Genomic DNA, 144,179 nt, shown 5'->3' on the forward strand with positions numbered 1-144,179 from the left:
GCATCTACAGTTCGACTGAAATAATGTCGAAAAGGTGGACTAAACAAACAAAGAAACAGAAGCAACAGAAAAGGTCACAAACAGAACCCAGACTGCGTGAAAGAAAAAAAAGGACGAAAAAAAAATGGTAGGAGAGCAACAGAAAAAAAAAATGAATAAACGTCACTCAGACCCGAAAGGAAAGAGGGCAAGAAAGTAAATAACGATTGCAACAAAGGTAGGAGGAAATTTCTTGAGTCACGCATACCTTGCATGTCGTTTAGTATGCGGTTGTTTTCCGTTGTGTTTGTTTCGAATCGTGTGAATACCGCGATTTCTTCACAGTCGTCGGTAGGACTTGTACATTTCTTTTTATTCGAATGTTTGCCCAACGCCACCCACAAATAAATGTATAAATGTAGGCCGGTTCTCCTTATCACTTACTTGTGCGTCAGTCTCTTCGCTATAAGCGTTTTGTATCGCCCACACGTGGACATAAAATGTGACGCTTAAGTTGACAGCACCGTACCAAAAAAGTTAGTCAGATAAAACAAAAAGTTCGAACGTTTCGTCTATCGTATTTCTGCAATGCCTAACCGACAGTCACCTACCACCTTAAAACAGCACGCCTCGATGGTGCTAGCCACTTTCCGAGCGAGTGCGGGGACATATCTTATCTTGAGATCAAAAAGTGACCAGGTTGCGGCTGCGGTTGCTACGAACAACCAACCACGAACAACGACTATGACACTCCTCTGTTTTTATGTCTGTTTTGCTAACCCTTTCTTCTCTCTCTCCCTCAATTTTCTGCTTCATATCTGTCTCCTCTCATCCTCACGCACTCCAGCGGGGCGAACTGGATATTTAGATTTCCGTTAACATCCGCTATCTATCTATCTATCTATCTATCTATCTATCTATCTATCTATCTATCTATCTATCTATCTATCTATCTATCTATCTATCTATCTATCTATCTATCTATCTATCTATCTATCTATCTATCTATCTATCCATCTATCTATCTATCTATCTATCAATCTATCTATCTATCTATCTATCTATCTATCTATCTATCTATCTATCTATCTATCTATCTATCTATCTATCTATCTATCTATCTATCTATCTATCTATCTATCTATCTGAATGAAGTGAAGGATGCACCTATACAATATGGCTTATTAAGCTTTCTTCTGGTGGGCCAATATATATATATATATATTTATATATATATATATATATATATATATATATATATATATATATATATATATATATATATATATATATATATATATATATATATATATATATATATATATATATATATATATATATAAAATCATATGTTGTACATAACTCCTGACGTCACGCTGCACATCGTATATGAACCCAATATATTGCCGGTGTCATTAGCGTTAACGGACTGACAAGAAAAGCGCGCCTCATTACCGGCCTTTGTTTACGTTTTGCCGCTTGTGCTACTCGATACCGTAGTACAAAAAAGAGAACGCATGAGCCTAAAGGAAACGGCAAGGTGTCCTCGTGTACATAAACGACAGTTTATTGCGTACTCAGCATGCCAAGGAATGAACATATCGATGTAATAGTATAATTCGCGCTGTATTCTCCCGGAGACTGTGAAAAAAATGAGAAGCAACCGCTGAATGACGCAGCACAATAAAAACAAATATTTGAACTAATTGAAGAGTGAAATCGTCAAGCGTGAGAAATCTTTTTTTAAAAGCGAAGCTGTTTGAGCCAGCCGTAAATTTTTTTCGGGGGGGGGGGGGGGGTTCAACCATACTTTATGTATGTTCGTGCGTGTGCTTGTATGTGTGCGTGCCTATATACGCAAGCAAAATTGAAAAATTTCGGGGGGGGGGGGTTGAACCTCCAACCCCCCCTCCCCTTGGCGACGCCCCTGACAAAAAACTATCATCATCATGAACGGGTATGTACAACAGAAATGACGCAAATCCCACCACTCACCGCTGGTCCACTAAAGTGAAGAAGGCAGCAGACGGACAGCAAACACCAGCAGACGGACAGCGCAGACTACCACAGTTGGTAGTCTGCGCTCTTTCCTGTCTCCCTTCTTCTTTCCTGCTGGTTGCGCAGTAAGGGCGAGTTCACAACCAATTAAGATTTCTAGACAGACGTAACCAGTACTTGAGAAATGCTTTAATAAACCGTCAGGATTAGCCCAGTGATAAACACCGTGGCCGCACGTTTCAGCGTCGCTGAAGCATCTGTACGGATGTGCTTCGGAGGTGCGTACAACGACAGAATACTGGGGAAGGGAAAGGCAACAGCGGCTGCGAGAAGACCCCGACGCGATGGAAGCCCTGCGCGAACGACGACGTGCCCGCAGATCTATGGGTGGTGCGAACGCTCGGTTTCAGCGCGAGTTTCTGTCTCTGGAGTTTGGACATCCGCGTCGTGTCTACGACTGCCTGTGGTTTTAACTCGAACCTGTCTGCGCTGCGAATCAGTTATAGAAACAACTTAGCACCACCTAGCTAAAGCCTAGCAACAATCTAGAGGCAACCAGGTTAGACTTAGAATCGTGAAGCTTCGCTGTTCCATGTCTTGCGCGATTTAGAGCAAGCTTCGCCATTTTTTTATTCCTTCCTACAGAGCGCCGCGTGACAGGCGCTAGTTGCTAAATGCCATATGCAAGTCAGTGCAGAGTCACACAGAGTTACCGAATCATGAAGTGCAGACAGAGGGGTCTCACTGTCCCTGATGTATTCGCCCAGGACGACTCGAAGGCGAAATGTATGTTCGTTTTTTTTTCTCAGGCGATTATATTCATACCCCCTTGCCAGGCCCTCCCTCCCCTCAAGCTTCCTGCGCCTCAGTGGGGTTGCACTCCGGGAATAGTCAACGTTTGACCAAGCCACGATGTCACTTGATGCCGTCATGTTATGTGACATCAGCAATCGTTGCGATCTCTAACGCCACGATGACGTCATCTGTGAGCACGTGATGTTTCGGACCGTTTCGTGTTGACGCTGACAGTCCCATCTCGTGTTTCATGAAGCATCGCAGGCTTTCGCCTTAATAAAAGTTATGGGGCCTTACTTGCCCGAGAGACGATATGATGTTGAGGCGTGGCGTAGAGTATAGATATCCGGGTTAATTTTAATAATATGTGGGGTTTAACGTCCCAAAACCAAGATATGATTATGAGAGACGCCGTAGTGAAGAGCTCCGGAAATTTCGACCACCTGGGTTTCTTTAACGTGCACCTAAATCTAAGTACACGGGCCTCAAACATTTTCGCCTTCATCGAAAATGCAGCCGCCGCGGCCGGGATTTGATCCCGCGACCTTCGGATCAGCAGTCGAGCGCCATAAACACTAGACCACCGATCCGGGTTAATTTTGACCCCTTAGGTCAAAGTGAATCTATCTATCTATCTATCTATCTATCTATCTATCTATCTATCTATCTATCTATCTATCTATCTATCTATCTATCTATCTATCTATCTATCTATCTATCTATCTATCTATCTATCTATCTATCTATCTATCTATCTATCTATCTATCTATCTATCTATCTATCTATCTATCTATCTATCTATCTATCTATCTATCTATCTATCTATCTATCTATCTATCTATCTATCTATCTATCTATCTATCTATCTATCTATCTATCTATCTATCTATCTATCTATCTATCTATCTATCTATCTATCTATCTATCTATCTATCTATCTATCCACTACACAACATTCGCGGTAATGTGGTTGTCACCCTACCTTTAGCCAGTCGTCATGGTGGTTGGTATGAACTTGGGAGACCCATTCTTTCGTTCGCGCTATCAAAAACCACAAGGGAAGAGGATCTGGCGAAGAGACCAGTGCAGTGATTGCCTCGTCATTGTTCGCATCACCCTCGCAGTGACAAGACCACTCCCCCTTGACTACCTTCGTCCTCTCACCAAACGAGCATACATTTCAATGCGACCATTAGAAGCTCATTCTACCATACAAAGAGACGACGCCAGCAGCACGAACACACGCATGCACATACGCACAAATGAGGTCATTTAGAAACTTAAACGTTCACACCAATTCGCATCGGGCTGGCATTGGTTCAATGTTTTTTATTTTCTACGCAATATCCTGTGTATACTGTTTTCTCCGAACACGTCTTCTGGCCCGAACGTCACGGTTCGGTCTCGCTCCGTCCCACCTCTTTTCGCTTTGTATACGGTTCCTTCTTTTTTCTTTCCAGGAACGGCCACGTTTGTGCCTAATGCCCGCATTTGTTCCCCATGGTGCTCAACTCTCGCGCGGCCTTTTTGTAGCCTAACGGCGGTTCGTTACCCCATTGTCCCACGCGCCGCCAGGATCGACAAACGTGACGTCTTTCTGCACAGACACGAAGCCAAAGCCGTAGCCAAAGCTCGGCGGCGGCGGCCGCGCACCGTGACCGACCGCGGCGGCGCGGATTATGGTTGCATGTTGCAGGCGACTCGAAGTTATGTTGTGTCCCATTGGCAGCAGTTAGACGGAGTGGGAGGTGGTGGACATGGGATTGCTTAGCGAGAATGCTTTGAGCGGTCAGTTTGCCGACGAGTCAACGGAGTGAAGGACTGCTGCGAGTCAGCGGTGAACGTGGTGTAGCTGCACGCCACGTCGCACATGGGGGCCTTTCTAACCCTTGCTCCATACTGAAACGTTCCGTATACCACTCCGATAGTTCCATTACGGAATCCATATAGAGTCCATATGTTTTTAACTATCTATGCGTGCCTAAGTGACCGATTGTACTCCTGTGTATGTGCAGTGCTAGTCCCCATTCCCTTACCCCCAATGTAGGGTAGCAAACCGAACTCTCATCTGCTTAAACTTCCTGCCTTTCCTCCTCTTGATTTCTCTCTCTCCCCTATAGCAGCTGCCATATATTTCCGTAAGAATGTTACGAAAACATAGAATAATAATAATTAATAATTGTTGGAGTCTTATGTTCCAAAACCACGATATGATTATGGGGTACTCCGTAGTGGAGGGCTCCGGGAATTTCGAACTCTACCTGGGGTTCCTTAACGTGCACAATAAATCTAAGTACACGGGTCTCTAGCACTTTGCCTCTATAGAAATGCGGCATCCGCGGCCGGGATACGGAAACATATGGCATTATCTGAACGGTACACGAAACGTTTCAGTAGGGCTGTTGTCATTTGCGCACGGATTAGCGCTCCTCGTACGTTCCATCGACACGGGGGGAAAAGACTAGGCAGACAACTAAATGCAGTCGAGTGAGAAGAAAAAGAGGAAGATGACTTTCCCCTTCAGGTCGTCTTAGGCAAGTGGATAAGGGACGCTGTGACTTCTTCGTTTCACGTCGTTCGTTCTATACGCGTAAATGAAATTGACACGCGTAAAAACTCGGGCGAAAGTTGTTTTCGTGGTGCTACCCCGAAGTGAGACTGGCTTCGTAGGGGCCTAAATACGGGTTATAAACGTCATCAAACAACAAACTGCCGTTTCCTGAAAGGCCCGCGTATGTATATCACGCTTCCTTGGAACTCGCGGCACCGATTTACGAAGGCGCAAAAGCTACACCGCTTTCAAAGACGTGCCGGCGGGAACGAGGAATCACGACTCCTCCTCGATCGCGAACCAAGCGCTCTCGTACGCCTCAGTCAAAAAGGCAGGCATATCCTATAACACGCGTTGGTATTCATGCTCGCTTGCAAACGCACGTTATGTTCTACGCCACAAATGACGTATATTTAAAGCACGCCTGCGCGTTTAAATCACGCGTACTACAACTTCCGTTCGTGGGTCAATCGGGCGGTATCAAAGGCTGGTCGCTTCTGTACTATCGGATCTTTCAAACTTGCACGAACCAAATGATATGGCCGTGCGAGTATCCCTCAACCTTGACAGTTAATGAGCGCACTTCACTGCTTGACTGTTAGCCTCCAAACGCGACCCACAGCTCCCGTTCACCGCAGCGAAGGCACTGAAAGATGAAAGAACGCCTGCCGCGTGGTCATGCATCGTTTGTCGGTCACTGCGTGACATCATAGCTAGCATATGCTTGAAATACTGAGTTATCGGCGTCATCGTGGCAGCGGGGGACTACCCCATATGCACATATACCGCGCATAGAGAGAGAAAGAGAGAGACAATAATCTTTAATGAAAATCCCGGAGAGGTTAGCCTGGTTTGTCGCCTGGCTTGCTACTCCGGGCGTCGGGTGATGACTATGGTACATACAATGAATCAAAACAAACAAGCTTCTTGAGTAGCGTATGAGGGTCTGAGAAACTGTTGGGACAACTTGTAATTTCAAGTGTACGGGATGCAAACGAGTTAATAAACGGAGGACTGAATGCGACATCGATCGTCGTGCACGCCGTAGCTCGTCAAAACGAGCAGCACGTCACCAAATTTCTCGCCGATGGAGAGGGATCACTCCTATGCATGCTCAACGGGCCTGTTTGCCGAGACAGATCGGATATTGCCTTTAGGGCCCAATAATAATAATAATAATAATAATAATAATAATAATAATAATAATAATAATAATAATAATAGTAATAATAATAATAATAATAATAATAATAATAATAATAATAATAATAATAATATTAATAATAATAATAATAATAATAATAATAATACCCGATTTCTGACCGAAATAGTCTCAGAGAACTTTCAAAGCTAACCGTAAGTTATTTAGGAGGCAGGAAGTGGAATAGCGGAAGTGAACGTCACTTCGGAAGTGTGTACCCGGAAGTCACTTACGTTGGCAGCCGCAGTCCATTCAGCAAAGCCATGGTTAGCTTCACAAAAGAAACCTCCGCTTTAATAGAGGGAGAACAGAAAAGGTGCGAGTAACGGCTTATGAATGTAATCCGCCTTTTTTTTTTTCACGGTGCCACGGCGCATGCTCTTTTCCCCTAGCGGGAAAGTGGCGCAACACCTCTTGATCTCGGAGGCTTTCGTTCTTGCGATATCTGTTGTCACGGCCCTTACCAAAACCCCACCAAAGCGGCAGAGGGCAGCACCGGAATAGGAAACGGCGGATTCTCCTCAATGTATGTTCGTGCGTTTGTATGTGTGCGTGTCCGCCGTGGTGGAACAGTGGTTACAGTGCTCGACTGCTGACCCACAGGTCTCGGGTTCGACCCCGGTCGCCTTTCGATGGAGGCGAAATGCCAGAGGCCTGTGTACTGAGCGATGTCAGTGCACGTTAATGAACACCATATGGTCGAAATTTCCGGAGCCCTCCACCACGGCATGCCTCATAATCATATCGTGGCTTTGGCACGTAAGACCCCGGGTATTATTACTAAGTATGTGTTCTTGTGTAATACACATAAATATTTCCCGGGGCGCACACACAGTATACCTTCTGGCCATGCCAACGTCTTCACCGGATTAGAGCTCTCATACCGTGAGTGAGTGCAATTTTCAAGTTTGTAAATGCGTACGTTCGTCGTCATAGAGAGGTACTTAAAGAGGCTCGTTCAAGAGCACGTATTGTATTCACTGAAAATGTCCGCAGAAAAGTTTGAAGCGCTCGTTCCCAAGAGGCGGCGCCGACTTATTCTGCGGGTTTTGTTTAGCTGTTTTCACCGAAAAAAAAAAAGAAACATACACACAAAAACGTGCTGAAAGCGTGACAAAGGTGTAAATCGAAATGGAAAGTGATTCAAGGCTGGAAAAATTTCATGAGATAATTCTGGCACCTTTCGAAACGCAACTTCACTGGGAAGTACAGAACCCTTCTTTTAGCAGCGTTATGAATGAACGACAGCCTTAGAAGCATTATACTTGCCTTATAAGTGGATGAACGAATGATGAATGAAAGAACGAACAGAGTGCTAGCAAATGAATTACTTGATTGGCTGAGAGTTATTTACAGCCCCTCCGTCCCCCTTCACCGCCCCCCCCCAAAAAAAACAAAACAAAACAAAACAAAAAGCATTTCAAAGTGAAACACAGGTCAATCACAAGAAAGAAGAGAGAAGGAAACGTCGCAGGTTAAACTGTCGGCAGTTTGCTTAACAGAGCCCCGGTGTGGGCGCCATGCACACCTTCATATGCACTGACAACACCTGGTAGCAAGTAACACTGTCACAAGCATAACGATCCAAGGAAAACCGGAAATAAAGATCAGACCTTGTTTATTTACAGCACTAAAACACACAAAAACAAAAAAAGAATGGCTTGGAATGTTGCTTATTCATACAAATCAGACTAGATTAGCTTGGAGATTCTTGTTTGACACCCGGAAGACACGGGATTGTGGCTCGAAGCCACGATCTGCCTGGAGACCGGTGACTTTACGCCACGTTGGGTATCACTTCATTGCTTGCCGCCTTAGAAGCTTCGTGCATAGGTTTAATAGTAGTCTCCCATGCTTGTTTATTCTTGAATAACACACGTTTCTCGTAGGGTTGTTTGGCATTGTTGCATGGAGCATCGGATCTACCCGAAAACTTCATGCATTGCGCCTTTTAAGGAGTTACCAACGCAACTAGCGTTGTTCCATTAATGATTGCGTAATTTCGATAGTCGCTTGTCTATCGGTTTTGTGGAAAGGCACCGGCTTGTGAGGCAATTTAAATTTGGTTCTTTATACACACACATCCAGAGTTTGATATCGCACTGCAACATACGATAACGATGCGAAAGCAAAGAAGAAAGCACCCTTCTTTCTTCGTTTCTCCTCTTTTTTTTTGGCACATGCGGTCAAATCACATCACTGCAGCCATGTTGACCTGTTGAAGAAATGTACACCGAACATCAAAAGTTTGCGGGACGCGATATGTTCGAGAAAGCTATATTCTCGCTTTGTCCCGGAACATAACCTCCAAATGAATGTTCTATCCTGCAGTTGGCATTACAAGTTCTACAGTCACCAGGTAGATTAGAAACATTACGCAATAATAGAGCAGGAATTCTAATTTTTTGTGGAGCTAACGTCCCGTAAACTTTTGATGTCGGGTTTACTTAAATGTTGATTGGTAACGTATTTTCTGGAAAATGTGTTGTCTCTCGCATACAAACAAGCCAGCGCCGAGATGGCGCCCTTGCTTTGCTGCATCAGACTAAGCGCGCTCAGGAGCTGTAGCTGACGACGCAAAGCTCCTCTCACGGGTATATGTGCGCCAGCGTCGATTCGCTTCGACGCGCGGCCGCACCGGATGCACTGGCGAGCGCGGCCGCGCCGAGTCGTGTTCACCCTAAGGGTTGACGACCCCGTCCATCTAGTTGGCCAGCGTAACTGCTGATCTGGGCTTCCATGTGCTATAGACATGCTGTTCCGCATACTCCTGGTTGTCCCTCCGTCTTGAAAGACTGCAAAACGTTATAACATACTAAAATGCGTACAGCTAGTCCCTGCACAATATCATCTAATCCTGTCGGGTAGGGTGACGTAATCCTTGTCCGCGTACTCCTGGTCTTCTGCATCGTCGGAGCCCGCGCCTGCGCTCGTCGTCTGAACGACGCCGACGGGTCGCGACGTGTCTTCCTCGTAGATGAACGCGGCGTCGTACACGGGCGACGGGGGCGCTCTAATTGACGCCAGCGGTCGGGCATTCTGAAGTCGCGGCTCGACGTCCACGTCCTGCAGCAGCCACAGGGCGCGACCTTTGGACGAGGACGTCTTGGGCGGTTCGGGTTGGCACACGTGGTTCTGGCAGTAGAAGTCCCGGCCTCCGTCGCTGTGGCACCAGGTACCGTCGGGAAAGAAGGATCCTCCGAGGTCGTTTAGTTCGGTCCGCGGCGTGTACCAGGGTCCGTTGGTGATCTTGCAGTAGATGGCGCACGCCTGCCAAGGTCGGGCTGCTCCGTCGAAGTGGAGAGATAAGAGACGTGGTACAGGAATCAAAGACCTTATCTGGAACTGCGATAATCACCATGGTGTTCAAGGTCAACATTACAAACTAACTGGGCTGGCATCATCGATATTAACTATCGTCAAGCTGCTGACCACGCTCCCAGTGATAAGAACGAGTAAGGACGTACTCACTAAGTCGGTTCATTTTTGCAAGTGAGTTCTGCAGAATCCCGCAAGGTGGCGGAAGGGTCATGAAACGGACAATTGACGACCATCCGTTTGTAGCAAAAAGCCACAAGAAAAGCCATACGGATTTCTCAAAACAGAAAACATCTAGTTGAAGAAAAATTCGTCCTGGTCCGGCAATCGAACCCGAGACCAACGCCTTTCCGGGGCCGTCGCTCTACAAATTGAGCTAACAAGGATGCCCTGGTTATGTAGTTCAATTTCCAGAGCGACCACCCCGGAAAGGCGTTGGTCCCGGGTTCGATCCCCGGACCAGGACACATTTTTCTTCAACTACACGCTTTTATTTCTGAGAAATCCGCACGCATTTTCTTTGTGGCTTCGTGCTACAAACGGGTGGTTGTCGGTCGTTTCTTTCACGTCGGTTCATTTTTCTGTCGTCATGTAAACATTCGAAACCATTTATTATTAATGCCTCCTCGTTACACACTCTTTACCTCTTGCATGTCGCGGTTGTTTGAGTTAAACAACTCTTATCGTATAGACATTCAATTTAAATAATGCATATTGTCCCTGGTATGAACTGAGAGCGTAGCTTCGTTCGAAAAAACGTCAACTGAGAAAGATTGTACCGCTATAGGTTGGCATTTTTTTTTGTTTGACGTGATATAAGGAGATGGCGCACAAATAACGCTATGGCTACTTCTTAGCTCTTAGAGGCATCGAGCAGGGCCCAAAATTTCAGAACGTAACAAATACGCAGCACCAGGGGCGTAGCAAGAAATTTTTTTCGGTGGGGGACACCTCCTTGATCTGAAGTGGGGGTCGGGCAGGCAAATGTGATCGAGTGTCATTTTAAGCTCTGCATGCCATGGCAAAAATTAAATCTCGGGGGGGGGGGGGGCAGACAAACCCAGTGCACCCCCCCACCCCTGGCTACACCACTGCGCAGCACATACATTATACAACTTGAAGAACGCCATGGCACTCCACTGTGATGCTTCGAAACCACAAAGAATAGCATATTCTTATATGAAGTTCTAAAGTCAGCAGGTGGCAAGTACATTATGTAGATGAATTATCACATAAATATATAACATAACAGTCAAGACACATAAATATATAACATAACAGAATCACATCGTTCTATTTCAAATCGCAGTGATAGAACAACCAAATAGACAAGACGCCAGCTCTAGCTCTCGCCTTGCCTATTCGGTTAGCCCTCGGCAGCGCTTGAAAAAGAGCGAGCTATATGACACGTTATCTGTGCTTTCGCCTAATTGTACAGTGACGTCATACTTACCGGGGTTGTGCCTGACTTGGGCTCCTTTCGAAGACAAGTCTCTGACCAGCGATTTCCATTCAGCGCATTTACGGGTGGCGTAGTTCACGGGGTTCTCCCGGCGCTGGCAGATCTGCACAGAATGTTGTACCGAATGCATCTTGCACGGAACAAAAAAAAAAAAAAAGAAAAGTCACTGACAAGTGACCTCGATAAAAGATCAGATGCCGTATAAGAAAAGGCTGACCGCCACAAGCACACGATCGACAGAGCAGCTACTATAGGAAAACGGCGCGTACAAATACGCATAAGACGAGAGCACCTTCGAGAGACTCATTTCTGTAACCTCGCTGGCGCCGGGTTGGTTTTTGCTTGTACGATGCCGCCGCCGAAATCGGTAACTCAAACAAGCTTCGCTTGAAGATACTTTCTGCGACGACAATCCACACGAGAGCATGTTCTGCTGTGCGAAAGGTGCTAGTCGTTAATGTAAGAGGGAAGAAAACTGTCGTATTGATATTCAGGTCAAGTGGATAATAAAGAGAGATAATATTATGCAAGCTGTATCAATTAGCGTTACGAAGCTGTAAACCAATGTGCAAAACGGACGAAAAACGTGAAGTGATTTTAAAACAGGAGATGAAGAGCGGCAGTAATGCGTACTCAAAGTGGCTGCTGCAATTTGGGATCCACTCACTCACTCACTCACTCACTCACTCACTCACTCACTCACTCACTCACTCACTCACTCACTCACTCACTCACTCACTCACTCACTCACTCACTCACTCACTCACTCACTCACTCACTCACTCACTCACTCACTCACTCACTCACTCACTCACTCACTCACTCACTCACTCACTCACTCACTCACTCACTCACTCACTCACTCACTCACTCACTCACTCACTCACTCACTCACTCACTCACTCACTCACTCACTCACTCACTCACTCACTCACTCACTCACTCACTCACTCACTCACTCACTCACTCACTCACTCACTCACTCACTCACTCACTCACTCACTCACTCACTCACTCACTCACTCACTCTACTCCACCTACTCCAATCGAACGCAGAATCACGTGTAAATATACAGCAACTAGGTCTCGAACATGGAGTGTCCTCGAAACGTTTGGAAACGCGTGCATATTTTTAATATTACCATGACCTCTGGAAACAACAACGCGTGCTCCATAAGAACAACAAACGTTCCTGTACGGTAGCTATGTCCTCAAGAGCGTAAGGCACTTGCGAATCTTCCTGAAACACTTCTTAGTGGACACTGGACTAGATAAGCGCTTGTGACGAACAGCTATATATGTGTTGCTATATATGAAATGATGTCTCAGTCCGCATACTGTGAGCAGAACTAGACATGTGTGCCTATGAACGTTTCATTGCAATGTGAACTCCTGCAATCGAACTGTACATTACCATGTTATTATTTTAACACGAAACTGCTTTATGTCGGGGTTCCCTAAGACATCACTGACATCATTTCCGTCACGGAATTGACGTCGGTAAAATCTACACGAACAGATGAGAAAGAAAAACCCAGAAGAAAAAGTTACGTTGATTTGGAGAACCTGGGAGTCGAACCTCTAGCATTTTCGCCTCCATCGAAAATGCGGCCGCCGGGGCCGGGATTCGATCCCGCGACCAGTGGGTCAGCAGTCGAGCACCTTAGACCACCGTGGCGGGTTTAGATTGTGTCTCTTTGTTAATATGGGCAGGCGTTAATTTTGATCGGGCTTTGCCACCTGCTTCATTATGAACCCTTCGGGAACCGGTGACATACACTGCACTATATGTACAATGCACCGGCGTAGCCAGGGGAGGGGGGTTGGGGTTTACCCCCTCCGAAAATTTTCAATTTTGCCTGCGTATGTATACGCACACACATAAAATCACACGCGCGAACACATATACACTATGGTCAAAGTAGCCCCCCCCCCCCCCCCCAATTCCCCAACCACGAAAAGAAGTTCTGGCTACGCGACTGGCACAATGGTACATCGGCAAAGTGAAAACAAATTTGGATACAGCGCTGGCCCTCCTCAAATTCAGCCTTTTATCTTATTTTTCAAAGAATCTCGCGTGGCTTAAAGTGACGCATAAAACACGCGGAATAGTCTCCCACGCAGATGTCGTTATAAAACCAAACTGGAGAGCTTCTTGGTGCGACGGAAAACTGCCACGTAGGAAAGGCGACTTGTTAGTGGCGTCTTTGTTCAACGCTTCAGGTTCGTTAGAGGAACGCCTACTTTGTTCAGTTTTTATTTTTTTTCCAGGTCGCGTATTCTAAAAGCAACATCGTTTCGCGAAAACGCTGCTACGATTATTTACGATGCGCGTATCGGTCGAAAAAGTGGCTTTGCAGTAGCGACTCGAAGAGCGAACGGGCTTCCATCTTGATATTTACGGTCATTTGGGAAACGCTCCGACAGCAATACTCGCTCTTAAAAGCTCTCTACAGTTAATGGAAATCACTCGTCATCTGTCCCCCGCTCGCGAGAAGCAGTTCAATGGGGACAAATGAATCTAGTTAGGGCTGCCACGTTAGGGTTGACGCAGTCGTTAACCGTAACACCGGTGCAACTACAGAACTACCTGGAACTGTTTATAGTATACGACCGCACAAGGAACGTGGGACCAGTAGGAGAAAGAGAGACACTGTTATTTGATTGGTTCCTTGTTTTTCTGTTTTTTTTTTATTTTTGCTCTGTTGTATAATGTAAGCGTGTTGCTCCAACTTGCTCGAGCTTCAACGTTAATGCCTCAGTCCTAAAGGTAACACTCCCCTAACACAAAATCCACAAATATCGGAGAAAAACCCGTTGAAGATTGGCGAGAGTCTAAAACAAGCACGTGAGATCATGTTGCGACTCGATTGCCTGTAGCATCGTAAGTGAACTGAGATTGCATGCACTTCTAGTACAATATGCAGCATTTCGCAACCTACTCTTCCGGCTCTGCTAAAGCCATCCTGGCCGCCAACAACCAAACGGACAAGCCAGATGTGCATAGAGTCAGTCAGGCAAAACAGCCTCGAAGCACTAACTCTCCACCGTGCCGGTGGGTGCAAAGAGCGTGAAGCACAGGCCATTGCATGCAAGGGCGGTGCTGCTGCATTAGAAAGAGCATTACGACTACTGCAACTGATGCAGAAGCGCGGGACTACACTGTCTTGAGGAATGTCCAGCGCCTCAGCACAACCCACCGCTTACTTTCGCTGGAAAATCTTCACTAGAGCTCGCATCGTACCGCCCAATAGCGCTGGCTAGTTGTGCTTATGGAAGGTGATGAGCGAATGATCCATGCCATACTAGCTCAAAAAATCCGTAAACAGTGGGTAGGTGCTCCAGCCGACGTTTCGACAGGTGGACTTGTCTTCTTCGATGCTGAAACTGGAGAAGACTGGAGAAGGCTGTCTTCTTCAAGGCTGGAGAAGACAAGTCCACTTGTCGAAATGTCGGCTCGGGCACCCACCCCCTGTTTACGGATTTTTCCATCGCAAGCTTCCGTCTTCACCTTCCTGCCATTTTTCTGGATTACCATACTACAGTGGTTCCTGGAACCCAATAGTATATGCCCAAATGCCATGGCCAGTTTTCGGTGCCCGGATGAGCCTAAACTTCGGCAGCCATGCGTCAGAAGGCGGAGCTCTCGTCGCCAGCTTTGAAGCAGCTGTCTCTGCTCACGCTGCATGACGAACACGAAGACCACATTGAACTTTACACGGATGGCTCGACAACTGTTGGGGGATCTGAAGGTGCTGTTACCTTCCTAGCAAAAGCCAAAACCTATCTTTATAGAACGTCTCATAGGACTGTACATCGACTGCTGTGGAGCTTTCGGCACTTCGAAGGATTCAACTATTGGCCGCGAGATCGAGCAGAGTCGCCGCCTAGCGGCTTCTGGCTGAACCGCGCCTAGTGTGGATTGCTCCATGCGTCGTCTGCTAGCCCCGTTGTGTTTGCATGTGCGCGTACGTCATGCAGATCCTCAAAAGGCGGTTTGTTCCGTTGCGTTAGTGCAACTTTAACCGCTCATACGTATGCCTAACACGATGTAAAGAAGCACTTGGCTTTGATCGGCTGTATATGTACTGTAATAAGATCAGACAATGCACTTGTCGACAGCGCTGTGTGTGGTCGTCGTACGCTCCGTTTACGCGAGTCATATCAGTGTAGGTGCAGCTCTAGGGTTCAATCGCATTGCAAAGTGCACTTGGTGTTGCCCTAAAGATGAGAAGTATTAAATATCATGTGAATATAGCCTTTCAGCGACGCGGTGGTAAAAAAAAAAGGCTCGCATATACTTGAGCGTTGTGGTTAGGTGTTGTTTATACGTTACGCGACGAGCTTTAGTTGTGTACGGTCCTGGTCTCACTAGAGAGATATATTTCTGTTAAGTCACGTCTGACACTTCGGTACTTAAATTGTCCCCTAAAAATAACAGAAAATGAAATGACACGGAAATCGGAAAACTGAGTTGTCTTGCGCAATTTTAACTTGTGGCGAAATTTATACAAAAACGCCCGCGTACTTAGATTAAGGTGCGCGTTAAAGAGCGCTGATGGTAAAAATCAAAACGGCGTAGTTTACATTTATGTCGTAGTAATTTCACGCGAAGCCACATCTTTTTTTCTTTACATTATCGTCAGCGTTTGTGTTGCGTTGTTTAGATTGACGGAAGGCAGCGGACATTATTCGTATGAAAAAACGTACTTTGGTCCCGTGAAATAACCGGACCTTTGTTCCATTACTGTCGTGCAAGTAATCAACCGAAGAAATTTCCGTGCTGTACAGTTACCTTTGTGTACTGCTACTGGAATAAAAACAAGCGTGTGCGTGTTAAACGTCTCCTTAGCGCTAAAGCGCTGTCAGCCACGTAGCTTTCCTCAGTAAACCTATCAGCTGTCCTACATTTCATGGAGAACTGAATAAGAAATGCGAATGAATATTTGAGCACGCAGTGCACAAAGTGCTATTTCAACTCATCGTGCAGGAATACGGGCTTTCTTTTTGTTGAGGGGCATCCAAATGAAGAAAAAGTAAATAGTTAATTCAGTCGCGCTATACAGCAGTGCGTAGTAGGTGGAACACAAGCTAAACATGTACGAATAAAACAACAAGAAAACGTCACCCATAGCGAAAACACCGACTGTCGCCGAAGGCGAGCAACCCGTTCGTTGGTAGAATGCGCTTCTTTCACAAGTAATTGTAACGTTCGGCGCGCTTCGCGCATTAATTCGGGAATGAAGAGCGCACATATTACCACAAAGCTGCAGTCAACGCATTTTGTTTGCCGGAAATCGGGTCACATCGCTCACAACGAAGCGCTTTTGTGCACGTTTGTATACGCGCCGACAGCCGCCTATCCACACTAGCGCGATGACGGTGCTGCCACCTGTAGCCCGATCTCGCGGCGAATAGAGTCACCACTAAAATGGGGCAATTTACACACACGAAATCAACCCTGTAGTGTCTGTCATTAGTCTTACGTCATGGTGCACAAGACCAAGTAGTATTAGAAATAAGACAAACCTTAACACAGCAATTAAAAGAGAAGGGACATGACATAACTTTTCACTGGCTTCCAGGCCACTGCGGCATCGACGGCAACGAACACGCCGTTAATTCAGCAAGGAATGCTCATGAAAGTGGCGTGCAGAAAGCCATTACACTATCAAGAGCCGATGGGCATCAAAGATTCGCTCGCTCGCACGTGATGTAACACATTCCAAGTGGAATACGTCCGGTTTTCTGCATACCCGCCTTCACCATCTGGATCTGTCACTTAACCTTCAATATCCAACCGGACTATCCCGATCCTAAACAGTAGTCCCCTGCCGCCTGTGGCTTGGAGTGTCATTCACGAACACCTTTCCTTACCGAATCGGAATGGCAGACTGTGCTACCCGTGATCACTGTAGCAGCGAGGAAACCATTGCACACGTCCTGTGTCACTGTCCTCACTACAGCTCCCAGACACAACAGCTCTCAACAACGATAGGACGCCTCGATGACCAGCTGCTTTCCGAGGAATCAATCTTGGAGCGCCAGAACGTTCGAGCTTCCAACCAGAAAGCGACGAAGGTGATGCTGACGTTTCTGTGGTCAACCGGCCTCGCTAAACGACTATGACACTCCCGTGCTTGAGTGTGTGCGTTTTTTCTTTATATATTTTAACCCAGTCCCTTTTTTTCCCCTTCCTTCCTTACCTTTCTGTCCCTAGTTAGCCCTTCCCCAGTACAGGGTAGAGAGAGAGAGAAATAAACGTTTATTTGTGAAACATTGTTCCGAGCGATGCTCGGTATCACCCTAAGGTGGGAGGGCTCCCTAGTCCAGGAACCCTCTGGCTTCAACTGCCCTCTTGGCCCTGATGACAAGTTGTCGCTGGTCTTCCAGGTCCTCGAGGGCGAGCTTGGCCTCCCACGTTTCGGTTAGGTGGTCGTCGTTCGTGCTTAATGCTGGATTGACGTCCGTCTCCGGTTGCATACTGAGGTCTACATGACACGGGCATTCCAGGAGCAAATGTGCCAGGGTGTCCGGTACGCCGCAGAGCGGGCACATGTAGCTATGTTTCGTTGGGTAGAGGCGGTGCATTAATATTCCATGTATGTGTGTGTTGCTTTGCAGGCGTCTGATGATCACGCTTTCTTCTTTAGTCAGTTTTGGATGTGGTGGAGGGTACACCCGTCGCTCCAGTCTGTAGTGTTGAAGTAGCGACGAATAGGTGTTCTGTACCGCCTCCACCTCTTCAGCCATGGGTCGGGTATCCTGTGGGTCAAGGACAGCCCGGCTGACGTGCTCGCGGGCAGCGGCATGGGCCGCTTCATTTCCCTGTAGACCCTCATGTCCTGGCACCCATATTATACAGGCGTATGGGAGTGGAGTGCTTCGCCGTTTTATGATGTTAAGTGCATCGGCTGAGATGCGGCCCTTCGCATAATTCCTGCAAGCTGCTTGCGAGTCGGTGAAGATCACCGCGGCGTCTGTACATGTGGTTGTGGCGAGAGCGATTGCCGCTTCTTCCGCTGCTTCTGAGTTGTGTGCCTTGACCGTGGCCGACGCTAACTCTCGGCCTCGAGAGTCTACGACGCTGACAGCGTACGCGTTTCTGCGCGGATACTTGGCAGCGTCGGTGTAGCGGGCGTCCGGGTCTTCCTTGAACTTTCGCTTAATAGCGTCAGTTCGAGCCTTTCGTCTACCTTTATGGAATGTCGGATGCATGTTGCGCGGAATAGGCGCGATGAAGAGGGACTCTCTAACGTCCAGCGGGATGCGCTTTTTCCGGTCTGCATCGGCGATGTACGTCTCGCTGTACTTGAGGTACCGGAGCACTGACCTCCCGGTAGGCGTGAGCTTTAGTCGTTCCAGCTGGCTGTTCTTGTGAGCTTCGGCGAGCTCTTGCCACGTGTTGTGGACGCCCATTTTAAGAAGACGTGTAGTTGAAGCCATGGGGGGTAGTCCCAGGGCGACTTTGGTTGCCTTTCTTATCATAATATTAAGTTTTTCTATTTCTGCGGTCTTCAGTGTGAGATACGGCGTGCCGTACGTGATGCGGCTGGTGAGCAGAGCTTGCATTATTCGTAGGGTGTCATGTTCCTTGAGCCCGTTTCGTTGGTTTGCGATCCTCTTGATGAGATGCGTGAGTTGCGAGAGTGTCCGTTGGAGTCTCGGTAACGTGGCCGCTCCCGATCCATCCTTGTGGATGTCAAGTCCAAGCACTCGTAGCGTCTCGACTTTTGGAATTGCTGTCCCATTTAGGGTGACGTTGGGGTCGGGCTCTTCGTATATGGGAGGCCTGCCTCTCGTTCTTGCTTTGAGGACAAGGTGCTCGGACTTCTCAGGGGCACAGTGGAGGCCGCAGTTTCGTAGATACCTTTCGATAGTATCTACGGCATCTTGTAAGCAGCTCTCTTGTCTTCCGATGTTCGAAGCCCTGGTCCAGAGCGTGATGTCATCAGCGTACATAGCGTGCCGCACATCTGGTATTTTATCGAGAAGTTTTGGCAGATTGATCATGGCCACGTTGAACAGTAGCGGTGAGATGACCGATCCCTGCGGCGTACCTCTTTTTGGTAGTTGAAAGCTTGTGCTGCGGATGTTCCAGATGCCCACAGTTGCCGTACGGTCCGTCAGAAAGTTTCTGACATACGTGTAGGTCCTAGTGCCACAGCCGGTGCCTTCGAGGTTGTTGAGGATCGCGTCATGGCTGACGTTATCGAAGGCCCCCTTGACGTCGACTCCGAGTATTGAGTACTTGCTTCGATGGCTGAGGTGATCAAGGAGGTCTTCTTTGAGGAGTAAAAGCACATCGTGCGTCGAGAGGTGCTGCCTGAAGCCGAACATGGTATCAGGTAGGTGTCCACCATCTTCTAAGTACTGCGTCAATCGGTCATGCACCATGTGTTCGAACAGCTTTCCCACGCACGAGGTGAGGGAAATGGGGCGCAAGTTCTCAATACCGATAGGCTTGTTAGGTTTGGGGATCATGGTGATCTCCGAGTGCTTCCAAACCGCATGCAGCTCTCCTTTCTCCCAGCAATCGTTGTAGTATCGGAGAAGAGCCGTGGTGGCCTGGTGTGGTAAGTTGCGTAATTGTTTGTTGACTATCCGGTCTTTGCCGGGGCTCGTATTTCTTGTCAACTTCGATAGGGCTGCGTATAGTTCCGCCTGCGTGAAGGGCTGGTCGAGCTCAGGGTTTGGTGTCCCAGTGTATTCTTTGATGTGAGCTGATGCGACAGCAGGGGCATCACCAGAAAGCTTTTTCTGTATTTCTTGTAGGAGATGTTCTTCCGACCCGGCGTAGTTGTGGATAATCTTTTGAAGATGCTGCTTCTGTGCCGCTTTGGATGGTTGCGTGGCTAGAAGAGCGCGTAGCAGGTGCCAGGTCTTTTTGGTGCTCAGTGTCCCCTGTAGCTTGTCACAGAAAGCGTGCCAGTTCTGTCTGGCGAGTTGGTTCGCATATTCTTGAGATTGCTCGGTAAGGATAGCGATGCGTTTTTGTAGCTTCCTGTTAAGTTTTTGCCGCTTCCACCTCTTTAGAAGTCCTCTTCTAGCCTCCCAGAGGTGGAGGAGATGCGCGTCGACTGCGGGCGTATCGGCGTCGAGCTGTATGTCTTTAGTATGACGTTCGGCTGTATCTAGCACATTCCTGAACCACTCGTCAATGTCGGTTATAGTGGTTTCAACATCAAGGTCATCCCTAAAGAATTTCCAGTCCGTTAACCGTGCTATTCCAGTCTTGGTCTGTCTGCGAGTGTGTGCTACGTCAAGCTGGAGGATGTGATGATCGCTACCTAAGGTTTCCGGTAGCACACTCCACTCTGCCCCGGTGACGTTCGCCGTAAAGGTGAGGTCGGGATTGGTGTCTCTGGAGACGCTGTTCCCGATTCTCGTCTTCTGGAGAGGGTCGTTCCAGAGTGTTAGTCTGTGGTGCTGGGCGGCATCGTGCACCCTAGAGCCCTTCTTCGACGTGATATGATAGCCCCATGCCGTGTGCGAGGCGTTGAAGTCTCCCACTATAACGACCTGGTGACCATTCGTGCGCTTCCTGATTTCTCGTACGAAGTGATCGAAGTCCGGTAGCTGGTCTCGAGGGGGGCTGTACACGTTAGCTATGAATAGACTTTGCTGCGTCTTTCGTTCCGGCAGAATCTCTATCAGGGTGTGTTCTGTCTGGGTTTGCTCGATTTCGTGCTTTTGCACTGAAAGCGCTTTCTTGACAAGAATGGCAGTACGTTGGGTTTGTGCGCAGGTCATGTATCCTTGGAGACGGACGTTCTGCGTGTTGGTTTCCTGGAGTGCGATGATGTCGGGTTGGTTAGGCTTGATGAATTCTTGCAGGCTCGTATGTCGAGGGCGGTACGATCGACAGTTCCATTGCCATATTCGTAAAGTTGAATGCTGTTTCTTAGACCTGTGGTTAGGGGTTGCCATCTTCGACTGATTCGATGTCACGCCGGCGATCACGAGTGGGTGAGACTGAGCGAGAGGCGTTGTGGCTGTTCGCCCGCGCCTTCTTCCGAGTCACTTGGCGTGGGTTGCTGAAGCTATCGAACTGTGCTATGGTGACGTAAGTTTTCTTCACGTGTGCGATAAAATTGTTGACTTGTGCAGCGATCCCGTCAATCTTGGCATTTAGCGTGGTGATCTTCTGTTCGAAGGTTGCGGCCGTTTTTTCGATTGCTGATTGGACAACCTTTTCCATCGTGGCATGAATGTTGCTCATAAAAGCTTCTTGAAATATCTTGCACCTTGCATCCACTATGGCTTGGACATCCGCTTTAGGCAGCGTCTTTCCCGGCTGCGAGCTTGTGTCTTCTAGATCTTGGCGTTGTTGATGCGTATTGTATGAAATTTCTTGCTGTACCTTGCAATTTTCAAGTAGTTTGTCGATGAGCTCTTGTTGTCTTTTCTGACTCTGAAGTAGCTTGTCTATAATGTTTTGTTGGTTTTGCAGTTGGCTATGCTGATTCTGGAGCTTTCTCTGCTGGTTTTGCAGTCCATCTTCGAGGACCTGTATGGACGCGGTTTCGGCCGACGAGAAGGTCGAGCTGCTGCTACCACTCGAGCCGCTTGCCACGGCGGCGTAGCTCGCGCGTTTGACCGAGCGCGAGCGCGTGCGAGAGCGGGAGTGCGAAGTAGACCGCAATATTGACTTGGATCTGCTGCGCCTGGTGGAGCTGCCGGCGCTGCTACTGCTAGATGTAGCGGCCGATGTGCCAAGGCCGGGGTACTCTTCTCCGCTGCAGCTCCAGTGGTTGTCTATTTCTTGAATCCTGTTGAGACGCTGTTGTCTTATATTGTAGGGTGGTGGGTTTGGCTTTAGTCTCCTCTTGCACTCTTTACTTGCAGTTTCGTGCCCTTCTCCGCAGATCTTGCAGGTGGGTTGACACTCGTGTCCCTGCGTTTGGCCGGCTTTGCCGCATTTGTAGCAGAAATCAAACCAGAAAATTTTCTTCTGGCTAACCTCCCTGCCTTTCACCGAACCTTTCTCTGTCTTAACTTTCGTTGCAGGTAAACTTTGCGTTCATATTTGAGTTCACGAAGGAGATGACGACAGAAATGCGTGCCCCTTTGTTTCTATCGTTGTGCGCTGCCCCTAATCTTAATCACCGTGAGCGGGAGCCAATCAACCACTTTATCCACTTCAGCAAATGTACACTGCAACACGGCGTATGGAAGTTAAAGTCTCTTAAAGAAGAATAAACACGGTATATCGTTCAACCATTCGACAAATTGAACACACGGCACACATGAGTTGCGTGCGCAGTTACATATCGCAAGAAACAATGGATGACGGTGGGTGTGCCGCGTCGTCACTATATATAACTATCAACGACTTGCCGCGCCTCGCTCAACGCCACGATCTGAGCGCTACTGCGGCGAGCTAGGCGCAAGCTGCGACAAAACAGCGGTGCCCCCCCCCCCTCCCCCCTCTTCTAACACCCCATCCTTCCGACAAAGCGGAAGGGGGGGGGGGGGTAGGGGGGACCGTCGGTCTTATTCGAACGAAACGGGGGTCTTTGGTCGGCAACTCGTCATCGTCATTAGAGGCCCTATTTACCTCGGCTGCTCGGTTATTGCAACTTTGCCTAAGCGCGGGCTTGCCCCGTTCGTGGTATACCGGCCTTCCCCAACACCTACCGGTCTCTCGCCCGACATAAGCTCCACAGCTGGACAAAAGAAATAGCTCATAAAAGCCCTTGCGATGCCGATCACATAGCACACAAGCTTCTGACCAGCCGCTCAACTATTCAAGCCTCTGCGGCGGCTGCTTTCGGATAATAGGTCGAGCACAACGCACTCACATTCATTCGTAGAATAAAAGCAGCGGGGGCGGCGGTCCCTTTTACGCGGCGTGAGAAGAACCCTTTCATCGTTTTTCGTATAATCACGACGACGCCGCGCGTATCCAACCTCACTCGCTCGTTCTATTACATCGCGACACGCCTTTAGTATGCGAACTGGCGGCGCGCTCGATCTCCTCTGTTCTTGCTCGAAAGGTTCGTACCCTAATATCTGGACAGCTGCAGAAGGAAAATAGCCCGTTCGTTAACGCTCGTTATGAATTTCCTGGACTGCGTCGGAACCTTGTCGCTGCTGATGGTCTTATTTCTCTCAATAAGAATCGTCCGCGTTTGTTTCCGGGGAACGCGTGTAAAAAAAGTGCGAGGCACGATGTCCAAAGAAGCCGTGACACCTATTGCGGAAGCACACCGAAAACGAGATTCTTTCGGGAAGAGCTCGAAACGTTGCACGATTTGTGGCAGGTGAGTGATGGCGTAGTGACAACTTTTTCCGATTAGTCCTATAGCGATCCTTATAACGCGCACCTGCCGTGATAGCTGAGCAGATGAGGCGTCCCGCTGCTACGCTCGAGGTAGCCGGTTCGCTTCCCGGCCACGGCCGACACACATCAATGGGGAGGGGGGGGGGGGGGGAAGGGTGCAAGAGCATCCAGGTACCCCCTCCCCCCACGATGCTCTTGGATTTCGCCCCCTCCCCCTCTCCCCGCTGTATACACTGCACTGAATCATATACGGAATCATTGTGTATACTATACACGCTAAGAAGGATTTTTCCGGACTGTCAGAGCTGCATGGGTCGTCAAAGAAGCGAGACTGAAACACTAAATGTCGCATTTCGCAGTTTGTACGCGGAGTCTGTCCTCGTCTGTCTGCCTGAAAATGCAATCTTTGGACGCCACGCTTTTTAAGAGCCTGGGGCGCGTGACAGGAGGGGGGAGGGAGAGGGGGCGAAAAGGGGGAGGGCGCTCTGTGCCAACGTTAGTCCATTGTTAGTTGACTCTTCAATGCTCTGTTACTCTTGCAAATGAGTTCTACAGAATCCCGCAATGTGGCGGACGGGTTATGAAAGGGATAAATGACAACCAGCCGATTGTAGCCAAAGTCACAAGGAAATCCAAACGGATTTCTCAGAAAAGCATGCTTCTTTTTGAAGAAAAATTCGTCCTAATCCGGGAATCGAACCTGGGACCAACGCCATTCCGGGGCGGTCGGGCGACCGCCCCGGGTTTTATAGTTCTGTTACACTCTGTTACTATACCAACGCGATGAATGAGGAAGAAGCTTATGCCTTCTAGGAAGACACTTTTTATTTCCATCTTCAAGAAAAGGCTACTTCCACTTCAGGTCTCTCGATTCAAAGCGCCTGCATTCGTTGCCTCGTTAACGGCCCCATTCGGAAATCCACATTGATCGTACCCACATGAGGGACAGTAGTGACGGACACCTTACATTTTGCATATAGGAAACCGACAGGTGACATGAACAGAACGAAACCTTCACTAAAGAGCCTCCGACAGGCTATAAGGGACCATTAAGTTTCGTGCCTTGTCCCCGTAGGCGGTGTGAGCCTTTGATCCTAATTGTCCCAACCTGACTCGATCGATCAACTAGTTTCAGGAATGCTTGTTCCCGCCATCAGAACTGCTTACAGAGTTCCGGTTTCTTGGACGACATATTTCTTCAGCCGCCTATCGGTTGGCACCGCCCTGTGAGATGAACAATAAACGTTTCGAACAATGAGCGTTTCGTACAATTTACCGCAAACGTTTACGGGACGTGGGATTGGCGACAAAGTAGAATTGTCCGCGATACCTGGGCACCTGTGGGCCTCGAATTCAAAGAAGGAAAATGTAGGAATGCGTAGGAAAATTCGCAACATACGCAATCGATATTTTGAGACGTCGAACTGCGCTGGGGAAGAGATGCCAGAGCAGAAGAAGACAGGACTCTGGTGTCTCGTCCCTAGTGCAATTTAAGTTCTCAAAATAATGTCTCACTAACTAGCCCCCCCCCCCCCCCCACCTTGAAGGCTCCTTGAATACACAGTTGTTTCTTTAGATCAACAATGTTGTTTATTTATGTGAACCTAGAAACTGTCGCTGAAACCACTGTTTACGCCTTGTTGAACGATCCGTGTTAAAAATTAACATGACAAGTGCTAATTACCGTAAAGGCGAGCATTTTCATAGTCGTTTTAACAGGTACACGAAGCATTCGGCCCGACTCATGGAACTTGATTTGACTGGATAATAGAAGTTTTTAGCTGGACCGCGGTATTCCGGTACGCGCAGAGGGGTTTACGGAATACCGTGTTACCGGGCGCTGGTATTGACATCTTGTGAAGCTTCGTACAACCAAACTTGTAGACACGTTTGCCTGCTTCCGCCTAGTGTCCTTGAGGAAAAGAACCTTTAAAAATGCCACTTATTCGGTATTAGGCCGCGCTGCCAAGAATTTTATACCAGCAGAGAAGTAAATTGCACGAGGTTTCTGCAATAACAGCTTTCGTTCATGCCGACCCTGCCAGATGGAACCAGCTATCCGGCCTCTCCCGTTTACGGCTACGGTATCCGGTATAACGGTAACGCAAAGTTTGCGCACAAACTAAAAATTATCAGTTCCCATCCACGCTTTAACAGATATGTAGTAAGCATGGCAAACGCGCGAGGGGGAGACAGAAAATTAGGTGGGTAGATGAGATTAAGAAGTTTGTAGGTATAACGTGGCAGCAGAAAGCATAGGACCGGGTTGATTGGCAGAACATGGGAGAGGCCTTTGCCCTGCAGTGGGCGTAGACAGGCTGATGATGATGATGAGTAAGCATTCAGCATGACTTATGGAACCTGAACTTATACCTGAAGTAATCACTTCCATTGAAGTTTTAACGAATCATCAATCAGTAAGACTCATGCATCTAGAACTAACCTTTGAGTCGTCGCAGAGTCTCGTTCTGACCGAGTCTCCCCGACAGGTGGCGGCCGTGTTGCGTGGTTTGGGACGGTCGCACCGGCGACGATCGCGGCTGAATCCCTTGGCGTTGTCCAGGCACCCTGAGTGGCAGGAATCGCGTCTCCAGGGACCCCACCCGCCAGCCACAGCCTTCATAAAGCCCGCGCGGGCGGGCGTGCATTGACCGTGCAGGCACCACTGCGCATGCGTAAGGGCTGTTTACTACTTAGTCTGTACAGCTCGGTACTTTAGCTTGTTAGCATTCCCACTTTACTCGTCGTTTATCCATCCGAGTTTCCTGCTCGTCTTGTAAACTGGCGGCACTTGTTAGAAAACCTTAATTTACATGACAGGCAAAGTCAGCAGTCAACACGAGCACTAACATTATCTCTCTTCAGAATTCTGCATGCAGTGATGTCGAATTGGCAGCCATGAGAAATTCCACGTTCGCCTGTTAAAATGTGTGACACAGTGCATGACTCAATGCTCTCCGCGGGGGTTAAAGTCCTTCTGTGCCTGAAAATGGCAAACAGCCTGCAGCGCACCTCACAAAATCACTTTGTGTGTGTATGGGGCGCTGTGAGTTTTCTTAACAACTCACACAGAAAACGAAAAGCGTTATTATTGAAAAACAGCCAGATATGAACAAAACATAACAAGCGTGAAACTTAGTGACAAAGAGCTCTCAGGAAAATATCTTAGCGAAGCAATGCGCCCTGAAGTTGCGAAAGCAGAGAAGTTGGAGAAGTTGGTGGGGCATGGTCAGTGGAGCGTGTACAGAGAGCAGGATAAGCGTCAGTGCCTACTCCTACAAGACGTCGGTGGCGGCATCATGTGGCCTCCATAGGTAGTCAGGCTATAATGCGAGGCACTAATAACGAAGAGGAACAAATCGCGCAACAGGGGGATGTAGTAAAAACAGCAGAGCTACGGCCCGTTGTTCCTCTTCTGTATGAACCAATTAGGTCAGTTTAGTTTCTTCCTATTCGAAATAACCGAACTGTTTGAGTCCGTAAGCGAAGGAACAGTTCCTCAGGGTAGTCAGTGACATGCGGTACTTGCCAACGCTGGCAAGGCGACGGCATAAAAGATGCCGGTAGTGAAGCTCGCAATTGTACACTCATTCCTGCCAAGACGTTTGTTCAGCAGGAATCTGTCTTGTAGAACAGAACCTAACAAATCGAAGCTGGAACGCACCAGTCCCAGGCGGAAATACTTTGCCACAGTTAAAATGACACTGCTCCGAATAATTAACAAAAGCTCGTCTGTTTGTAGAACAGAACCTAACAAATCGAAGCTGGAACGCACCAGTCAAAACCTATAATATAAAACCCGATCTTGCTCCTACTTTACAGGCACATATGCTGTATTCTTGAACTTCTCTTTCAAATTTAATGATTCTGGTGAGGAGGCCAGCAAACTACAGGAATCTTACTCACATTTTAGGGAATCTGCTAGGTTCAAGGGGAAAAAAAGCTTAAGCTCTTGGGTTTTACGCGTCATGACCAAAATTACTAAGCTCGCCTTAGCAGGCTATTCGAGATTCGCGTTGACAAACTGAGGTTATCTAAAGCGCGCCTGAGTATAAGATAAAGCAGCGTTTAAGTATTTCTATCCAATCAAAACGCGGCCGGCACGGCCGGTATGTCGAACGCGTGAGTTTAACCTCGAAGTTGGCAGCGCATTGCCGTGGCCCCTCAGCTAAAGTGTTAGGTGTAAGAGCCCGTATTTCAAGAGAAAATAAAAGAAATGTAAGTTTACCAAGAACATGTGTTGCAAGATTAGATTGGCTATACATTACACAGAGAGTTCAAGAGATGATAACTATCGGTGTGAGTCAAGGTGACCGACTAGCCTGTGCTTGACGCCTATACAATAGACTATCAGAGTGGACTGCACTCTAGAATGGTGGTATAATTCGGCGTGTCAGCAAGAGTATCCCACGTAATTAATTGTACAGAGTAGACTAGTGACATTGAAGCTCACACACATTGTGGCCTCCGCAGTACGTGCCGTCCAGAGCTGGTCCCGCCTTATAATATCCTTGACGGTTGTACGTCTTGCAGATGACTTGCTCGCAGACATTCTGCAGGAAAGAAAAAGGAATGCGCGGTTCAGGCGCCACCGCTTACGTGTGACGGTTTCAATGTTTCCTCTTTCGAGATTTTAAGAAACTAACGCTTATGAGACTTGTGTTGTACAGCTGGGCATCGTGATCTCGAAGAAATATCTTGCACTGGTCGTGGGCGTCCCATTCTTGTCCAGGAAGGCTCTGCGGATCTTCCAGGTCCGGCAGCCCGGTCACTCCGTCAGGCCTGTTCGAAAGGCACGTCCTGTCCCTGCGTAATAAGAGTTACTGTAAAGGTTACGAAATGAAAAAAAAAAAAAATCCCCGGATCCTTGGTGTCACTGGAGACAACGTTTAGAAAAGTGGTCTTGTCTTCTTCAAGGCAGCCACTTGAAAAGATCAAAGACCACTCGTAAAAACGAGTGGTGAACTGTCTTAGCTCTGACTCTTCTGAGAGAGAACATAGTCAACACCCATTCCTTTCTTTCTTTTTTTTAAGCCGACAGAGTCTCCTTCGATACGTGACATTACATTATCGCCTCTAGGAAATGGATTAAAACGCGCATTTTCTTGCGGTTATCTCTCGCTCTGTATCGACGACTCGAAAAGGGGGTGGTGGTACGAACCCCATCTTGTGGACGACGAGGGCGCTGCATGGAGACCACGTGGTCTCTCCCTTGGTGCCCCGACTCGGAGACATGATGAATCCGTTGGAAGGGCAGTCGTTGTGGGGCCACCCGTCGTGCAGCATGCCAAGGCTGTGAGCGCAGCAATAAATTAAAATAAATTTAAAAAAAAAGACGCAATAATTCACTCCGCGGTACACAAGCGGGTCGCCACACGAAGCTTGAAACCGTTATATCAACACATATGTAAGATTTGTTGGGGTTTAACGCCCTTAAAACCACGATATGATTGTGAGAGACGCCGTATTGGAGGGCGCTGGAAAATTCGACCCCCTGGTGTTCTTTAACATGCGCCTAAATCTAAGTACACGGGCCTCAAGCATTTTCGCCTCCACCGAAAATGCGGCCGCCGCGGCCGGGATTCGATCCCGCGATCTTCGGGTCAGAAGTCGAGCACCATAACCACTAGACCACCGTGGCAGGCTTATACCAACACTTGAGGTTCCTCACTGTATTGCATTCAAACTATAATCGGTTACAAGTTCAGTACAGGGGAAATCTTGTTCCCCGATGTGTATACCGATTGTGTTTTCCCCTGCATATATTGACGTGCAAACGCAATAAAATATGGTTGTTAGTCAGCGCCGTGTTTTTGTCCTCTCGTGTTCGCCCTGGTGTAGCGCTGTCTCTTCGTTAAAAAATCAGTATATACCAACCAGCCCAATTCGAGACGCTAAAGACTCGATAGAACAACGCAATTACGAGAGCTGGGACCCCTTGCTAGTTTTTTTTAAAAACTTTACTCAAAGCATGATTTCAATTTTTATATAAGTAAAAATAAAAACCCATGTTTATGAAAACAAAATCGCCACCATGGCAAGATGTGTGTCACCGCTTGCGATTTTTCTGGATATACGCATAACTCTTTCCTCTCCCCTTCATCACCTCTCATCATTCCATTTTCCCCCTGTCCCTTTTCTCCTGTTCAGATTATCAGGCTAGAGCGCACTAGCTCAGGCCGACCCCTCCGCCTTCAAATAAATTCGTTCTCTCTCTCTCACGTTATTGACTATAAGCATCTGCGAGAAAAAATTAGGTGTAGGCGTGTTCCGAAAAATACGCCCGGATCTAGCTAGGGATGGTCGATAATTTTTTTTCTAATCGATCAAGCGATTAATCGTTTGCCACATTAGCCATTAATTGGTGGACCCTCATAGATGAGATATCTTTCGCTGTATAATTAGTGAGATATTCGGCAGGTGTATTAAAGAGGCGCAAACGATTTATACTAATATATACAGTTTATACACTTCTACCTTCCAACCACATAGATAGAGCGGACTCAATTTGTTTGTATGAAAGGTGAAAGAAAGATGAAAAACACAGCTGTGTAACGGTTTGATAAATCATGTTTACTTTATTAAATACTAACTAATATTGGTGCTAATGTATTGTCGAGCAATAAACGGCATATCACGTAAAGCCAGACAACAGAGAAATTCAAGAGATGGTGGACAATTGAAGCGATGAAATAATCGTCGAACAAGGAGAGCTTCTGGAGTGTAGTGGAACAATTAATGCCGCCATGAAATCACAGACCTTGAGTGCTTATAATGAGGTTCGAAGCGAGGCTTCAAACACAGCAGCACAAAGGAAATTTATTTTTAAGGCGAAAGCCTTAGATGCCTCATCAGACGCGAAAATTGAGCGGCGTCTCGCGTCGGCGTCAACATGTGTGATGCAAAAATCATCATCACGTGATGACGCCACCATATGGCGTCATCACCACGTCACAGATCGCCAAAATTTGTGACGTCATTATGACGTTATCATGACATAACCGTAACGTCACATAACGTGACGTCACATGGCAACGTCATCGCATGGCGTCATAGCTTGAACAAAGGTGGGCCGATCCCGGAAGGAAGGAAGGAAGGAAGGAAGGAAGGAAGGAAGGGACACAAAAGGGAGAAGGCCGGGAGGTTAACCAGACAGCAGCCCGGTTGGCTACCCTACGCCGGAAGAAAGGAAAAGGGGAGTGGAAAGATGGGAGAGAGAGAGAGAGAGAGATATAGAGAGATAGAGAGATAGAGAGAGAGAGAGAGAGAGAGAGAGAGAGAGAGGAGCCGATCCCGGAGGCAGTGCAAAACAAGGTGAGGTGCAGTGTAGAAAGCTTGCAATGCCTCCCATCCTGGAGGCATTGCAAAACCACATTTTGCAGAACGCTTTCGGAGGGGGGCGCGGGAATATCAATACATTTAGAGTTACTGTATATCATGGAGGAAAGAAAAATAAGGAGAGACCCTGACGTCACATTCGTGAAGCCTTCACATCGCAAACACCCGCATCGCCTCTTAGCGAAGGATCCTCGAAACATTTCGCGATTTCCGTCGTGACGTTTGCAAGCGCATGCGCGATTCGAGCCTTTTTTTTTTTTTTTTCGCCGTGCAAGCGGCGCCGCGGCGCAGTTGATTCACGCATGCTGCTCCATGTGTGTAGGAAAGCTTCGCAATGCCCAGCTGTTGCGTATGGTTGCGTATACCCGGGGCAAATCGCGTTCACTGCGGAAAGTACCGGGTGTCACTTTTCATGTGTACGTACACGTTCGCTTCATTGCTGATAACTAATGCATGGTATTTGCATGCGAAGCTCTTGGATGTGCGCTCTGTTGCTTGTTACTCATTATGTCAACTCAGGACACACGTGAACTTTTGTTTTTGCCGTCTGACGCGCCGTACATAACATGCGCCGAAGGCATCGTACGTTTTTAGAGGCTGTGTCGTTCAACGAAGGGGCAATAAACTTATGTTGTTGTTATCGGACTACGTGATGTATGTATAGTGCGGTGTGCGCTCGCTGCGTGCTTGTTGTGTGCGTACTGGAATTACAAACTTTACGTGCACGATCGTGTATACAATACAGTGGTGTCCTCTTTTCGACGTGAAGTTACGTCAACTATAGGTTGGCGTTGCGCCGAATAGCTACTACGCTCGCTCCATATACACGAACAAAGAACCGCTAATCCGGCAACAGATCGGGAAATCGGGCTACGAGAAAGGGAAGGCCTAACGCCCAGCAGAACGCGTAAGTCACTGCTCGGTGAGTTCGAATACGATGATGCAGGGGCTGAACGTTTTTGATCACGGCACGTACCGCTATTCTGTACTGTTGCACAAAAACGCTCCACGAAGAATTTCAGCACGCAGCACTCGGCCCTGCCACGCACGAACAGCCTGGTAAACGTCTGCTTGCAACATTTTACTGCGTGAGAACCGCACAATACGCGCTAAGTTTACGCCGGGACTTCAAATCTGCGTAGAAGCTAACTACCGCGGAGAGCACGCCGCGGTACGTCTGCTGTTTTGTTTGCCCCATACCGGTTTGTTTGCCCCATAAATCTGACGTCACTTCCGCCACACTTTTCGCAATGCATTGAAATACGATAGGGCCTCTCCTTAGTATTCCTTCCTCCATGCTGTATATGCTACCTTTAGGTAGCAACTGTATATGCTACCTAAAGGTAGCATATACAGTAACTTTAAATACATTGACTTAGAAGAAGAAGAAGAAGAAGAGGATGGCTTTCGCCTTCCAGTCGACTGAGGCGGATGCAAAAGGGACACTGTGAGGTTTATTTTATATCTTCACTTCCTTGCACCGGCGATCGTACTACGCGAAAGACGTACGGACGGACAGTTTTTAACAGCGCAGCTGTCGTGACCCAGAAACTATCATCATCGCGACCGGCTACGTGCCACAGAATTTGGGCAACAGACGGGCGGCGTATAGAAAAGGGGTGAGAGAAAGAAAGAAAGAAAGAAAGAAAGAAAGAAAGAGAGAGAGAAAGAAAAGGCGACGGGATTCGAACCCACGTACCTACGATCCGAAGCCAAGCGTCTTAACCACTCGGCTATCCAGGCACACTGAGAGAACAAAACATAGCATAGCCTTATATAGTATCGTATAGCATGGATGTAGCCAAGGGAAGTGAGGGTGAGGAGGAGGGAAAGTAGGAGGGGAGAGAGTAAAGCACAGCATAAAAGGATTGCGAAGTGAAACGATGCGCTGCATAGATGAACTTAGACGAAAGACAGATGAACATGAAAACAGACACGGACCTTGCGCCTAAGTCTAAGTTCATCTATGCAGCGCATCGTTTCACTTCGCAATGCCATACCAACTAGCCCCAGTGGAAGCACTACTAAAAGCATAAAAGGAAGAGAGGAATACAGAGAAGGAATTGCTGAAAGCGAAATAAAGAGAGAAATAGAGAACCAAAGACAAAGAAATAAATACAGAGAGAGAAAAAAAAAAGGATAGAACGAGAAAGAGGAAACAAGCCAGAAATAGAAAGAGAGAGCGAGAGAGAGGGACAAAGCGTTAGCTTGAAGACTTCGGGATCGACCAGCGTCGGTGTGCCAAGCATGGCGCGACTTAGTGCAAACGTCCCGCATTTTTCTGGTCGAAGCGGCACAGAAACGTTTGCGCATTTAGAATTCCTCTGTGCGACACGATGTAAAGCCGACGTGGAAGGTCGTGCGCATTACGAAAATTAGGAGTTCGTGAAAATTTAATGACAATCTCGCGTTCTGGTGTTCGCGGGAAGCGGTTGCTGTGGGGCCGATCCAGACGCTGATGAATGCTAGAAAGGATACGAAAGACGCCGTGCCGATGCCATCCGAAAACAGCGTTCTTATGAGGGTCCCTTACGCATTAGTCTAAGACGACTCGAAGGTAACAGCCATCTTTTTCTTCTCAACAGGCGGTGGTCGTCCGCCTCCCCACAACGAAAGCTGCATCTAACGTGGTTCTGCGTTGCCTCCAGGACAGGAGCCATTGCAAGCTTTCTACACCTAATATGGTTTTGCATCGCCTCCGTGATCGGGCCACCTTTGACCAAGCGACAATGTCACGTGACAATGTCATCACATGACGTCACGTTATGTGACGTCATAATGGTGACATAATGTCAACGCAAATTTTGACGGCCTGTGGCGTCTTGTGACACTGGCGTACCTAAACTTTTCAGCTTTGCACGTGTACATACACACGCACACATACAAACGCACGCACGAACATACAAAGAGTATGGTTAACCCACCCTCCCACCCCGAAAAAAAATTTCTGGCTACGTTATTGTAATGTAAGGCATCTAAGGCTTTCGCTTTAAGACTCTACGCCTAAGTTTCACTTATACAACTCCGAAACGAGATTCTGCGGGAATTTTCAATTAACTAATTGAATAAATAATTATTTATTAATTAATTCATCGCTATTGGCTATCAATGCTTCTCTTGGTTGAAACCCTCTTGCTTGGTGAGGAATTCGTAGCTAACATTAAAACGTCACCATTCCAAGCATTTTATTCACCTTGTAGTCGTTCATTTAAAAGATGAAACGAAAACTTGATTTCATTTCGGCAGTACTTTTGACTGTGCACGTCATGAGTACAGCTATTTTGGATAGCGAGTCCAACACCGAAATAAAACCAGATCTAGCACGGAGGCTTTTGATGATGACTTAAAGTAGCTGTGCACTTGTGTATTTGGCTGCAACAGCGGTCAATTCGCTGAAGCTCTTCCAATAGTAGAGTACATAATTGGAAAATTCTTGCAATTATGCATCGTTTCGAACTAAACTCTTGTACTGTAAATCGTCGAACATTTTTGCTAAACGACTGTGCCATCAGAGTTGGCGCAAGCACTTGAGACCGTAGATCGACTTTCCTACAATATTTACTCGAGGGAACTCTGGCGCTGCGATCGTTCAGCCATCATGGGAATTATGTGCAGTACATGGATTTGCCTGATCTTCGTGCTTGCGGGCTTCGATACCACTTGCGCCTTTGATTATTGGTGAGTTTGGGCGTTCGTTTCGCATAAATGAATGGACCGTTGTGAACTTCGTGAGCCGATTTGAATCGGTGATCCTAAAATGGTCAAGGTGGTGAAATGGAACTGCTGAACGTTTGCTGAACTTCGTCTTATGACATAACAGCTGCAGGCCACATGGAGCCAAACGGGGCAGAAAGAACGAAGCTTAGACAAATCCGTGTACTACCCATCATTCCCAATGCTGGCTGAAGCGTCGCACTTTTGCAGCTCCCCTAGACACTAGCGCCAGAGTTCCCTCTATATATAGTGTTTTTACTAGCAAACTCTATGCTTGAGACAGCTTAAGATTCAGTAGTATTGTGCCTGTGATTCAGTGGATGTGATTCGGTCTGCGCAAGGGTTAGCTAATCGCTCTCCCGCAGTAGAGTACTTATCGTACTCTGAATCATTCACATTTTGTTCTTAACACTTCTATGAAAATGCGCCCTGCCGTGGCACGTATAAGGAAAATCATGAGTTAATTTGAAGCTGCGTCTGTGCCAAGTTGAGATGACACCACGCGTGTTCGCCACGTACACAGGTGGCGGCAGTTACCAAGTGATGTTACTGTATGTGTGTACCGCGGCAGCCGCATTTTCGATGAAGGCGGAAATGCTTGAGGCCCCTGCACTTAGATTTAGAAGCACGTTAAAGAACCCCAGGTGGTCGAAATTTCCGGAGCCCTCTACTACGCGTCGCTCGTAATCATATCGTGGTTTTGGGACGTACAACCCCAGCCATTACAGTGTATGTGTTTAAGTTTCGTGTGTGTGTTTTTCGTACGAGTGATCCGTAACTCGCCATTGTGGCTTATAGTGCCATAGTATAGATGATAAGTTAACTGTGTCTTCCTGCATGTATACTGGTGGTTTTTACGATGTGTTTGTTTCCTGATACGGCTGCGGTCCCGTGGACCGCTGTCACCAGTGCCCAATAATATTCCCTGTGTGGATGCACGAAGGCAATAGAGTTGATGCCTTTTGAAAGCGTACTCACTTCTTTGGTGACCGAACGAGAAACCCGTACGCGTCCGTCCGTTCCTCTGTCATGTTAGACGATCACTGCCGTAAATAAATTCATCAAACAAAAAAAAATTCACCGACCATTACGATACTGCCTAATGCGAATTCTGAGCGCAGCTTCGAGTTGGGGCAACGCCACCCGTGTTTGAAGTTTTGGCTATCCGCAGTTGTAGCAAAGTAACATTCGTTACATATTGCCACAGAAACTGCCAGCACTCGAGTGCTACTCCCACCATTGCGTACATTGCAGGCGTCGCGACCCAAGCGAAACGCCGACAGCCCCGTTACGACAAGCGAAGCCAGCCGCAGTGCACGTGGCACCCCTGCATGCGCACGAGCTCTGACCGAGTGCACAGCGCGCGTGATGGAGGAAGAAAGCGAAGTTAGAGGCCAGTGGCTCATGATATTGACAGACTCCGCGTTTGCTCTCTTCCGTCCTCGTTCGCTCAGTCGGTCACGCCGACGTCAGCCAACAACGGCGACGCCACTCAACGCTGGAACAGGCGCCTAAGAGCTGCGCTCTAAAACTCACAGGATCACTTATGAATTTGTCTATAATGACTCCAAGGCGAAAACCATCACCAGCTAGTTTCACTACGCCACCGCTGCCGTGATGCATGCCGGTAGTTGTAGTCATCCGTCCGCGCGCCCGTGTATTCGTTGCTGCGGCGGGCCGCACCGCAGTGAGATTTATTAACTTTCATTTATTTTCCGCGATGGGTGGATTCACATGTTGTGTTCCTGGATGCTTCAACAACAGTTCGAAACGAAAGGGCCTCGGATTTTACGTGTTCCCGAAAGAGACGAAGCTTCGGCAGCTTTGGCTGCAGCGTATCAACAGAGCTGGACAGCGTGGCAAGTAAGTCTGTCTTTTGTTGTTTTTTGCTGCGTTAGGGCATTTAGCTTACTCAGTTCAGATTAGCCGATCGACTTGACTTAAAATAAAGTGTAGCGAGGCACGTATAAAAGTGTATTTTCCACGGTAAGCGCAGATACCTTCATGTCACAGCCGCGATACAGTCCGGCCATGTCGGCCGGCGTCTTCCGAACTTCCTATGCTGAAAAAGGTATTTCATCGCGCGTATATTTATATAAAGAATAATCGTATCAGGTGCTGTACATTTACAAAACAGGAGAGCGCGCGCGGCGTTCGAAACGCTTGTGCGGCGTGTTTATCCGGAACGCGAGACTAATAATATTGATGCGATTATGGTATGCGCGTTTCATTAGGCATCAGTGCTACGGCAGAGGCTGTTTCAGGGTGTTGTATTAATCGCGCATATAACAGAGGAAGCCTGTCAGCATGCCCATATCGCAAATGTTTCGTAATAATTTGTGACGATATTTTTTAAACTTGATTTTAGCCTACACTTGATCATTTACGATCTCTTGCGTGCACTATCACCGGGATCACCTACTCGGCGCAGTGCATGTTGATGACGCTCACGTTAGGCAAATCGCGGAGCGAGTCGCTGGTTAGAAATCCGCTCCACAAACTTCCACCCACCACGCTAGTGGCGCAAATCCAGAAAAATCGTACTTTTTTTTTATGGGGGGGGAGGGGGGGGGGGAAGGGGGGCTCGGTGAACAAACGTTTCAGCTTCATTCCCCAGCATGTATACCTGTTAATAGTAGCCTCCCACGATTCACTCCTGGAAACTTTCTTGCATTGTAAAGCGTCATTATGTTTGGGATGACTTATTTATAATTAACATAACCATAGCCTGACAATCAGATTCACAATTTATCATCAGCGGCTTCCGCCAAACTGTCAACATTTACTTACCGTCAACTGTTTACTTACTTTTTAATTTAAAGCCAATCATAATAAACATTTGCAACACATCAGGAGCACCCCGTAACATTTTGGAAAGTTCGTACTCTTCAGTGCTTTTTGAAAGAGAAAGCAGCTTTCACTTTTGTACTTTGTTTCTGCTCTTTGAAAGTGCTTTGGGAGGCACTTGCAAGGCATGCACGAACACAAGGGGTGTCAGAAATCCCCATGATTTATGCCACTGCACCACCTTACCACAAAAGGACAAAAAATACGACATTTTTTGCAGGTTCTCAAAGTTCGTGCCCACAACAGGCCACAGAGTTTGCGGCGAACACTTCGAAGGAGGGAAGAAAACGTATATGGTTCGGGTACCGACAGTCTTTCCACTTAAGCAAAAAATTATAAAGAAGCGTCGACAAATTCAAGTGAAGGTATGAAAGTCCATTTTTTATGGCAAGGCATCACTCAGCATGCACATAATTTAAACGTAGCAGCTGACAGAGTACGTTGTGACAAATAAGTAGATTATTTATTCATTACACCAGTGTGTTGACACGAATTTCTGCTACTTTTTCTATACACCTTGGAGAAGAATGATTTGCTGTGGCAGAGTTTTCCCATTAAAGGAATTTGCCAGTGCTATAGCTGTTTAAATATCTTCTTTATGTAATGAGATTTCTTCTTTACTTTCCACTGATACAGCGCACTCTACCTGCCAACCGTGTTGAAGTGCAACAGCCACACAGCGAGGAAACATCAAATGATGAAAACAGCACCGACTTGTGCATTGCCACTGAGAACACTGCTTGTGATACATTCGAAGAACACTCATATACATATCATGAGCACAATGAAAATGATCTGCTAAAGAGGCAGCAAGAATCCATTCACCATCTTGAGCAGGAACTAGAAAAAGCTAAAGCAGTAATTACTGCATTGAAGAAGGAGTTAGAGGAGAAAACAAAGGCTAATGCAGATTCAGCAAGGCTGTATAACCGCCTTCAGCAAAAGAACAGATGTTTGGTGCTTGAAATATCACGTTTGAGTGGTTGCCTCAGAAAGGCCTCCAAAACAAAAAGAACAGAGTTTGAATACGATGTCTTGGCTCAGAACGAAAAGAGACTGCGCTACTATACTGGATTCGCATCACGCCTGCATTTGGAGGCATTTTGGTCGCTGTTAGAAGACGACGTGAACAGCCTGCAATTTTGGAATATGAAAGGAACTGCAAATGAAGACAGAAAGTTTCTGCTGCCGCTCAAGACACAGTTAATAATTGTGCTTATGAGACTTCGGCTGGGACTTGACGGAGCCGACCTTGCATTCAGGTGAGCTAACCCTGTTCTTGACTGTCAACCTCTCTGCTGTCATTCAAATATACATGTTCTCTAAATGAAGTGGTATTCCTTAGGTGCAAAGGAAATGCAACATGTTTTCTCATCATTGTAACTTTTGCATTAATTTATAATGCTTACAACATGCACATGTAAACTATCATGCTATAATGCAAGGATAGGACTTAACAAGGAATATTATTGGAGTTTAGTTTTTCGACAAAGTGACTTTTTTCTATAGCTGCTGCCCTGAACGACAAGTGCCTCCCATGGCACTAGTTAAAGGACTCCTAATCCACACAGTGGTTGAAATTTAGTTGTGTTGTTGCAGTTGCACATGAGACTACAACGAACATGTTCCTTTGAGAATGTTTTGAAGTAATGCTGTAATAGTGGAGTTAAGCGTGTTTGATATCTAAATGCGGCCCTGGCTCGTTTCACTCTTTCCTTCGCTACACCCCGTACATTGGCTCATCTCTTCTCTTGGCTGATGGTTCCTACTTGCTGAGCAAGGAGGATAAGCAGGGAGGACACATACTTGCAGGCAGACAAACGGGCTCTTTCTGCTGTTGACGTGACCAGGTTCTCCTGGTGACGTCGCAACCAATGCTGGGAATGGCGAATGACCCAGAGAGGAACACTGCATTGTTTATTTTTATTTTGTGGTGCACCTGCGGCACATGGCACTGCTGTGTTTGATACCGATGATTGTGACATTCCGAATTCGATGCATGCATTTACTTGAAATGTTAAAAAATAAAGGAGATAGTTTAGGGGCTCTTCAATTTTCCTACGAGTGCCCGTCACTTCAACCCTCCATCTTCTAGCTGCTTCTTGCATTGTTTTAATATGATACAAGACAGAACATTGTGGAAGTCTCTCTTCATTTACAGGTTTGATGTGTCGGAGAGCACGGTGTCCCGCCTATGGGTAACCTGGCTTGACTTCCTACACAACAAGCTACGCCAGGTATGCAAAAACACTTTTAAGTTGACAGTCACATAATCATCGTTACTACGTTATTTGTATAAAAAGACGCCTATTTTCACATTGATGTGAGAAAAAGTCTAGTCCATGGTGTGGTACAACCTAACGGAATGTCTGAAGTTATTGATACTCGTAGGCACTTTCAAGATGTGTTGTGAGAATACGATAGATTTCAGCCTGCAATACAATATTGCCAACTAAACAGTGTATGTGTGCTATTTCAGCTACACAATGCATGTACACAGCAATACACTGTTAAAGGGAACACCTGAGCGTATGGCTGCTGGTTGACACCACGGTTAGCCGGTGGCTGCAACGAGTTTTGCGCGGGCACCATGATCACCATGCGTGATGCTCTTCGAATGAAGCTTGGACTTGTTGTGCCTATACAGAATGAGTGAAACTGCCTTGATCTTGGTTGTCAAATTATCCAGAGATTGGACTGGTTTTTTTTTCAGAGAAAGAATACGAAAGTTCAAGTTGGAAGGTAAAGGTGTCATGCCTACAGAATCTAGCTCTATGGATAAGCCAGTTGCTAATTCCATAGATCCATATGTCTGATCGCATGAAGAAGGTAGGAAGAACGCCTCGATTTAGATGTATTCTTTTCAGCAGAAAATAATTTGTGTCTCATTTGCATGGCAGTGGACAGAAATATTGAAAATGTGACTTAAGAATAACATGCGTGCCGTTCACAGCGGCTGGTTGGCAATTGTGGGAAGGGCGTTACTTGTGAGCTTTTGCTGTCATATTGGTTCATGTAAGTCATTATTTTTGTGCTGCGATGCAGTAGAGTATTTCTTTCCTCAATGCAAATAAGTTTAATAAATAAAAACGTGACACCGCAAACAAGTTTATGCACAACGTCAACTGAAAATAAGGATGTAATCATGCAAGTGTAATGATGTAGCAGTGTCACAAATGTACAATAATAATAATATCTGGGGTTTTACGTCCCAAAACCACGATATGGTTATGAGAGACCGTAGTAGAGGGTTCCAGAAATTTTGACCATCTGGTGTTCTTTAACATGCACTGACATCACACAGTACACAGGCCTCAACCATTTCGCCTCCACCAAAGTGCGACCGTCGCGGCCGGGATCGAACCCGCGACCTTTGGGTCAGCTGCCGAGCACCATAGCCACTGTACCACCGAGGCGGACCACGAATGTATAAAGAAGGGATGACACCAGTCCTCTCTTAACTGAAGCGTTAAGGAAAAATTTTACAAAATTATATACGAAATGGATATGTGCCAATATACTAATTATTTGGGAAACAAAGCTTATTGCAAAAACGCCATAAACAATAAGCATCATTCCGTATATTTTACAAGTGTCGGCACTCGTGTCTTCACTTCTCTGTGCCTATTTGTTGCACTGCTTCAAAATGAAAATGTAGACTGACTTCCCGAGCTCTGTTCACAAGAGCAGCAGTTCGGGAGAGTTGCATGTTGTCGCTTCTCACAAATTCAGTTTTAAGGCATATTTTAAATTGAATATAAGTGAGTACTTTTGATGCTTTATATTTTGCCATGGTGTTATCCACACAAACATGGTTCTGTGGAATGAAGAAGCTTTTTTTTTATCGCATGATGCAGGGTGCCCACATGGATGCCACCAGATCTGTGTGACAAGTATCGCCCACAAGCCTTCCTTTCCAAGGGATTCAACACCGTGGACGGTATCCTCGACTGCACAGAGATCTTCATTGAAACACCGTCATCTTTCCGCGTTCAAAGTGAGACGTATTCGTTGTACAAGAAGCACAATACCGCCAAGGGACTGATTGTTTGCAGCCCCAACGGATTTGTGACATTTGTCTCGGACCTAGCACCTGGCCGTTTGTCGGACAAGGCCTTGACCAATCACTGTGGAATCTTAGATAAATTCACTCCTGGGCGCAGCATCATGGCCGATAGGGGATTCACTATTGCAGATGAATGTAAGACACGTTCGTTAGGTCTCAACATTCCTCCTTTTATGGGTGGACGGCCGCAGCTGTCAGAAAAAGACGAAGAGGAAACAAGACGAATCGCAAGCATGCGAATACATGTTGAGAGAGTCATCAGGAGGGTGAAAACCTTCAGAATACTATCACAGATTTTCCCAAACAGTATGGCTGAACAACTCAACAAAGTGTGGCAGATCTGTGCCCTGTTGTCTAACTTCATTGATTCACCTTTGCTGAAAACTACACCCAGCTGAACACTAGAAAAACTGCTTTTTGAGATGGTCAGGAAAATTTAGACATTGTCAAAAGTTAATGCCAAACTCTTGTTTCAGTGGCTCCATTGTGTGCGTCTCTGCTCCTTGATCTTCCCGTAAAAATTTGTACAGCAAAAGCTTGTTGATTCATATCTCACAGGACCGAAAAAAATATCCGAATTGACTAAATTCTGAATTATCGAAAGTATCAAGAAAAAAAATTAAGTGTGTGTAATGTCAATACACTTCTATTTTCTTGACGAATAAGTAAATCCTGCACTTTTCATAAGAGCAGTTTGAAAGCAGTAATTTTCGCCACTTGTGACCTTGTCTACAATGTAACCGCGGCTCACGACCTTCCTGTCTTCACTAACCCGAAACGTGCTACCTCAAAATTAACTGGAAACATTGTTCCCATACAGTTCACGCTGATGGCAGTAGTGATGCAGATTGCACCACCTCGTTTCGGTTGCCTGCGAACACTGTTGTCGCTCCTTTGCACCACACGATTGTGGTGCTTCGTGTGGGGTGCGCTTTGAGAATCGTCCGAATTAACCGGGTTGCGGCCAATCATGACCGAATTAAGGAGGGTTTGATTCCATTAAACAACACTTATGCTGGCCGGGACCAGAGAGCGCGCCTGAATTATCTGATTTTACGAATTAATGGCTTTCAAATTAACAAGATTTTACTGTATTTATTAATATGCGAGATTAGCACTCATGTCCTAACCTCACATGTTTTCAGTTAGCTAGCACTTTTTCATTCAGACATCTGAATATTTCTGCATGATCAAACAAGGGCATGCGCTAGAAGGAAAGTGATGTATTTGCTTGTTTTGTGAAAGTGATGGCACAGTGACCAGCACTTTCAAGAGACTGTCAGCAATGATGTTCAGGGACTGTTCGTTGCCTAAGTGATGTCTTGCATTAATGTATCAATATGTCCTTGCACTGTTGATTGCAGGAAAGGTTTACGCACTGCTATGCACGTTACGCACATGTGTGATAACTTCTTTGATATATGTTCAACCAGTGGCTGCCATATGAAAGAATTTCAGCGTACAATTAAATTATCAGTGTTCCCACACATGATCCAACAGTCTCCCTCTGTGCTCATGAGCTGCTTGAACTATGCCAGTACAAGATAACTGTGTTTACTTTGTTTCTGTCCACCTCTTGTAAATTATGCGTTAATGCCCTCTGAATAATAAAGTGAATACTCTCCTATGTACAGTTTCATTGCTTTATCTAAACGTTGCTGCTAGTGTAAGTGTCTCAACATCTTGAAACTAACGAAAGACAAAACCGTTCTTAGGCGCTCAAAGCGAAGACACGTTCGACCTCCTACAGTTAGGAATAAAGCTTTTTCTACGGTTTTTCTTTCAAACAAAATTACTGTTCACGTGGTTGTGTCGGTGAAGACGCAAACAATCTAACCAGTACAGAATGAGTTGTTTATTGGGGTGTACTTGTGGTGAGAAAATATATTATTCACAGTGCAGGCAAAAAACACTTGAAGTACAGAGATAGTGGCAAGACACATGCTTTGTGCTGAGCAGTGGTAATATGAGCAGGTCACATAAAAATAAATAATCGCATGGGCTGCAGCAGATGGCAAACTTCAGGTAGCACGCAGGAACAGTTCTTCCGTCATGCCACCAAGCATGACATCATAGTCCAGTACACCAATATGTCCACATACATCGCAAGGTCCTAAGTACCATCACAAATGGTTCTCGCTATGTCGTATCAAGGTCCATAATCCAAACCAGTTGGTAGTCCTTGTGGCATCGTTGAACATTGAAGTAATGAGTGTCAATCCTTTGTTGGGTCTTGATATGCAGGAGGGCAAGCAGTCTTGCTTCTTTGGCTCATTTGTAGATAAATTGTGAGATCAAGATTGGCTTTGTTGGTGACATTTGGCCACATTGCACTGAACGTCATTGGGGTATTCCTCGCATAAACCAGCTTGAACGATGCATGTTCGCAGTTTCTTGTGTTACACAATGCATTTTCTATGGAGGTGAAAATGCCTGAGGCCTGTGTACTTAGATTTGGGTGCACGTTGAAGAACCCCAAGTGGCCGAAATTTCCAGAGCGCTCCACTACGGCGTGTCTCATAATCATATCGTGGTTTTGGGACATTAAGCCCCAACACTTATTATTATTATAGAGAGCTGCTATGTAGCAGCTTTGTGCCACTCCTCGGCCAGATACATGATACATGGGATATATTAGTACCGAGGATAATTTTCTGCACACGTCATTAAAGTGAGATTACGCATAGTACATCATACACCAGCAGAATATAAATCATGCAGAAAGGGATGACAAAGAGGAACAGTAAATTTACACTGATTAAGAAAGCTGCCAATTTCCAGAGAAATAAGGCACCAGGTACTGGTCAGCAAAAAACTTGCAGCACTTCACCAGCTCAGTGAAGAATGCCTCATCAAAAAGTACAGGAACTTGCACACACTTTTCTTCACTGTACACGAAGAGGACACAACTCTTCAGACCGGTAACCCCCATTTGTGTCTGCACCTGGGTAAAATACCTGCTGCTGGCTTTGAGGCATCCACCACGCAGTTCATTCTTGCAAAATGCATCAATTCTCATGGGGCTTTTGATCTCCAAAAGGCGTGGTGCACAACAACTGCATGTAGCGATTCCGTCTGGGCTTGCCCAAGGAAAGGATGGTTGCGGCATAAAAAAAGACCACACTGCCTCACGTCGATGTCCACGTGCTGTTTATTTTTTTCAAGGAAGGCCTTCCTTGCGCTGTCTTCGCATAAAAGGCCCCGCTTCATGGCATAAGTAGCACGCACTTTCTTACCCATGATAGTGCTTAGCAGAGAGCGCACATCATGGGGCCCCATCTTTCTTTTGCACGTACTATTCACCCATGTGTACACTCTATGCGCCGATGATGCAGTTATAATTCCTTTCCGGTAATGATGCCACATGGGTGATCCACTCTGGAGCCTTGTGGCATTCTCCACAGCATTCACGTCATTAACTGTGTACTGGACTGCACTTCCAGCTTTTACAGCATCAAGCCATCGTTTCGGCATTCCTTTGTCTTCTTCAGCACAATTTGCTGTTTCTGCAATTCTCACGGGCAAGAAGTCGTTTGCCTCGAGAATGTCGGCAAAGCAGTCGAGGCCGCATTTCTTAAGATTGCCATGCAAGTTTATCAGGCTGGGTGTTTTCATCACCTTTCTGTCTGCTTTCAAAGATGAATACTGAATTCGTTTTTGGTGTCGTTCTGGTGCACAGCTGATCCTGTCGCAGGTGTCCTTGGAAAAGACTACATTCTCAAAATCTTCCGTGACCTTCCTGGGGTCTCTGGGGTGGTACCACTGTCTTTCTGTCTCTGTGCACGAGAGAGAGTCTGGCACAGATGCCAGATCATGCTGTGCAATGTACATTAAACCATACAAGACACAGCAGATGTGCTTGCACACTGCACCTTTGCCTGCAACGCAGGTGCAGCTCCCCGAAACTACCTCACCATCACATTTATACAACTTGATGGATGCCTTGTACAGGGTCCTAGTAGTCATGGAAGCTAGCACTTCTGCACGTACAACGGTCTCTGCACCACTGCCTTCCAAAAACTGCAGCTTCTGCAAATGTCCTGAAGTGAAGAGGCGTATCCCAGCATCTCGATGTTTTTGAGCACCTTTGCTTTCTATGTACCTGCATGAAATATTATAATGTCAGCATATGGTGTGCAACTTATTGAGTGCAGATGTACACCTGGAAAGATAAATAAAATGAATAATACCATTTTTATGGAATTGCAACTTATAACTGGAGTTCAAGAACTGTTCTGAAAGATTATAATTGTGTGGTAAATGACCCCTCAAGCTTCATAAAACAGTATCTCTCTCTCTCTCTGCCTTTTGTCACAGTGTACTGTGCTGAACAACTGAGTTAATGAATCAATCCAGCTGGTAAAGCATAAGCGATAACAAGCTACTGACCAAGGACAAGCACCTACCCGCAGCTCAACACTGCAAACACAGTTATATATCTGCAATCATAGGTCGGCAAAAAACATGGAGCTCACTCAGACTCACTCACAATTTATATATTGCGCTTAGGGCTCCCTCAGGCTGAGGCTTGCCAAAATTTTTCCTGAACTGGACTCACTCACACGAAATTTTTTTTCCCAACCGGACTCACTCGTACTCACACTCACGAAAATTTTACTCCCCCGGACTCACTCAAACTCAGACTCATGGCTCGATCTGAGTCTGAGTGAGTTGGACTGAGCTGACTCATGAGTGAGTTTGCCGACCTATGTCTAGAATACACTAAAAGCAAACTGGGAACACAGAAGGCAAACAATTTCTGTCAGAGTGAAAGCTCAATCCTTGAGAATGTCTGAAACGTCAGCATTTGACGCAGCAGCGCTTCAGTAAATGAGAAAAGACCAGTGTGAGGATTTTTTATTATGTCACAGACTTAACTGGCTTACTCCAAACTCGCAGTGTGCTGGCAGGTTTCCACGTGCCTTTATGAACTCTCACATTTTTGAGGAATGCTGAAGGATTAAGTGGAATCATGCGCGTGTGTCAGACACTGTTTGCTGATAGTAGGCCTCCCATAGTTTGCGACACATTCTGGTACTACATGACAGGACATTACCTGGCATGTCCAGCAGATTTGGAGCACTCACTCGTTAAGCAAGCTTATTATTTTGCAGTGTGTAAGTGCAGTTTTATGTTGCACACACTGACTGTTTGCCGGATGCTTTCATGACCTGCCCCTTTTTGTAGGTTTATTATGTAGTTGTTTTTTCTCTTTCTGTGCTTCCAGTTTTGTTTGTGTTCAAATCCTTCCTATTTGTCATCCCTTTTTTTTCATCTTTGTAGTAAAATATTACATTCTTGCACTGCACTTTTTGTATACAGGTGTTTGTTACTCTGTAACCTCCCTGAAAAAATGTCCTTGTGATGCTACAACAGGTCCAAATAAATAATTAGGTAATGATATGTGCCATGCAGATGTTTATACCACTCTGTGGATGTGCTTGCTGAAAATTCAATGTCATTTAAGTCAAGCTGCTGCGTGCAAGAGCTGAAAGTTAACGAATGCTGTCTGTCTTAAAAGCCCCGTGGCATTCAAAAAGTTGGCACATACTATTTCATATTTTCGTTATTGTTCCGAAAGGCTCAGATTATTTCTACATTCATTGCCATGTCATAATTTTGCTCCTCAACGTGCTTGAAGGAGAAATTTCATAGGTGTTATTTGTCAACAAACATTTTGTGGTGGCATAATCACCCTAAGAAAGGTTACTTATGTGTTCTGGCAAGGGGACGCACTGAAAAACAAGCTTTAACCCATGTCTCGGCTTATTTATAAATTGGTTCCATTTTAACACAATGTTGTACATACCTATAGATGTGTTCTTTTCCAAAGAATGGGTTCAGTGACTTTGTCTGACTGGTCCACTTTTCCTGGTTGTCGGTTATAGGTCTACATGCCATGATCACGATATACAGGCCTGCGACAAAACAATATTTAGCATACTGCAACCTACCATAGTCAAGTGCTAACACACTTTTATGAGCTTGTCATATAATAAAATTTCATAAGCCAAAGGTTTATATGGCGTGATTATTCTTACTGTTTCAACCGTACTCTTAGATGACCACACTACGAGGACCAGCACACATGCAGCTAACTCCCACAGCCATATGCTGCTTAAAGTGCTAACTTGGTCGTCTTCCACAAACAAAGCTCCACTGAAAACGTAGCTGCTTTTGGAAAGTGCTAGCAACAAACTATCCATACACAATAACCATCAATGCAAAAGGAATGATGATGCAGCACGAACGCGGCACGAACTACGGTTCCGTAAAATTTCAAGTGCTTGGGCGAGCACGTTTTTCCGTGAGCGACGAATTTTTCTTAGCCCTTAAAGCACATGCCCATCAGTGGCTAGCTACCCATGATAACCGATGCAGCACGAACGCGGCACGAACTACGGCTCCGTAAAATTTCAAGTGCTTGGGCGAGCACGTTTCTCCGCGAGCGACAAATTTTTCTTAGCACATTCCAGTCAGTGGCTAGCTACCCATGATGACCGATGCAGCAGAGACGGCTGCATGATAGCGAACTAGACAAATCGGCATTTCGCCACCCACTACACAGGCGTTCTCGGCTGCGCGTCACGATAATCTAATATGTAAAGCAGCCTTTCCATTTCCTATATTTCTCCTTGTTGCGTATCGCCTGGGTGGTGGTCAGAGCGACGGTACGTAGGCGCGCGTAATCGGCGGGATCAGCTGACCGCTAAGGGCGCATTACAAGAACGGCAGAATCGAGCGCGCAACACAGCGACAACATATCGGACCTGCACTTCCGTGCGTCTTTACTGCTCGGTTTTTCAGTGCTCGGAAAGCTCCAACTGCACCACACTCGGAATGTGTTTAGCAAATGCCCGTCGCTAATGCAGCGAAATACGATCAGCGCGATGCTTCTCACTTCCGCGAAGCGGCCCATACAGCCTTTGGCAACTACCTTTACATTGCCTTACGTTGACTACACCACTTACATAATCTAAACGTTAACTGACGACCAGCTCAGGGTCACAAACCTCTCTGTTTCAGAATAAATGCACGGAAAGACCACGCCGGCTCGTCGGTTTATGCCGGGCCGATCCGGCCGCTACAGCTGTGCAATATAGCGTGATATTTTATAAACTACGCTGTAAGAAAGAATAAGCTTCGTTGAAACACTTACCTAGAAGGTCTGAGTAGTAATGTCAAGCACATGCGATGTTGATCGAAGTCGATTTTCTTCACACGGCGCAAGTTGATCGGAGAGTCCTGCAAACCGCAGCGGCACAAGCGCTCCGAGAACTACAACTAAGATGGCGGCCGGTCAGTCGTCGTCGAGCTTGCGCATGCGCAGTATGCTCGGTGACATCGGTCTAAAATCCGCCCCCGAAAGCTTTCCGCACATAGCGTGGTTTTGCCCTGCCTCCGAGACCGGAGGCATTGCAACCTTTCTGTGCCTCCGGCATCGGCCCACCTATGACCAAACGACGGTGACATGTGAAGACGTCATCATGTGACAGCACATTATATGACGTCACAGTAACGCCATGATGACATCACGAATTTTGGCGACCTGTGACGTCATCGCAAGACGATGATCTTTTTGCATTACTCGTGTTGACGCCGACGTCGGTCTCGCCAAATCTCGAAGACGCCGAAGCCGACGCTTAATTTTCGAGTTTGATGAGGCATTTAAGGCTTTCGTCTCAATATAAATTTTTTTGGCAGGGCTGGGTTTGAACCCTGCTCCCCTCTATCCGAAGGAGAGTGTCTTAAAGACTGCAATACACACCCGCGCTTGCGGAATGTGAACATATCTCACATCTCAATGTAGAACACCTCATATGGAGGCTTCTTTCAATTTCTTGGTAGTAAAACAAAGATCACAGGTCCCTTAATTCACCTAAGACGAATCGAAGGCGAAATCCACCTTTGGTTTCTTCTCAGTCGATGTAGTGATCTTCCCTCGCCGCCCACCGAAAACTTTCCGCACCTAACGCGGTTTTGCACTACCTCCATCATCGGCCCACCTTTGACCAAGCGACGATGTCTCGTGAGGACGTTACCATGTGACTTCACGTCACATGACGTCATATTGCCGCCGCGAATTTCGGCGATCTGTGACGTCATCAGGTGATGATTTTTTTTTTTTGCATCACTCGTGTTGCCCCCGACGCCGCGGTGCTCTGGCGGTCAATTTTAGCGTTTGATGAGGCATATAAGGCTTTCGCCCTAAAAGCTATCTCTAGGACAACATTAAAAGTCGACGTGGAGGATTGTAGGCATCGGGAAAATTACAGCTTTGCGAAAGTTTGATGTCAAGCGCGCGTTTAGGTGGCCGCGAGATGCACCTGCCATAGAGCCGTTCCAGGCGCTGACGAACGCTAGCATAAGATGAAGGACGCCATGTCGGTGCCGGCCAAGAACAGTGCTCTAGGGAAGGGTTCTTAGGTGGGTTAGTTTGTTCATGAACCAAATAGCCAACGCAGTTGGTATAGCAGATCAGCGCAAATCACAGGACCGTGAGGTACACATGATTTATTGCGTGCATATCTTGAGGTTTAGCACAAATAAACGGCGTAGTACGGCTGAAAAAACGAGGACGCGCTGCTGTAGCGGTCTGGTATCTTACGTCGTCCCGCATCGCATACCCTTGAACATCAGGCCTAATGTACACGAAACGCGTTCATTGTCAACTGGTTCGTTATTAAGGCGACAACATTAGATGCCTCATCAGTCAGTCAATGAACTTTATTTATAAATTGTCCTGAGGAGCCGATTCCTCTCAAGAGGGAGGGTCGGCTGCGGGCCGCACCCACGTGGGGACAGGAAGAGCGAGCCCCTCCGCCGAATGGCGGGCCCTCTGGACAGCCCGGATTTGGACCTCCCGGTCCGAGCTGGTGATTGCCGTCCTCCAGGCGTCCTCTGTGCTGAGATTCTCGCAATCGCGCAGCGCCGTGCATTGCCACAGCATGTAGGCTAACGTGCATCGTCTCTCGTCGCAATGAGGGCAGTGCGGCTTTATGCTGTCAATAAATTTGCTGTACACTAAAGGCGACGGGTAAGTACCCGTTTGCAGCATTCTTAATGTGACTGACTTGGTCCTGGAGAGTTGCGGGTGCGGGAGCGGAAAGCTACGCCTGGCCATTTGATAATGTTTGCAGATCTCATTAAAGGTGAGGAGAGAATCAAGCTGCCGGACGCCATCCCCAAGATTAGATGCCGATTTTCCGTCACGGTGGGACAGTTCGCGTGCGCGGGCATGGCCAAGCTCATTGGCATTGGGGATAACAGGGTGGACATCCTTGGACATATGGACATCCTTGGACATATGTGGGCAGGAAACCAGGTGACGTTGCCGTCGATTTCTGTGCAATTTGGTCTTTTGGTAAGAATATGGGCCGCCTGCTCACAGATTGACCCGGTCATGAACGCTCGTGCAGCAGCCCGAGAATCGGTGAAAATGCGCGTGCGCATGGGAATCGCCGCGGCCAGTGCTATAGCAGCCTGCTCTGCCCTGGCTGGCGTGGTATCTCGAAGAGATGCTGCTGTGAGGAGTTTACCGCGAAGGTCAGTGACCACAGCCACGAAATTGGCTGTCATCATCAAACACGAGAATTCACCGTCGGTGGCGTCGGCCTCAACACGAGTGATGCAAAAAATCATCACCACGTGATGATGCGCGTCATGTTTTCCGCGGATGTATATGACGTCATCGTGCAATCAAAAATTGTGGCGTCACATAACGTTACGGCACATAATGACGTCATCGAGCGGCATCGTCGCTTGGTCAAAGGTTCGCCGATCACGGAGGCTGTGCAAAACCAGGTGAGGTACAGAAAGCTTTAAATGCCTCCGATCCTGGAGGCAGTGCATGGCCCCGTTAGGTGCAGAAAGCTTGCGGAGGGGGGGTGGGGGAGGATCAATACATCGACTGAGAAGAAAATAAGATGCATGGTTTTTGCCTTCGAGTCGTCTTAGGCGAATGCAAAGGGACCCTGTGAGGTTTTGCCGATTGGTTGTTAGATCGCTACATTGTTTCATAGGGCTCAAGTCCTAATCACGTCCACGTAGAACGATCACAAACGCTCGGCCACGCGCATCTGCACTCACTTGTGTCCAATTTCGTGCGCCGCGACGTACGCCGACGTCCAGCCGGCCGAGGCGTACGGCTTTCCCGCATCGCTCGTCGTGCCGATCTCGGTGATGACGCAGTTATGGTCCCTGTGGCACACGCCACCCACTGGAGCCAGTCCTAACAGAAGAAAAAAAATACAGGTGTTTATTGTGGAGGCCAAAGGGGTTCAAGTCATTTAAGTTTCGGCATCAATATCTTCCAAGTACATATACTTTGATTAGCTTGTACGAGTTCAACCTGGTTAGCTATCACGGTGGCCCTTGCTCGGCTGTTTCCGTAACCGTGCTTTTCGAACACTTCTATTTCTAAAGGACTTGCTGGGTAAGACAGCGTGGATCTATCGCGGTATAATAATAATAATAATAATAATAATAATAATAATAATAATAATAATAATAATAATAATAATAATAATAATAATAATAATAACATGTGGAGTATTACGTGCCAGAACCACGATATGATTACGAGGTACACCGGGGTGGAGGTCTTTGAAAATTTCGACCCTCTGGTGTTCTTTAACGTGTACTGTCATCGCACAGACCTCTAGCCTTTCGCCTCCACCGAAATACGACCGCCGCGGCTGGGATCGAACCCGCGACATTCGGGTCAGCAGCCGAGGACCGTAACCATTGTTCCACCGGGCTCTACGCGGTAGCCATGACGCCCCCTTAAAGAGCCTCCTGCGATCTTAATTAGTGAGTAAATGCTTTCTGCAATATATAGGCGCGGTAGAACTACGAACCCTATTTCGTGCAGCAGTCCAGTGCGTTGCTACGGTTACCGGTGCTTCTACTTTCGGTCGGAACGGTTAACGTTTACTATAAGGCGGTAACAAACAAGTAGTGGCTATTCATTCTGTTCACATTTCAAATACACGCAAACATTATTCTTATAACTTTATTTATCAACGGCTCCATATGAAAGTACTGTGGAGTAATTTTCACAATGGCTAGCTAAAACCTTCGACAAGATCTTCACCATCTCCGCCACCATCCTCATTTTTGCTTTATGGGAGCATGTTCGTAGACATGAAGGCTATAGGTTTAAAATGACCGAGTCTATCTGTGCTTGAATTTGCACACTGCGCAGCGTTGATATTTATGGAAGACAGTTTAGGTTACAGTACTTGGCGGTCTTGTATGCGAGTTCTGATGCTACCGAAAAAGATTTCGCGCTTCTTGATTCATAAATAACCGATACATAGGTACTCTTTTTTTTCACATTTTCTGTTTTTTTCTGTTCACTGTACCAACAGCATCATGAAAAACAGAATCTTGCTTCACGTTTCATCGTTAGAATGATTTATGTTACGCACCCATCGTCACCACATTTCTTCGGCCTTCTTCGATGGCGAAAAAATTCAACCTGGAACGAGGAACGAAAAAGTTGTGATCACCGAAAGCTAGAGTTTATTGGGAATTGCGCGAAAAGTTAGGCCAACCGAAGGTGTATGCATATACGAAATGTACCAGATCACACAAACGCAAAGACATAAACCTTTCCGGGAAAACTGAAAACGCAATTCTTAAAATCAAGGAAAGTGTCGGAAAAAGAAATCAGTTGCGTTTGAGGAAAACGTTCCTAAAAAAAAAAAAGAGACGTAACGACCCTGGGATGTATGGACGATTGCTGATTATGGGTTGTGGTTGATGCGTCATGTTTTATCGTACTGATCTTGAACGGCTCACCATATGCACAGGCCTACAATCGTTATCATTGTCAAAAAATCTGCAGCTTTAGATTAGATAAAAAGAAATGGTTACCCTGACAGGTAGAGGGCAGCATCCCAGCGGGAATCATCTGCAAGGTTCCTGTGTGACTGGTACTTGCAGAAAGAAGACAGCAGCTTGTCCCGGTTGCCGTTGTAGTGCGGCAAATCAGCCTGAAGAAGACGCATTCACCAGCGCGCACTTTTGGTCTTCGCACAAATCAAAGGGAACGAAGTGATGGAAACAAAATCACATGAAATGGTAGTGGCAGTTTTACGACCATGTCATGAGAGGTTCCACGCGACACCGCTTCAATTCACACACAACACAAGCCTCGTGGTACACATCTAATACAACGAAAAGGGAACCATTAGGTGCTGTCACTTCCTACTGCGACTGTGTTACAACGGGGGTGCCCCGCAAAGACGCTCCTAAGCTTAGCCGGAAAGCCTTCGTGAAGGTTCTCAATCGAAAGCAGCAGCCTGTGCGCATGTTGGACGTGGCCTACGGTCCGGCTCTCGCTGCAACAGATTAGTTTTCTGTTTGTATGTCAAAATGAAATAAAAGCTGGTAAGCCAACATTTTCTTTCATTAATTTTTTGGTGTATGATATACTGAAATGTTTACCAGGGTTCGTTTTTTCACCGATCATATTCGCACACTTCTTCCTCAAGTTTCGAGTAAGAGGCACTCCTCTGACACACGGATATATGACTAGAATGTCATACGAGAAAGTGAAAGGCGAAAGCAAAGAGTTTGTCACTCAAACCTGTCTCTTCTGAATGGAAAGGCAAGGAATGCTGCTTTTGAGTTGTTCTTGAAGATCACTCAGTCTTATTCACTACAGTACAGAATACATTACGGTCGCAGCTGCAGGAAGATGTAGCTGGACACGCCAACTCACCGGCTGCGTTTCTTGCAGTTCGAGGTGAACGAGCGATACGTAAATCTTCTCTCTTAGGGATGGCTGCACGTAGATGGCCTGAACCTGCGCGGAGAAAAATTTCAGAAACAAGTGGGGCACGGAACCTCAAAGAGTGGCAGCTCATACAACCGGTTCGTTTACACAAACAACCGGTTCGTTTACACAAACTCGGATACTTTTGGACGACAAGCTCGCTTCCATTCACACTCTCTAACGCATTACGGTGATCTGCAATTTACGATTTTCGACGGAAACGTAAATTAAGAGAAACAGTAGAAGTCAACAAAAGTAAAACAGCAAACATAACAAAAGAAGAAAGAAAAAAAAGACTAGTTAAAAAAAAGACAGTTTCGCCACAAGGGCGAAGCAATGAATGCGATAGCAAGAAAAGCGGTGCGTGATGGACGCGCTGCAACTACCGCGCGTCCATCACTACCCGGCAGCTACTAGACAGTTTTAATTTCACGTACGTAGGGACTTCACGTACGCAAACGTGAAAAGTACACGTACGTTACGTGCACGACATCCGAAACGCTTTTAGCTACACGCACGCGACGCGCGGTGAGAGCTACCACGTAGCTCCATCTGCTGGGAATCATGAACACTGCGGTAGCTTGTTCGAACGCCCGCGCGAGCAGACAGCGGAAGGGCAAGGGCAAGGTTCTCCCTGCGCAAATATTCGAAGAAGCGAGAGAGCTGGCCGACGCCGCCCGTCGCGCTCCCGCGCCATCTCGCTGGTAATGAAAAAACGCTTATAAACGCCTGCGTCTCGGAGGACTGCAAACGGTAAAGGGTGTGTATATAACGCTCGCCGTTAGCTACGTGAGGGATCCACGTTTTGTGGAGTAGTGCTTAGCGCACCGCGCTGCGAAGTGCGAGGTCGCTGGTTCGATTCCGCGCTTCGGAAGCATTTTTTCTGATTTATTTTTCTTTGGGATATTGATGTATATATATGCATACTTATACATATACGCAGCATGCGGCGGCGACGGCGACGGCAAAAATCAGCCGAGGCTGTACATATAATTGCTATCGCAAATAAAACGAGAAATACCATGCCGCTGCCAATACATTCGAGGTAATAAAGAAGGCGACAATTCCTTCATTCAAGCGCAATCCAATGAGTTGTCCGCGAAATTTGTTGCCCATTTTGCCTCTGATTGTGCGAACACATTAAAAAAAAACCCTCCTCCACTAAATGACATCGTTTGCGAATGTACCTGCTGGCATCGCTGTGCAGGAATCATAGCGCATAAATTCTTCGGAATTCCGAAGGGTGAAGGAAGGGTTATGAAAGGAAAAAATCGCCATCTACTCGCTCGTCGCACAAAGATACAAGGAGATACATACATATTTGGTGAAACTTGTGGCGCACAAAAAAGGACATGGACAAAAAAAAGTGACGACTGGACATACATATTCCTTATAAAGTAAAGCTTTCTAGCTGATGAAATGTTCGACCTGGACCGGGGATCGAACCAGGCACCAACACCTATCCGGGACGGTCCCTTTACACAGTATCCTGACCGATGTCCTTTCTGTGGAAGGCACCAAAGCTTGTACAATTCCATGTGGGAGTGCCCCAAACCGCTTCGCCCACCCAGAATACTCAATTCCCAGTGGGAACCGCTCTTTCAAGCACAGTCCTTGGCGACCAGCGACGACTGATTGGCCGAGCCAGCCGGATCCCAGCAGCAAATGGTGCTCTGGACTGAGGGTTTCACCCTCTGGGACTTCACAAGCAAAACCAACGAAAATAGTTTTCTATACTATACTGCTACTGCTACTATTCTACTGAGCTAACCAGGAGGCAAGCGGGAATCATACCTGGTTCAGGTATCCTAGGACAAAATCCATGAGCCTCTGTTCGCTGCCCAGAAAGTGCAGAAAGCTCAGGTAGGCCTTCTCGTCGACGAATAACGCCAGCTCGAGGAACTTGGGTCGGCGTTCTGTTCTTGTACTCGCGGTAGCTTGCCGCTCGTCTTGAGGCTTGCCCGCAGGCCGCGTTCTAACGCTGGAAGCATCGCTGGAGCTGTTCTTGCGGGAACCGCTGGATGCAATGCGCCTTCGGGTGTGGTTGCTGCCCTTATTTCGCCTGGCGAGAAAGGGTGGTGAAGAGTTAGGCGTATACCTTATGCCACGAAATGATGGTACGCAATAAAAAGATAATAAAAAGATAATAAAAAGGAGCCCTTGCCCAAATGAGTAAACGGGGGCAAGCGAAGCTTGGAGCGTGCGTGCCTGACATAACAGCTTTTATTTATTTATTTATTTATTTATTTATTTATTTATTTATTTATTTATTTATTTATTTATTTATTTATTTATATCGCATCGCGCTGTTCTCCCTCCAAACGTTTTCCTTCTTCCATTCCGGAAATTGGCCCTTCACCCACGCGCTTAGCAGAGCAAGACTTCTGTTGCTACCAGCAACAACGACGGTCATGCGCGAAACAATAAAATGCCACATTGCGAGGCAACAACGCAATGTGGCAACGTGAAATGACGAGCGACCCCGCTGAAAGATCAGATCAATGTATGACTAATCGCCGAGAAGCCCACGATAGCAACAGCATCACTGATTCGAAACTGACGGCGCATACACACAAACTATGCCGCCGCAGCCACCGAAATCTGTAACTCGTAAAAGCTTCGCTTAAAACATGTTTTTCTGTTTCTTTCATATTGTTCGTATGTTGAATGATCACTGTAAGCACAATCGATTTCAATCTGTGTGTGTGCGCGTGCGTGCGTGCGTGCGTGTGTGTGTGTGTGTGTGTGTGTGTGTGTGTGTGTGTGTGTGTGTGTGTGTGTGTGTGTGTGTGTGTGTGTGTGTGTGTGTGTGTGTGTGTGTGTGTGTGTGTGTGTGTGTGTGTGTGTGTGTGTGTGTGTGTGTGTGTGTGTGTGTGTGTGTGTGTGTGTGTGTGTGTGTGTGTGTGTGAATGTTTGGTCCACGCACCTGTCCGGATGTGGGTATCTCTGAGGCCATCCAGTCGGTCGTTGGCTTGGCTGGCGTACTCGCAGTGTGGGCCTGGAAGAGCGTGGTGTCTTGGGTCTCGAAGGCCAGGGAAACCGATCACTGGTTTGCCACGGATGCAACGTCTTCTCTGCCACAAGAACAGAAAGCGAGAGGAAGCAAGCAAGGACTCATCTGTCATCTTCCCGTATTCTTTTAAGGGAACATGATTTTATGTCTCCAAGAATCCCAAGAAGAAATACTGGCGCCATACAACAGAATTTCACATCTTGAGCTCTGGTGCTCGAAAAAGGTCTGGATTCTTTTTAAGAGAAATCGAAATCCACAAGTGACGGACGAAATTTTCCTGACTAATGTTCTAAGCGCGAGACGCGGTAGATTTAACACGGGCTTTAAATTTTTAGACTGTGTACCTCCCAATGCTTATACAATAAGACAATAAGCGGCGTGGCATTCACAGAATCGACACGGTCGGCCGGTTTCTCGGAGCGAGTCGAGCGCCCTTTCCGGCCGCTCTTGACGTGCCTTCTTCGAGTAGCTTGGCCGCAAGCGAAAGCAGTGTGCCGTATGTCCCCCCCCCCCCTATTAGTCAGCGAGACATTCCGCACGTCTCTGCGTTCTCTAGGCCGAGGTTGACAGCTTAATAGCCGTTGACGCGACGCCAAGACGTGAAGGCAGCCAGGCAGGCTGCTGCCGCTGCGGTGGCGATAAACGGCTAGCGTGAAATGCGATCGCCCAAGGTCATTCGGTGCGATTGCGCGTGTCACAGCGGTCCTCCGCAGTTTCGTGCAATACAGAAAGCTGGAGGCGAGGTTGCCTAGCCATTGACCAACATTTAGTTTAGGTGATTGGTTACAGTTATTTGTTTTGTTCACCCAGCGTAAATTTAGAAATACGTCGTATAAGTGGCTGCGAAAGTTTCAGCAGCCATAATTTTACACCTCGATGTGCCTTCTGATCAGCCAAGGAACACGGTAAGCAGCTTTCTCACATATGAATACAACACGAGGCATGTTTGGAAAAGAAAAAGTTAGCAATTAAACAGTATTGTATATTAGTGAACCACGTAAGAAAGTGTTAACATGACGGACTTTGTAAACGAAAACGCGTCGTATGCATTTCAACGTGAACCCCTACTAAATGTTTTGTTTAAAGTTAATAATTTTAGAGTTTTTTGCATGTGAAAACCACGATACGATCTCGAGGCACGCCTGGAGGGCCCCGGAGATTTTCGACCACCTGGGGTTCGTTAACGTCCACCCAAAATGTAAGTACAGAGGCATCTACCATTTCGCCTCCATCGAAATGCGACCGCCACGGTCGTGTTCGAACCCACGACTTTCGGGGCATGTTTCGTTAAGCGTTTGTTTCGAACAACGCCAAAGGCGTACCACGATGACAGTGACAAGGGCAACGCTACATATCGTACAACGTACATATCGCGCCATAACGCATGGATGTGTCTTCAGGTAAACTTGTACGCCTGTCCATCGTTATATATATTATGTTTCCGATCTGTAAGACGTATTGTTATATGATAAGACGACCATCCAAGTTACATACAGTACCTTTTAGTGATATAGACAGACTCCATGATGACTGGTACAGACCGTAACCTCTTCATGCATCAATTATTTTCAGCACATTGTAGGCCATTACAAGGCTGCACAAAACTACAAGCTACAGAGCCGAGAGAAGGTTCACACAGCCCACGGTCAAGGCCAATGCCAAAGCCCGGCTTCTCATACGACGCTTCAAAGAAGAGGCTGGGCCCGGGCCGGCTGGCAGCTGGCCACCAACGTTCCAGGCAGTCCGTCATCGCTGCAGTCGAAGGGCGTCAGTATCTCTAGCTCCGTAGTAGTCAGAAAGCGACCATAGTTCGTCGTACGTCCGTCAAAAACAACCGCATCTTCGAGCACGGCTGAGCGACCACGCTAGAGCAGCGTGGTCACTCAGCCATATATGTATATATTTGGGTCCTACGCGCGTCCGGCTGATTCATCGAGGCCTTTGTTCTGATGGACTTGAACGCCTCAGGCGTAGCAGACAGGCACGCATGGCAGCACGTCTATACTTAGGGGCGCCTATAATTATACTAGAAAAGTGTCAACGACCAAAGAGGCCAAAACGAGACCAGTGGTTTATTATTGCCAATATGTCCGTTTTTGCGATTTATCCATTCGGGTAACGAGTACGCCTGACATTTCTTCTCATCATCAGAAGTATGCTAGCCTCAAAAGGTCAGTGGTCCTTGCAACAATGCTCTTGCATAAATGAAATAGGACTTTCTTTCTTTAATCCTATACACATAAAACACTCGACTTTTTGGGATACCGCCAGTTGACGAATCAAGAAAGCGGCCTCACATTGTCTGTGTTGTATTTTTTTTCTTTCTTGGTCAACTTTTTATGCCATGAGGGAACATGCTGTATTTTAGTGAAAAGTAATTAAGAAAGTAATGAGTAATTTTCTTGAAATTATCCGCTTGAAGTAATTCATTACATCTCTAAATTATCATTCTACAAACGTACTTCATTACATTACTTATTACAGCAAATAGTAATTTAATTACTGTAATTTTATGACTGTAATGCCATTACTGGCAAGTCTGCTTTGAAGGCAGCGCCACGGCATTGAGTGAAACGTAAGCAAGGTCTCTCTGAAATGCGCCAGTGGGGTCCTGGACTGACTGAGGCGCCCACCCACTGGAACTGGATGCCATACTCAATAAATGTTTATACACACATCTCAGGAATTCCGCTTAGGTGGTGCGGCGCCCCTGAAATCTTCGCGCCGTTAAATAAGATGGCGTTCTCTAAGCTCCACCTGACAAATGACTGAACGTACGTATGTGCAAGTTTTGTCGATCCTTCAAGAGCAGCGGGTTGGTATCTTCGGCATTAACTTGCGAGCTAAAGGGACTGGTTGAATGTGACGTCGCTTCCATAGATATAAAACGGAGAGACGCGACTAGCTGCATATTTGAAATGAAATCCAGACAAGACGGAAGTCGAGGAGAAGACGGAGGCTCGAATTGCGAGGACGACAAGTCGTTAAACAAGGAATGTCGCTGGAGCCAAATTTTCGACAAGGGGGGGGGGGTGACTACTAGAGGAAACGACCTGACTAAGACTAGGCGTATCCTTGCCGAAACGTCGGCTCAAACGACATTCCATCTCCAACGACTTCTCGTCACCTTTCGAACGAGCCAAACGTCGGGGCGCTTAAGCTGGATGCACAGAGAAGCGTCAGGCGATTTCTCCCGACACACTTAGCAAGCCATTTATTGCATCACAAGTCGTAATGACACTGTTAGCGCAGGAGATGGCACTTAGAGCGGTACAGAAAAAAAAAAGACAAGAAAGTAAACCAGCAGAAAACGAAACAAAAGCACCGAAGGAGAAAACTTCCGCAGGGTCCTCCGGAGAGGAAAACACGCGGTCATAACGACGTGCGATACACGCCAAAGCAACGTGGCGCTTATTATGCCGGGAGCAGCAGCGAATCTGCGCGCCCACGGCGAGCAAAGAGCGTGTAACCACCGCGTCCCTCGAAGACCTCAAAGCGCAGCGACGCGTGAGTCCCGTACGTAGCTGGGCACGCGCCACCGATTCTGAGAGAGAAAGGCACCTTGTCACGGAGGTCGTAGTACTGCGGGGCTGAGGGCAACGCCGTACTGATGTAATCTTTCGTCGGTCGTGCATAGCACGGTAGCCCAGTGAGGCAACAACGAGTCGAAGGACGTGAGGAAGGGCGTCCGTGGGCCATAGGAAGGTTTCGCCCGCAGTATAGCAAAAGGGGATTCGACCGCACGACCAACCGGCCCAGTTATGATTGTCGCGGTCGATGCATGACGATTCCAGGAATGCCGACGGGCTTTTGAGTGTGTTCGGTGGTTTAGATACACATGTATCGATGCACTTGTTCTCCTTGCGTAATGACGCGGCAAGGAGGAGGAACTGAGGGGTAACAGGCACGTAGGCAGGCACATTGAGAGGCGTGCATGATATGATTTGTAGATCGTGCGTGCGGTCGCATCACCATAGAGTCAACGCCGCGTGTTGCTACGTTTTACCCATATGGAAGTAGATTACGGTGCGGATGGAAATGTTCGCGATGTCGTATACAGGGTCGTGTAAATTAGGGCAAGCCGATCGTCGCGTTTTTTGTGAGCGCCGTTTCGTGACGTATCGCTTGCTCCTGTTTACGCGCTGGTTTCTCGGTCACTTTCACCTGTTCCCACTCGCGAAGGATGATATACAGCGATGCGCCGAGTTAGCATCCTGTGGCGCTACGCAAGGAACGTTCTTCCAAAGCATAAGGGGTTTTCCAGCGGTATCGGTTCTCAGTTGTGAGCGTTTGACTGTCGACTCTTGCCGTGTCGCGGGCCACATGATAGCTCCTCAAGCGGTGGCAATGAATTTTTCGCTCAACGTGTTCTACCAGGATTTTACTCCACTGCAGGTTCATTGTAGTAAGTCTAATAGAAATCTTTCAACACAGTCGGGACATACTCATTGTGAAAGTGCGCTCGACCATCGCTCAATATATTTTAGAATACAGACGGTTGTCAGGGGAAAAGTCATGTGTTTGTACAGAGCCAAGAAAATATGAGAAAAGCTGTGCATTGCAACCCTTTAGTTTACTGCTGATTTCTGACGTGGGACTGTTTTTGGTTACGTGGACATTTACACAGCGGGAAGTGTCATTGAGTGTCGTCACTTAAAATGCACTGCGGCGGCTGAAACACCACGATGAGAACAAGGACACCAACGGAACGAATGCAGTGCTTCTCTTGTGGTATTCGTTCCCTTAGTCCCCTTGTCCTCGTCGCGCTGTTTTATCCTGAGCTCTAAATATGAAACAGCGCTAAGCGCAGTCCCGTTATTAACGGGAGTTGAGACCTGATCGAATAACTGACCTATTTATCGCGGTATTAGACGACATACTTCGGCCGAACGTTTCAAGGCTCTGTTATACTACACAGCTGTTAAGAAGATAAGTATGCTCGCCAGTGGTCAACGTACCAGTGTAGACGCGGTTGTCCACAATTCTCGATGACCTGTGATGCGGAGGCGGTGCAGCGTAGAGTACGTGCGGGACGTCTTCGGTCTCGATCAGCGCTTGCCGTGGCGGGTCTGATTCTCTGTTACCCATATCGGGCACCAGATGGCGTAGCCTGCTAGGAACAGGCTTAACCTGCAGTGCTTCTTCGGGTAGCAGGATCACACCCGACTGCACACAAAATAAATTCGAGTCTACCATCGATTCATAATGGGACAATATGTGCAATAGCTTACATCGACATAGAGAGCAGCTAGCAGGTGTTTGACTAGAGTGCTGTGCCTATGTAATAAATGTACAAGATACTGTCGCGATGAAAAGAAGCGCGAACAGCGGAAAGCGTGGCTTTGGGCCCAGTCGAACTCCGACATGCCTTTTCTGTTGCTTGGGGAATCCGTGCTTTCAGCTGGCGTCACCATAGTGCTAGAATCTTGCTCCGGCTGGCGCTATCACACAGCATGTGCTTATCATCTTCCAGTCAGGCATGACACTCGGTAACAAACACGCGGTGCGATAACCGGCTGAAAGCACAGTTTAGCCTAGCGACATTCAAGGCACGTCGGAGTTCGAGTGAACCGAAAGGTCCGCTTTACGCTGTTCGCGTTTTTTTTTTTCTGTCGCGATAGTACGAGATGCTACGACCACTCGGCGAGTCAGGCTTAGGCGATGTAAAACACTAGTAAAATAGGTTCAGCCACGGAATGAAACGCATGTCCACCAAGCCTAACCGACCATATGGCTTTTAAAAAGCAATCAAACAGGTAAACAAGAGAGAAACGCAGATAGGCTGGCGTTTCAAAAGATTTAGTATACGTAACATTTTAAAAGATGACAAACCAACTGAAAGCGTGCCCAAATTTTATTCAATGGCCGTTACTGAATTTCACATAAAGGCGAACTTATGATCTGATCGTCAATGAAGAACGCCCTAACTGCAAGAAGAAAGTAACGCGTTGCTTGCATCTCGCACGAACGCTGAACCCATGCACCAAATAGACAAAAGCAAGCGTTCTGCTTAGGAATTGATCGTAAAGCTCGAAGATCTAAAACTTATCGGGACTTTTACCTTGACGCAATTTGAAGGGACAATCACCGAGTAGTGCCTGTCCTGCGACTTCTGCCTCGACATCGCCTCCTTTCTCTTCATATAAAGTTCGACAGTTCCTTTACACCCCCCTTTCCTCTTACCAAGTCCAGGGTATTAAACCGGGGATTTCCTCAGGTTAGCTCCCCTGTTTTTCCGTTCTCTCTTTCTCACTCTCTCTCTCTCTCACTTTCAACAGGAGTGATGTTTTCGGTACCAAGTTAAAAGCACGGATCTTTGAAAAGCTCGGTGCGTAGTGTATCGAATACTGGGACCCCTTGATTGAGGAGGAAGGTAAGGAGGAGGAAAAAGAAGGGGGGTGGGGGGCAATGCCGCCAGCTCCGTCGCTTCCTCAGTCTTGGGACTAGTGAGTAGCTGTCCGAATTTATGGACTTCGTTATGGACTTAAGTACATTATAAGCAAGTGGTACTCACGATTCCGCCGTCAAAGTCGCACTCGCTGAACGCTGCTACGACGCTGCCGTTGACTCCCAGGTAGTGGCAGTTGGTCGTCATCAGCGACAACGGGACCTCCCTTCCCCCGCGCGCTTTGCGTATCACCTGTAAGGTCGCACATGCGAAGTGTGTTTAGCTCTAAAGGAAATACGCGCTTTCTACTGCGGAGTCTACAAGAAGGAATATAGCCGGAAACTTCCCCCTGAAACGTGTTATGCAATATATGGTAACACGCAGCTCTTCTGATTGCGATGGATCCCGATCGAAATCAAATTTTTCAGTCGTGATGGGCATCTTTCTGTAGCTTGCCAAAACGGCAAATCGGAATAGAAGGTGTCCTTTACACCAGAGTAACATATCCGCGCGACAAGCTTTAGGGGAGTAATTAGCATGAGTCGAACCGTGTAAATACAATACTTGTCAAATCATAAGTTTCGCAATTAACTCGACTCTCTTAAAGTTTATGCAAAGCAATAACAGGTATGGATTGCATATAACTGCAACAATTACTTCCTATATAAGCAGCTTCACTTTTCATGCCGACTGTGCACGAAAAGAAGCGCTTGACGAGACGAATCGGTTCATCAAAGACACCAGAAACCAACCGAATGCACCAGAGTAAGGCATTCAGTTACCGCATTTACTCCATTATTCTGCGCAGAAAAAAAAGTATTACCAGTGTAGTTTGCGGCAAGTGTGCCCATACAAAATGAAGTTGAAGTTTGTAGTTACAAAAACAAGGATTTTAATCTGATGGAGCATCATGGAACTATGCTCTTGCTCATCCATACGTTTACGATTTCATTATAATGCCAAGTATTTTTTCGGTTTAGAATAACGGCGAACAAGCAGGAGAGAAACATACTTACCCTTAGGTTCCGGGTTATGAGAGCCTGATTCTTCTTTAGGTTCATCTCAAGGTTTCGCCCCAAAATTTGAGCGTAGTAGAGCAACTTCTCGGGCTGCTGAGTCCTCGCGCGGTACTGTGATGTCCGCGTTGTCAATGGTTCCAGGTATCGTTTGAGACGAACCTTCACTACTTGGTACTCTGGTACTGTACAGAAGAAAACCACATCGTAACTAAGGTACGCACTTCCGGTTTCACCACGGCAACTACTAATGAGCCACACTTTCCAATACACATGCCGAGCGTGAACGTAAAAATAAGCGCTCCTTTTCAAAAAATGATACTCACAGAGCCCTTCAACACAGCGAGAATGTTCGTGACAGAACACGTACGAGAAAAAGAAAACACAGGCGCTGTCTAAGAACTGGATGTTCATTATAAAAACACCAAAGATATATATATATATATATATATATATATATATATATATATATATATATATATATATATATATATATATATATATATATATATATATATATATATATATATATATATATATATATATATATATATATATATATATGTGGATAGGAATGAAATTAACGTCCAAGCCGCACACCCTTGAAGATGACCGAAAACCACAGCAATATTATCACGCGTAGAAGATCACAACTGAGCAAGTTACAGGAAAGCCACTTCCTCATCAATCAGATCAGTAGAAGGGCATGCTCACGCATGCGTATTTTTCTTTGTCATTTCAAACGCGTCCGCGATTGCCCGAGTACGTGCACAGTTCTGATCTCATACGCATTATATATTGCTGTGTTTTTTTGTTATCTTCGGGGGGTGTGCGGCTTTGATGTTAATCGCTTTCCTATCCATGTATATCTCTGGTATTTTTCTACTAAACATTCAGTTGTTAGACAGCGCCTGTGTCGTCGTTTCATTTTCTCGCCCGTGTTCTGCCTGCACTGGCCTTCAATGCTCCTTGTCAGCAACAAATGATGAACTTACGGACCACGAAGTGAATATGGGGATGAGATTTTGAGCAAACGCATTCATTATACCAGTTACGTTACGGTTGATTATTTATTGAAAAAAACTGGTACGCTACACTGCAAATGCGTTCTTTGGTGGTCATGTTCTCGACATTTGTATATTAGATACTCTGGATCCGATAGTTGTTTCGCAGAAGTTCTTGAAAGACAATAACCGAGGGATGTGACAACTTACGTTAGAGAACAGAAGTTTTAACGGAGCACGTCTAACAAAAATCTACAACAGAATCTTCGGTATGTGAACGTTTCTAAGTATCCCCTACAGCTGTGGGTAGAGCTTCGATAGAACACTAATTTATGCCATGCATAATAATTATGAGAATGAAACGTTACCTTCTGCGTGGGAGCGCACATCAAACAAGTCGACTAGCTCTTTCTGGTCGAGTTCCTTGTGTATCTGAAAGAGTTCCGGTGGTTCACATGTAAGAGCCGTCACCAAAAGCGAACTCTTTGTCTTCAGAACGGACTATCAATCCCCCTTTGACATAAGGCTCCCGAAATCTCACACCCTTTTAAGGGTCACACATTCGCGCTACTACACTTGTCCTCACTCTTATGAATTCTTCGCAATGGTGTACGTTTGGACAAGTGCGAACCACATCTAAGCGTTCTACAAGTTTTCTTGGATAACCTCTCTAACAAGCAATACAAGGCTCCAAAGCAAGGAAATACACGAGTTTATAATTAACATCATTATAATATATTCTACTAATTAGCCATAATACCATTGCAATTCTTGTTGTGCAAGAAAGCCGGCCCCTGCAAAGTGTGCAGTTTATACGGAAAGTGCAAGTTTGCATCCATCAACACAGCAAACCATTTTGCCGCGTAGAGCAGAGCTTATGAACTACGTGTCGGGATATTGCTGTAACATCACCCGTAATTAACAGCTGCTTGTAGTATGATCGCGCCTTGTAGCATGACGTCTCCTTGTGATATCGCTTCACTAGGGTATGCGAACGGGATGGTTGGATTCCGGTGTTACAGGAGCTGTAATATTACGCTCTAACAGCCGCAAACAGAAATCAAGCCGATGGCGGATTCGCTCATTCGCAGATTCACAAAGTCACGACAGTAAAAAGCAGTGCTCGAGTAAACCTTTCTTGAGCATTGTTTATGTTAACAGTCATTAGATTATTTGACTGGGGCTGCTAGGTCGCGTGAACAGTGCCACATTTCAATGGAGCTGCCGAACACTGTCATCGACTCGAAAGCGAAACGTGTACATTTAATTGTTACTTATTTATATATTCAGAACGCTTCACAGGCACACTGATGACATTGAACAAGGGGATAACATATTAAACAGAGTAGAAGAAAATGACGTCACACACAGGGGTAACGAGTTTCTAATTACAAGGGTTAGAAGCAGAGTAACATGGAGCGTCAGTATACAATGTTAACAAGAGAGCGTGTTCAGGTTATTACAACATGTTTCACAGTCTGACGTGGATGATATATTGTTCAGAAAAAAACATTCGTGTTTGTTAAGGACGTACAGAGGCCATGCGCATTTTTGAGCCTGTCAGCGAAGAAATAACAGATACTCGTTGAACAATTTCATATGACTGTAAGGATTAAACCAGTCCCATCTTGAATTTGACAACGGTAAATGCTGCGCAGGCGCATTATAAGAAAAAAAAAAGAGTCCTTTGAATCTTTCCACATATATGACTCTTTAAAGAGACCCGTTAACTCTCTTTTGGTGAGACGTGAGTCGCATGTGTTCAAAGAGAGTCATGTACGTGTCAAGTCGGGACTAAAAGAAAAAGAGTCAAAGGACTCATTTTTTTTTCTGAGCGTGTGGTACTTGTTTATTAATTACCGGGAAAGCAGGAACAAGGAGTCCTTCGGAGGAAAAGAAAAAAATATCAATAAATAAAACCAGAGCGCTGCGCTGTCGGAAGCGAGTTGGTCACGCAAACACTTTCGTCCGTCAACGAACAGCAGCGGGATCCCGTCACGGCTTCACGAACACTCGATCAATTTAGCCGGGACGGCATCCGTGTACCTTCTCGGCGCATCGACGGGGGAGCGCGTCGGAGGAGCCCCGTGTCGCGGTCGACGGCACGCACCCAAGATGATGGGTGGAGACGACGAATCTCATTAGAGACCTTACTCTCTGCGGCCAGCAGTGTACGCCTTGCGGAGGTGCCTCTGTCATCGCCTCTTCGGGAGGGCCTTTGCTTTCTCGGGTCGCTGACATCGCTCCAACGGGCACGGACGAGAAAACGAGTCGCCCGGCGCGCGCGGCACGGAAGAGGTGACGAGAGCCTTTCAACTTTTCCGATGTTTGTGTTTATAAACGAAGAAGTGGTGCGCGCGGACTTTCGAGTCGGGGACGGTTCCTGCACCGCTCGAATGTAAGGATCTGACGACATCCGCGATCTGTTTCTTCTGCCTGCCTTTCGCATCCCGTCGTTAGCCTTTTGCGACGCGGCGTCCTCATTTGGAGACGCGGCATTAGTTTTGCCGTGTCTGTGGACCTCTGGCAAGCAAGAGACCACAGACACTGAGCTAATGGTAAATTAAGCGTTCTTGGTACCTCAACGTTCTGTACACAACTTCTGAGCGAAATATTTTGCTACACGCGATCACTTTGGTGAAGGCAGTACCGTGTTTAACGAGACGTTTGACGTGGGGCGTTTCGGCAGGAAGTTCAAAATACCTGAACCTTGGCATCAAGTTATGTAAATTTCACGAATTTATAGAAAGCCGATCATAATGCGTGTCGCAAAGGGCTTGGGAAATGGATAGTGTTTGTGCTCGTACGACTCCATTCGAGTGCATAAGCATACGGTTTCACACGCCATACACTAACAGTGCTTGCCACGCTTTCAGTCACGGCGGAAATGAAAACTGTTCCAAAAATAACTTAATGAGGAGTGCGGTGGTGGGTAATGCTGCCTCCCTAATCTGTAGTGCTTGGTAATTAAATATGCAGCAGGCGACAGCGTGGCGCCTATTAAAAACAAACACGTTCCCAAACCCAATCGCCTGTAATGATTGTTACCCGGACCTCTACTCAGACAGATTTAAACACTGCAGTCAGCGGGCGGACCTCAAACACATTATCGGGGCTTGCCCCAACATCGTGAAGGGGCCAAACAACACGTGTATGAATACGGAGCAGTGGGAGACCTCGCTGCTAAGCTCAAGCATCGAGGACCAACTACAGGTCATCAGGCAAGCCGAAGATGCCGCTAGGGCTCAAGGACTCCTAGCTGCCATCTAAGGAAGGGGAGATACACTCCTCGGACACTTGCCGTTTCAATAAAAGTTGCCTCTCTCTCTCTCTCTCTCTTCAAAAATACCGCGACTTGGGCGAGTTGGTTCATACTCGGACGAACGCAGCGCGACTTGGACGAAGACGGGAAACGCGGATAGACGCCCGTCTGTGTCTACCTATGTCTCCGGTCTTCGTCGCTCAGTCGCGTTGCATTTCTCCGGAAGCGAAAAGCCGCGCAAGGCGGTTGCAACGTGTCTGTCTTAGATTGGGTTCGCGGGTATGCGCATCCCTCTGCAACACGCATTGTGACCAACTGTCTATAAATGCGTGAAATTTACGTAACTTGATGGAAAGGTATTGCAGACCAAGTTGAAGCAGACCAAGTGGAAGTGTTAGAATAAATTACGGTGTATTTCGCAACAATTAATTGCAATTACAACAAATAACGATTTAATTACACGCAGTCAGTCATGCTATATATTTACTCATAAACCGAGTTGAACGACCCACTCAAATTACACGCGATAACTTATCTGCGGGCAGGGAGCAATCAGAAAAAAAGGCAAAAAAAGATATTTTGAAATTCCTGCAGAAAAACGCCCTATGTCCAACATCTCGTTAAACACGGTACCGTCCTCACAAAAGCGATCGTATGTATAGGAATATATTTCGACTAGAAGTGATATAAATGAACTTTACCAAATGAGAATGCCTACTTTACCATTAACTCGATGTTTGTGGTTTTATTCCTCGCCAATAGTGCACAGAAAGTGCAAAAGCAAGTCGCGTCTGCAAATGAGGACGTCTTGTCGCAGAGGGGGTATACATTCGATGCTTCTTAACTCGCAAGGAACGTTTCCTGGGTGCAACTAATGCACTTTTCTGTGGAGTCATCGCGGAAGCGGCAGCGAAGCTGCCCGTCACTCTATACCCCACCCAGGTATTCCCTCATATCGCATCGTTCGATCTGGCAACGCTCAGCCCGCCACGACAAAGCTCCCTCCTCCGTCACTCACGTCTCTCCCACACTTTCTCAGTCACTTCACTTCCTCGAGAAACCAGATCGCGGGCTTGCCTAACGAAACGAACGCGTACGTGCGAGTCAAGAAAACAACGAAAAAGAGGAACGTAGACGCAAGAAAAGTCATCCGGCGAGGGGGGGGGGGGGGCTTCATCCCTCGAAGTAGCTAGCACGCGGCGCGAAAAGGCAAACACGACCTTCGAGTGAAAGCAAAACACGTCGTCGCCCGACCTTCGTCGGAGGTGAAAGAACACCGATGTCGATGGCTCCCGATAGCGTCGCCGGCAAGTTCAACGATCCGCCTCTTCGTGTCGTCCCGACGTGCTGTTGGTGGCCCCCATTTATTTTTTCTTAATGCTTGCCTCGGACCAGACGGTGGCATTCGGTGATGAGAGAGGCGTGCAGGTTTTTGAAAATGTGCGGGTCGGAACGCGTTACTGACTCGATTCCGTTTTCTTTCTTTTTTTTTTCTCTTCCATTAAAAAAAAAACAACAAAAAAAGAACGCAAATGGCGAGAGAGGGGAAGGGTGGAAAGGGCGAAACGCTTTCACTCGCGACGTCTAAGTGATCAAAAATGACGAAAAAATATATATAGACCAGGGATGCAGAATACCCGCATCGTTCGTGTGCTTGCTTTGAGTTTGCCGCTGTCAAAGTCGTGACCATTGGGAATGTTCCAGTTTTTATGACCGCGTAATATACTTCGTGGCCCAGCCACATTCCGTCGAGAAGACCACGTGGTATGGCGGGAATGTCGGTGGTTATAAGCAGGCCGGAAGCTTTCACCTCTGTTTCTTCACTGAGAAAAACAGCTCTGTGCGAAGAATTTCTCCACACGCTGACGAAAGAAGCAGATAACGCGATGGAGGAATGTAAAGTCAGAGTAGTGCGTTGAGGCTTCATTGGCGTAACTGGTGGTCATGGCGCTCCAAGTTTTTTTAATGTCTGCAGCACAGGGCATTGAACAAAAACAACAACAACAAAAAAAGGCAATGTGCCAATAGCACGTGCTAATGAAAGCAAGTGACTTCGAAGTTCGTTTCACAATTCTAGAAATTTTCGTATCGACTTACGTAGTTGTTTGGTATGTCGACGACGGCCTACCAAACTAAGGTAATGTTCTTGAATCACGATACCGGGAACACATACTGAAGACGCAGCCATCAGCAGTTATTCAGCTGGTGTGAAGTTTATAATGCGCTGATAGCACGAATCAAGAATCGAACCGCCACGTGGACTCCGTCTAATAGCGTTACTTTCACGATGATGCGACATCGTGAAAGTTTCATTCGAAATTTACAACCTAAGTTACACTGACAGTACATGCAACATTGAGAAAACGCATGCAGATATCTCGAAACACAAATGATTTGTTTTTGACAATCGTACATAGATATTCAGCAAAATAAATAGGTCCACGGTGGTTGAAACATAGTTAAGGAATCCATGTCATCACATATTGAACGTAACTTACGTTCGTACATACACTGTATACCGATGAATTAAGGGCAACAGTAACGATGAAACACCAAGAACCACAGAGGGGCCACAACTTCAGTAGTGATTGACATGTTGATCACTCACCCATGGCTGCGAGGATGGCGACACACCTTTCCAACAAAGAGTTGTGAGGAACAGCGTTTGCAAAGTTTGAGCCAGCGCCTGTCTTGTCAAGGCTCGAGCGCGAGGCGAAGCCATGCTTGCTCTGCAGCCAAGTCGAGAGACGCCGAGTTTCACTAATCCTTCCAGAACGAGTGATGAAAGAAAAAAAAAGAACATACAAGGCCAGATTAAAGCCCCAGAACAACCTCTGAAAATACAAACAACGAGAGTCTTATTCTCTCCTGGTGTTTCCCGTCCTTACGGCACGATTCGTGACGCCACCAGTCTGTTCGCATGACGTCATGATGAAATAAGCTCTCTATTGGTCCATATACGAGGGCTATCAGTTGTGAATTGTCTCCTACCCTGCTTTGCAATGCAGTCGCACGCCTTTTCTGCCTTGTCTCGCATGATTATAGTGCGCGATCAACTGATTTCACTTCGTTTTGTGCGTTTTCGACTACGCGAGAGGAGATATAGCGTGTAGCCGCGAAGCGCGAAATCCTGATAGGCTCAACGCTTAGTGTTGACATGGTCCGCGTGTTTTATGAAGAAATAAGCGGGGAGAAAGAGATAGCGCCTGTAGGAAGAGTAGCGAAGGAGACAAAGTAACCACTCTCTCGTCTTTCAAGTCAAAGTGGTTTAGGGGCCCCTAAAGAAACGCACTTGGTGTTATAGCCAGCATTCTGTTCACGATGCAAGCTCGCTTGCACTGGATGGATCCGTACCTACTGTACTTTTAACTGTTGCACCGCGGCGGCCCCATTTCGACGGCGGCAAAATGCTTGAGGCTCGTGCGCTTAGATTTAAGCGCACGCTAAAGAACCCCCAGGTGGCAGAAATTACCGGAGACCTCTCCTACGGCGTTTATCATAATCATATCGTTGGTGTTTAAGCCCAACAATTGACTGGGCCTAAACAACAACAAGAATTATTATTACTATAATTGTTCCACAGAAATCCGTAACACGTTCCAATCGCATGAACTGCAGGGGAAAAATATTGCTGGCGTCATTCTTTAAAACCCTCGTCTGCTGCCAGTTATAGACTTTGTATTGCTACGTTGGCTAAAGTGAATGTCGTTGATGAAAACGAAGGCGTAGAGCGAACTTGCACAGTTCGAGTAAAGTGTATGATAAAACCACTTTTACTTGAGCTTCATGCAAAGCTCTTAATGGAGACTGGCTTTTCGTGCTGGCGTCTCAAAAACTCGGGCTGCAAGTTAAAAAAAGTTCACTTAGGCACATTTTTAACTACACTATACTCAGGTTTACTTTAGATGTAGAGGTTGTGTGAAGTTTCACGCACATTTCACCTCTCTGTTTATGCTGGGAAGCACTACCTGGTGAGCCGGGAAAACCTTTCCACATTTTGCTCTCACTCAGTTCTTCGAAACTCTTAGGCCTGAAGTCTATCTCACTTCAGTATACTATTAAACCTACCCGCCACTTTTTCATTGAGTAAAATGATAAAGGTTGAATCTGGAATAAGCTAGTATAATTTGGTCGTCTTTTCGAGCTGTTTCAAAGAACAATTGCAATGTATCCGCAAGCTTTCTTTTTTCGTCGTTATAACAACACTTCTGCGGTGACACGCAATCTGACTAGCACCAGGTAGTAAATATTTACGTTTAAGCTTACCGAACTCACTCTGACCTTATAGTTAATACTTAAAGTTACCACTAGTCCCATAGCAGCTGTGAAGAAAGAGAAATACCCATGTACATAAAAAAAAATAATGCCCATCGGTGGTGAACTATACCACACCGTTAACCAAACATGCGCTACCTAGCACGGACGCATTTGTGGAAAGTGAAAATACGCGAAATACAGCTCTGTTGTGAGGCATGGACGCCAAACCTTTTTATCAGGAAACAGTGTCAGCTCCAAAGCGGAGGTTATAAAGACACCCAACTCAGTTGGCAGCCAGAAAACATACATGAAGATTCATGAAGGCAATGCAGCTTCAGGAAGCGTAACGTTGCATATCAGTGAAAGTAAGTGTACCGCGACTGATTGTGCAGAGATAAGAGCGATCGGGAGCGAAAGCGAACGACATCTCTTAACAGTGAAGTCAAGCAAGACCCCTCACCTTATTTACACGCGCCGCCGATTCCTCGTGCAACTGTCCATCGTTCTCGGAGGCACTGTCAAATTGTCATTGGACGTATGGGAGCACCTCTGCTGACGCGTCAGCTCCAAGTTGCTCACAGGGAGCTCACGTCCGAACGTCTGGGCAATGTTGAGAGCTTCCAGCAGCGACGGACAACACTGTAGAGTTTCAGGGGTGAAGAGTTGCTCGTCAGCGGCGACGGCAGACAGGCAACGTCGTGTGCCGTTCGGTTGGGCGCCAATTTTTCAAACTCAGCCAACTCTCACCCTCCGCTCACCTCATCGTCCGTCGCAGGTGAGCCTGCTGGGAAGCACGGCGCAGGGAGTAGCAGAGTCCATTGGGCCGCTATAGTCGGCAATGAAGCGGTGGAGGGGACACCCTCCTGAGGCTGGCCTCGATTTGCCAGGGGCCGGCAGTCCTCTCCTTCGCCGCAGTAAACGAGACCTTCTCACCCTTCGAAAAGAGAGGAGGGCCAGGCCTTCTCCTCTCCCACTTGGTCTCAACCTGGAATCCTGTCCCCTCCTCCCGAGCGACTCTCCAAACGCTGTCATACATCCGCCCGTGGTTCTTGTGTACCTCGAGCGAAACTTGCAGCGTCGTCGTCGTCCCGGTTTGCCATCCGTCCATATATATACAAGCTTCCCAACTGCGGATTGACACAAAACCCTCGCCCTTCTGTACGAAACAAGAGACGAAGAAAAAGTGCGTCTTGTTAGTGCATAACATTAAAGTGGCTTGCAACGACCGCGTATGCATATCAGTGGGGCTACCGTGAGCATCCCAGAAGCGCCGAAAAAAAAAAAAAAAAAAAGAGGTAGAGCAAACCATAGAAAGTGAAGCTCTTTTCAGTCGAGACGCGTCTGAAACATCACTTGTGTTGACATTCCTGCACGGCGACCGACTCGAAACTGGGTCTAAGGCTCCGGAAAGCACAGTTATCTGAAAATAACACATTTCGGTTGCACTTGGCCGTGCCATTTCGTGTTCTCGTAAAGGAAAGGTCAGATTATTTAAATTTTGGGTCATATGCTGCGTTACTGCGATGTGATTACGAGGCACTACGAAGCACGTCATAATGGAGGGGGGGGGGGGGTCTAGGACATTGGATTTGATTTCTATCGCCTTGGGACCTTTAACCGCACTTCCGTTGCTTGATACAAGAATGTTTTGACATTCAACCCTCAGTGAGGTGGTGTGGGAATCGAACCGATGACTAGAGGTGTGCACGGGCTCCGCGTAGCCCGAAAGCCCGAGCCCGACCCGGCCCGCGGGCCGGGCTCGGGCGGGCCGACGTATTTTCACCTCGGGCCCGGGCCGGGCTCGGGCTGCTTGGAATTTTATCGGGCCGGGCTCGGGCCCGGCGCAAAGCCCGACTCAAGCCCGAAACATAGATAATGAGCGGGAATTGTTTTCCAGCACGCATACAGCGCCTTTTCCGCTTTTCCTTTCCATTGCAGTTGTTCAGCGAGTGGAGCGACAATGGTGAGAATGTAGCAGTTACAAAAGATGAGCTCTCCGATTATCTCTCTCTGGAATCGCCGTCCTGTCCATCTGAAGTTTTAGTCTTCTGGAAAAAACAAGCAGCAGAGATATGCCAAGCTTGCCAGGCTGGCAAAAAGATATTAGCAATTCCGGCGACGAGTGCAAGACGCGCACGTAACTTCAGTTCGGCGGGCTACATAATGCAAAAGCGCCGCACATCGTTGAAGCCGGAATCGGTGGACTGCTTGCTGTTTTTGCACGGCAATTTCTAATCTGTGCAATAGAGACTGTTCGTTGTGTGTCGTTTGATCATATTTTATATGCTCAATAAAGTGCCAAATTACCGGAAAACGATGTTTTGTTTTCACAGCGAACCTTCAAAAAGCCGGGCCGGGCCGGGCCGGGCTCGGGATTGTGTTTTCGTACGTCGGGCCGGGCCGGGCGGGCTCGCAGCCCTTTGCCGTCGGGCTCGGGCGGGCCTTCGACAAAGTCAGCGGGCCCGGGCCGGGCTCGGGCTCAGAAATACGGCCCGTGCACAGCTCTACCGATGACCTCGACTTCAGCGGCAGAACGCCATAGCCAACATGAATTGCCACCTGAGGTTCCATTGCTCGGTACAAGAACATTTTGGCATTTTCGCCTCCGTTGAGACGCTGCGAAAATCGAACCCGCGACATTGATTTCATCAGAAGAACGTCACGGCCACCATGAACTATCACCGGAGGGTCAAGCAGAAGAGTGAGCTAATACCATAGTCATGAAAAGAGGGGCTATCGAACGTATTGCGGCTTCTGAAAGCGACCTACTGTTGAGGGGCGCCAGGTCATTTCAAATATAGTAAAGAATAATGGCAGTTCTTCATTCAGTATACGTATGACCTGATTGGTGTTGTCGCTAAGAGCCGCTTTCTGAAGCCACGTTTTTTGTTAGAGGTGAAAGCCAAAGGGGGCTCCCCTTTCTTTTCGAAGCGAAGAAAATCAAGCAACATTTGCAACTACAAGTGAATCCGCTGTTTCTTTTTTCTTTTTTTTTTTCTTTTTTTGCAGCGTCTTCGAAGTGACACGGGGAAACTGAGGTGGAAATAATTATCTACAATTAGCTTTCTAGGACACACTAATGCAGGCTAGGGCGTGTTCCTAAATGACGTCATGATTTTCCGGTCAGCCCGTCAGCCCTCTTCCCCAATTATAAGCTGAAGCATTCACACGACAAATGAGAGCACGCAATGTAACTGAGCTCATCCGCGACGCTGACGAGAGCTTAAGGAGCAACGCGCCGTATACTTGAAGGTCAAGCATTACCCCTTTTTTTAAAGACGTTGCAGCAATCGTACACTACATTCAAGCTCCTTCCGGTCCAGTAGGTGTTAAACACCCGATCATTCAGTCAATCCAAATGGCGGTGATGCGGCTCAAGAAATGATATATACATTTGAAAGAAATTCTTGCGACTACGTGAGAGAAAAAAGAGGAGCCGGCGCCGAACATAGATACTTGCCTCCTCTCCTTAAAATATTTATTTCAAAAAAGTACCGCCGCGAGAGTACGAGGACGTAGGCGGATAGATAGATAGATAGATAGATAGATAGATAGATAGATAGATAGATAGATAGATAGATAGATAGATAGATAGATAGATAGATAGATAGATAGATAGATAGATAGATAGATAGATAGATAGATAGATAGATAGATAGATAGATAGATAGATAGATAGATAGATAGATAGATAGATAGATAGATAGATAGGTGTGAAAGGTGGAGGAGGTCATGAATACATGTCATGAATATCATCAGCATCAACCAAAGCACCAAAAAAATGTGCATCTACGTCGGTGCACGTATTAAACGGCTTTGGTTGGGCGTCCGCAGCAGCTCTGTGGACGCCCAAGAAAAACTGCCTATTAGAGAGTTTTCAGTGCCGGGACCCCAAAGCGGCTTGCGTACGTAAGCCCTTGCGTTCTTTGTATTTTGCATGGGTGTGGCTGGTAGTACAAAGGAACGCAAGAGCGTGCGTACGTAAGGCGCTTGGGGTCCCCGGCACTAAATCTCCCTATTGCCTTACAGCCACGTGGTGTGCACTTCGCGAAATGATGAAAAATTGTGGCTTTGTGGGTGCTTCGCAACTGTACTTGTGGTATAGGCGAATTGGGAGCGTTTACAACGGACTCTTTGAAGGACGGCGCACTAGCTCACATTGTGACTGTGCTGCGTGTGGCATGGCATGGCAAGAACTTTATTACGGTCCAGAGAAACTACGACCCGAGGGCAAAGCCCCCAGGCTAAGTCGGTGGCTCGGCCCACGACGGCACCGGTAGGCCAAAGGCTTTCCCGATTGCGTGAGCTCTCCGAACGGCCAGGAGTTGATCTTGGAGGACTTCACTAGTTATACGCCAACTGCAGTCCTCCTCACTGTTGAGATCCGAGGCCCCTTGGTTGGGGCACAGCCAGAACATATGATGAAGTAGACACGGAGTGTGTCCACAACGTGTACATTCGGCGGGAAAATCCCCGCCAATTTTGTTAAGCACAAAGGGTGTGGAATAGGATTCTGTTTGGATCAATCTTGATATGACTGCCTGAGCTCGTGTAAGCTTCTGATGGCGTGTAGCCCAGGAATTTTTAAGAGCGGAGCTCTTTGAACTTTTCGTTGCGCCTGGTAGTGTGAACAGAAACTACCATGAATCGGCACGCTCTCTCTTCCTCCTCTTCTTTCTCTCAGTCCCCTTCTTCATCTTCTGCCTCCCTTCCAAAACATGCGCCGATTTCTACGGCGCGGGATGGAATAACTCTAATGGGTGAGAGAAACGAGTACACACACAGAGAGAGAGAGAGAGAGAGAGAGAGAGAGAGAGAGAGAGAAATTCCTGGCGAAAGAAATGTCTTGGCGAGGCGGGAATCGAACCCGCGTACCCTCGATCCGAAGGCGAGCGTCCTAACCACTAGGTTATCCAGACACGCTAGCAGAGCATATATCATAGCCTTGTATGGAATAGTGTATAGCAAGATGGCGGGAAAGGGAAGTGAGGGAAAGGAATGGGAAGAGAGTAAGGCATAGCATAGAAAGAAAGAGAAAGAGAGAAATAGAGAGTAAGAAAGGGAAGAGAAAGAGAAAGTAAGAGAGAGAAAGAGATAGAAAGAGAGAGGAAGCAAGAAATGGGGACATAGAGAAAGAAGGCCAAGAAAGAGAAGGATGGGAGGAGCGAGAAAGACAAAGAAATACACACAGAGAGAGAAAGAAAGAAATAGAGATAAACAGAGACAAGAAAGATATAGAAAAACGGCCAGATGAGACAAAAAGAAACAGAGGAAGAAAGAAAAAAAGTGAAATGAAGAAGGCCGCCCAGTTCCGCACTTCCTTCAGGCTTGGCACCCCCTAGTTCGAAGCTGCCTTAATTTTTTTTCAGCGAAATTGTCTTTGTCTACGCTGTTCCATCGTCGTCGTCGTCGTCGTCGTCGTTGTAGTAGTAGTAGTAGTAGTAGTAGTAGTAGTAGTAGTAGTAGTAGTAGTAGTAGTAGTAGTAGTAGTAGTAGTAGTAGTAGTAGTAGTAGTAGGAGGAGGAGGAGGAGGAGGAGGAGGAGGAGGAGAGGAGGAGGAGGAGGAGGAGGAGGAGGCGTCATGCAGGTCACCTGAACACAGGGGAGAATGAATAAAAAGGTAATGAAACGAAATTACGATGATGATGCTCGAAATGTCTAAGCGCGCGTATTTCAAATCTAGTGGCGGGTTTACGACACCACGTGATATCGCTAGCCAATCACATACACTCGCGCGCTCACAGCTTCGCTCCCCTACGGTCGTCACGCCCTGGAACAGGCTCAAAAAATTTTTTTCGACGATTTCTCATCACTTCGTTACACTGCATCTTCCAAGGAATCGCTGTTCTGTCTAGAAACGACTGAGAGGGCGACGTTATGCACGAAATCATTCGGTATATAATTCTTTAGGGATGTACATACGTCACCAGAACTCGTGATCGACCACCGGTAGCGCTTCGCTGACAGGTTGCTCTCAGTCATGGTAGACCTGCGTTAACGAGGTCGTTGGTACGAGGTGTCCAGGTTGATGGCGGGTGAAAGCGCCCCCGCGCCGCCTGAAAGAGATTCTCAACTCCAGTTGTAGCTGCACGCCATGCATACCGGTAAGGCATGAGCTAGCTCTTGGACTTAGGGAGTGATCCCCCCATCGCTTCCAAATACGGGTGTAGCAATACACGCGTTGCGTACGCAGGGACCTCGCGTTTCGCATGGTGCGCTTGGGCGGAAGTTCTGCTTACGCGCGCTATACTGAATGGGAAGTTGATGCTTGCGTAGATTAGACAGTTGCATTTGATTGTGCGTCCAAATAAGGCTGTCTGATGATTGGCGCTTAGGGCCATGGGATCTGAGCGCGAATATTGCTCGTGTCGCAGTATGCCACTGGTGTACTATAGCAAATCTCCTCCTCCGCCAATTCACAGAAACAAAACGAACCTTCGTTGCTTCCCGAAAGAAGCACGTAATACAAGCCTGTTTTTTTAGACGCGCTCCTTGACGGGAAACAGCGAACTTGGTGTTGAAGACAGACAGACAGACAGACAGACAGACAGACAGACAGACAGACAGACAGACAGACAGACAGACAGACAGACAGACAGACAGACAGACAGACAGACAGACAGACAGACAGACAGACAGACAGACAGACAGACAGACAGACAGACAGACAGACAGACAGACAGACAGACAGACAGACAGACAGTGTCTAAAAGTGTTGGCGAACTAGACACGCTAAAAGTGTCTGGTTCGCCAAGAAATGTTTCGCATTTAGGAAAGAATCTCCGCAGCTTGTTACTCTCTGAAACCTCATCGACACTGGCACGCGGTCACGTGGCAGCGACTTCCGGCAACGCGTGCCGGATAGAGCTGGTTCAAAGCCTGCCGCGAAGCCGAGGACACACGTAACTGTCATCCCGTAACCGGGTCTGGGACGAATTCCACGGTGTAAACCGGCACTATACAACCCGTTCGCGTTGTGCTTGCTTCGCTGTCTACATGGCTCGTCGTACGTGCGCTCGTTGTTATAGTCTGGCGTTTGTTCTTTTGCCCTCCGCCACCTTTACCCGATCGGCACCGCTTTGGCGGCTGAGCCAGGGACGACGTGACTGAGGCGGGACGAAAGTGCTTTGAACCTGGCCGTACTCGCGAGCCTGCTGCCTCTTTTGTTTTACGTGCCGTGAGCGGGGAACAAAAAGTGTGTCACGCAAACGGGTATTCACAGTTTCGTTAGCCGGAATATAAAAAAGGACCGCAATGCGAAAGCGAACAACCATATGTGCGCAAACCGACTTGCGCATTCAGTGCGCTGCGTCGTCTGTCACCTCTCAACCACGCCTCTCGGTACCATTTATAAGATCTCGTATACCACATCTCGGTGCATATGCTGTGAAACTGCACCCTATGCAGCGACAAGTAGAGTTTCATGTGGACAGTTCCTCTTGAAAGATTAGAGGAGGGTACTCCGGCCCTGTCATTGCTCAGCAACCATGAGAATAACGGGCACAGTACACGTATTTGTCTAGAATCTGTGCTAGCCGCTTGAGACGTTAACATGGCGCAGAGTACTATGATGTACCTGCATTGATAGCCTGAATCTTGGAGCAAATCTTACTTTTCAATACGCAGCGGGTAACTCGGAGTAATTGAGCTGAATTCATTTTATTTCCTTGAGAGATCAAGAGAGAGACGAGGACTAAAGGAGTATGTGTCTACGGTCCCCCTCCTTCCCCCTCACACACACACACTTCAGACAAGGGAGATCGCTCTTATTAGTAGCCTAATAAGACGCACGCCAAATTAGTAAATATGGCCTCTTGAACACTTTTCTTCTTCCTCATTCAGTTGTGGTTTGTCTTGTTTATACAGATTAGTGTTTACTTAAGCAACAGGTCATAGCCAGCCGCACAAAAAGTATGAATCTTCTGCGTATACATGTACGATCACTACATATTGTTCATTTCGAAAAACAGTATTTGGGTTTTGCGCGGGCTTTTGTTTTTAACAGCGACGCTGTTTAAGCTGTCGGCAACGTGTGCTCCGTCGTGCAAAACTCCTCAGGTGGGTCTGCGCCACAGGAATTGGGCAAGCCCCACTACCGTGTACAACAGGTGCGAGTGTCAAAGGAAAATAAACACGTAAGAGAGAGAGAGAGGAAGAGGGAGAAATTAGATAGAAGGAAAGCGATAGAAAGAAAGAGGAAGAAAAAATAGAGAAATAAAGGGAATAAACACATAAAAAGACAAAAAGACAGAAAAGCACAGACAAAGAGAGAGAGAGAAATAAAGAAAAGTGAGAGAAAGAAAGAGGAAGCGATAAGTAGAGAGAAAGAGAGAGAGAAGCGGAGTGAAGAAAGAGAAGGAATTATAGAAAGAGCGAGAAAAAAAATAGATTGTGCGAGAAAGAAAGAAATGGAAAGGAACATACAAAAAGAAGAGATACAAGAAACAGAGAGAAAGAGAAAAAGTGAGAGAAAGTGAAACAAAGAGAAACAAGGAAGACATCCCAGCTCCGCTATTCGTTCAGGCTTGGTGCCACTATTGCGAAGCTGGCATAATTTCTTTTTTTTTTTTTTGGGGGGGGGGGGGGACATGAATTATATAAACAAACACAGCCGGGCGCCACCTTCTTATAACGAAGTTAACTGCTTTGCGATGCCTATTCTCCATGAAACCAACAAGTGAAACCAAACTGATGTGTCTTCGTTGACTAACTAAAACAAAGGCACAAATCACAAGCTGAAACTCTGCAGAGTTTGGCCCTATGTGCACCTTGGGCAAGGACTTTCAAAAGTACGATATTTTGACCCAAGATATTAGATGTCGTTCTTCTTCGATGCTTCTCTGTTTCCGCTATACGTTACTGTAAGGAACGGCCGGTGGATTGTCTTCGTTACTGACATGAAATAACTGCGCTTGCTCCATCGAAGTAAGGAAGTCTCCGAACTAACCAGGATTGTAGATTCAGGAGCATACAGTTCTGCCCGTCAATGATTAACACGGCACGAAGAACTGCAGTCGACTTCCCACGTATCAGAACTGTGTACCACTGCCGATTGCTTGCTCTCAGGCAAGGCATCATTGTCACAATTAGATTGAGAAGTGATGTACAGAAGAAGGCAGCTGACAGTGGGTACCCAAGAAATACCTTTTGTCTTCACTACAAAAAGCAACTAACTATGCATCTTGATAGAAAGAGCGAATAAAATATTCGCGGTAGGATTATTATTCGAAATATGAAGCATATACATAAATAATAACACACGAACAAAACCGGTACAAATATAACTCAGGATGCCCTATAAGTTAGCATACTGAAGCACGCTACAGGTTGAAAGTGTAGTTTAAGTTGGAGCTTAAGACTTACACGAGAACACTCTCATGGAATACGAAAGGAACCGGCCTATAGTTTAAGCATAAATGAAAGCATGGTAATTCATCATCATACGAGTATTTGGAAACGCCTGTGTGTTTCGAATATAAAATGCGTACGTTATTCACGTCGTGATGTACAGTGGAGTTTCTGTGAGGCGGCGAGAGGCTTGCCAGCTATACGCGACTAGGCAGACCCATACACTGTGCGGACGAGATGCCCGTCGCACACGGAGGAAATAATGACGGTTATTTTTTTTTCATTCATGAAGTCCTAGCGGGGCAGTGAAAGAGACGGAGGACTGCTGCGTAGTATCGCCAACCTCCCCATCTGCCTAAGAAAAATAAAAAAGTACAGCTCCACCTGGGACTGACAAAGCGGGCTCGAAAGTCAAGGGCACACTGAAGACACACACGCGCACATGACGACAACAACGCAAGTTAAAAAAAAAAAGTAGGCGTGCAAACACGGACACAAAAGAGAAGTCAAGAAAACACTAGCAACTAGCTCAGCTCTCCGTTATTCAAAAATAGGCTCCCGCTTGCGGTTTCTCGGTGCGCCGTTATGGCCTATATACAGGGTGATTAAGGCGAATATGTCTCTTTTCTTCTTTTATGCAGAATAGCAATCAAGAAATATAGGGCAGTTGGCTGGGGAGAATAAGTAACCCCGCCCTTTTCATAGACTGCATGGGTGGAGGTCCAGCAGCGTACTTGGATCCAAGCATTAAACGTAATTCAGCGGTGGGCTGTTTGCACGTTAACTTGGGGGAAAGCCCCCCAAGGAATGCAAATCCCAGAATGTTGCTGCGGTTCTGGAGCCTTACACATTAAATCAAAGCGTCTACAAGTCGGGAGGTTTGAAAGCTGTGTCGCTAACGGGGGACGGGGTCCATGTTGCCATGTTGCCATGTTGTGCGGTTGACTGGTTTTCTCACATTTTCGCGATCGAGAGATCATGGCCACGTGTCACGCAGGTATTGCTGCGCAAATTGAGGGGCATCAGCGCTAATGACCTCTTTTGGCTATAACTGCGCAGTCGAAGCTTCTTAGCGCGTCCGCGCCAAGTGTGAACTGCACTGATCGTTATCTTCTTTACACTGCCTTTAAAGGAGTATTAAATATTGTAAACGAATATGAAATATTTTCAGACTGTTTCTCTAAATAAAATAAATAAAAACGCAGGTGTCGTGAACTCTAAAAAGAGTATCATGGTGCCTGCGGATGCATTGAGTATACTTTTAATATCTCTACCTTAAATAAACACTTTCGGTTTCTATACAGAGGGGACGGTTTCGCAGTGACGTGCAAACACGGTTTGACGTCACGGAGAGAGATCAACTCGCGACCTACTAGCAGCAGTTGTGTCATCTGCTTTCAGTTGCACTTGGTGCACTTAAACACAACAATGAGTGAATTGTCGTACAGCGACTCCGACATCTATCTCCGCGATTTAGGCTACATGCAGGACGCAGAGTTCGTAAACTCAGAGGTATTGTGTTGACTCGTCGTGATCCCTTGCGGTCGGGTTGGCTTGCAAATGCTGGGCGACGAGAACTTGAAAAGTTGCAATCAAAGTAAATTATTTTATACGTATTTTCTGAGTCCGGTGCGTGGAAAGAGTTGACACTGCATAGCGAGGGAACGAAAAATGTCCCCTTTGCGATGCCTCAGAATCGTTTCAGTGCTCCTTTAAGTGCCCTTTTCTTCCCTTCTCCATTAAAGGTTTGCCAACTGTACTCAGCCAGGTAGACCCACCTGCCTGTTCCTTATGACTTCTCTCTCTCTCTCTCTCTCTCTCACACACACACACACACACACACACACACACACACACACACACACACACACACACACACACACACACACACACACACACACACACACACACACACACACACACACACACACACACACACACACACACACACACACACACACACACAACACACACAACACACACACACACACACACACACACACACACACACACACACACACACAAACACACACACACACACACACACACACACACACACACACACACACACACACACACACACACACACACACACACACACACACACACACACACAACACACACACACACACACACAACACACACACACACACACACACACACAACACACACACACACACACACAACACACACACACACACACACACAACACACACACACACACACACACACACACACACACACACACACACCACACACACACACACACACAACACACACACACACACACACACACACACACACACAACACACACACAACACACACACACACAACACACACACACACAACACACACAACACACACACACACACACCAATCGGAAATAGAACCGACCGAAGCAAAAACGGGCGACGCTGTCCTCTTGACGAGCGTTGATGTATAGTAAGACGCGTATCTCCCTTAGGAAAGTGCTCCTTCAAGCACGCCTTCTACGCGACACTTGGGTTATCTGTACACGCGCGCGCCGTCTCGTTCGCGACAAAGACGACCGGTTTGACTCAGAATGCCAGTGGGCATTGACCACACGGGAGCATAGATCCTCCTGAAGATGCCGCCAAGGAGGAGAGAAGTCAGATCACGCGATGCGTCGGCGGCGAGTTGAACTTTCACTATCAGGCAATCACTCTCTAAGGTCTCCGAGGGAGGGCTGCCCATAGCGAGGTGACGCCGGGCGCGCTACGGGCAAACACACAGCTTTTCAACACAATGTACACCGCCCCTACGCGAGACGTATGCCCGTAGTAGGCCGGCAATAAAAGAGAGCGAGCGAGCGATAGACTTTCAAGGAAACGGGCGCCTCGCCCAGCCGTCGATTTCGACTGAAGGGCGTGGCATTCGCTCGCCTCGATTCACTGCCGAAGAATCGCCCCGGGATGTTTCTCTGCCGCCGCGAAGAGAGCTAAGAAAATGCGGTACGAAGATAAGTGGCCTTTCCCGTAGGCATAACGTAGCGAGAATTCTCGGCTTTGTGACGTACGCTATGAGCCAGCCGTAATAATGTCGCCGGAGGGTTTGGGGGAGGGGGGCGGTGGTGATGATGCCGGCACCCTGTATCTTCACCTGTGTTGTCGAACGGGGAGAGCCGTAGTTATTTAGTGCGGACAACACATGCCCGCATGTTGCCCACGGTGTGTGATCCGGCATAGGAATGCCACCTACAATGAGACTGCTCCCCCTCCCCCTTCATTACGTGCTTCGTGGAGAATCAGTTACCGTGGCACCGTCATTGAAATTTACTGTCCTTGTGGCGTCGAACCGCGGGCACGCAGCACGAACCTGTGTTATGCTATACTTATTCAACTGGGATCTGGAAAGCTTGAGTGGAGAGTGTAAAACGACGGCATTGGTGATTAACTTAACGCCAAATGAAGCTGTCCTCAAGGTAGGCTGTAAGTCGTTCGGGACTTTATCTTTCCTTATAGAAAGACAGCATCCCTCTTAGCTTGGATTATCGCAATGCTACTGCCAATTTGTCATAGGTGCGGCGGTAAAAAATGAACTTCAATAACATTTGCTGGAAGGCTAGTAGGTGATGCATAGTTCATAGGTAAAAACAGCACAAACGAAACTAAACACAAGGAAGACACGGGACAGATTGCTGCAGCTCGTCGCAACACGTAGTGCTGCTCCTAACATGCAACTTTTTTTTTTTTCAGAGGAACGGTAACTTCGAAAGAACTTCATGAACAGCGCGCATGCGTGCCGACGAGATTGACAAAATCTACGGGAACAAGCGCTATTTTCCAACTATTTATTGACCACTGTGGGCAATCTTAACTTCTGAAAACGAAAAGCTCGCATGGACGGGATGTTGCCTTGCGCCTTCGCCGCACGTGAAACATTCTTCGAGTAAAGGAAAGAAGATGACTCTTATGGGCTCGTTTTTCTTTGTTAGACACAATATTATTGAGAACTAACAGGCAATAACGCCAAGGAAAGTATAGAGGGTGTTATCTGTAGTATTTAGAATATAAATGTGAAGAAAGTAAAGTGGACGAAAAGATAACTTACCGCAGGCAGGGAGCGAACCTGCGACCTTCGAATAACGCGTCCGATGCTCTACCACTGAGTTACGGCGGCGGTCATCCTCCCGTCCACTTAGTTCTCATTAATATTCTTCGAGTAAGTGCATTTCAATGTGTTTCAAGCGGCAGCGGGCTCCGGAAGACCGCGATAGGAGCTTTCGAATCCTTCCGGTCAAGCGAGCGGAACTGCAGAACGGATGTATGCGTAAAGCCCGAAACGGCGATCCCAGGAACTGCTGCGTTTCGCGAAGACGATCGCGGGTTGGCCCACCCAGAAGAGTGTGGCATTCTTTGGGCGTGATTCGCCCCGCTTGGCGTGGGGCGCGCGGGCAGCGGGGATTCCCTGACCTTGACTTCCTCCGCTTTTACTCGCCGCTCCCGAGACCACCTATCTGACAGCCCACCGTTTGGCGATGGTATCTGTATAAGAGGGTACGATGGTGAGAGGTCAGCATTTCCCATAGCGTTGCCTCAGAGACACCCGCACGCAGGATGCCCATTACCCCCTTCGCTAATTGCGTCTCGGCAGGTTGTGCGAGATTTAATAAGCTAGACAGAGAAGGATATAATTAAATATCGATCACGAAGGAGGAGGAGGAGGATAGGCTAGCCGGGAGCCGTACCACACGCGTTCCCAGGAACAGAGAGCAGACAAGGGGTAACTCCGATGCGCGGATCGTTCCAGCGTTGGGTAACGTACCGGAACGTGTTAGAACGTGCGCGTATACATACATACATACATTCATACATACATACATACATACATACATACATACATACATACATACATACATACATACATACATACATACATACATACATACATACATACATACATACATACATACATACATACATACATACATACATACATACATACATACAACGAAACGCGCATGCTATCGTTTAAGAAAGTGTCAGCTGTGATCCTATATGATTGCGGGAGAAGCAACGATGGTGGAGGGGTGCCACCAGAAACATCTAAAATCACGAATACTAAGTGGTCAGGAATGAAACGACAGTATCGAGACAAGGATTCGACATACGAGTCTGATGTCGTAGTATGCATCTAGTTGAAGGCACGGCAAAACGGACAGTAACAAATCTATTCGTCGAAACCTAAAACCCCATAAACCACGATGCGACTAGGGCAGTGATATTCCGGCTTCTTTGATTGCTAAAGCCCTTTATGAATGATCACCAGTAAGCTGTGGCTCTTAGAAACGATTTCATTCTGTTAATATAAGGAATGGGGAATAAATTAAGCAGTAACGTATAAAAAGTAGTCCGAAATTTAAAGCACATTGTCCCTCTGTCCGTAGACGAGCCAACGTAGACGAGCCTATTTAACGAGCGAACAGTAACACTAATAGTAGCACAGTTTCAGCAGTCCCCACAGAGGCTAAGTTCCTTACCTCTCATACCTTTTGTTAACGGGAAAAATTTTACAGCGCCGCTCTTCTGCGCCTGTTTCTACGCTGAGCGGCGTCGCCGTTGTTGGCTGACGTCAATGCGCAGGGCGGTGTGCGTAGCACTCCAGCGCTGGCTGCTTCTGTGGCAATATGTAACGAATGTTACATTGCTACAACTGCGGATAGCCGAAACTTCAAACACAGTTGGCGATGTTACCCCAACACGAAGCTGCGCTCAGAATTCGCATTAGACAGTATCGCAATCGTCGGTGAATTTTTTGGCACATTTTTTTATACCGTCCTTGAGCAGCCGAATGGTTTATGCATCGCGGAAGTAATGCAGGTTACAGGACGCTGAACCCGACACGCGCATAATCTTTAGAGTACTTGAGTGTCGTCCTGCTTTCTTGCATAATTATTGCCTAAAGGTTTTAATCACTGTTTTTAAAACGCGCGAACTTGAGAGCAGGCCCACAGGGTCGGATTATGCATGCGTCGTTGTACGGTCGATAACGGTTTCGGGACCACTCGTTAGCGCGATGTTCACGGGCAGAATACTGATAAGACAGAACCAGTTATGTTCACAGACAGCGAAGACGTGGTGCAGTTGCGTCAATGACTGAACGAGATAGTGTCGTTAATTCATGGATAGGCACATAATAAGAGTGCGTACGAATGAGATCTTCGTACTATGTATGGATCTATATACCTGACCATAGAAAGCTGCAGAGCCAACAATGATGAAGACAGAGATGATGCTTCAAATGGTCGCATGGGTATACGGGTTGCTGAGAGGTGCAGCGCAAGGCATGAACATCTGACGAAACCAGAAAGATTGGATATAACCAGATCTCCTCTCTCAGAAGTTCTGCTGCGTCGAAATTGAATTGGAAAAAGTATATGCGGCGACTATTCAGCAGAAAAGCAGCAGCAGCAGACATACAAATTACACAGATTCAGAGCACTCACAAAATCAGAATTTGCGGCGCTTCTGGCAAGTCTTGTAGAAACTTTGCGTATGCTTTATCGTCGCTTAACTGCGTTCGATTGCTGCAGTTTTTCTTCTAATTCCTTACGTTGACACTGACTGGGTTTTGAGAAAGAATGAAATCATGTGCTATCAGCCGCTTCCTAAACATTGGTGAAGAGGGAAAATTTGTCTATGAACACGAGCCAAGGTGTTTGTTAGTGGTAAGTCGGCACGCAGCAATTTCATTACAGAAGTGTACGAAAAGCTGCGGTATTTGTTAACATACATCGAAAGATGCATGCTGAAAAAGTAAAAAAAAATACACGCACTTCTTTATATGCTTGCAGAGTAATTAATTCGTACAGGCTACAGCAAATCGTATCAACACTTTGTTCATTTCTTTCAGTCATATGCACGACGTGACTTCTCTGCAACGATGCAAAAAGAAGACAGCCCCGGTTTCACACGTGTATTATTATTACCTGACGGTCTCTCCGGTTTTTCGTTTCAATTACCCAGAATGCAAAAAAAAACAAAACAAAAACGAAAAACAAGAAAAGAAATGTGGAAGTTTACGCGTTAAAACCATTATACGATTATGAAGCGAGCAGCGCTTGGGGGCTCCGGATCAACTTTGGCCCCCTTGGGTTATTTAACGGGCACCTATATCTAAGTACACGGTTGTTTTTGCGCCTCGCCCCCATCAAAATGGCATCGCCGAGGCCGGAAATCGAACCCGCGTCCTTGAGTTAACAGCAGCTCGACATCTTAGCTGCTAAGCTACTGTCGGTGAGTTGCCAGAATGACAGAAGGTACAGGTTCACGTTTAAGAACCCCAGGTGGTCGAAATTTCCGGAGCCCTCCACTACGGCATCTCTCGTAACCATATCATGGTTTTGGGTAATATAGCCCTTATCAGTTACCATTATTTTGAAAAAAGAACGATCGAGTATACAGCATATGTTCGACCCCTTCCAAGAGCTTAGGAGTAGCCGCGGCGCCTTATCGGTACGCCAATATGCACTTATATCGCATCGATCATAGTAATAAAAACACACCAAGAATGAATGAAGAAAAGCGGTGAAATTAAAAGCCCGAACCAAGGAAACACACACACACACACACACACACACACACACACACACACACACACACACACACACGCACACACACACACACACACACACACACACACACACACACACACACACACACACACACACACACACACACACACACACACACACACACACAAGTTGCTGTGTAACGCGTGGAGGTTGCATAGGCAAGCAGCAAGAGGACCTCGTCTCTCCAGTCATAATACGTCCGCCGGTATCGTCGTGAAGTGGCCTCTTCAGACGCTGTACGCGACAAACCCTATCCGGTCGTACTGCCGACAGTGCAATTTTCTTTTTCTCTTTCTTTCTTTTTTCTTTTTGTGAGCTAAGAAGGCGCACGCTCGAAGACTCAGGATGCCTAAGGGTGCGGGGTGTACACTGGTGGACGACGTAACGAGTGGTCGGCACGGATCGTGCCCTAGTCACCCGTCAGTATCCAGCTCAGTCAAAACAAGTGTGTTTACGGGACTCCGCGATCGCGGAAGGACAAGTCTTCACTCGCGTTCTTCTTTTGGCCACTTCCGTTGTTTAGCGGGACCGAGAGCTTCCCAAAAAAAGAAGGTGCAAGTGTTTGTCGCCTTTCCTTTCGCTTCGTGAGCATATTTCCCGCCCATAAGTGATTTTCCGAGCTAAAGTAACACTGTCTCAAGGGCCGACTAACGAAGTTTTGAGAAAGGGAAATTGAGAGCCACCCGCTGAATGTGCCGCACGGCACAAGGAAACCCGTACCGATTCGTCAGAAAGAAAGCTTCTTATTGCCGAAAAGTTAGTAGAACGATAGCGCCGGAAAGGCGTTAGTCCCGGGTTCGACTCCCGGACTGGGACAAATTTTTCGCCAACTAGGAAGCTTTCTTTCTGAGGAATCCCCATGGATTTCCTTTTGGCTTCGTGCTACAGAGGGGTGGTTGTCTATTTTCCCTTTCTTAAGCCTTCCGCCAAATTACGGGGATTCTACAGAGCCGATATGCGCCAGTCTTAGTACAGCATATTGTGCCCAATCAAACTCAAGACACAACGCCTATTTTGCAGCAATAATTAGGTATAGGTGCAGAAAACGAACTCAACGTCGCTAAACATCGAAATGTGTACGATTCAACGCGAAATGCCTCCTGCCTTCATAAATGAATAAAAAAAACAACAACTTCGATATCGCTATTTTGTGCACATATACGTATATTTTACTGTCTAGTTATGAATATACGCGAATGTGATACTAAGGATCTAGATGCTTCCCATCTATATGGATCATTTTCGTATTAGCTTGGCAAACAAAAAGAAATTAAAAAACAGCTTTGATAGTTTCGACTGCACACATTGGCACTTGAAAGGGAAAATTGACAACCACCCGTCTTAGTAGCACGAAGCTACAAAACCCATAATGATTTCTGAGAAGGAAAAGCTTCCTAGTTGACGAAAAATTCGTCCAGGTCCGGGGTTCGAACCCGAGGCCTACCCGCCGAAGTTTCCAGCGAAAACATGCGTGTAACAAACAATAAAGCCATCGCCGTCATACCATCACTGCATTTCTCGTGTCAGGAAAGGCACACGCATGTCACTTGGTGGCGAAAGAGCTGTGGTTAGAGTATTTTCAGAGCCCAGAAAACGCAGAAACTGGATCAGCACAAGACAACAACAACAACAAAAAAAAAACCCCTATATGTCTAGTAGCGGTTCACCGAGGTTGATTGTGCATAATATCGACATTCACCACAATAGGAAGGTCACTTTCGTTAATGAACACACAAAACGTACCAGCAAAAGAAAACAGAAAAAAAAATCTCTTCCTTGTTGTTGTGTCCAAATAACAGGACAGATGACGCTTTCAAAAAAAAAAAAAAAAAAAAACCACCTTTCGTAAATTCTGACTGAAACTGATTCAATCGCCTATACGTCCAGACCATAGTGGGCGGCAAAACCAGTGTCATCCGCTCTAAAGCTTTAGGGACAAAAAAATAAAAAGAAAGTCACAGGGTCCTTTATCAATTCGCCTAAGACGACTCCAAGGCGAAAGCCATCTTCTTCGTCTCAATCAATGTGCTGATCCTCCCCTGTCGCGTCCGGAAGCTATCTGCACCTAAAGCGGTTTTGCACTGCCTACAGGATCGGAGGCATTGCAACCTTTATGCGCCTGCCCCGGTTTTGCACTGCCTCCGAGATCGGTCCCCCTTTGACCAAGTGATGGCATCATGCGATGACGTCATCATATCACGTCACGGTCTGTGAGGTCAACGAAAGGAAAAACAGCACTTAAAAGACGGGGACGAGTAAAGAACGACACACGAAGCGCTGTGTGTTGTTCTTTACTTGTCCCCGTCTTTTAAGCACTGTTTTTCCTTTCGTTATGCAATACAAACAGGCCCAACGTCGTTCACTATTGCTGTGACGTCATAGGGACGTCACGGCGCGTCACCAATAATAGCGATTAGCGACGTCATGATGAAGTCATATAGCAATGTCAACACGTGACGATTATTTTTTGCATCACTTGTGCTGACGCTGACGGTCAATTTTCGCGCTTGATGAGGCATCTAAAGCTTTCGCCTTAAAACCCATACAAGAGCGTAAAAAAGTCACGTGGGAAATCAGTACTAAATATGAGACAAGGGCGAATGGAAAGTATACGTCAAGAGCGCCTTTGATGTCAGCCGATAGAAAGAGCTCGCGTTGTGTCCTTTATCTCCGTCTGTGTTGCGTGTTTCGCTATAGATGTTCGACCACCAACCAGTAACAAGTAGCTTAGTTCACCCTTCTTATAAGAAAAAGTCAGTATTCTCGTCAGTCAGTGTTTCGGTGCGCAAGTTGGCTTCACGGCACTGCTTGACTGTAATGTAAGAATGACGGCTTCAGAGCAATATGCTGTTCTTGTAAATGCGAAGCATTTCGTAGCGAACCTTTTGCACTTTGAACGTATCCAGCTTTCCGTCCGTCCGTCCGTCCGTCCGTCCGTCTGTCTGTCTAGCCGCCTACGTCTGGGTGCTCTCATGATCGCCTCCTCAACTTGGTGTAGGCTAAAATTGGCATGGGAGGGTAAGATGATTTGACGAATATGACTGTCGGGTCATGACATGAATAACGTGAAAATCCTGTCGAGTACGTCGTCCAACCCTTTCCTTCAGACACGTGTGGCACATACCCATTTACCACGGGCCGCGGTGTACGGGTATGCGCCACAGGTGATTGACAGTTTATATCTACCCAGGAACGGCGAGAACAGACACGGATAATTTAAAAGCGAGGGCGTTAAGCAAAACCGACATCGGCCGCGTTGAACCCAAGCACTCTGCGTGGCAATTAGGCATTCAACCAAAGATCCACACCAGGTCTTTAAACTGGTTTGGAAAATCAGCCCATGCAGGCGTAATATTGATGCAACGTCGATTGTGGTTACGGTGCTGGCTATCTAATTTCACATGAAAGCAATAAACACTGAATATGTACTCCTACGATACAGGCGTCATGTCAGGTTAACGTAAATTGTGGCTGCAGTGTTGGCTCCGCTTTTATAGCGGTATAATAAACATTACATTTGCATTCCTTTGTTCAGCAGGCTATATTGAAGCATTGCTCGATCCCGGAGGAATACATTAACGAAAGTTGCGTATGATATTCACATGACTGCACCATAAAGTGCACTTAGTTTCGAGAATACTGACGTATGTACTCTAACGTGAGGGCTGGCGTTACGTCGCACCATAAGTTACCCTTTAAACGCCAGTGTTGTCGACGTGCCTGGTAAGCCCAAAATGTGCACACAGCTACTACACTTACAAAAACACGTCGATCGACCTCGTAATGCTTGGCTCAAGGCCATAAAATAGAGCATAGAAGCACTCGCTGACTGCTTCGCGTGAAAGCGATTCCCACAACGCGTGGGATCAGCCGAATTTTTTAAACTGTTGTTTCATTTATTTATTTATTCATGACCCCTTTCAGGGTCGAATAGGTCATGGTGTAATGGGCACAAGTACAAAGCAAATATAAGAGAAAAATGCATCAGTAAATGCGGGAAATAAATGAATAATATTACATAGTGCAGTTAATGAGAAGGTATTATACACGGAAAAAAGATAAAAAGTACAGTGTAGAACATTTTCAAACGAAGAAACAGAGTTTATTTTTCAATGCGAAAAGAATAGTCAATTTTTCGCGGTTTGTAGTTGGGGACGCGGGCTACATGCATGAGCGGGTTATAAGCGAGAAAATACGTGTATTGCGCATGGTGCCACACTAAAAAAACACGCACATACTAAAATAAAAATCACTACTTTTCATCCTTGTAGTATACCTATAACGAAAATTTCACTAAAATCTGTGAACCCACATCTAATTCTTAGAATTCAGGACGATATATCTTACCCAGGCTGACGCAAGACATGCTCGATATTGCTGAGAGTGATACAGACTTTCTCAAAAGCTGACGCAATGCTGTTACTTCTGAAGCTGGCCAACTGCGCTCTTTTGGGGCAAAAAACGTGGATGCCTCATCAACGGCGAAAATTGAACATTTTCGGTGGCGTCAACACGAGTGACGCAAAAGATCATCACGTGATGACGTCACATAACGCCGAAATGTATGACGTTATCATGACGTCACATAACGTGACATCTCATGATGACGTCATCACGTGACATCGTCCCTTGGTCATAGGTATAGGCCGATCACGGAGGCAATGCAAAACCAGGTGAAGTACAGAAAACTTGCAATGCTTCCGATCCTGGAGGCAGTGCAAAACTACCTTAGGTGCAGAAAGGTTTCGGGGGGGGGGGGGGGGTGATCAATACATCGACTCTACTCGGCCGACAACTTATCTTGGCAGCTTGGCAGTGGAGCGAAGGCTAAGGAGGCGGGGCGGGGCCTCCGCACGTGCGTGTTGCTCCGCAAGTAGTACGGCAGCTCGCGGCTGATTTCGGTCTCGCTCGCTCGCATCGTTAACGCGTTTAGAAAAACATATACACAAAAACTGTGAATGGGAGAGACATTTCGATTGTTCAGTGTACATTTTAGTGTCAAATTACGAGTGTATTTTTCTCGGAGAACGAAACAGCGCGTTTGCGGCCGCACACTGACCCACGCTAGTCACGGACGCCATGTTTACTTCGGAAAACGGGCGTGCTGAAAAGGTGGTGCTGTCTAAGAAATGGAAAGAAAAGGAAGGTATTCTTACGAAGTGAACAATAACAGCATTTTACCTAAGACTTCCCGCAACTGTTTGAGCCTCATATTAATTAAGGCAGTATTTATTTAAGCAAGGCAAATGAGAAAACTATCGGTAAACTCAAGCAATATTTTTTTGGCGCGGCAGCAGTCATGCGTTTCGGCTCTATAACTTCCACAGTACTGCCAAGAAAAGTTGTCGCCGAGTATAAGAAGAAAAAGAAGAAGATGGCTTCCGCCTTCGAGTCGTCTTAGGCAAATGCATAGGGGAGGAGTTTTTTATGTCAGTTGCTGTCGAGCAAATGCCCAAAATAGGTGTCGCCATGTAGCAACGTGCAGAACCCTCAAGAATTGAAGAAATGGGAGGCAAACAACAACGTCTCGATGTGGGGTTAGACACTCGAAGAAAGACCGATATTTCCGGATAACAGTTCAAGATGAACACGAAGAAAGAAAAGGGACACACTCCTACGGTAGCGAATCGTTGATAAGGCATACACTTACACAGTCGAAACATTTTTTTCAAGGCAAGCTCAAACGGCGGGGCACGAAGAAACCGCAAGCCATGATGAAGCACAACGAGTAGGGATGCGCGAATAGTAGATTTTATAACCGAATCGAATACGAGTCGAGCACGAATAAAATTCTAATACCATTGGGAATAGTTTTCGAATATCAAGGCAACCATTTACAAAACAGCCCGATATTTCCACATTTTGTTTGAAACCAGTATTCACAAACTGCAACCAAGGAACAATATGATTACTTTTAACCGGCCAAAATTACCACAAGTGCGTAAATTGAGGTATGCTCGCAAGAGGTAAAAAAAAAAAAAAATCCCCGACGATTACGATACTGTCTAATGCGAATTCTGAGCGATGCTTTGTGTTTGGGCCCCGCCAACTGTGTTTGAAGTTTTGGCTATACGCAGTTGTAGTGCAATGCAACATTCGTTAATCATTGCCACAGAAACTGCCAGCGCTCGATTGGTACGCACACCACTCTGTGCATCGCAGGCGTCGCGAACAAAGCAAAACGCCGACAGCCCCGTTACGACAAACAAAGCCAGCCGCAGAGCACGTGCCAGCCCTGCATGCGCACGAGCTTCGACCGAGGGGCCAGCGCGCGTGACAGAGGAAGAAAGCGAAGTTAAAGGCCAGTGGCTCGTGATATCGACAGACTCCGCGTTCGATCTCTTTCGTCCTCGTTCGCTCTGTCGGTTACGCCGCCGACGCCGCTCAACAGAGGAACGGGCGTCTAAGAGCTGCGCTCTAAAAAGAAGAAGATGGCTTTCGCCTTCGAGTACTCTTAGGGCTTAGGCGAATGCATAAGGGACCGTGAATCCGTGATACCTTCCTTTAACACGAGGGTGCCGGCGTTCACCAAGACTTCACTGAGGTATTTCCGTCACGGATAAAACGTTGGTAAAAGGTACACTAATGAATGAGAAAGAAAAAATCTAGAAGAAAAGGTTTTGGCTCTGGGAATCGAACCCACGTCCTCTCGGTCGGCGACAATATGCGCCCGGCTCTCTATTCACCACGCCACGGACGCACATGCACGAGGATCTACAAACGCGCCTTGTTATCTTTCCTATATTCTTTGTGACACTCGGGGTAGGCGGGCGCCGCTTTGTGACGGTTCGTTGGCGGAGTGCGCCAACGATGTTCCTCCACCGCCTACTGCTTCGAGTGTGATAGCACCGACTAATAAAACTGCTGCAATTAGCACTGCTGAAAGGCAAAGATGTTGACGGGTGAATGTCGTGCCTTCGTGGAGAGCGACAGAGGTCAGCGGGACGTGGAACGCCTGCGCGCGTTCGCGGCTCAAGCTACGAATCTCTGCCTCCCGTGTTGCTCAGGCGCAGAGTGGTAGTGTATGCATAAGCACAGGCGTACGTTACCCTAGTATTCGGGAGCGCACATCGTGCCGTGTCGCTCCTCAATTAACGACTCTTTTAAGAAGTTCATATCGAGTGTTTATTATGTGCTTGTTGATGCCATATTTGCGCGAGATTCACGATATGCTGTGTCCAGGTATATGTTAACAACTTCAGCTCACACAAAGGTAAAATTATGATCATGGGCGTTAGCCGTCGCGATGGAGATGTGCGACTAGGCGTCAACGTGGGTGCATCCACGTCAAACGGTGCTACACCAATCGACATTGCACAAGCTCTCATAGATCAATGCACAGTAAACAATCCGCTACTTCTGTTTTACCGATTCCTATGACGGAGGGATCAGGCGCGTTTTTCTTTATAACCTCATTCGCCCATAACAAATAGTAAACGAGTTAAGGCACTACAGCAGAGCCTCAAATCTCCAGTCGTACGAGATATGCCCTGCACCAGACTGTCGTTGGAGCCAAACTTTAGAGGCGCACCTAGATTAAGTCATCATGAAAAGCCTCCGAGCTAGATCTGGTTATGTTTCAGCCTTCGGCAGCCGATTCAAATAGCTTTACTGAAACATGAAACATAGAAATTACTGCTTCAAAATAAATTAATCCACCATATTATCCTTTAAACAAACCACCCAAGTATTAGGATAATGCTTGGAAGTTTGGCGGGCAGATGAAGTTAGCACGTATGGGGAATAACGCGGCCGCAGCGAGCACAGTTAGTTGGAGAACCATGGGAGAGGCATTTGCGCTGCAGGGGGCGTAGTCAGGCTGATGATGTAGTACAAACAATTGGCATGCCATAACATGAGTGTACACGACGAAATTGAATAATAGGTCACACACGAATATCACGTCATGCATGTCCTGGACATCATGACATACACGACAAGGTATATAGTCGGTTACAACTTAAGAATATACATAGGCCACACCCACAGCTTTCGCTGTCCAACCCAGAGAGGATACCAAAGATGCCGCCTATCCAATTGCGCTTTCCCATTTCCATGACGTCACGCACCATTCGCGTATTTGAGGTACGTGATTTTCCCATACAGACGCATGTTAGTGTAATTGCTTTTCGATTGAAAGCTTAAAGTTCCTGCCGAATTTCAGCAAAAATTCCGATATCGCTGCTCAGTGAAACATAACACTTTCAGTCGGGACGACGATCTTTTAATTGATAATATGCGTGGTATTTACACTATCAGTAAAAAAAGTTGGAGAGCGCTCGAGCTTCGCCTCAAGAGTAGAACGCGATAGCGTAATCGGGCCTCCGTTCGCATCGCCCCCTCAATCGGTAACCTCATGAAAGGGATATACGTGCTTTTCACGGCAACCAGCATCAGTACCACATGGCATTGCGGGGCAACGCACGCCACCGCAACGCGACAACGTTCGGAAACAACCGAAACCAATGACAAAGGTGACGCGGGCTGAAAGGTGGGAACTAGAAAAAAAAAAACGAGAGATAAGAGAAAACGGGAAGGTGGTGTCACGGCCCCTGGAATTCAACAACGTTTGCAACCAGCCGCCGTTTGCAGCTAGCAGGGATGAGCCCTGAATTGATAATAAATAAAATAACTTCTCACATTTTGTCCAGATTTTACGTTCACTGTTGAATTCGTTACATTGTAATGAAAACGGTGTGACGGGAAGAGACAAAAATACTGAAAAGCGCAGGAATGCAAGCAGCTGTGTTCATTTGTTTTCAGACTTTTCATCACTCTTTCCATCTGACCGTTTTCATATTAATTAATCCGTAACAGCTCACAAATTGTCAATACTGAAGATATAGTGACTGAACTTTCAAAGTGGCTCGAATCTCCTTCTATGAGATGGTCGCACACATGATAACCATTATTTAATGGCAGTTGCATGCGATACCGTATCGTATGTGTACTATAAACATGTTTGGAGGAAGGAATAAGTTTATCTTATTTTGTGTAAAATAAACAGTGGCCGCTGCAATTTTTGAGATCACTTTTTCGAAATGAAATGATTAAATCTGAAGCAACATACTCAGAGCCAAAATAAGGAATTTCGATGCATTAGGAAAGGTGCAGCGCCTCGAGGTTGGTTAGTTGAAGTCTTCTAGGATACCAGAAAAATATGCCCACGCGATTACTTCCGCAAAAAGCGATCGGTGCGCGAAGTTGCATCTTGGGCAAGGCAAGACCAAAAATTCCCAAGAGCTGCAGATATGTACAAGAAATATCGGTAATTAACTGATGTGTACACGCTAGATGGATTTTACAAGAAGATTTCGGGCGTCACGTGAAGACACACGCAATGAAGCATAACTGCCGCAAGCGCGCCGCGCATGTGATCCCGCGGGGCGTCCGCGAAACACGGGCCTCAAACACGGGCCTCAAGCAGTACAAAAAATACAAAAAAGTACACGGGCCTCAAACATTTTTGCCTCCATCGAAAATGCAGCCGTCGCGGCCGGGACTCGATCCCGCGACCTTCGGGTCAGCAGAGTAATTAAACTGCCGTTTGCTGCAATGAGTAATGTAATTATTTTTTTTTGTGGGCTGCTAAATTCATTCGCGTAGCTGATCACGTCAACCGAGTGATTTCCTTGATTTCCCAATTACTTCTGACTGATATTGAGCATGTCCACTTTCCTTATCGCATAAGAAAAAATGGAGAAAGAAAAAATAAGAAGAATAACGAAGACAAGTTAATCTGAGTGCCAAGCCTCAAGCGTACGAAGTTGAACAACGATAGCCGAGATTGCGGTGTATATGTGCTGTGAATAAAGTGTATGTGCACGAGTAGTGCATGATGAATGACCCTTCCACACGCCACGATGTTCTATAAGTTACGGTGCTGGATTGCTGACCCAAAAGTCGCGGGATCGAATCCCATCCGGGGCGGTCGCATTTCAATGGAGGCAAAATGCTAGAAACCCGTGTGCTTAGATTTAGGTGCACGTTAAAATACCCCAGGCGGTCGAAATTTTCGGAGCCTTTCACTAAGACGCCTCCCGTAACCGTATCGTGTTTTCGGGACGCAAAACCCCAGCAATTATTGCAGTAGTAAGGAAAGCCGAGCTAGTTGGTACGAACGCATTGTGGAATAGCGCAAAAAAAAAAAGAAAAAAAGAAAAGAAACGCAAAATAACCTCGTCTCTCTTGCGTGTGTCCCTGTGTATGTGTGTGAGTGGGTGTGTGTGTGTGTTTTTTTTCTCTATTCTACAATGCAGCAATTATTATTGAGGATGAACTTTTGCTGAACTAATTTCAAAACGACTTCATTACTTTTCAAAAGTAATCGGAATGCAATGTCATTACTCCCGTGCCGCTGTAGTTCGTAATGTCACTTATTTACATTTCACAAAATTTTAGAAAAGTAATTAGTAATGTACTTTAAGTACCTTTTAGGGACAATCTCGCCAACTCCGCTCTAACTCGCTGTTATGTACTGAAGTCACGCCTTCGACCGCACCGTCGTTCTGCCTAGTTCGAGAAGATCAATAGTAAGATAAATCGTCATTCGCTTCACCACGTGCCAAATGGCTGGGCGCTGACCTCTAGTTTAAACGATGCGCACGCGTTTTCAGGCCGGCGCAGTGATCGGAGAAATCTTCAAGTATGTACTTACACCTCGTTGAACGCCGGATGGGCCAGAGGTGCCCCAGCTATCGAGAGCGTCTTCGAGGATACTGCTCAAAAGTTCAAAGATAACGAGAGAACACGCCAAGAGCTGCAGGCGGCGAGTAATGTATAGGAGCACAATGAGAAAAGGAGATTATTCACGTCCACACACTAAGAAAACAAATAAGACAAAACCCTCACAGGGTCGCTTATGCATTCGCCTAAGACGACCCGAAGGCGAAAGCCATCTTCTTTTTCTTTTCGGTCGATGCACTGATCCCCCCCCCCCCCCCCCCCCCAACACCGCCCCTCGAAAGCGTTGTGCACCCAACTTGGTTTCACAATGCTTCCAGGATAGCAGGCATAGCAAGCTTTCTGCACCTTACCCGGTTTTGCATTGCCTCCGTGATCGGCCCACCTTCGACCAAGCAACGATGTCATGTGATTGTTAAGTTATGGAGACGTCACAAATTTTGCCTCTTTAACCCTGTAATGCCCAAAAGGTGTTCTGCCTTCAGAAATATTGTGAAAAAACACTCACCATATTTACTCTTCTTATAGAGTTCATTTTTAGAAAAAAAGGGCGAAATTTTATTTTGATCATAACTTAATTACTCTTAATTAAAATTACTTAATTAACTTGATTAAATGAATAACTCAGTGTAACTTCATTATAACATGTTCAATATGCAATAATGGCTTTTCCATGAAGCTTTGACGGGCTTATTACCTCTTTTGAGGCATTATTTTTAATGTATCATATATGATACACTGGGTTTTACAGGGTTAAACAATGATGGGGCAGGTTAGACTGAGTAAAGCTACGGTGCAGATTTGCCCCCTCCGTGCGCACGCCTATGAGTCAGGGGACTCTTTTTTTTTCCTTAGAGTGCACCTAAAGCACGCCGCCTGTCAAGAAAGATAGTAGCCACATCGCCACCTTTATCGATGTTGCAAGCCGCGCTGCATAAATATTTATGAGCCTCAGAGCACGGTCCAGACACGCGTGGTCCAGCACGCCGGCTTTAATCTGAATTCCACTTGACGACAGAGAACAGAAAGCACTCGAATGAGCGACACGCGGTTGGTAGCAGCGGTGCACAGTGTATTTACGCAACGATAGGCGGGCGCGTTCGCTGAGTGCGAAAGTTTGCGCGCCATCGCTATCTCCGACATATTACACGGTCGTGGACAACTGCTGTGCTTCACTTGCTAAAGTTTCAAATGTGTCGTTTTTTTTCTAAAAGGGCCAAATGCACTTTAACTGAAACTGAGAAAAACGCACTTTTTTGCTGCTGCCAATATGGTAGGTCCTGCTCCAACAATTTTTTGCCAGTGTGTTACTGTCTCCTAAATACCTCAAATCTATATTGCGGCTAAAATCTTTATAGCCCACTTTTGTCGGTATTCAGGAGTAAACTTTGTATTTGGCTCTTAATAGATTGGAACGTTTCATTTGGGCTTGAATTAGCTCGTAAAAGAAGTCTAAAACGATTCGAACGTACGGTACATCAATATTTTGCGATAAAATTAACATCATCCTTGTGCTTCCGTCGGTGCCGTCCTCCGTCGCATGGGCGCGATGGCGATGACTAGACTGGAAGAGCGAGTGTTCCTTCCTGGCAAAAGGCGCCCTATTCTGGATTGTCGGCAGCGTTTTCTTGGCATCTAATGAAGGCCTTGAAAAGTGCTCCAGCTCTTCTTCTTCTGAGCTCGTTTTATGCCGGGCCATTTCAGATCCAAGCTTCTTCTTTTTCAAGGAATAGATCGGTGCCCAATAACTTCATTTCATATATCTCTTATTTCGAATATACCCTCTTGGAGCGAAAGAAGGATTGTTACTGTAGAGCTAAACTCGAAATGAAACGCTAAGAGGCAGGAATCACGCCATATCCACGAAGTGAATGATGATTGAGGAGCTGGCTCGGAAATAATCGGGTAAACCGTGAATGCTCCGTTCAATTCCTCTACTGTCATATAAAGACGTCACACGTTGTTATAGTAGCGATTGTGGTCAGGTTGTTGCCGAACCACAAGCGGTCGCAGACCTTGCAGCAGTGGCCGAACGTGTGGTCGAGGAAATAGCGCTTGAAGCGCGCGTCGGCGCCACCAACTTCAGGTAGCGACCGCTTTCGGCGCTTGGCCGCTGCATCCCGCGCCCGTACCTCTTCGAGGTTCTCTTGCCGCCGCTTCCGCTGCCACCGGTACTGTTGCTAGATCTAATAAAACAAGCATTTACCTAACAGAAGATATATTGGTGTACCTTATCTTTTTCTTCTAGCGATCTTTATTCGAAGATGTCTTAAAATCATATCTTAACACAGCGCACACACACGAACACAGAAGAATAAGGAAACGACGACACGAGCGCTGACTATCAACTGAATTTTTTTTATTCACCACACACATATAAATATACACATTGAAGGGTCACATGATGAAACATATGCGTATCAGTTTACACTTTTATGACATTAGGCGCGAGTTAGGCAGAACAAGATATTACACTTCTTAAGTGGCATCTAAAAGGCTAATCTCCTTTTCCAGGAGATTAATTGAGGCCTGACTAATACACCCCTTTCCCCCCTTCTTGATGAGGAAAGCTTCGATGACTTCTCTGACTGTGCGATCTTGATGTCTGTATATGACGCTTGTGTCTTTGAGGACAGGAGAGCAATTGCACTTACTACAATGGGCAGCCAAGTGGGCATGCTCATTTTTCTTTAGCGTCGTTCTGTGCTCTCTGAGCCTTATGTTAACGCATCTGCCCGTTTGACCGATGTACGATGCACCACAGGACAACGGTATTTTATACACAACATTCGTGGCACAAGAAACAAAGCACTTATCATCTACATGACTAATTCCACACCCTCCTTTTCCTTTGTTACCCTTGCCGTCACACCTTCTTTGCACCGCTGCGCATATACTACTCGCCTAACTCGCGCCTAATGTCATAAAAGTGTAAACTGATACGCATATGTTTCATCATGAGACCCTTTTTTTTTATTGATATGATATATAAGGAGATGTTGGCGCACAATTATGGCGCCGGCTACTCCTTAGCCCTTGAGTGAAACTTGAACACATATCTTAAAGTAAAACATACAAGGCAGTTCATGTAAAATAGAACACTCGGGCACACATATGCAAAAACACACTTATAGGCACATATCACAACAAAATGATATGTGCCTATAAGTGTGTTTTTGCATATGTCTAATTAAAACAAAGCATTGCGAGGGCCGTTGACCCTTCAATGTGTATATTTATATGTGTGTGGTGAATAAAAAAATTTCAGTTGATAGTCAGCGCTCGTGTCACCGTTTCCTTATTCTTCTGTGTTCGTGTGTGTGCGCTGTGTTAAGATGAGGATTTGCCAACTTGCCCAAATATCCACCTTACTTAAAATCATAAATTGATTGTTTGCACGAGTGCTTTTTTTTTAGCTGTCCTTCTTTTTTATCTCATACACAACCTTGCTCTCTCTCTTTTTTTTTCGGTCTTTTTACTGCAATGTGCATTTTGCGACGTGCTGCCAAACTAACCTCTCTGCTTTATTCTTACTTTAACTGTTTACAATCCACCTGAGTGCACTGTTACGCCAAGGCGACGCCGAGGACAAATGCATAATAATCTGGGAGTGCCTGGAGTATACAGTAACAAAAATTCTGCTTAATACTTAAGTAACTATCGAAATTGAGCTTTTATAATATATGCGACGGTTCCAAGGCGAATGTGAGAAACGACGGAGGATGAGGAAAGATGGAATAGACTGGTCTTCAGACTGGTGCTATGTCTCTTTCGTCCCATACATAACAATGGAAATTATTAGGAGCCATCAAAAAGATGTTAGAAAGGGGATTCGAGAAACATTGTTCTGCCAAATGCTTCACTTTTCTCATGAGCATCTCTACGAGCCGTTTTAGGCAATTTTTTTTCCATAGGCACTGGATTTTCAGTTGTCTCACCTTCACAGGTAACTTGACGACGCTTCATGCTTAGTTGGCCTAGCTATTAGGGGTGCCGCTTGTATCGTGTTTCTATACTTGTTCACTGTGATCGTTTGAAACGATCCGGTGATCCGGCATTACCTAAACGGTAATACGCTCACGAACAAGGTAAAACTCCAGATCGCTATTTGCGCCATTGTGCGAAGGCTTCTTATTGACGTTTCTGTAATTAGATTGGAAGTCGCTAGCTGGTCGGCAAGCAAGCAGCAGCTCACACGTTAAGGTCCCTCTTCGGCAACGTGAGGGCCTAGAGGCATAGAGTGTCCTATAGATACACTATAGGGAACTCAGGCGCTAGTGTCAATGGGAGCCGCAACGCATCGCGCTTCAGCCAGCATGGGAATGATGGTTAGAACACGGATTTGTCTAAACTTCGTTCTTTCGGCTCCGTTTGGCTCCGCGTCGCCTGCATTCGCTTTGTCGCAAGACGACGTTCAGCAAAAGTCTGCAGTTACACTTAACCGCTTCAATCTTTTTAGCCTCACCAATTCAAATCTGGTCACGAAGTTCACAAGGGTCCATTCTTTTATCCGAAACGAACGCCAAAACACAGCAATAAACAAAGCCACAAGTGCGTTCGAAGCCGTAAGCACAAAGATTAGGTAAATCCGCCTACTACCCATCATTCCCATGGTGGCTGAAAGATCGCAGCGCCAGAGTTCCCTCTAGGTAAATGCAGGAAACCCTATGCCTAGCGGGACCGAAAGCGCCGACCGCTGCCTGGACACGCCGTGGGGCGGAGTGTCACCACAGTTATTTTTCTTACATCGTGTTTAGAACGAACGTGAACGATTAGGAGCACTGTGTATTGTACTGTGGGAGAGCCGTTAGCTATTCCTTCTGGTAAGAGGAGCCCGCCCGTCGGCGACTTCTCAATGGAGCCAACGTCCACCAGCGATTGCGAACGTACACTATAATAAATAGCCTCAGTGTTCTCCCTCGTTAAACTGCAAAAAATATTCTTCGCACCTAATAAAGATTTCGTGCAACCAGAACAGGGCGATATACATTTCATATGCTTCATGATTCCTTCGTGTCCTTTAAGCTAACATTGCTTGGGAACGCTAGCAAACATCGTTGGCAAGCTAGAAGAGAACGCAAGCTTGACGCATGGGTGTAACCATGTGAATGTAGAAATATACGTTACATCCGGACACCAAAGATAAAAAAACCCTTCGGTCTACCCGTACCCCAGAGCAGTGGGAAGGCATCCTTCGCGACGGTGCCCCCGAGGTCAGTCGGCCGCTCGTCCGGCGGGCCCGGGCTATCGCAGAAGTTGTCATAGGAGTCCCGGGATAGGGACCCTCCCTGTTTTCTTTGAACTTGAATAAAGAAATCTTTCATCATCATCACAGAGTCCCTTACAGATTCGCCTAGGACGACTTGAAGGCGAAAGCCATCTTCTTCTTTCGCGTCCTGCTGTTCTTCTTCTCGGTTGATCCTACCTCCCCCCCCCCCCCCCTCCCCCCACAAAAGTTTCTTGCACCTAACGTGGCTTTGCAGTGCCGAACCTGGAGGCACTGCTAAGCCACGCAACAATTTTCACAGTTTTCTCTTTTTTTTTCGATCTTGCGGATAATCAGTCCAGCATTCAAATAAAAGGGATATTCAAACCGAATATTCGAAATATCCAGATGAGTTGCAGAAGTACACGAGCACAAGCGCGCGAAGGTGAGTTGCATCTTTGCCCAGAAATTGATGCGAAACAAACAATCCGCCACGTTGTCCCAGTGGTTACGGAGCTCGACTGCTGACCCTAAGGTCGCGGGATCGAGTCCCGGCCGCGGCGGCCGCATTATCGATGGCGGCGAAAATGCTTGAGACCCGTGTACTTAGATTTAGGTGCACGTTAAAGAACACCAGATGGTAAAAATTTCCGGAACCCTCCACTACGGCGTCCGTCATAATAGTATCGTGATTTCGGAACGTAAAACCTCAACAATTATTAGAAAAGAACGGCACAGGAGCCTGCTTCGGGTGCACGAAGCGATCACATGTAGGATCGCGGCTCCGTGTTCAAAGAGCAATATTTATCGCTACAAAAGTAAATTCAGGTTCGACGACCCTTTGGCGGCGATTTCGCTCGAGAAGGCTCGTTCCACCGTTGCCCTATTTGAATAAAAAAAAACATTGGCCGCGACAAGAAAACATCTCCTCTCAGGACAAAACTGAGCTTGTTTCTTTTTTTGATGCTTTCGAGTGGTTTCATTTCTATCGGACACGGTGGAGGGAAAAGCTCTGTCGCCCCTCGTGAAGGGGTCCGAGACCCTCGAAGACAGCCGGAGGCCGAATGCTTATCATCCGATCACGCGCCACACAAGGAACCGATACAAGTCTTGCGAAGGGCTCTCGTCGATACAAGTTATCACACTTGTACTACCTGTCCGAGCAGCCGCTCCGCTCCCATTGGTCAGCTCGGATCACGTGGGTCGTCGGGCGGTTGTTATAAAAAAGCGCCCCCCTGCCTTGCACAAGTAGCGGCCGTTACAGCGCGGGGTCTGAGCTCCGTCCTGCAGTGACCGAGGAACAATCATGCGGCTACTACTGGGGCTTGCAGCCCTCGCGGCTGTGGCCGGTGAGTACTTAGATATTTTTATTCGCGTTGTCGTTTTCTTTCTTTTTTTTTTTGCTGAATTGAACGGCGGTCGTGACATGGATGGAGGGGTGTCTGTGGATGTACCGATCATCACGGTACAGGAGCAAAAGTTATGGTTTTGAGTACCGATCGTTAGACTAAGAACGATACATAAACTTCTCGCTCCAAGAGCAGCAGGAATCAATCTAAGACGCATCTTCGCAGCAATAGATACGGTTTAGCACAGTGGTTCTCAGCCATGGATGTTTGGAGGACCCCTCGTGGACTTGTAGAAGTGACGAGGGACCCCTTGCAGTGAGAGAAAAGGGAAGGGTCATAACGTAACACCGATGTAGCGTGAAATAGGTGCCTTTGATTTCTCCCTCGTAAAGAATGGACAAACTAAAGTTCCACGCCAATTCAATCTCAACAACTTGTAAATAAGTTGTGCGGTCTGCAGCCACATTAAACCTGTTTCTAGCTATGTTTGGTCTTCGAATATGCAAGCCTAGAAAAGCATGATAGCGCGCACATGTAGTAGAAGACTGCAAGGAAAGCTTTACAGCCATCTTACGAAGAAAGGAAAACATAAGTCAGCTCCGCCGCAATGCAAATGTGTTATGCGGCGAAGATTACCAAAAATCGAAAGGGGCCGCTGTCACGGAGGCACTTAGCATATTGTGCCTTCAAAAAAGGAGTATTTTTTTTTTTTCGAGGATGGGTTCCTCGGACCCCCAAGAATGGCTTCGCGGATCCCGCGGTTTCCGGAACCACTGGTTCATCACATTGTCGAGTAATGAGGAGTCCTTTAAGTGAGCGTTCATTGCGACAGTAACTTGCCCTCAGGGGGTACTGACCATACATGTGCATGCAACGTATGAGAAAACGTCCCGTTAGCTCCACAAGTGTACCGTACCATGGTACCCGTTCGCACGATGTGCGCTCATGATAGCGCATATCATTTCCAGCCGGACAACGTTTCAGAACATGTAGAAGTGCTCAGCATATGTTACGACGCATTTGTGGAGGACATTTTTTTAACAAGCTCATGAAATGTCGCGATGTCTGTCTGAACCTTCTAAAGCGGAGCACCCTAGGCGTCACCGTAGACGGTACATTTTTGTGCGTTAGCGATGGGGGAAAGGGGACACTATCCGTGTCTTAGTTAGAGCTTAAATTTTCAATGAGGCAAACGTTTTTTGTCAAAGTGGCGGCGTCTCGAGTCCAGAATTTCACAGCCTTGAGGCGATAAATTTGGGAGCTATTTATAAATTGCTGACGAATACGTAATGTTATAGCCAATGCAGTTGGTGCTATTGAAACACACAGGACTACTCTGGGCTCAATAGCCTTGAAAAAAGAGCATGACAGCAGTATTGTTTCGTGCTTTTAATGACTTACACACATGGCTGTCCTAAGGCACTTCCTTAGAAAAAGAAAGCTCTCTAGTTTTCAGCGAAAAAAAATAAAATGTTTTGGAAAGCATATTCAACATGTGGCTAACACGTGACTTGCTTTTTCTTTCTTTTTCCCGCCAACAGTGTCCTTCACCTTCGGAAATGGTAAGATTTCATAAACTATAAACGCGTCAACGAGCTATTTAAGATTACGGGAATTTGAATGTGACTACTTTCTTTTGTGTGTGTGTGTGTGTGTATGTGTGTGTGTGTGTGTGTGTGTCTGTGTGTGCGTGGTGTTAATTAAGAAAAAAGATCATACAATAAAGGGAGAAAGAAATACGCCGGAGCGGTTGCTCTCAGTATAGAATTCAAGAAAAAAAAAAAGGCTTGCAGCCTTTGTGGTTGACTTGGGGGGGGGGGGGGGGGCTTGTTACGTGACAAAACCACGATATGATTATGAGGGACGTCTCAGTGGAGGGCTCCGGAAATTTCGACCACCTGGGGTTCTTTGACGTGCGCCTAAAATCTAAGTGAACGGGCCTCTAGCATTTGAACTCCATCGAAATGCGGCCGCTGCGACCGGGATTCGATGCCGCGACCTTCGGGTCAGCAGTGGAGCACCTTAACCACTAGACCACCGCGGCGGGTTGCACATTTGCACTGCATGTGGCTTTAATAGTATTGTCTTTGTATAAATTGCGGATTAGAATTGCTTACGTTACTTTCTTTCTTTTTTTTCTTCTTCCTTTTCTGGAGTTTGAGCGACTGATTTTTACGTGCCGGGGTCTCGCAGGTTACGAGATGGGACGCGAGTACATATACGACTACTACGGACACTTGCACACGTTCATGCCCGGAATGAGTCAGCAAGTCTCCGGCATCGTCCTCAAGAGCAAGATCTTGGTACAGCCCAAGAGGGACTATCTCATTTTCAAGGTGAGCATCGATTGACACTCGAAACAACGGCGACTACGCGGCTTTCTTGTCATCAATTCATGCTGTCGTCATCTCATCAAGCGTAATCATTTTAAAAGAATAAGGCAATGAACTAAAATGGCCTCCAACCTCACAGTACGCCCACTTCAGCGCAATCTTTTTTTTCCCCGTAGGTTTACGCGGAAGTATACAGACAGAGAGAGAGAGAGAGAGAGATACGAAGAGGAAAGGCAGGGAGGTTGACCAAGCTTTGGCTCGGTTGGCTACCCTACACTTGGGTGGGGGAAGGGGGAATATTAGAAAGGAAAGGGTAGAGAAGAAGAGTAAGAAAGAGATGGATGAACAGTTAGCTTGAAACTACACAACACGAACTCGCGCTGTCTGTTCACAGGCGCTCGTGAAGTCCGGTGGTCCTCAAGAAGCACAAGAGGGCTTTCGTGGCCTTGCGCATATGCGATACCGTAGGCCAAGGTCCCAGGATCTAAACCAATGCACTTGATGCTGCATAGCTAGAGCTGTTTAGTTCCCGCCTTTAACCAAGAAACACCAAGGGCAGGCCTTTGTGGGAAACACATCATCCGCTCAATTTTCATTTACGCATCCTTTGCGAAGGTTCATTTCGTTGGCACTTGACAAAGTGGGGGGTGGAGCAGAGGAAAGATGGTGGGAGGGTCTGTGCGGTGAAAGTTCACGCCCCTACTGGATAACCCTACGCACGCCTACACGTGTGCCCTGCATGTTTCAAGCACTAATATGCCCCGTTTTGCGCCAGGTGATCGACATGAAGTTCGACAGGGTTCACAAGGATGTGGAGGATTTCGGCGAGCACCCGTTCCAATACAGAATGGTGGACGAGCTGACCCGCTTCATCGAGAAGCCCTTCACGGCTCGGTACGACCACGGAAAGGTAAGTTAGAGCAAATATCTGTAAACACTCGCGTGAATGCGCGACTATGGGGGCGCTGCCGCGAATTAAACTTGGTGATTAATGAAGAAGATAAGAGACAGCGCTTACGACACGACTGTAAGTTAAGTATGATAAAAATTATAGACTGTCAATCACTGGACCGATATGGAACAAAGCGTCGCATTCACATCACAAGTACCGTTTCCCCAGTTACGTCACTTTCCACTTATGTCACGTGACTTCAGTGTCGTATCTAGCATCCGTTGGGCCACTTCCGGTCGGACACGTGACTTCCAGCTAACCGCTTCGTTCATTACGTTGACTTCCAGTTTCGATTTAAAGGGACACTAAAGAGAACAACGAAATTTCACATATCAGTGAATAACTCTTTCGCAATTCCATTGTCACCAGGTTTGCCGCAAGAACGCGCTTGGTAAGCGAGAAAACGCGCAAAAAGAAAATGCTGGTGGCGACACCTCCTTGAAATTCCAGCACCGGACGTCGTGACGTCATAGCGTTTGACGGCATCTACCAGGTTCTGCGTAGTTCCTGACCAGTAAAAATGAAGTACATTATCCTCTGAGGGGAACAAACCAAGTTTCGAGAAATTTCGTTGAGCGAGCGTCGCCAAAATGCGAGAAATACGCTTTGAAATCCGTGACGTCACGTGCGGCGATTTCGGCGCGAAATTTAAAAATGGAACTTTGACCTTGGTTTTCTCCTCTGTTAATAAATCTATGATCGTGAAATTAACGACATTACAGTTCCCAGGGTACAATTTATTAATCTAGACCCCCAGCGTTTTTTTTTTTGAAGACACCAATATTTGCGTTGGTTACTGAGCGGACTATATTGAAAGACTGCACCGCGACGGTATGTGCGCTCTGTTGAAACGAGAGTTATTGAACATGTGGTATATATATAGTTTTTGTTTCTTATTTTCTATCCCAACAACTATGTGGAAAGGGGTAGTCGTCACCAAGCAATGGTGACAACAACGCCTTCATTTATTTTCTATTTCAATAAAAAAAATCTAAACCTATTCATTGCTTCACTTAGTGTCACTTTAAGGCATGTGCCTGTTTCCATTTTGGTGTGCACTTCACTTGAGGTTAGCGTCTAGCTAGAGAAGGTTAGAGACTATTTAAATAAGTTCAGAAGTTATCGTCGACGTTATCGTGAGTAGCTTTCACAAAAACAAGATAAAAAATAAAAAGACGGGGGGTGGGGGGAAGTAGCGGCTACATGCCCCGGTAGGCAGAGTATTCGAGATGAAGCTTGTGTTGTACTAAAATGTCTCGTTAGTAGTACTGCGTCTAACAAACAATGTAACAGTCAAAAATATTTCAACAGAATTCGAAGCACTCATACAGTACAACACAGTAAAAAGATAGTCGATACTTTAAGCAAACTAATGTAGTCAAACCTCAGCATTCGTCTCAAAAAACGAAGCCCGAAATCCGGAATATATCGTTCCACTCCAGGCCGACTTCAAAAGGTGCTTTTATTTACGCACTTGATCATAACTACAGCAGGATGTGTCCCTAAACAGCTAGCTGCCGAGGTCACTAGTTGGTTAAGTCGTCTTCTTCCGTGTTTTTTTTTCTTTCTTTTTTTTTTTTACTTTTATACCATGAGGAGAGCAGGAGTTCAGTGTGAGAGGTCTCCGGGCATCCTTGCGTCTGCGAACACAACTAAGTGTTCAACACGCGAACACTGATTCCCTGCTCGGTTTGTGACATGGCATGTTGTTCTTGCCTCCGCGCCGCAGATAATGAACATCCAGGTGACCCGGGGTGAACCCATTTGGTCAGTGAACATGAAGAAGGCCATTGTCAGTCTCTTCAACATCGACCTAGAAGCCATCAACCCTATCTTGCCCAAGGAAGAAGCCTTCTACGCCGACTGCGAACGAGGCAACTGCGTCGGCAGCATGCGCACTGAGCTTCCTGGCATGTACCGCATTTACGAGGTCAGTTGGTCGCAATTGTGACCGTGACTATGAATGTGCAACCATGACACAATAACTGACGCAGCGGTATCAACTATTGTGCCTTGCCTGTTATCTCTTGCCGTTTATACCAGGATTTGCCAAACATCCTCGCCCGAAAAATATTTCGCATTTGCCGCTGTTTAAGCAATGCCGATATTGCTGTCTATAATTTCTGCTCGGCACAGATGCACAAAAAAAAGAGAACTACTTGTGCAGTTTTTCTTTTCGCAGTTGCAGTTATTTGTTGTGCAGTTCTTTTTTTAGCCGTATAAGTAGTTGCCGACCCCTCTCACGAGACTTAAGTTTGCCGCACTGAGGCAAGGAATAGAAAAAAAAAAAATAGAACGACTGTTTTGTGCGTTGTGTCTATGGATGAGATATTTCACCCGAGGTAACTCAAAGATAACTCTTGAAAACGCTAATTTAGGAGGGCAGATGTTCGTTAAACTACAAGCTATACTATAAGAGGTCATTCTTGTCGGTTACGGTAATGAACGTCACGAACTTGGAACATGACTTGCCAACTGAAATCGAACACGGTAAGACTCTGCTGATTAAGTATATTCAGACACTACCGAATTCAAATGAGTGCTTACTACACTGAATGCGTTATTCACTTCTACGACTCCTGTCTTAGTTTTCGTAACTATATACATACTGCAACGAAAGTTAATAACGGGGATAAGATATCCCGCTTCAAAACAGAGCGTAGCCAGAGAGAAAGGGTGTCTCATTTTTTTAAATATGACCTTTTAGGGAGTTATATAGAGCAGTTTGCCGCCATTGCATGCCCGTACAAGCGAATTAGAATTTACTTCTATCTCTACGACCCAGAGATGACAATATTTCTCCTAAAAAGTTATTGAATTACATTACAAATTACAGCTGGCTGAAAGTAATGACATTATATTACGATTACTTTTTAGAAGTAATGAAATTACTTCAAAGTCACTTTAAAAAATGTTCATTCATGCACAACTCATGTACACTATAGTACTTACCGCACATCTACATAAATATCTCGGACCTCTTCCTTAAACTTCCCACACTTAAGGTTTGGCAGTCAGATTAGCTCGTCCGCTATTTTTTATTTCCTTTATTGGTCAATTTTTTATGCCATAAGGGAAGCGGACATGCTATATTTTAGTCAAGGGTAACTTGGAAGGTAATGAGTGATTTCCTTGAGGTCACTCGCTTGAAGTAACTCATTACATTGCTAAATTACTAGGCCACAAAAGTAATTCGTTAAATTACTACGTACATCACAGCGAAAAGTAGTTAAGTTACTGTAACTGTGTTACCGAAAAGTCTGCTACGAGCAACTATCGCACAAATAGGTAAGACGTTGCTAGCGGCAAGTTTTATGATTCTTCAACGCAGGATGGCATCTATGGCGAGTGTGAGACCATGTACGACATCCAGAAGACGGTGAACCCCGAGAACCCGTTCGCCAATGTCTTGAACGTGACCAAGATCAAGAACTACAAAAAGTGCCGCAACACGCCTCAGGTCTTCTTCAAAGTCAGCCACGGCTCGCGATGCGTCGACTGCGCCGGTGACGAGACCGTGAGTAAAACATATCGCGTAGACCCAGAGAATGCTTCAGATTTTTTTAAATACAGGGTGTTTCAGCTAACTTGAGCCAATTATATTTTTTAGCTGAATTTCGCGCACTGAGAAGAAAAGCTGAAAAATATACACATGGTAGCTAGCATAGAAGAAATAACCCGACGTTGCTGAACAAGCGTTACAAGATTTCTATTGAATCTTTTTCATAAGACTTACTATCTTATGGGTTAATTAAGCGATTTTTGTTAATAACCCAGCTTGGCGGATTGACAGCTATCTTAGCATAGATAAAATTTTCCGATGTTTCAGAACAAGTGACTACAACTTCCGTATTCAAGATTTCTCGTTCGTGTTACAAATCACAATGTTACTTAAGCAATCTTTGTTAATTAACCCGCTTGGCAGATTGGAAAAATATCATGACGTGCAGCATGAGGCTCAGAATAACACTGGGTGAATTCTACACACTAGCGTATATGTTTTGTTTTTTAATACTAGGCGCAAGCTTGCTGAAACGCCATGTATATCGTCAAATGCCTCTACAACAAACTTGTCTACAACGAAATGACGTGTATAACGCAGGAATATTCGTTGTTGCAATAATGTGAGAGCTCTGGTGCACGACCGTTACAACTAATAATGATTGTTAATGTTTTACGTCCAAAAATCAAGATATAATTATAAGAGACGCCACAGAGGAGGTCTCCGGAAATTTCGACCAGCTGGGTTCCTTAACGTGCACATACATCTAAGTGCACGGACTTCTAGCATTTCGCCTCCATCGAAATGCGGCCGCCGCGACCTGGAATAGATCCCCAGACCTTCGGGTCAGCAGTCGAGCAGCATGACCACTAGACCACCGCGGCGGGTACGACCCCAACGAAGTGAACTGTGTAAGAAGTGGTTAGAAGGTCCAGCGGACTTCGTTATAGAGGCGTATGACTCGACTTGAGGATGTCATCAATAGTCTAGTGAATTGCTTAAAAATGCTATTTTAGTCATCATAACTTCTCACACGGATTTTTCGTGAACCAGGACAGCGACGCTGTAACGTTCTCTTAACTTTCAGACAATGAACATTTTATGCTAATGCGGTCATTCGTGTTAGCGTTAGGGAAAAGTTGTTCTTAATGCGGAATTAGAAAGGCGACGCTGCACAGTGCTCCCCTGAAGGTTGGACAAGTAAGCGTCGTATCCTTACCTGTAAACCCTATAATCAATTACTCAGAACTATATGTACCAGACCACCGCAAATGACGCATGCTAGAGCAAGAATGACAGTGACGGAGAAGCAACAAGCTGACGAGAAAACAAGCTGAAATTTAAGCTCAAGAAATTGAGCATGAAAGCTCTTGACGATCGGTTACCTGGGCTCGGGTTATCTACAGCAGCGTGTCACACATTTGCCAAGGCACGTTGTGTCGTGTCTGAAAGTTTTAGTTTGTTCCCATACGCTAGGTCCAGCCCAGAAGTGCAACTAAAGCTTTCGATCACAAATGTTCGCAGCACCCGCTGACATCCAACGCGGCATACCACTACGACATCCGAGGAACCAGGCACAACTTCATCATCGAGAACATCATCGGTGACGGCGAGATTATGTACAGCCCCTACACGCCGGACGGAAACATCATCAGGATTATCCTCAAGTACGTCATGCAGGTTCAATCAAAGCCCGATGCTGTAGAAAAACTTTCGCTGAGACTATTGCACCTTTTTTTTTCCTAGTTCAGAAGCTTAAAACTTTAGAAATGCTTGCGAATCTTAGAAATTATCTACTTTGTCATGTCATGCTGAGTGCATAATCGCAAGGCAAAGTAACCAGTAATGGATACCAGGGTCATGAAAGAAAGAACGTCTTGCTTAAAAGCGTATATGTATTCATTTCCACGGAAACTGGACGCTGTAATCTTACACGTCGTATTGGAGTGAAAAACTAATACCGGAAAATGTTAGCTGATTGAACTGTCAAGCAGTTTAACGCGAGAGTATCTTCTGCCCACCTAAGGGGTTGCTTGACCCCAGCACTTCGTCACTGAAGCGTAATTCACGATGAATGAAAATAGAGCGAGAAAGCGTAGGACGAGACAAAGACAATGCGCTTGTTTGGAAGCTTAATGTTTCAGACGAAACGGCGACCACTTAAAGGGACACTAAAGGCAAATAACAATTTATGTGAGAGTGAGAGGTCAATGCTTGAGAACATCTAAAATGTCAACATTCTATACAGCAGCGTTTTATCAATCGAGAAAATAAGGCAAATGAAGGACACGTTTTGCGCCACTAGTGGGAGATTCTGGAACCTAGTGCATTCCAGTCTGATCCCTGCAAAAAAGAACTTATTGACGTTGCCCTTGAGAACGACACAAGTTCAGTTTCCAACGGGCTGTGTTCCGCTAAGGCCCCTTGCTCCGTTGCGCCGCAGCGCCGGCTGTCGGGCAGTAATGCAAGTGAAGGGCGGACATGGTTACGTCATAAAGCGTTCTCAAAGGCGGGCTGTTTGAACTGCACTAGCCGTGTGTGGACCACTAAAACATGATTTTATTTCAAACTCAGCATGTTTCATGGAACGGAACAAGCAGTACTATAGGTTTCTGGAACGCTATTTCAACAATACACGTCGACGTATTATTTTCCTGTATTGTCACTTTACCATTCGAAATGCTAACAACGCATAGAAGGTTTAGAAATCTACGAAACAAAATCTCTCTCTCGTCCCTTTCCAAACCTTCTATGCGCTGTTAACGTTTCGAAATGAATCCACACCAACTTGCCCGAGCGTCAACCCTTTCAAAGTCACTTTACTTGTTAAGGCTTTTAATCACTGTGATCGCAGCGGTGCGCTCAACCTGGAAACAATTCACAAGCGTTTTTGCTCTTTTGCGTTCACTCTGTGCAGCCGGACACTCCATTTGATAGAGATACGTGACAGCGTCAGTGATTTGACCTTCAACGAAGACATGGTGACCTACCCGAAGCTTTCCTTTGTATTCTCCGACGACCACGACACCAAGCGCGTGGTGGATCTCAAGAGCGCCCACCAACTCATAGCCACGTACGGACTCAAGGGCAACGTTGATGAGGTGCGTACGCAATTATCTTGGTGTAATCAATAAGGCGATCTTTTTTAATACTAAAATGGAGAATTCAAACGGCAATCGATACAGTCCGCGAAATTAAAAGTTCAACTTAGAACGCAGTGAGCTGCCTTTTTCCCAAAGCCAATGGTGCAGCTTACAAGTAAAAATGGGAAAATTACGCCAAGAACGGTTCTATATTTCAATACAACAGCTCCATCTGCTTGCCATAAACACGCATTACAGGCACAGTGGCACTCAGTATGAGCTCAACATAGTTGAAGGGGCACCAAGCCCGTGCTGTAACACTGGCGGGCGGGAAATTGGTTTCGTGAATAGCAGTACTCGAAACAATGTTCACGCCACTGATTACCGTCTATGTCGGCGCCACCACATAGCGTCTGCGCCTCTTTGACCACGGGCAGTGTGTTACAACTCATATTGGGCGCGACTATTTCATGTACACGTTGAGCCTATATTAAAGTGCCGCAGGCTGTGAGCTGAACAGCTGAACGAGTAAAGGGTATCAAACTTTGGCAAGGACATCCCGCCTTTTGCAGGCTAAGAAGTTAGAGGCGTTAAACTTTGTGGTTAATAATAGGAAACCAAGACTATGCTAGAGAGCTGCGCAAACTGAACATAATTCAGGCCATTACGTGCGGAACACGTGAAAAGTAAATCGCAGGGCTGTCTTATGTTTCTTTGAATACATTCGTTCTAAATACTGTTTCTGTTAGCGTTAGCTGAGTAAAATAAGTCGTTGTTCACCTTGGTTTCAAACCACGGTTAATGCCATATCCCATATAGCATTAGAAATATACAGTTAAGCAAGATGTCAATAATCTGAGCAGGAACTGAAGACTGGCTGTAGAGTGATGGAAACCCGAAAGCGTTGCTTAAATTCAGGACCTGATATGGATTGTGGCTGCAAATGTTTTTGTCCAACCAGTCTGTTTGCCGAGAGGAACATCAGTAGCACATTTTCCAATGGTAGATTCTTTTTTTCTAAAACAACAAGAATCATAGAGAATTCTTCAAAGTAAACTCAAGATGGCAGGTGCAAATGACATAGAGAGGTATTCATAATTCCTTCACAGGTTGGCCGACTCTTCAGGAACTTCGTGGAATGGGACTTCAGCGATGAAGACCTCAAGGAGGCCATCAAAAAGGACAAACTGCCGATAAGGTTCCTGGAAGTCATCTATTCGTTCGTCCTCCTTGACTACAACCAGATAGACGACTTCTACCACCGCTACGTTGAGCCTGGCTCCAAGGACCACAAGTGCGTTCATTTGATTTCAAATATTGCGCATTCTTTCATTATTTCTAGCTTACTAGGCAGCAGGAGCTGCGAATGTGGCGCATACTTGCGGAATTTAGTCGAAAAAAAAAAACATTTGTTCTAAGTGCGAAAGCAGCAAGCAAAGCGCTGCTAAGCTAAGTCAATCAACGCGGTCCAAATAATGCTTGAACATAATTAACGTCCTTACATAAATATGGTTTATATTACCTATTGACGAAGTATTTGCGCAGTAGTTCATCACTTTAGTAGCCCGAAAGCGCGCTATACTTCTCACTCACTTATTGCCCCCTTCCCTTTAACCAGGGACAAATAAAGTTGTTCATTCATTCATTCATTCATTCATTCATTCATTCATTCATTCATTCATTCATTCATTCATTCATTCATTCATTCATTCATTCATTCATTCATTCTCACTTACTTTCTTTTTATTTTTAAAGCCTGCCCTCAGGCATAGCAATTCACGGTATCGAAAGTGCACATGCAAATTTGCTTCATGTATGAAGTGTAACAGCGAACGGTAGGACAGTCTGTGAATCCAGCGGTCGTTGCGGTCCAGAGCAAGTTTCAGCACACTCGGATTCCTGATTAAAGTCATCTGATCAATAAGTTTCATGTTTGTTGATCTCCCATTCTGATGTGAACTCCCACCCGACTTGACGTATGGTTCCGCATACTTTCCGCTCACGCAGGGAGTCTTTCCTGAACGTACTCACTGCTGCCGGCACAAATCCGGCCTTTATGTACGCCAAGCATCTGATCCAGAGCAAGAAGCTCGATGAAGACGCTGCCTCCGAGATGCTCATCAACCTTCCTCTCCACATCCGGGAGCCCACGGAGATCCTCTTCGATGAATTCTACGTAAGTGCACTAAAATGTGACGTTGCATTCCTAACTTGCGTACAAAATTTGACTTCAAGTAGCCTTGATGGTACAAATCACATCACGAATGACTAGTAGCTTTCCGCGTGATAGCAGAAAGCGGTGGGACAAAGTGAGTGTATGGAGCGGGGCTAAACAGCGTATTATGTCAAAATAACGCGGAAATGCCAAAGGAAAACGACCTGCGACACGTGAACAAGTGAGTGCTGGAGACACGAGTACGACGCAAATACTATGCGTTACTATACGGCAGCATTTTAAATGGACGAGTAATTCCGAAGACTCGACAGCAACACTTCGCTCGAAGTCGATGAAGATCGTAAATAGAAAGGGGCCGGTATACACCAGCGCATGAGTTCACTTTACTTTTCATAATGGTGATAGACGTTTTCAAAATATCTCAATATTTGCATATTTTAGCGTGCATACTTAAACACGTCTAACGTTCGAGGCCATAATTTCAGAGAATGACTACGCTGTAGCTATAAAGCGGCCTAAATTCTTTTTGGCGCTCCTTTCATCCTTTCAATATTTCGATCCTGAATACATAAGGGTATCTTGACCTCGTAAAATTTTCAGGGTAGTTCTTGAGCACATTGGAAGAAAACTGTTGATATTTGTGATTTTTTTGCCTACGTTTTGTGCACTTTTTTTAACACACCTGTAATGCACCCATTTGTTTTTTCCCCCCTCAATTTATCGCAGCGTCTGTGCGAGGCGAGCTACGTGAGAGAGACGTTCACTCTACACTCGGCCTGCCTCCGGTCACTCAGCAATTTGGTGCACGACAGCTGCATCCTCAACTACCACAACACCTGGAACGACGCCAAGGAGCACGCCATCTGCACGCCAGAACTCGCCACCAAATACTACAACGTGAGTTAAACACCCTCATTCTCAGTTAAATCGAGACCCCAGGGGTGTAACTCTGATATGGCGACTTCTTCGAATTATAAAAAGATGCAGTGAAAGAGATAGGAAGCCTTGATGCAGAAGAAAGAACGCCATGAAAGTCATTAAGGTTCATACGTTAGAAATAGAAGATTCTTGTGTTCACATTTCCGATTTACCAGAAAGAAGTGAACCAGTGGGAAAGCTGGGCAAAAAGCTGTAGCTCTAGCTTGACCAAAGCGACCATTTCCTTCTTGCGCACCTCATCACAAAGATCAAAGAGCCTCCGGGACCGGAAGCATTAGATGCTTTTCTGCAGCTCATGTGGTTTTGCAGAGCCCTCGGGATCGGCCCACTTTTGACCAACCGACTATGCCATGTAATGACGTCATCGTGTGACGTCACCTTACGTGGCGTCATAGTGCACTCATGATGATGTCACAAATTTTGGCGACCTGTGACATCATATGGTGACCTCATATCACGTGATGATGACTTCTTTGCATCACTCGGTTTGACGCCGGCGGTCGCTTTTCGCGTTTGAAGAGGCATCTAAGGCTGAGTTAATACCATCACTGAGAGCGACCTTAGAGATGTAGTTCTGATGAAGTTCGTGGTTGAATGAAAACAGTGTTGATGATCACTGATGACGGCTCAAGAGAGTCGAGTCGACGGCTTCAGCTCTTGACGCGTAATGAACTGCCCTGTTGTTCTCACAGTACCTGGTGCCCGTGTACGACCGCGAGATGGGAATCCCCGAGAGAACGATGTACATCAAGGTGGCCGGAAACTTTGCCGTCAAGGAGTCTCTGCCGTACCTGGCGCACTACGCCCGAGACAAGATCAACAAGTACCCGGCTTACTTGAGGATGGTCGCCATCTGGTCCATGACCAAGTCCTCCTTCCTGTACCCGGAGAAGGTGAGGGACCAGCAGGACTCTTTGCGCCTGCGCGATAGGACGTTAAGGGAAACGTATAAGGAAAGTAAGACACGAGAGATGACCAGTGATTGTGTATGTCTGTAACCTCTGCGTCCGGAACCACATATAGTTGGCAGTTTTCGACAACTCGACGATTATCTGGATGAAAACAAGCTCTCCCTCGTGCTTGAATTCATAGAGTTTACTACAGTATTCACTAGTGGAAATTGTGGCGCTGCAATCTTTCAGCCACCATGGGAAAGATGGGTAGTATGGATTTGCCTAGTCTTTGTGCTAGAAGCTCCGAACGCCCTTGTGTCTTTGTTTATTTTTTGGCTTTTGTTTCGGATAAAAGAATGCCTCGTTGTGAAGCACGTGAGTTGATTTGAGTTAGAGAGCTTAAGAGGGTCAATGTGGTGAAGTGGCACTGCTGAAATTTTGCTGAACTTCTTGCGACAAAGCGGCTGCAGCAAATCCACGCACTGCTCATCACTCCCAAGCTGGCTGAAGCGCTATGGGTCAAAGGAGCTCCTTTGGAGCTCCTTTCACAAAGGAGATCCTTTGAAGCGCCAAAGGAGATCCCATAGACACTGCCGCCAGATTTCTTTTTAGAGTACTATTACTAAATTCTATGCTTAACCTGCGTTCGAAGATCCATAGATTGGGTCGGAATTAAGCTGCACAAAACCACATGAAGCACTCTAGAATGGAGCGTCTAGGGAGTTTACGGCTTTAGCGCTTCATAATACTGCACACAGAAAATGGTTGAAAAGCGACAGTAATTATCGAAAGGTGCAGTCACTTAATCTCGTGCGCTTGGATGATTCAGGTTCGTGAAATCCTGTTGCCCATCTACCGAAACTGGACCGAGACCCACGAAATCCGGATCGCCGCCTTCTCTGTTCTCCTGAGGACCCATCCCGACCTGTACCTCCTCAAGTCCATCGCCGCAGACTTGGTCACAAATGAGCCCAACACGCAGGTCATGACATTCGTTTACACCACGTTCAAGAGCTTCGCCGAGTCAGAATACCCGTGCCACTTTGATCTGTAAGTTGACACCAGCTTTTAATTCATTTTTTTTTTGGGGGGGGGGGGGTGCTATAACCACTTGTGTGTGTCTCCGCGACTTATACGACAGGCAAGACCTGAAGTGAAAAAGAAACATTAGGGTCTTTAGCATTACTTCTGTATGTATCTTCTAGTAAAGGAACACACCTCCTAATACTTATGTGTTGATGTTGCGCCTCAGATATGCGTAATATTTGCTTTTTGATCGACAATGTTCACAAGTATGAACGGCCGTACCAGTTCAAGATGGCTGGGCTTTGAGCAAGTGGTTAAACTTTGGCCGGGTGGCTGAATCAGGTGACAGACAGACAAACAGAAAGACAGAGAGACCAAAATTTCTGCGTTTAAGTTCCCCAAGAAGAAAGACTATCGTCTTTAATAAGCCAGTGGAAGACGGAAGCTCGTAGCGATGAGTGCCAATGGATCTGACGTTTCGACAAATGGTCTTGTCTTCTTCAAGGCTGCCTTGAACAAGACAAGACCACGTGTAGAAAGGTCGTCGGCTCCAGCGACACCATGTGCTCAAGCATTTTTCAAGACATTAGATGGGAGTTCAAAGCGCCGCAACGGCTCCACATTCTTAAAGAGTAAGAGCTGCATCGTGGAACACATTCACGTTTGATATTTCCAACTTATTAACTAGTCGGTCCCTGATGTTCTGAACCTGATTACACTAACGCTGTTCCCGTTCCTTCACTCAGATCTCGCGTGTTGACAGTGGACAATGCCCCAAGAAGCACTACTTAAGATTGAATGTTTAGATGGAAGGTAAACTAATTGTCAAGAGACAACTTGGGCAAGCAATTAAACTCAAGTTTTACAAGCTGAGCAAATTTCTTACTTGAGAGCACAGTTATTCAGGAGTGCGAAAGCTAGTACAGGCTGTCTTTACAAGAATTATCGCCATTCATGTATCCAATTTGTATCCCCACAAACCAGGTCCCAGCACCTCCGATACGTGATGCCCATCATTGAAGAGATCGACGTACTGAAGGACATCAACGAATGGACATATTCGAAGCTGCTCATGGACAGTGGATACGAGCGTGAGTGAAGCGCAATTGCATATTGAGCGTTGTGCCACCTCCCGAATTACATGACAGAAGTGTTTTTTTTGTACGGCCCAATATGACATACGAGTCGAGACAACCTCCACTGCTTCTTACAGCAACAGACACGACTTATCAAACAAGATAAATACCTGCGGTAGAACATACAATGAAAGGGGTGGGGTGTTATCAATTTGGACGTTATACGGAACATGACGGCGACGGCAAAAACCCGTCGAGACTGTCCATATAATTGTTATCGCAATAAAATAAATCGCGTTTCGAATTCTATTCGCTTTGTTAGTTACGTACATAGCCGAATGGGCTGACAAATTGGTGCAACGTCCTGACAAACTCGACTTGTGCGCATTAATACGAGCGCTGAACGTGCGTGATACATTCGTGGTCAAAATGCGGAGAAGCCTCATGAAAAGCAGGGCGCTTGTTACTATACTCACTTTGTAGTGGTTGGAAAGGTGAAAGTCAGCCGAATCGATTTCACAAGAAAACCTGTATCGCCGGCATCGAAAGTGCTTTTCGCTGCTCATTGATTTTGTCGGAATGAACCATAACTCAGCCATCATGCATTTTACAAATGCATGAATAAGAATGATCACATTAGAAAAGAGGGTTACTTGCATCAAGGCCATATATCGGCTCACGTATTAACTGGAAACCATACCTAGTTGGCATAAATAATCATCGCGCAGAACGTAGAGTACACGCATAAAGGCAGGCGGCTGCAGATATTTGACGCTACCCGCTATTTTTTGGTCAGCTACACCTCTTTTAAGCCCACATACATTGAACCAAAAAAATTACATTTCTTTATTACATGAATATGGGCGCATGCGCTACGGAATTTTCGTATTACTTGAATTAATAATAATTGTTGGGGTTTTACGTCCCAAACCATATTATAATTATGAAAGACGGTGTAGCGGAGGGCTCCGGAAATTTCGACCATCTGGGGCAGTAGCATAGTAATTAGAAATTTTTTTTCGGAGAGGGGGGGGGGGGAGGTTTAGCCATACATTATGTATGTTCGTCTGTGTGTTTGTATGTGTGCAGGTATATACATGCACACTTGCAAAATCGAAAAATTTCTTGGGGGGAGGGGTTTCGGCCCTCGTTGTGGCTACGCCCCTGTCCTGGGGTTCTTTAACGTGCAGCTACGTCTAAGCATACGGGCCTCTAGCATTTCGCCTCCATCAGAATGCGGCCGCTCCGACCGGGATTCGATCCCGCGACCTGCGGGTCAGCAGTCAAGCACCATATATGGTGCTTGACTGCTGACCCGCAGTGGTTATAATTGAATTATTGAATTGGTGGTTATAACCATTAATTCAATAAAAATAAAGGCCTTATTGATGACACATTACCTTCACGCTGCGGCTTATTCATGTTCACCATGTTAAACTTATATCGCTCTCCCCGTGTTTTCGTTCCGTCGCACAGCCGAGTACGACTACGGCGGTTTCACGGTGCTGTCGTACATCATGGCCAACGACAGCTACCTGCCGCGCTCGGTGATGTTCAAGGTGAACGACTACAAGAACAACTTCAACTACCACAGCCTCGAGATGACCTTCGACGCCTGGGGTCTTGATCACGTGCTTGACAAGGTGTATGGACCGCACGTCACCGGCGACGTACACCCGGAGCGCAGCCTCTGGAACTTCTTCGGACGCAAGAGGCCCACGCGTGACATATCGGTCAACAAGGAGGTCAAAGAGATCGATCAAAACGTGAGCGAACGAACATCCCGTGGGTAGCCTCGATCGGTGCGAACACAACACAGAAAATTCTGGATGCATATGAGCCAAAAGCACGATATGATTACGAGGCACGCCATAGAAAGGGGACACTGGGTTCATTTTTACCAAACGTAAAGCTAGGTTTCTGGCGGAAAAATCCAGCGTCGACCAATCGTTAAAACACAAACACAAAGAAAAAGACGTTTCGGTCTCGCTAGGGGTACCTTGTTCACAAATTGCTTGTGAGCAAGGTCCCCGTAGCGATACCGAAACGTCTTTGTCTTTGTGTGTGTGTTTTAACAATTGGTCGGCGCTTGATTTTTCCGCCATGAACTTTCCCAACCAGACGGGTTTCCGCCGAACCCTGGACTTCAAATCTAGGTGTCGTGTGCAATAAACGCTTGATTTCCTTTATTGACAAACTACAACAAAGTTATCTCTTAGGTGTCAGTCTGCACGCGCTAACGTCATGTATCTACGTTTGGGCTGCGTGAGTTAATGCGACAACGTCTACAAATGCTACTGCTTCCTTGGTCGAGACGGAGGCGACACCCTGGGTGAGATGTGAGACGCGGTTCGTGGATTTAGGTGAAATATGCCTGTGGGGACATATAATGCCAGCTGTGTCACTGTAGTGCTGATGGTTTACCGAAGTGCAGCGGGTGGGTTCGCCACATTTTAGATCAATATTTATACTCGTTAAGGAGAATTTAACTCGTCACCTGATTCAGCCTTATCAGAAGAAAGCAAAGTGCAGAGAAACTTCATCTTCGGTAGTGCACCTGCATTAAAATGTAATCTCGCTGTCAGAACAGCTTCATAATGTGTTACGCGTTTCTTTCAAGAGTGAACAATGTTGCACATCCCCGAACGCTTCTGATTAATGCACACTACACGCAACGTACGTTACTTTTGTCTTCGTGCTTCTTTTCTTCTGCCGAACAGCTCCACATCAAGACACGTGACTACGAAGAGGCATTCGTGACGTTCCGGGTGGCAGCCTTCAACAACGAAATCATGTCCTTCACCTTCAACGAGACCATGCTGGCTCCGCTGTTTACTGAAGGTGAGGCCGGCATGCTATTGTGCTCTCTACTAAGCATATGTTATGGTGCCCTCGATATAATAATAATATCTGAGATTTAACGTCCCAAAACCACGACATGATTATGAGAGACGCCGTAGTAGAGGGCTCCGGAAATTTAGACCACCAGGGGTTCTTTAACGTGCACCTAAATCTAAGTACACGGGCCTCAAACACTTTCGCCTCCATCGAAAATGCGGCCGCCGCGGCCGGGATTCCATCCCGCGACCTTCGGTTCAGCAGCCGAGCGCCATAACCACTACACCACCGTGGCGGGGCATAGTGCCCTCGATCGACAAGCACAATACGCTGGCTAAGTGGTGCGAGGTGGTCTTAGGACGAGTTCCCCGCATTGCCGGTCATTTTCCACGTGTACACGCTCGCTGGCATAGGAGAAATAGTGCTAACGTAGTGTGTGTACTAGGATAATTTTCTCGACTGCATATGCCTGTAGCTGCTGTGTGCGGAACACAAACAGCTCAGACCACTGCCTCTAGATCAGCCAAGGGTACTTGAGAAGAAAACATTTTTTTAGAGCACAGAATGCTTGAAGAAAACAGAGAAGCGTGCAGAACATGGTACACTTGAAGATGAGCCTAAGTAGAAGGTTTCTGCTATACCATATGTGCACAAGGTCTCGCATCGCCCAAAAAGAATGGTAAAAAAAGAGGGGGTTGATATTGTTTTTACGGCTAAAAGTAAGTTGCGGTCCCTTTGCAAGAGTGTGGATGCTGATGGCACTTCCAGCGTGGGGTGTAGGAAGAAGCAAGCTAGAGAGTACGCTATGTCATATCTTGTCCTCTCCTTTCTTCAAGCATTCTGCGTACTAAGATATGTCTTCCTTGTCAAGTATGTTGTACCAACCAAGGATATGTACCAACAAGGCAAAACAGTCACCTTGTTGCAGCCAAGGCTACATTAGACGCTCACTTGTGCAATGCACACTTCAGTGAAAAAAAAACCGCAGAAGCCGATTACATCAGCAGCGACGTTTCGCCTCTTCCCTTCACGTTCACCTCTCCTTCAAAAATGCCCAGGAGCCGACCCGTTCTCATGGATCCAGAACTTGGCCGGAGAGGTGAAGGACTTCAAAGTCCAGGAATTCCTGATCGGCGAGGATATGTCGCTGTTCCTGCCAACCGAGCTCGGTCTGCCTTTCTACCTTGAGCAGAAGCAACCGTTCTTCATGAACTACAAGAACAAGGACTTCAAGTTCGACGTCAAGGTCGCCCCAGATGGCAAGTACATCGAGGAGATCGGCGTCAAGATGCAGGGACACTTCCTGTAAGTTGAAAACTCATCCAGTTCACGATATGCTAGTTACACGCCATGCCGTTTACTAACGGAGTTCGCTGCTAGCCTTACTTCGTATAACATTTCAATCTTTTTTTGCTATCGCATTCATTACTTCGCCCTTGATGCTGAACTGTGACTTCTTTGTTTTCGCGACAGGTACGATGCGCACATGATTGAAACTGCGAGCGTCCTGCTTCCCTTCGAGAAGGTCAGCGTCGGAGTGGGCTACGACAGCCGAAGCGCCATCTCGGTGCCGTTCAACTTTGACGCCGGTCTCAGCTTCGTCGACCATAAATTCAAGATCCACACGCGCCCGCAGACACCGCACGAAGTGTTCCACTACGAATTCAAGCCTTTCAGCTTCGTCGAGAGCTTCGAGAATTCCCTGCCCATCATTCACGAGGATACCCGCGTCGACATCTTCATGCCCGAAGATCTTCACAAGGTCAGCACACTGACAGCGCTCGTCTTGTACGCGCAGACTTACATGTAGAGACCGGTACACTGTTAAAGGGAACACTTGCGTGCAGGCCATGTCCACAATTCGCTGTCTTGCAAAAAGTGTAGCCGCTTAGATTTGCAGAAGACTACTGGTGTTTGACATTTCTCACTACTTTTGACAGACTAGTGCCGTGTACGAATAGTGTTTACACATCCACTTGAAGTTAGGGGGCCAACATTATGAAAGGTGCTCATTCGGGTGTTTCCTTTAACAGTGGATCGTAAAGTACGAACGCAGTTCGGAGACATCGTGTGTCCATGCTCACCGATGAGCCAAAATGTAGCGGCGTTGAAGGGACAACAAGAAAAGCTAAAGGAGTTAACAGACTTTAAAAGGGAATAAAGTCCAAGCCTAACAAACTAATGACTATGAAAAGCAGGTTACTGAAAACTCTAATTGAACTAGGTTGTTCGCTGAAGTTTCTATACGAGTTAACATATGATGTCTTCTCTCGAGCTATAGACATAGGCGTACGCTCAAGGGGAGGGGGTGGGCTGCCTTGCCCTTGTGCCTCGTATTTGCAATGCGTTTTCATAAGGGCCTCGGATAGAGGGGTTCAGCAAGAGCGGGAAGGAGGGGGAGGGGAGGGCGGAAACTTCGCCCGCCCTAATGGAGAACACTTAAAGAAGCTTCTGGAAGAATTAAATATTTTATGGAAATATTAACGTACACGAAGCTGTCGCCTTCCTCTTCATACTGAAAACCAATGTATAATGTGATCGTGTGTTTCATGTTATGTGTAATTATTTGTCTTAGTGTCCTTTCCTGCGCATGTCAAGCTATACAGAATGTCTGAGCTTGGACGTGTGTATGTGAACTTATTGTACCTATTTGAACTTGTACCGACTACTTGAGACTCGTCTGGTGTTCGATGGCACTGCAATTGCACATCTTGTCTTCGACTGTATAGCATTTTGCGCCCTTCTTATAATTATGTTTTCTTACATATTTTGTCTGCTAAGCGAGAAGGAGTAGCCGGTGCCACCATAATGGCACCAACCTGGCCTATTCATCATTTCAGTAACAAAAAAAGGCGAGATGAAACAGGCGTACTCTTTTTTTTTTCGACTTTTATTCGCAGTTTGAGAAGGAGTACTTCCACGACATGCTGGGCGTCGGCCTGAAACTGGACGGCCACTACTTGGAGACGTACGACTTCTGGGGTTCGTGGATGGACTTCTGGTACTTCGGCGACCTCCGCCAGAAGTACTACTACCTAACCGAGAACCCCATGTGGCACCCGAGGAAGCTCAACGTCATCCTCACGCCAGCCAACCGAGACATCACGAACGAAGTAAGCACCTGTTAGCATGGGCAAACCCACGATAACGTTTTGACACCGGCGATCAAAACCAGGTGGCTTGCGGGCAAAACTCATTCGTGGAATGTTATCACCTATCGAAGATAGGTGGCATTCCTGAATGCGGAAAACTTCCAATATCTGGGGTTTAACTTCCCAAAATCACGATATGATTATGAGAGACGCCGTAGAGGAGGGCTCCAGAAATTTCGACCACCAGGGGTTTTTTAACGTGCACCTAAATCTAGGTACACGGGCCTCAAACATTTTCGCGCAGAGAGCTTCTACAACCGCTTCTACAAGAACGTTTATGTTGGTAATAAATAGACAAAACAGTACTATATTGTACGTTATAAAAATGTTGATGCATATGTATGCAATTTAATTTACACCACGCGTCAATCATGCTGTAAGTTTCCGCTGACATCTAAAACTCGGGAAACACAATGCCGGGCTTCGTGGAAACGACGCAGCCTGCGCTGGGAAAGAGAAAAAAAAGAGCGTTTTTTTTTTTCATGTGCTAACATGGTACACCAACACGTAGATAGGGAAGATAGCGACTATATATCATTCTTTAAATGCGCTTAGGTTTGTAACTGTTGTAGCTGCTCATACGATGCGGTATTTGATAGCTTAGGTAAAACTCTGGGCTCCGCAAAAAGCGCTCAAGATCTACAAAACTTGCTCACATTAATTATTCTGTGAATCTCAGTACCAGCAGTTGATATTTATCAGCACAAAACGTTCAAATGCAGTGCGGCTAGAAATGTGGAGCTTGTGACTGCTGGTTTGCTTTGACATTTAGCGTATAGCAAGAGCTCTATGCGTTGTAAATATTGTCACAAAACCGTCGGAACTCACGCATTCAACAATAAGCTGTGAACTGTGATCCCGTCAATCAAAATTTATCAGCACGACGTTCTATTAATTGGCACGGTTTTCCAATAATTCTGCGAAAATCTAATGGCACCCTTCTCTATATATGTTTCTTCACATTACCATTAGTGACGTCGCGGCACCGCGACTCGTCTTACGCAGATCGAGCTGAAGTTCGGCTGGAAGTTCCTGACTCCCGAGAGCCGCGGAAACCAGATATTCACGTCCAAGTACGCCTCCGAGATCGGTGACCCGGCCTTCTCGGTGCGCGACGAGGCTCGCTCATACACGACGGTCATCGACGGCGAAATGGTGTTGAGGGGCCAGCGGGAGCGAAAGATCGTCTCCGAGATGGTGTACACTCGGACCCGGGACCTGCTGTTGCACAACATCAACTTCATCTACGACCGCACGCCGTTCGGCATTGACGAGACCGATCCAGTCAAGGTACGTTAGACTAGCCTAGCGCGAGTGTGTAAAGTCGTTGGAAGTATGAAGATCTTTACCTGACGAATAGCCATTGCGAATGTGATTCGCATGGATGAAGTCCTATATTTGAAATGTTTCCGTGGCACACACGTTTGAAACGTTCGCGCAAACACTGTGAATAAACAAGCACCGGCAGCGTCCACGGGCCACGTAGGTCTTAAGCAATAATGAATGTCCTCTTGGGTAGAGGCACTAAGCGGCTCTTTGGAACGACAGTAAAACAGACCTGAACGAAGCGCGCAACGACACAAACCGCCACCTACAGCAAGATATAGCAACGGAGCATTATTATTGTGTCTAACAAAGAAAAACGAGCCCTTAAAAATCACGTTCTTTCCTTCATTCATAGCGAGGGTCTCGTTCTGGCAGACTTGATGACTTCAGATAGTATGCGAGGGATTATTGGCCAGCTGCCGGCTCGTCAAAAGATCACGTGCTACGTGACGCCAACAGGCAGAAAAAAGAGTGTTCCACACTCGCCACCATGGCTGCGATCGGCGCTGACTAACACTGCTTGGTTTAAATGCACATATATACCCCATAAAGTGGACGAGGGGATGACCGCCGCCGTAGCTCAGTGGTAGAGCATCGGACGCGTTATTCGAAGGTCGCAGGTTCGGTCCCTGCCGGCGGCATGTTATCTCTTCGTACACTGTACTTTCTTCATATATATATATCCTAATTATTACAAATACCACCACCCCCCATACTTTCCTAGGCATTATTGTCTGTTAGTTCTCATTATTATTGTTTCTAACAAAAAAAAAAAAAACGAGCCCTTAAAAATCACTTTCAATCATACATCTAAGTGACACACGTAAAATCGGTTTTCATGAAAACGACAAGGAATTCCCGGTAAGTAAATAACCGTAATGCAAGAAGCCCTGTGGGAATCTAAAAAAAAATGTAGGGACACACGTAGAAAGTCCTTTTTCAGGAAGATACGAATGTTACAATTGTTAAGTCATGTGCTTTGTGTAGCATCACACTACGAACGCTTACTTTTTACCTTGTTAGCACTACCACCCAGTAGACGGTCAACACTTTCTTACGTATCTGGTGCGTATATTGAAGAAAAAACGAGTCGGTGAATGTCACCGGGACCTGTTGAACAATATGTTGATGCCGAGAGCGGAGATGATGTACTCCGTAAAAACTTGCGCTGGTAGCGGCGTATGAAAGCGGTCACACCAATTAGACGTAAAATACGTGCCTTCAGGGCTTTATCTAATAAACGACTTCGCTTTTGGGTCTTCTTCAGATCTGTTTCCATGGCAGTATGAAGTTCCCGCAACCCGACTACGCCAAGATAGGCATTCTGGATCTCATTTCTGACAGCAACGCAGTCAGCACTAACTTCAACCTGAACTTCGGAAAAGACTGCAAATCTGACCAGAAGGTGAGTACGCAACCTGTACCGACGTAAGTGAGTAAAAATGCCACAGCTACAGAAATTGATACGAAAGAACACGAAAAAAAAATAATATCGGGAAGATACTGCAGTTCTCCACTGTACACTCTAAGAAAAAAAAAAGTCATTTGACTCTTTTATTTCTGTCCTGACTTGCCATGTGTATGACTCTCTTTTGAGAGACGCGTGAACTTTCTTTGACACTCATTATACTCTCGTCGCAGTGTCATGGGACCCAAAAGAGAGTTAACGTATCTCTTTAAAGAGAGTCATATATGTGGGAAGTCAGGAATCATCGAGAAGAGTAGCACTGACTCTTTCTTTCCCCCTGGGAGAATAAACGGCTCGATACCCTTTGTTGCGAGAAGGGAGTAAAAATAGAATATCCTTGTATAGAAATATCAAAAATTTAAAAATTGAAAATACAATACTCAAAACGAAGATAAAAGAGAAATTGCGTTGTAGTGTGGCAGACAACATTTAGAGCCGACCTAGGGGCACGCATGTCCGGGGAAGCGAAGACCTCACATGCTAAAGACAGTCCGTGGAACAGCGCGCAAGGATATTGTCCTGCGACAAGGAACGATTGTGGAGACCGTCCAGCCGAACTTGCTGCTCTTCCTTATGTATACCTAAACGAAACCGGTCCCAGGAAATGCCTAGCCGTCTCCTTGAAGTCGCTTGCATATACTGCAAACGTAAGCCAGAAATTACAAACATATGTTATGCTGCGGCAACATCGTCCGTAGTTTCCCGTTTCTCTGGCGTTGTTACGTAAGTATTACGCGATACGTCAAAATTCTTCTCACCCCTCAGCATCACGGTTACCAGTGGCCGTGCCTGCAAAGCCTTGCCAAAATTCGTTGCTGGGCTAGTTGTTTCATAATCTTAAATACTGGATAGCGCAGACTCGACACAAAACAGAGGAAGTCCTGTGCATTAGTGTTCTTCATCTGTTCTGTGTCAAATGCGCGCTATCCGCTATGTAAGATTGCAAAGTCTTGTGAGTGACTCGGAGTTTGCTATTATCGTTTCAGCCGTGCACTAAAAAGAAAAAAGAGGTCGGACGCAATGAGCTTTAAGGAAGTGGACTGAGCGCAACGCAATCTTGAGAGTATATCGAAAACAAGCAGTACAACTGCATTGGCCTATCACACTGCACAATGCCTAATTATGCTGTGAATTCCAAAATATGTTGTGAACACCATGCATCCGTGCTCACAGATCACCATGCGAGCCATGTGGGAGCACACTGAGGAGCAGAAACACCTGCTGGAGACCCGCGACCACGAGGAGCCAGTCGGCAAGTTCCTGAAGAACCCGTACAGGGATCTCTGGAAGGAGTGCTCGTACGACAAGTCCAATGGCGTCCACTGGAGCAAGGCTTGCGACGAGTTCCTGTTTGACGCGACCACGCTCAAGAAGTTCACCGCCGACATCGAGTACGAACACGTGAGTAGCCGCTTCGCCCGAATCCCTGACAAAGTGGCCCTAGTTGAGGTCAAGTGCCTTTGCATTCCGCGAATGTAAAGCATACTGCTAAGCGTCTGTTCTTCGTGTATAGTTTCTTGCCTCCCGCTTCGGGAAGTGTCTTTGGCCACGAATCCTGTTTCGTTGCACCACAAACCCATAAGAAGCTGTTATTTGACTGTTTGATTGTGCCGCAAGAAATGCCGGTGCTTTTGACAGCACCTTGGAAACAGATGAAAAGTGAAGCCACGAAAATGTTTCGCAAAAAGATCGATTTGCATGATCTCTGAAGCACGCTACGCTACTGTAAACGCCATGACTGCATTTTATAACAAATTTATTCGGAATAATTATCATGTTTTACGCTCCAGAACAACAAGCTGGCTATATCAGGTACGTCGTAGTGGGGAACTGTGCATTATGCTGAATTATGTAATGGCGTGACGCGCAAGCGAAACGCCCATAAAAACGCGGCTGTCGCAGCCGAGCCCCACCAATCGAACTTGGCAACGAAACACAGTGCTCTTCCAAAATAACGTTTAGAGCAACGCTTCTCTAATTAGCTTCCGTGTTAATTAAACATGTCTCGCGCCATATTTAGCTAGACGGCTTCATTAACAAATGCTGCGACTTCTCACACAGAATTTTTCTTTCGACACTTTTCTGCTGAATAGGAAGGTTCTCTAATTGCCGGTTCTTTACTTTGTCATTAGAGTTCTTTAACTTCGTCTCGTGAAATTACGGGACAATCCAATTAGAGCGAATATGCGCAATCGCAACACCAAATGAGATCTTTTGAGGATGGCTCAGTCTTGAATTTTCGGTCGCTGAAACCACGAGTCGCGCAGTGAACGGATCATCTCCTGAACTCGATCACAGCACGTCACGAGGTTCTGACGTCTTGCGCTTAAATCTAGCCGACAGGCTTCTTCGTAGAAGGCTTCCGATTGTGAACAAACGATTCGTACGGATCTCGAAACGCATTCACTTCGGCCAGTGAGTTGCCTCTTTCCTCACAGCAATCGTAACCATTCATAGTTTTTACCTGCCGTGGTGGTCTAGTGGTTATGGTAGTTGACTGCTGTCCGAAGGCAGCGGGAGCGAATTGCGGCCGCGGTGGCCCCATTTCGATGCAGGCAAAATGTTAAAGGTCCGTGTGCTTAGATTTGATTATGATTATGACATGATTATGAGAAACGTCGTAGTGGAGGGCTCCGGAAATTTCGACCACCTGAGGTTCGAAAGGACCCCATGTGGTCGAAATTTCCGGAGCCCTCGACTACAGCGCTTTTCATAATCATATCGCAGTTTTGGGACGTAAGCCCCAACAACTATCATTATTAACCATCCATAGTTTTGCTGCTGCGTCATTCCCAATCCGGCCTGTTCGCCTTCTTCACACTATCCTTGTCGTGCGCAGCTCTCCAAGAACTTCGTCAAGTACATGCACGAGCTGAGGAGGCACGTGCGCTACAGCTACTTCCCGTGGCTGTACCAGCTGGAGGACTTCGACGTGGCCAACCCCGAGGGCAGGATGAAGGTCATCGGCAACGTGAGCGCCTTCCACGACATCTGGGACCTGCACGTCACCCTGCCCAACGAGATCATCAAGTACAAGCAGGCGCCTCTGCCATCGTGGTTCATCACGCCGCGCTTCTACTCGCTATTCGAGTACTCCAACCTCGAGCAGTACTCGTCGCTCTTCAGGCACAGTGAGTCGCCGTTATTTCCTTGAAGTCAGCCTCTCTCGGTGCGAGCCGTGGAGACAACGCCTTGTGGGGTCTCTGCCACCTATCTTGCTTTGTGAGAGGACACTACCACAATTTGCGACATAATTTCTAACAATACTCAGCTTGGAACATGTCGAGCAAAGGTTTTTAGCAGCTAGCTGCTGCATTCACTCGAGTAACACCAGTATTCGCTGATTCCGATGCAAACGTGCAATTTTTACTTTTACATGAAAGCGATTTATGCTGGAGTCCACCAAAGGTTGGCGCACGTCATTTCCGCCACGGAAATGACGTCAATAAAAGACATGCGGGTAGCTCAGAAAAAAAGTGTGTCAGCTGATGTCGGATACGCACTCTTATCACATCATAAACTCATTGAGTCTCAGTGGACTAGATGAGTTCTGTACGAAACCTTTAACACGGCTTAAAGTCAATGACCTTGCGCGCGTGAATGAAAATGTGATTAAGTCCTAAACAAATGACACTGACGACGTGCGACGTCGTGGTGTAGCTGCATTGCTAGCATTAGTGCATCCTTTCAAACGACACTTGAGTAGCATGGATCGCAATGTCTATAAACACAAAATAATTAAAGGATAATAATAGCTTTACATGGTATGTCGAAGGCAGGCAGACTTTTTTTTACTGTAGGAGTGCGGCGACAAGATATTTTCATGAGTGAAAGCTAGCTAGACAATTGGTGGGCAACTAAGTTAGGAACATGGGCATCAGCCACAGTACAATGTTACCTCTGTTTGGCCAATCCACGAGCGTGGGTTTGTGCCACGGATACAAGGCTCTTTTCTACTCTACTCTACCTCTGTTTTCCTTCAAAATACTAGTACGGTTGTTGACCAATCCCGCGGTGTGGGTGTGTGCCACACATGCAAGGATCTATTCTACTCTACGTAAAAGTTAAGATGTCCAATTCTTGGCCAATCCCTTAGTGTGGACACGATCCATATTATAGTGTCATCATCATCATCATCATCGTAATTTTTGTTTACATGCTAGGATTCTGCGACGTGCAAGGAACGATGATCAAGACATTCGACGAAATCATCTACGAACTGCCTGACACCGACTGCTACAAGGTGCTGGCCAAGGACTGCTCGGAACACCAGCACTTCCTCGTCCTCGGGGCCAAGACCAAAAATCCTAACTACCCGAAGGTGAGTGACTCTACTGGGTTGCACAACGGCTTATTTAATCTAGTTGCTTCTCAGCAACAGTCCCCTACAAAAACTTTGTTTTGACAGGCGTGTTTAGAGCGAGCGTTGGTTGCAATTTAAATTAAGTGGTGAAGAGGAACAGCAGATACTTGGGCGAGTTTGTAAGAATCCATGATGGTACTGAGAAGCGCTAAAGACGCAATATACTGCACAAGAAAGAAGACCCAGACACGACGTGCGCTCTGGTTCTTGTGCATGTCTGGTTCTTCGCTCTCGCGTATCTTGTGCTTTTGCACTTCTAAGTATCATCATGAATAAACCACAACCAACTTTTTTATTGCGTTTTTATTGACAAGCCTCGACTAGTCGACGAGGTATTAATAGTTCATACCTGTGGGAAGATGAAAGGCAACAGAGGAAAGACCTACGCCCCGTGTTAGTCACCCTCACAGAATAAAAAATAAGACCGAAGGATAACTATAATGCTAAATGTTCAGCAAAGCACTAGCGTGCGTGTCTGCATTCACATGTCTAGCTTGGTTATGCCGCTATTTGAAATAGTTGTTATCTTCTACCTAACGACACAGCCTAATGAACGACAGTCCTTGCATGTTATACAAACATGGGCTTTAAAAATTTCCTGGTTGTCGTCAGCCGTTAAACTCCTGCCACACACCAGCAATTTCTTTTTTCGAAAACGCAATATTGGCAGCAGTAGAGATTTTTGCTAAGCGTCCCTATCAACTTTAGAGACAACCAAATGAATCTCACAGAAAATTAGCCCAAGGAAAGAATATGGAACATTATTTGTTGTCTTTTCAACTGTAGCGCAATAATTATGACGTAAATTTAAATGATTTAAAGTGGTCGAAAATTCACCATTCTCTGGTGTTTTTCTGTGGAAAATCTGTGGGAAAAAATGTGGGATCCGAACCCACCTTCGAATAACGCGTCCAATGCCCTAAAATGGTGATTTTTCGTCCACTTTAATTCATTATAATTCACGTCATAATTATTGCATTAAAGTTAAAAAGAAAACAAATATTATTCCCCATGCTTTTCTTGGCCTAATTATCCGTTGGATTCATCTGATTGTGTCTAACAAAGAAACGAGCCCCTCGGAAAAATTTTCCTTCTTTCATTGAAATGAACTATAGCAGCATGTAAACAAGGCTTAGTTAAATTTTATTTTCAATTTGACTACTCTTTTTCGACGTCAAGAATAAAATGTAAAACGGCACTTGGCCAAAATCCTCTTGTCACCTGTCACAATCCGGCCGTCGAGGCCTGGAGTCGAACGCGCTACCTCCTGCTCAACACCCTTATGGAGCTGAGCTGGAGGGGGGCAACTACGTGGACAACTAAGGTGTACCTAAAGGCTGGTCATTATGAATTTTATAGAGCCCACCTAGAGAAAGAACTTTGTCTCATAAGGTAGTTAACTCATAACAGTAAAGGGCTTGAAGGACAGGGACATGGGAAGAACACAACACGACAACGCATCCCCGTGTCCCTGTCTTCCACGCGCTTTACTGTTATTACGTCACCCCAACAAGGTCGAACGTCAGCATTGGTCTAGTTAACTTATCACAATAAGGTCGTCATAAGTAATACCTGAAACTGACTCTACCCGTGGCTTTCTTGCAGGCCATGCGCATGTTCCTGCACACGTTCAAGATCGAAGTGCTGCCAGTGTCCGAAGACAGCGTGCCCATCGCACGAGTGAACGGAAAGAAGGTGCCGGTGACGCCGGAGGAGCCCTTCCGTCAGTACATCAACACCGGAGTGCGCGACATCGAGCTGTTCCGCATCGAGATTTATGGACACCAGCCCGTCTACAAGGTCTTCTCGGAGAGCTTCGGCGTCCGCGTTACCCACGACGGCAGAGGCATCTTTGTCCAGGTACGGTACTAAGTCAATATTCGGGGCCATTGTTTCTCTAAGTACCGTATTTGCAAGTCTGCGCAATGCACTACGCTTAACCAGCAGCAATCGCACCATATACAGGCTGCCTTTCTGTAGCCAAGAGATGTTTCATACCTTTCTTGAGTTTGAAACATTTCTTGTAAAAGCACTGCGCTTGACTTTCTGCGTTTAACAGCCGCGAGCAGTCGCGGCTCTTCAACGATGATATAGTCAATGATGATATACGGTGCTTAATGGCACAACAGCCAGCTAAGGCCAAAGGGCGCCTGCTTCAGTCATGTACAGTACGCATATATATATAGCATCGAAGGTCTTTGACTTCTATGCGCGCCTGCAAAAACTACAAAATCGTCCTTGTCTGCTGAGTGTAGAAACGAAATAAAACGTGAGTTCCTGTGGTAAGTCCTAGTTCGTTCTCAAGCACCTTTTGTTAACATCTAGGCTAGGCAAATCCATGTAGCCATCCTTCCCATGGTAGCTCAACGATCGCAGCGTCACAGTTCCCCCTAGTAAATATTCTAGGAAAATCTATGCTTCGTAAAACTTTCTTACGAAAGCTGTATACTGTAGACATGACGTTTAATGTGTTTAATAAATATAGCCCCATGAAAAATACAATAGCCCAACTTTAGACGGTGTTCTGTCCCGAGTTAGATTGGTACGTCACTCCACTACTTTCTTTTTTCTCTTTTTAAGCTTGCTCCTTTCTACCGCGGCAAGGTGTGCGGTCTTTGCGGCGACTACAACTTCAACAAGTTCCGCGAGTTCATTGGGCCCGACAAGTGCCTGCACCCCAACTCGACCACGTTCGGAAACAGTTACGTCATTCCATCGGACAACTGCAACGCGCCCGAGTACCGAAACCCATGCGCCTACAATGGTAAGCTGGAGATTGTATGCCCTTGCTACAGTTAAGCCTTGGTAGGACAGTTGACAATAGTTCGATCTGCCGCCTTCCTCATATTCAATTTCAATGAAAAACGATTGCTCGTTTTGCAGCTTGCTCAGCCTGCCCACCTCCACGAAATATAAGAGGAGCATAAAATGGCTCAATGAGGCTCCCACTGTACCTGCTAGATGCATTAGTTAGAGCTGACTAATGTTAGTCAAATCATGGCTAATGTCAGCTATGTGCTGCCTACCGCTCACTACTATCGGATAGTGCTAGGATATGTTGGATAAAGATGACTAAATGATTGTTAAGGTTGCCTGTTACCGCATTATTTCGGTCTTAGTTGAATCATTGATCCATCTCTTGCATTTCCTTTCCAATGCAGCCGGAGAGCAGTGCACCGTGATGCGCACCGTGACCCGTGAGCGTGGTGAGGGCAAGGAGCGCGAGGTGTGCTTCTCGCTCACCCCGCTGCCCAAGTGCTCGGACACGTGCGTCGAGACTCGCCTCATGAGCACCGAGATGGGCTTCCACTGCCTGCCGGCCCGCGACGCCACCACCAAGCATCTGCTGCAGCAGGCCTCGGTGCGACCGCTGACCGAGTTCCGGCGCAAGAGGCAGTACCTCAAGACCACCGTCTACTTCCCGGAGAGCTGCTACAGACCCTGAGATCCGCGACAGCGGTGCCATGTAGTTCCTGCTTAGAAGCTGATTGCTGGTTCAATCGTCGTTTAGTCCCCGTTTCTCTAGTGATTTTTGACGTAAAACCTCCAAGCTCCCGAGGAGATGTGCGCGCGCGGCCACTTGTGATCTTTAACCTCCCCTGCCCTCGCGTGTTCTTTTATCAAGTATTCCCGGCGACGAAACGCCGCTGTATTTTACTATGTGAACGACGCCGTGGCTAGGCGCACTTTGTTGTGCTTTTAGGAGATGACGCTTTAGTGAAATAAAGGTATTGTGATTGCGAAAACGTGGTCTTTGTTTCATGTCCTGGATGCTACGCCCGCCGCCCTGAGTGCGGACTTACTCTGGTGTTTGTGGTGGCATTACTCGACGGAAACCTAAGAGCATTAAGGCGAAAGCTTTAGATGCGTCGTCATCAAGCGCGAAAAGTGACCGTCGGCCTGCACACGAGGGATGCACAAAAAAATCATCGTGTGATGACGTCACAGGTCGCCAAAATATGTGACGTCATCATGACGTAACTATGACGTCACAAACGTGACTTCACACGATGACGCCATCACATGACACCGTTACTAGTTCAAATGTGGGAACATCTAGGAGGAACTGCAAAACCACGTGAGATGCAGAAAGCTCACCATGCCACCGATCTAGGAGGCAGCGCAAAACCACATTCGGCACAAAAAGGTTTTCTTTTATTTATTTTTTAGGTGCGGGAGAGGGATCAATACAGTAATAATTTTAAAAATTCGGCAGATCCAACGCGTTGTGGGAATCGGTTTCATGCGAAGCAGTCAGCGAGTAACTTCTATGCTGTATTTTATGGCTTTGGGCCAAGCGTTACGAGATGTATCGACGTGTTTTTGTAAGCGTATTAGGTGTGTGCACATTGTGGGCTTACTAGGCACGTCGAAAACACTGGCGCTTAAAGGGTAACTTATGCTGCAACGTAACGTCAGCCGCAACGTTAGAGAACATACGTCAGTATTAAAGAAACTAAGTGCACTTTATGGTGCAATCATGTGAATATCATCGTTACTTTCATTAATGTATTCCTCCGGGGTCGAGCAATGCTTCAAAATAGCTTGCTGAGTCTTAGGAATACAAATGTAATGTTTATTAGACTGCTATAAAAGCGGAGCCAATACTGGAACCACAGACGTTAATCTGATATGAAGCCTCTATCGTAGGAGTACATATGTAGTGTTTATTGCTTTGTTGCAAAATGAGATAGCCAGCACCGCAACCAAAATTGATGTTGCACCGACATTACGCCTGCATAGGCTGTTTTTACAAACCAGTTGATAGACCTGGCGTGGCTCTGTGGTACAATACCTGATAGCCACGCAGAATGCTTGGGTTCGATTCCTGCTCAGATCCTAATTTTTATTCTTTCGATTCGTCGGGTCAAGGCTGCCGACGTCGGTTTTTCTTAACGATCTCGCATTTAAATTACCAATGTCTCACCGCTCTTGGGTAGATATAAAGTGTCAATCACCTGTGGCACAAAACCATACACCGCGGCCCGTGGTAAACGGGTGTGTGCCACACGTGTCTGGAGGAAAGGGTCTGACGACGTACGCGACCGGATTTTCACGTTATTCATGTCATGACCCGACAATCATATTCGTCAAATACTCCTACCCTCCTATGCCAATTTTGGTCTACAGCAAGTTAAGGAGGCGATCATAAGAGCACCCAGACGCAGGCGGCTAAATAGAGGTACAGTAAAACCTCGGTGATACGATCACGGTTCGTACGAATTTCGGGGTGATACGAATTTTTCTGTGGTCCCGGCCAAGGCCCATTAGCCTGCAATATATTGGAGTACGGTTGTTGCGAACCGATTTGCACCCCGCGACGTTTGATACGAACGTACGCTAGCGCACAGGTACGAACAGGTGCTGCCCGCACTGTCGCGGAAGACGCGGCAGTCATGCGCGGGCGCGGCCATGCGCGCTGCGCGACCATCAACGGTGCGTCGTTGCCTGCGAATCTTGGAGGCCTTTAGGCGCCTTCGCGTTTAGATTACGTTGACATCGCGCTTTTTTTTTTCTGACGTGTTCACGCGTGCTCCTGTGCTCGAGGCAGCAGCATCTTTGTACTGTGTTAACACGTGCCTGCCACGTCGATGCAAGCCATGTCCCCGCAATCAGACGTTCTATGAAACAAGACTGAAACTTGGGCTGTGGGTCCGTCATGAAGTCCCATCAAAGGTGGACGAAGACCCCAAGAGACGAAGCGGACGGTCTTGGCGAAGGAGCTTGGCATCTATCTATCGTGTGCAAAGCGCTTAAGATCAGGATAAGTAAGATCAGGAAGGGGCTACTGGCGTTCACGGGGCACAACACATCTGGTTCATTAATTACACACGCGCGCATGCACCGTAAATTTACTAGCACAAGTATGATCGTTGACGTCTAAAAACTTTACCGGCAATCATTCAGAGCTCTTCATGACGTCGCTGCGGCACTGAGAAACACTAAATCAAAACGTATGCCAACCTTCTTTTGTCGTTCACTAATTTTCCATGTTTTCTGGTGATACGAATTTTGGATGATACGAATATTTTTGGTAACCCCGCGAGATTCGTATCACCGAGATTTTACTGTATAGAAATGATCAAAGTACTAAAGGTTCGCTAAGAAATGCTTCACATTTAATAATGGTTGGGGTTTCACGTCTAAAAACGATATCATTATGAGGGACGCCGTAGAGGAGTGCTCTGGAAATTTCGACCACCTGGGGTTCTTTAACGTGCACATAAATAAATAAACACAGTACCATCAACACACAGTACACAAACACAGTACACAAACACAGTACCAACACAGTACACAGTACTTAAATAAGCACAGTGGCCTCTAGCATTCTGCCTCCATCGAAATGCGGTCGCCGCGGCCGGGATTCCACCCCGCGACCTTCGGGTCAGCAGTCGAGCGCCATAACCGCTACACCACCGCGGCGGGTGGTCAGTCAGTGAAGGAAAGCTTTCTGTTTCGTTTAATGTATTTTGATGCCAGGTCATTGTTAGTCTACACTCGCGCATGAATACACACATACAGGTGCCATTGAACGGCCCTGTTACATTTGCAGTAACATTACCATTATATGAAAACAGCTCTCAACGCTCGGTTCCCGAGTACTGAACGACAGTTCAAAGGTAAGCGGAAAAACCGATAAACCAGGAGTGACGAGGCTCCACTTTCACGCTCTATAAAAAAGGAAACTGTCGGAAGGGCCTTCTAATCTCCTCTTTTCTGCCTTCACGTATCAACTCACGCTTCAAGAACACAGTTGTACGAGGCGCAGACATCACCTCTGTTTACGTAACCAAGACGGGTGCAACGCAAGGGCAGGCCTTGTATGTCTACAATGACCTCAGACCTTGCTGCTCTTCAGTTGCAGTCGGTCGCGACAAGGGCAGGTCGTGTCTTGCACGGCCTCCCGTATCTTATCTCGCCGTCAGTCGTGCACGCACGTGTTGGCGAGACATTGGACTTGGAAGTTATTGAACTCGGGCGGCCCGGGCTCAAGCCCATTGGCGCGACACGGATAGTCGACGCATCTCTGGTGGCGCATTCTGGGAGAAATCCCAGAGAGTCGCTCGTATGAATTAATGCTTCTCAAGTGGAGGAGAGCCGAATAAACACGGCCAGAAAAAAAGAGGACGTGGGCGGTGTTAAGCGATCAAATCAGATTTGCGAATTTGCAGGGATAAGTTAGGTCGAACAAGAGTATCAAATATATCCTGGGCATCAGTTTTCTAGCTTGCTGGTTACGATGTTTGCGAAACCGTCTTGAAATAATTTTCACATGGACTTCCGAATACTGCTGAAATCCCGATATGCATCGATGTACCTTGAAAACTACGAAAGAAAAGTTTGCTTTTTTTTTGTTATTCAAGAGGGAGAGAGAGAGAGAGTGAAAAAAAAACAAAGTAAGGAGAGGGAGGTTAACCAAACAAAATCCCCACATGGCTACCCTGTGCATGGGAAGTTCAAACGCACTCGTAGTAGACACTGCGTCAAAAATTCTGGAGGCTACCTTGACCCTTGACTAAGGTAGTGGCACTCACTCGTCGGCGTTCATATGCCCTGGCGTATTCCTTGGGTTAACTTAGCGAAAGTA

The 144,179-nt window shown here is 46.5% G+C and overlaps 2 protein-coding genes and 1 pseudogene across 2 annotated transcripts; 1 reads left to right on the forward strand and 2 right to left on the reverse strand.

Annotated features, from left to right (window-relative positions):
* Nucleotides 1–8,127: 8,127 nt before the first annotated feature.
* LOC119404813 (A disintegrin and metalloproteinase with thrombospondin motifs 16) lies at nucleotides 8,128–74,415 on the reverse strand. The gene is made up of 18 exons (XM_037671486.2): nucleotides 73,741–74,415; nucleotides 71,632–71,789; nucleotides 66,130–66,193; nucleotides 64,758–64,942; nucleotides 63,868–63,993; nucleotides 62,312–62,519; nucleotides 57,267–57,414; nucleotides 56,135–56,402; nucleotides 54,287–54,370; nucleotides 53,437–53,555; nucleotides 52,989–53,038; nucleotides 51,646–51,787; nucleotides 28,753–28,884; nucleotides 28,238–28,397; nucleotides 28,049–28,144; nucleotides 26,035–26,256; nucleotides 11,297–11,408; nucleotides 8,128–9,809 (listed from the first exon to the last, which is right to left on the reverse strand). Exons 2-18 carry the CDS (start codon nucleotides 71,743–71,745, stop codon nucleotides 9,373–9,375), a joined length of 2,667 nt encoding a protein of 888 aa, XP_037527414.1. The 5' UTR covers nucleotides 71,746–71,789; nucleotides 73,741–74,415; the 3' UTR covers nucleotides 8,128–9,372.
* Nucleotides 44,152–48,847, reverse strand: LOC125759806 (uncharacterized; annotated as a pseudogene).
* Nucleotides 74,416–107,329: 32,914 nt separating the features above from the next.
* LOC119404815 (vitellogenin-6) lies at nucleotides 107,330–140,095 on the forward strand. The gene is made up of 27 exons (XM_037671487.2): nucleotides 107,330–107,461; nucleotides 109,003–109,023; nucleotides 109,655–109,797; nucleotides 110,570–110,704; nucleotides 112,476–112,676; nucleotides 114,078–114,263; nucleotides 115,773–115,915; nucleotides 117,166–117,349; nucleotides 118,441–118,625; nucleotides 119,339–119,507; nucleotides 120,234–120,404; nucleotides 121,139–121,339; nucleotides 122,169–122,389; nucleotides 123,350–123,456; nucleotides 124,918–125,207; nucleotides 126,162–126,282; nucleotides 127,338–127,584; nucleotides 127,753–128,041; nucleotides 129,180–129,392; nucleotides 130,437–130,721; nucleotides 132,025–132,162; nucleotides 133,399–133,626; nucleotides 135,065–135,356; nucleotides 136,389–136,546; nucleotides 138,194–138,448; nucleotides 139,169–139,352; nucleotides 139,750–140,095. Exons 1-27 carry the CDS (start codon nucleotides 107,419–107,421, stop codon nucleotides 140,031–140,033), a joined length of 5,094 nt encoding a protein of 1,697 aa, XP_037527415.1. The 5' UTR covers nucleotides 107,330–107,418; the 3' UTR covers nucleotides 140,034–140,095.
* The last annotated feature ends 4,084 nt before the right edge of the window (nucleotides 140,096–144,179 follow it).

The sequence above is a fragment of the Rhipicephalus sanguineus genome, chromosome 9 (assembly GCF_013339695.2).
Source record: "Rhipicephalus sanguineus isolate Rsan-2018 chromosome 9, BIME_Rsan_1.4, whole genome shotgun sequence".
Taxonomy (NCBI): Eukaryota; Metazoa; Arthropoda; class Arachnida; order Ixodida; family Ixodidae; genus Rhipicephalus; species Rhipicephalus sanguineus.

Excerpts from the sequence above, each read along its gene's own strand:
- LOC119404813 (XM_037671486.2), bottom strand. The coding sequence starts at position 71,745 with ATGGCTTCGCCTCGCGCTCGAGCCTTGACAAGACAGGCGCTGGCTCAA. Across the intron at positions 62,520-63,867 it reads GCGACTTTGACGGCGGAATC|TCGGGTGTGATCCTGCTACC; the intron begins GTGAGTACCACT and ends TTTTGTGTGCAG. Across the intron at positions 53,039-53,436 it reads GCTGCCCTCTACCTGTCAGG|GTTGAATTTTTTCGCCATCG; the intron begins GTAACCATTTCT and ends TCCTCGTTCCAG.
- LOC119404815 (XM_037671487.2), top strand. The coding sequence starts at position 107,419 with ATGCGGCTACTACTGGGGCTTGCAGCCCTCGCGGCTGTGGCCG. Across the intron at positions 119,508-120,233 it reads TCCTCTTCGATGAATTCTAC|CGTCTGTGCGAGGCGAGCTA; the intron begins GTAAGTGCACTA and ends AATTTATCGCAG. Across the intron at positions 129,393-130,436 it reads ACCGAGACATCACGAACGAA|ATCGAGCTGAAGTTCGGCTG; the intron begins GTAAGCACCTGT and ends CGTCTTACGCAG.